The 144,179-nt window shown below is 37.2% G+C and overlaps 6 protein-coding genes across 7 annotated transcripts in view; 4 read left to right on the plus strand and 2 right to left on the minus strand.

The window, feature by feature from the left end:
- Positions 1-13,338: 13,338 nt before the first annotated feature.
- On the plus strand, positions 13,339-46,454 carry card11 (caspase recruitment domain family, member 11). Its single transcript, XM_065261698.1, has 24 exons — positions 13,339-13,479; positions 25,038-25,253; positions 26,161-26,298; positions 26,592-26,917; positions 27,251-27,430; positions 27,535-27,681; positions 28,946-29,071; positions 29,164-29,358; positions 30,283-30,429; positions 30,516-30,558; positions 30,740-30,846; positions 30,941-31,044; positions 31,452-31,504; positions 31,599-31,734; positions 32,145-32,343; positions 33,579-33,705; positions 34,170-34,410; positions 35,134-35,218; positions 37,629-37,712; positions 37,812-37,932; positions 38,068-38,250; positions 38,986-39,110; positions 42,501-42,616; positions 43,820-46,454. Exons 2-24 carry the CDS (start codon positions 25,052-25,054, stop codon positions 44,022-44,024), a joined length of 3,390 nt encoding a protein of 1,129 aa, XP_065117770.1. The 5' UTR covers positions 13,339-13,479; positions 25,038-25,051; the 3' UTR covers positions 44,025-46,454.
- Positions 46,455-52,667: 6,213 nt separating this feature from the next.
- gna12a (guanine nucleotide binding protein (G protein) alpha 12a) lies at positions 52,668-89,249 on the plus strand. The gene is made up of 4 exons (XM_065261814.2): positions 52,668-53,437; positions 66,719-66,934; positions 84,790-84,840; positions 86,484-89,249. Exons 1-4 carry the CDS (start codon positions 53,117-53,119, stop codon positions 87,051-87,053), a joined length of 1,158 nt encoding a protein of 385 aa, XP_065117886.1. The 5' UTR covers positions 52,668-53,116; the 3' UTR covers positions 87,054-89,249.
- A 6,636-nt stretch (positions 89,250-95,885) lies between these two features.
- eif3ba (eukaryotic translation initiation factor 3, subunit Ba) lies at positions 95,886-105,000 on the plus strand. Of its 2 annotated transcripts, XM_065255395.2 has the most exons (19): positions 95,887-96,111; positions 96,469-96,661; positions 96,990-97,109; positions 97,196-97,253; positions 97,336-97,464; positions 97,555-97,712; positions 97,799-97,930; positions 98,016-98,082; positions 98,189-98,235; positions 101,654-101,864; positions 101,960-102,032; positions 102,114-102,236; positions 102,329-102,407; positions 102,498-102,636; positions 102,737-102,862; positions 102,946-103,023; positions 103,129-103,237; positions 104,336-104,448; positions 104,531-105,000. In XM_065255395.2, the coding sequence occupies exons 1-18, from the start codon at positions 96,009-96,011 to the stop codon at positions 104,434-104,436; spliced, it is 2,046 nt and encodes a 681-aa protein (XP_065111467.2). In that variant the 5' UTR covers positions 95,887-96,008; the 3' UTR covers positions 104,437-104,448; positions 104,531-105,000. The 2 variants fall into 2 exon arrangements, with proteins under 2 accessions (XP_065111466.2, XP_065111467.2); XM_065255394.2 differs by having other exon boundaries at positions 95,886-96,111; positions 101,960-102,236.
- Positions 105,001-106,397: 1,397 nt separating this feature from the next.
- Positions 106,398-112,307, plus strand: chst12a (carbohydrate (chondroitin 4) sulfotransferase 12a). The gene is made up of 2 exons (XM_065261404.2): positions 106,398-106,560; positions 107,651-112,307. Exon 2 carries the CDS (start codon positions 107,697-107,699, stop codon positions 109,005-109,007), a length of 1,311 nt encoding a protein of 436 aa, XP_065117476.1. The 5' UTR covers positions 106,398-106,560; positions 107,651-107,696; the 3' UTR covers positions 109,008-112,307.
- A 15,669-nt stretch (positions 112,308-127,976) lies between these two features.
- Positions 127,977-130,649, minus strand: LOC135766915 (galanin receptor type 1). Its single transcript, XM_065276454.2, has 2 exons — positions 130,408-130,649; positions 127,977-129,818 (listed from the first exon to the last, which is right to left on the minus strand). Exon 2 carries the CDS (start codon positions 129,642-129,644, stop codon positions 128,361-128,363), a length of 1,284 nt encoding a protein of 427 aa, XP_065132526.1. The 5' UTR covers positions 129,645-129,818; positions 130,408-130,649; the 3' UTR covers positions 127,977-128,360.
- A 4,686-nt stretch (positions 130,650-135,335) lies between these two features.
- The window catches only part of grifin (galectin-related inter-fiber protein), an 18,145-nt gene continuing 9,301 nt past the window's right edge, over positions 135,336-144,179 (minus strand). The window contains exons 3-4 of the mRNA XM_065255352.2: positions 136,186-136,348; positions 135,336-136,074 (exon numbers count right to left, since the gene is read on the minus strand). Of these exons, the coding sequence (XP_065111424.2) occupies positions 135,910-136,074; positions 136,186-136,348 (328 nt within the window). The 3' untranslated portion in view covers positions 135,336-135,909. The remainder of the gene's footprint in view (positions 136,075-136,185; positions 136,349-144,179) is intronic.

Here is a 144,179-nt window from a genome sequence, read left to right on the forward strand (position 1 = left end):
TGCACTTTAATGGTTTTATTATTTTATTAAGGGAACAGTTGGTTATCAAAAATTGGATTCCCCTTTCAGCTTACTTTGATTGTAGGAGAGAACATCATCTTCCAGGAAGTAACAATTTATGTTTCGGTAAAACACCATAAAATTGAGCAAATTTTGACAGTGAATTGTATGAATATGTGTTGTCTCACTTTAAATTAATTCATCCTGTTAGATGAAATGACAGGAGTTGTATCATATAAAAAAAATAATAAGTTTTACTATCAATGTATTCAATCTCTTAACTGAGCAATGACTAACTAGTATATACACAGTATCTTATCTTTCTTTCCATCCTGTTACATGTCTTTCCATTGCGTAAATATAAAAGCAGTAATTAAATCTGACCAGCACATATTTATTAAAATCTGACGTCCCTATAAAAAAAATACATTCTTAAATAACAATACAGGCATATACTGAGTAACAGAAATGACCCTTATTACAATGACACCTGGTAAGAACTGTAAAATGAACAATGATCGTATTTAACCAGAACTTAATTCCCATCTTCATGCAAACGTAGGATCCCATCTTACTGATGTATTAATTTTAAATTGATGTATTAATATTAATTATCCTGATCAACCATGCACTTGATTCAAATAAAAGTGAGCCAAGGATACAAAGTATTTTTAACTCGAGTAAATGGTTTTAAAAGCTACAATGGCGATTCATCTTTCCTTTGCTCTTCACAGACTAACATCCAGCTTAGGTTTCACATCCCCTTGTGACTGCTTTAGATAAATCAATTGTATTTAAGTAATGCGATAATAGAGAATTGCTCGTCCTTCTGCTTGCCGTGTGAGTAGATTATTGCGATGAGAAGGACGAGGCCGGCTCTGTCTTTTATGAGACTCGGACCATATTAGGATTGAAGGACATGACCTTTTCATGGCTCACTCAATCCGGTCTAACGCATTAAATGCCAGTGGACTTATAAGAGAGGCCACTTTGACTAAGTGCCACTTGATTGGAAATGAGACTTAATTACAAATAGCTCTGCTAATGAACTCTCATTCGTGAACTTTGAATGGTGATTGCACCGTTAAATAACTGTTAAATGAATAGTTCACTTGATAAATTCATATTCTGTCATTGTAATTACTTTCATGTATGCATTTAAAAGAAACCGCATACATGTTCAGATTTACTATGATTAAACTTTGATAATTTGGTTTCCTGCATGAGCTCCACCCGAATGTGTCAGACAACTCAACATGTCAAAGCGTATGTATTAACTGCCAAGCCATGGCACAATCGCATTGTTCAATTCTCTTAGTTATATTTCTGCCAAGCTATGGTGCCATTTACTGATGTATGGCAAGTCTAAAAGGACACATTTGAAAATACTAACCTCTGCGGGTCAGATCTGTGTGCGCGTGCCTGCATGATCTACAGTCCTTTAAGACTCTAATGAGTACACGGCTCATGTCCACATCTTCCCCACACCCGCGTACTGCGTAAGAAGAAGACACTGTACTATTGCTGTCAATAACAAAATCATTTGTTACCGTTTTCAGGCTCATTGCTGTGTTTGCTCAGCGGTTGGGATGGATTCATAGTCAAACAACTGTATTAATAGATGTGAGGGAACACCACCAGCAGACGAAAATGGAAAAAGTAGCATACAGCATGAAGTTAAAACAACTTGATTTTGCAAGTCAATGCAACCTACTATTTTAAGTTTTGATCTGTGATAGGTGACATAACTTATAGAAACAAGTTGAAATTGTTAACGTAATTTGTATGCAGTGGCTTTCAATCTTGGTCCTAGGGGCCTACTGCTCTGCACATTTTGTATGTCTCTCTTATCTGACGGACTCAGTTCAATTTAATGAGATCTCTGCTAATGAGCTGATGATATGAATCAGCTGTGTTTAATAAGGGAGACATACAAAATGTGCAGACCAGTGGCGATCCAGGACCAGGACTGAGAACCACTGAGTTAAAGTAACAAATGCTGCAAAAAGAGACTGAATAACAAATAGTTTTTAGAAACTTAAAGGGGACAGAAAATGAAAAACCATTTTTACCTTGTCTTTGTTGAATAATGGTAGTCTACCCGCATTCACGAACATACAAAAAGTGCTAGACATGCTAAACATCTCAGTCTCATAGAAATTCCTCTTTTAGAAATGTCAGCCAGAAAACGACCCAATCTGAAAAACTGATGCTTATGACATCTCAGGCATCTCAATGCCCCTCCACTTTAAAATAATTGGCTACATTTTTTGAGTGGCAGCAAAGTCAGCCAATCAGTAATGAGATTGCAAGTTAAGCCAGTAGGGGGAGCCAAATAGGTGCAAAAACACTTGTTTAAAATCCCCCACCCTAATAGAGCTATCTGAGAGAGGTTTTTAGGAAGCTTCTAAGGCTTTACAGACCCAAACAAAAAATGTTTGTCTACATGTCACATCACAGAACAAGGATATATACCCCGTTCAATCATTCTATGTCACCTTTAATAAGAACTTTAATTCATGTATAGAATTAGAAAAATAACTTTAATGTGCAAAGGGTCAAAAGGCTTGCGATTGGGTTAATCAAAGAACCATTCAATTTTAAGTTTCTTTAAAGCTCACATAACACACTCTGTTTCTACTTATCTCATGTTAATCTTGAGTACCTAGAGTAGTATTACATCCTTCATATATCCAAAGAGTCTTATCAGATTTATAAAAGACAGATTAGCTGTACCGATTCTTTCTGAATAAACCCGTCCCCCTTGAGGCGTACCGCGGGCGGAGTGAGTCACGAGCAAGCAACAAACATAAACCATTATCCCACTATCTCTGGATAACTAATATACTACATGTTCATCCCGAATACATTATGCACTTATACACCGATTTCCAACAAAACACTGACATAACCGCCTGTGACTCATGACCCGGTTGGGACCATCCCATTTTAATGAAATCCAGTTAAACAAACACACACAACTCCGCTGCTACACCGGATTAACAAACTATATCCATTGTTTCCAGAAGGATTGGTTCTTTGGAAAGAAGAACAAGCTTTAATTTCCCTCACAAACAACAACACACTTCATTTGTGATGTTGATTTCGTATCAGCTCTTGGTTGGTGTGTGCGTATACAGACTACGGGCACATCCGGGAACTTGACTGTAAATTTCGTCGCCGCTCCTTTTTGGGGGAAGACAAAGTAGACTTCTCATAGACTTCCATACAAAATAGCGGAACAAAGCAACGTTTGTACACAGCCGGCAGCATAAATAACTTAAGAAATCACTCAGATTAAACATGTTGAGTAATTATCTGTCCACTGTGCCTGCCATAGAGAGCGAAAGATAATTTGGTCAATATAAAAACATGTCCCTTACATTCTCACACCGTCAAATTTGTGTAACAACGCTACCCACTAATTGACATTTCTCGACGGAAAAGTGCACTCAGTACTCTAAATATAAAGACATAATATATAAATACGAAGTAACTTTCAAATACAAAGTAAAATCATTCACTGTCTTTCCTGTTGACCCGATGAGGTACGAGTAAATGTCCAGGTAAGACACCTCTGGCCAATGGGGAGCGTTGCTACACAAATTTGACGCTGTGAGAATGAAAGGGATTTAGGCATGTTTTTATATTGACCAAATTAATGGTGTTAATGTATCTTTTGCGCTCTATGGCAGGCAGGGTGGACAGATAACTACTCAACATGTTTAATCTGAGTGATTTCTTAAGTTATTTACGTCTGCCGGGTGTGTTTGAACGTTGCTTTGTTCCGCTATTTTGTATGGAAGTCTATTGGAAGTCTAGTTTGTTTTCCCCCAAAAGTGGGCGTGAACCTGTTCAGAGACATTCTATGACGTTGCGCCAGTTGTGTGTATGCTATTCCGTTTTAAATGTCCATATAAGGACTTCCACTGTACTTCTAAAACCGATCCACCTTATTCTTGATGTAAATGCAGGCGCCGCCATCTTTGAGCTCATATGGGTAAATGGTGGACCTATTGAGCGGGATACAAGTCTGCCATTTTGACTGGCATTTTAATGCTTATTATGAAATCCAGGAAGACCAGCATAATTTGTGCAGTTAGGGTTTGCCATAATAGCAGAGTAAATCTCTACAAAACATTTGTTTTAAGCATAAAACATGCACAAGAACTGAATGTGTATGTGGCGCATGTGCATCTATTAACTGTATCCACACATCCATCCAGTAAAACCTTTCATAGAAACTGACAGTGAACAATAACTACAAAAATTATTCAAAAACAAATAATATTATGCTGATAAAAATATGCTGATTTAGCTGGTTTATTTATTCTGCTTCTATATAATATTACAAAAGTTAGATTACAATACAGAATATATACGACATAAACTGCTTATTAGTTAATGTTTATAGTTTGTGAAGTGTCTGCGTACTTTTGTTATGTTTTTTAAAAAAAATTAAATAAGCAAATCATTATATAAGCTCATGTCTTATCTACTGCATAATAATATTTCCATAAAACGAAAACAATACTGAAAACATGTAATAGTAGTTTAATATGTTTATTATGGTTTGTTTAAATAACTTAGTGTGTTGAATGAGAAGCATAAGTTACTACTGCTGTCGGATCGTGTGAAGCTTGATGTGTCGGCATAAAAACTCAAACATGTCGATTAAAAATTGCTGTTTAAAAAAATCTCACACCAGAGGGATAGTTGTGACATTTTAAAGCATCACCTGAAAAGGTTAAAAACAAGAAGTTGTATATTCCTGGTATGTCTATGTGCTTTTATATTTGCGCATTGAAGACCCGTCACCCCCGGAACAACATGAAACGATTGAATATATCTTCATATGATGTATCAGGAGGACACTTCTTAATTTCATCCTCACACTGGCTCATACATAAAATTATGACCATAATCATCATGGAAAATGCCGGTTCTTGTTCAGTGACAATACGCGCTGGAATTAGCGCCCATAATTCATGCAAAGCTTCATGGGGCATAGGAATAGTGTTGATAAAAGAAATAAAGCAAGATTGTTAAGTAAGATTGTTACTTTCTGAAACTTGTTTGAACCCTGTCGAAGTGCATTCAGCATAGAAATACAAACTTCCAAGTGTTTTTTGAAGCACCCTTTAAAGGTGCAATTTGTAAGATATTTGCAGTAAAATCTCCAAAAACCACTAGGCCAGTGTTATATATTTTGTCCAGCTGATTACTATCAATATCTGTTATGTTTTCAACTACTTGTAAATCATGAGAAAATTTCCATTTAAAACATTGTTACGGGTCAGTGCAGTCTCCTGTCAATGACGTTATGTGACCCTTTGTCACCGCCTTTACTGACGTAAACCACATGACAACAGTGGTCAAGCTCGAAAAAATAAAATGGGGGCCAAGGTAGCGGCTGGAGCACAAGTTTAGTGAAAATAATTTTCACTTTTTAAGCATTTTAATTGCATTTCTAGCGAGAAATTAGTATTGTAGTTTTCAAATATGTGTTAGTTATCACAAAGGCGCTCTCTGTTTATATTTCAAACACGCTGCCTTTGAAGTGCGTCGGAAAGCCTTTCTCTGAGCGGCATTCAGGCCTCCGAGGCTGAAGTCATTTCCTCAAGAGGCAGCGAGGCAACAAGTCCTCACTGCCTTGAGTTTTCGGACGCAGCGAGCCAGTGTTGTGGACAAATGCGGAACTATGCGATAGCGCCTGTCGGGCTACGCGCTTGCCGCGGACGATATGCACATCAAAAGGTATTGTACAGCAATATAAATGGTCATTTTAAGACACTTCACAATAAGATTTGTACTGTCAATACATTATGTCAAAAATCATTGTAGATTGTAAGTTGAAAACTTAATTCTGTGCTGTGTTTATCATCGAATTTGGACTAATACTGTAATATCAATATGACTAACAATTTCGTTTTGAACATCACATATAAACTTACATAATGAAAGAAACGATGTCATCAAACGCAACATAAGACTTGATTACCTTATCCATCAACGTGATTTCTCGTTCTCGTCTGATTGATGGCCATCAGCGGTTGAGTTAAAGGAATAGTCTACTCATTTTCAATATTAAAATATGTTATTACCTTAACTAAGAACTGTTGAATCATCCCTCTATCATCTGTGTGTGTGCACGTAAGCGCTGGAGCGCGCTGCGACGCTACGATAGCATTTAGCTTAGCCCCATTCATTCAATGGTACCATTTAGAGATAAAGTTAGAAGTGACCAAACACATCAACATTTTTCCTATTTAAGACGAGTAGTTATACGAGCAAGTTTGGTGGTACAAAATAAAACATAGCGCTTTTCTAAGCGGATTTAAAAGAGTAACTATATTTTATGGCGTAATAGCACTTTTGGGAGTACTTCGACTTGGCGCAGTAACACCCTCCCTCTCCCATTATGAGAGGGAGAAGGGGAGCGGACTTTTCAGGCGAGTCGAAGTACTGCCAAAAGTGCTATTACGCCATAAAATATAGTTACTCTTTTAAATCCGCTTAGAAAAGCGCTACGTTTTATTTTGTACCACCAAACTTGCTCGTATAACTACTCGTCTTAAATAGGAAAAACGTTGATGTGTTTGGTCACTTCTAACTTTATCTCTAAATGGCAGCATTGAATGAATGGGGCTAAGCTAAATGCTATCGTAGCGTCGCAGCGCGCTCCAGCGCTTACGTGCACACACACAGATGATAGAGGGATGATTCAACAGTTCTTAGTTAAGGTAATAACATATTTTAATATTGAAAATGAGTAGACTATTCCTTTAAAGACTACAAATCTAGCGGCCGGATAAATACAAATTGTATCTTTAACTTTAACCCTCCCCCCCTTTAAAGAACCATTTTTTCTTATCTTTTTCTAATCTAAAAAACCTTTTTCACTACAAAGAAGCTTTTATAAAACAGAAAGGTTCTTTGGATGTTAATGCTTCTTTATGGAATCATCCAGCAAAAAATGGTTCTTCTATATAGCATCGAGAAGCACATTTTTAAGAGTGTATGCAGGGTCTACAAACAATAATTTCACCTGTGTTCGTGGATTATTAATCATTTAGCTTTCTTTGCATTCAAGGAACAGTTCATCCAAAATGAATATAACTTACCAATGCAGTTTCAAGTTTTATTTCTGTAGAAAAGTAGAATTAGAGTTGTTAACCAGCTCTTGTGGCACAATTGAAAGTGAAAAATTGCCTTTAATATGTCACTCACACCAAACTATTGTACAGTATAGATCGTTTCATCGGATCCATGTGCGGTGACGCGATACGTGTCTGGTTCGAACTTTACTTCCGGTTTCAGTTTTTTAATGGTCTGACTATTTGCTAAACAGAACTCTTGAACAAACACCTCGTTGAAAATAACAAATGTTATGGTTTCCTATGTAATCTACGTGTTGTTTATTTTGCTTGTTATTTAAATAAACTACGTTTAAAGTACTTTGTTGTATTTATTCTTAGCGGAGTTTACCGGAAGTTATGTGTTGACGATGGATGCTGCTTGTTTATGTTGTTACTACTGAAACCGTCTATATACCTGTAATAGAGTGCTTATGTCATTTGGACAGTTTCTGGCTAATATGCAGTATTCCTCTTTAATATTTTCCTCAAACCATTATTATTTGAGAATTTAAAGATGGCTAACATGAGCAAGCTATCGCAAGCTGCTGTCCTTACATGTTTGCATCCTCATCATGCAGAGCTGATCGATTTTCCCACTTGAGGAAAATGATGACACATTTAGGGCCAGGGACCATTATTGCTCTCTGTAATGGAGAATTTCTTTTATTATGTAAGTTACATCATGTCTGTTATAGTGATGTTATGATCACAACAAATATGATTACTGCATATTCCCCTGAAATTTGATGGGGAAGTTGTAATGGTTTTGCCTGCTAAATGTGATATCAGTATTCATCACACTGATTCACCAAGGACAGCCCCATCTGTTTATGGGAAAAGCTGAATTTAAATTTTTTCTTCTGTAGTAGAAAATACATGAATTGGTACGGTTTCCTGTTAGGAAAATATACACATTAATCTTTAGAAACATTAAGTCATGTGACTAATGATTGGGGGTGTTATTTTTCATGATAAATATATTTGACTAATACATAATTTCACTGCGGGTGATCAAAAGGATGCTTCCTCATATGAATAAAAATGTGCTGGCTTTGAATAAACTATGCAAAGAGCTCACATACACTTTGAGATGGGGATTTTGTGGAATTATTTTTATGGGTGGACAAGTTGCATGTAGAACCTGAAAGCAGATTTGTAGTCTGCAGGCGGTCATGGACAGTAAAATTCACAATGTTTTTGATGTTTTGAGATAAAAGTGTACAGTGTACTAAAACAAATTGTAACCTTCAGAAATCAAAACTTGCTCTTCAGTCCAAACAACCATCTACTAAAACCGAACTTCAAAAAATTACATTGCACAAGACAGCACTTGAAAAAATGAGAAACAAGCAGCCCACATTTCACAAAGAGGTGGTTTTGTTGCAAATCATAGAAGACAATGTTGTGCACCTTTTTATCTTCTGGGTTTAAAATCTACTTTGTGTCAACCTCACAGGTTGTGACATGGCACTGTCGTAGTATATCAATGGCGTGTCAGTGACTTTATTCATAAAACTATGTGTTCTTATCCAATGAAAAGTTGTTATGCTTAATTATTCATGACAGCACATATAGTGGCCGTTTCTCAGGTCGCATTGGTAGGCTGCGTTCGTCATCATCACGGCCTAATTTCAGAATATTAAAGCAACACTATGTAGTTTTTTTTACCTTTAAATAATGTCTTTAAAAAAATTATTTCAGTGATAGAACAACTTTTAACTGGACAAATTGTTCTGTTGCTGCAACCTGAGCAGCCTCCTAGCTGCTACAAGCACACTCTGAAAGTGGCGGTGGAGGGTAGTAAACACAGCCCCACCCCTCCCCCTGCCTGCAGAAGAGTGTCTGATACCAGGCACTGTTGCACTTTTCAACCACATGGGGGAGCTGTAAGTCATTTTTACATGGAAACTACATAGTGTTGCTTTAACGGGGCAATGAATCTGTCGATTTTATTGTTTTATACTGATGTCTGAGGTCTACTTATGATTTTTTATGTTTTTTTTACATTCAAAAACATCAAAAGTAATAAGTAATAGGCTATTTTGTAACATGGATTAGTGGGTCTCGAAGAATTGGTTCGTTTGAAGGGGCGGACCGCATTGAAGACCTGGACCTAAATGCCCACTGCTATTATTGGATAGCTTCATTCCCCGTCATTACATGTGGGGAATTTTTTTTAAAACATTAATGTGTAAAAATAGCAGGCGAACACATATACACTCACCTAAAGGATTATTAGGAACACCATACTAATACTGTTTTTGACCCCCTTTTGCCTTTAGAAGTGTCTTAATTCTACGTGGCATTGATTTAACAAGGTGCTGAAAGCATTCTTTAGAAATGTTGGCCCATATTGATAGGATAGCATTTTGCAGTTGATGGAGATTTGTGGGATGCACATCCAGGGCACGAAGCTCCCATTCTACCACATCCCAAAGATGCTCTGTTGGGTTAAGATCTGGTGACTGTGGGGGCCACTTTAGTATAGTGAACTCATTGTCACGTTAAAAAAAAAACAATTTGAAATTATTTGAGCTTTGTGACATGGTGCATTATCCTACTGGAAGTAGCCATCAGAGGATGGGTACATGGTGGTCATAAAGGGATGGACATGGTCAGAAACAATACTCAGGTAGGCCGTGGCATTTAAACGATGCCCAATTGGCACTAAGGGGCCTAAAGTGTGCAAAGAAAACATCCCCCACACCATTACACCACAACCACCAGCCTGCACAGTGGTTACAAGGGTTACTCCATGGGTACTCATAATAGATCACCGTGTCAAAATAAAAGTCTCTCAGGAAAATTTTTCTTAAAGTCATTTTGGTTACATTTGGCAATCTTTAAAGACATGATTGGATCATCAAGACTAATGGTCATTCTAGTTGTCAATCATTTTGGTGATATGTTTACGTAAGGGTGTCGTATGTGCTCGTCCCTACTAGGTTCGCTTTTTGCACAGGTGTATGTGTGGTGAGCTATGGTTTCAACCAACATTGAAGCTCACATTCTCACCATGGCCTCTGAAGAAGAAACAAAACCAGAGTGTTTTTGAGAGAATATTTCACACGCTGACATGCTCTAAAAGCATGTACTCTCAAACTGGCGTAATAATCAAAGACTTTGCTGATGTAACATGGCTGCAGCAGGCGTAGTGATATAACGCACTGCCCAAAAGTAGTCCCCTGCTATTGAAAATACCAAGGGGACTATTTTCGAGCAGTGCGTAATATCACTATGCCTGCTGCAGCCATGTAACATCATTATTATTACACCAGAATGAGAGTATAGTTCCTAGCCATGTCTGCCTAGAAAATTGCAACTTTTAATTTTCCGTCGGTCTTAGTACACAGTGTAACTACAGAAGATAAATAGGAAAAATATCGAAACACGGTTATTTTCTTGCGGAATGGTAATGGTCAAATCAGATTCAATGAATTGTGCTAAGCTATGCTAAAAGTGCTAGTTCCAGACACGGAGATCAGCTGAATGTATTTCAAAACAGTAAGAATCAAATGTTTAACTCTAGGGGAGCTGGAAAATGAGCATATTTTCAAAAAAAGTGGAATGTCCCTTTAATAACGTATGCAGCCTTCAGATTGAGAAACACCCAGTGTGTTCCGTGCAGGCCAACGGAGGAGTTTGGCAGGGTTGCCAGATCCGCGCAACAAACCCACCTACTGGACATTTTAAATTAAAAGCATACAAATGACAATTCAGAGCCCAAAGACCAATGACTAATAAACTAAATCCTTCCATTTTCCAGAAAAAAACTGTTTTAAAGTATCCCACTTTTGAACTCCACCCATTGACTTGGCAACGCTGCAGTCTTGACAATCGCACTCGGCTCCGGTTCTGTACAGTGAAGTATAATGTGAGTGCACCCTGACACTTCATACTGTAAGATCACATAGTAATTAAAGGGGACATTTCACAAGACTTTTTTAAGATGTCAAATAAATATTTGGTGTCCCCAGAATACATATGTGAAGCTCAAAATACCATATAGATAATTTATTATAGCATGTTACAATTGCCACTTTTTAGGTGTGAGCAAATATGTGCCGTTTTGGGTGTGTCCTTTTAAATGCACATGAGTTGATCTCTGCACTAAATGGCAGTGCTGTGGTTGTATAGTGCAGATTAAGGGGAGGTATATCCCCTTCTGACATCACAAGGGGAGCCAAATTTCACTGACCTACTTTTCACATGCTTGCAGAGAAAGAATTATAAATCCTAAGTTACTGGGTTGATCTTATTTACATTTTCTAGGTTGGTACAGGTAGAAGCAACTTAATCATAGCACTTATAGCACTTAATCATGAAAAGAGTCAGATTTTCATGAAATGTCCCCTTTAAGAGAGGCGTTCATGGGTTGCCAATATTTGTTTCCGTGGTGTAAGATTCATGATTTTTTCTGTGATGCATGGCTGGATTCAGTTTGGCTGCGAGCAAGTAATTGGCCATCAAGGTCGACTTTGATCACAACTTCTATGAATTTTGATGTCTAAATTTGATTTTGTTATTTAGTAAATGCATTTACACTACAAAAATCATGCATTTTGAAGTCTAAATTTGTTTGTTATTTAGTAAATGCATTTAGACTTCAAAATCATAAATGTTGTGTTCATCTGTAAATATTAAGGAAGATGATTTTTACTCTAGTGTAGAGTTTAAGTTTCCCATAATGAATTATGTTACATTGTGGACTCTATTCAATTTAGCAGATTATTATTCTGGAACTAAAGTGGGTTTTTACCACTGGAGGGCACAATAGTTGACTGACTTCCTTACTATGGTAACCTAACACTTTCAAGCGTCATATCCTTGTGGTTTGAATCTGATTACAGACTTTGATATGAGGTGCCATCTTTGTTACTGTGTTTTTGTACCTAATATGACAAATGATTAGCACAATTTAAAGTAGACATTAAAATATGTAGCCATCCCCACATGAATTTAAGACTTTAAGTGCACAAGGTTGTTTTACAAATTGGCTTTTTAATTTTTCTCTATAATGTGAATCTATTCATTACTAAGAACCAAAATGTTTATACACAGGAGTTTAACCTAAAAACTTTGCATCTAATCTAATGTAAGCTTTAAATCAAGGTTTATTTGTAAAGCACTGTGCACAATGCACATTTTCACAGCTGTGAATTAATTTATAAGGTTTGCTCTCATTGCAGCTTTATTTAGAGTAAATGTAAATTATTATTGTAGTAATTTCAGTCTAAAGTAAGACAAGAATATCTCTGGAACCACAGTGTAACATTTAAATAACTGTTGCCATAAACAAATGTTTTAGGGAATGTATTTGCATGTTCTGTGCCAGTGACTTCAAGTTGAAACTATTTGTCAGAACCTGGAGTGAGAAATATTTCCCCAAGCAAGTCAAAATGTAACACCACAGTTTGTAAGGCATTCCTAATTCTGTGTAATAGCTATACCTTTATAAAATTTTCATGGAAATTCAACATAATTTTGCATATTGCTTTGTAATTTGCAATTATTTGTCATCTATCATACTGTACCAGATTTTATCAAATCTATTTTAGGACAAGTCAGTTATTTTTACACCTTTTATGTGAGTTAAGGTGAACCATAGCTAGCAGGCTAATTGCAGGTCAATCAAAACGATCACAAAGTTTTTGATATGTGAGGTTAATGACATTATTCAATGTAAAAAAACAAACTAACAGATGACTACACATAATGTATGGTCAAATCTTAATAATGGAATATGATTAGCCTATACAACAAAATTAAATGCGGTATTGGTTAAGGACATTTTTCCTAATATTTTTATGTTTCTGTATTCTGCCTGTACTTAAATTAGATATGCATAATTTATTATTTATTTGGGTACAGATAGACTGCACCAATTGCTTTTGCTTTCTTTTGTGAAGCATATAAGAAACCATTGTGAGGAAGAGAGTTTGATAAAATTATTTTAAATAGTATTGTGGTTTACGGAAGAAAACTGCTTTTTTATTTATTTATCACTTGATCTGAGTTTGTATATAATATGTTTCACTTTTATGTTAGTTATATACTTTATAGTTTACTTTAAACGTATGTTTTACTTCAATGACACGTTTCATTGTCTTATATAAAGTATTGCTATTTGTTCGCCGTCATGCGTTTAAATTGCAGTTGTTCAAAAACCCCGCCCACTTTTGCTCAATTTGATTGACAGCTGAAATGAAGCTGGTGCAGGTGAAATGATACAGCTAGTTCTGCGAGTTCTTGCGACAGAGTTCAGCTGTTTAAAACACTGACGACTTCAACAAACAAGAATGGATCCGTCATATTAACCGGTACACAAGATCTTCAACAGGTAAATCACTTTTTTTAAGAAACGGAAGAACATGATACTATTAAAGTAAGATGAACGTTTCTGTGTAACTGAAAAGACGACAGGGTTGATCGCAAAACGTCGACACACCTCGCGCGTCGGACATGAGCTGGGAATTGATTTGTATCTTGTTTATGTTTTTAAAAAAGATTTAATGGTGCTTTTATTACATTTAATGAAATATAGTAAAGTATACACACACAGTAGCCTATATATGTCAGGATTTAAGTACAAGTAAGAATACAGTAAAACTTGTTTTTATATTTTGAAGTATAGTTTAGTATGGCTGTACAGCACATTGTTCAACTGTTGCTGTTGGTTTTACTGCGCTTTATAAACAAAATTTGATCTGATGTTTTGTTTAATAAGACTCATGATGGAGTTTTCGATGCGCGCGCGCACGCAAGAGATAAGTGATCTGACGCGCATTTTTAACGTAGTTGACGCAAGAGTTTGGATTAAAGAGGGATGAAGATTAGTTTATGATTCTTGGCAGAAATAAAGTAGTAATGTTTTGCTATACTCATTCATCCTGCCTTACGTTTCAATAAGCAAATCATAAGATTGAATAAGTTTAACCTTATGGTTTATAAATTGACTATAAACTGAATGTCTGGTGCCTTATTAAAATGAATGATGGAAACACATGAAAAACTGTACACAGTACTACCACAGTAATATAACACCATTAAAACACCAGAAACAGGAAATTTTGATTGCATTAAACAGCACAGGTTAAGACAAGTTTAAAGATCAAGTTTAAGGATAACTTAAGTAGGAAGAATGTATATCAATGTGTGCCTCAGGGCTGTTTATTATAATATTACAGCACAACTGTCTATCCAGATGTCTCTTTTAGTCTTTCAATGCTGTCTTTGGTTGTCTGGTTCAGTTTTATTTAAATTGTGAATGTAGTTAGATCCATATTATTCTGTGTATCCCACATCCAGCCTACTTGGTAGATGTACACATAGGTTAGGTTCCCTAATGTGATGATGCCATGTGACCATTCAGAGATAAAAAAGAGAAAGATTCACTATGAATGTTCTCCAGGTGTCCTATTTTTATGTCCGTTTTTCCTAACAAATGAAACAGCGTGCCATGGCATGTATTCGCAAAGGCAAGGACTTGAGAGCTTTACTTGAAAAGCGTGCCCTTTTCAACCCAGCTTGCTCTACTGGAATAGTATTAGTTGGAGGATGCCTCCTGTAGGCTTGGCGTGTGCCCTACCTAGAGATGTGAGAAATATACAAGGGCAATAATGTTTTACAAAGACATTCAAAACCCTTAATTTCAACCCTTCTCCTCTCCTCCCAACTGATTAAATGTAGAATAAACACAGCGTGTGTGGATTAGCCAATGCAAATAATATAAAATCACTGCTTTGGTTTTGATTTGTTTTATGAGTGTGAGTTTAAAAACAGAAACTCTGATGTCATGATCAATTATTAATTTGATATTAATGCAGGGTATAAAAATTAAAACATGTTATGACATATATAACAGTGTATAAATATAACATGATGATTGGGTAAATGTGTTTTAAATATTACATTATGATCAGTTAATTATTAATGGTAGTTACTCTGCATTAAGAAATTGGTAAGGGACCAATATAGCAACTGTAGAAATACTTTTATTTTAATTAGTATTTGTTTTTTATGTTTATTGTGTTAAAGTTTTTGGTAACACAAAATACATACAAATGTCTCAAAATGTGGGTCCTTTTGATTATGTTGAAACGTATTATTGTCCAAGTTTGTTTTTATTGAGAAGATTAATTGGCATCAAATCATAAAATAATAACAATGTAATGAGACAATAATAAAAAATCACTCCAAATTCTTGATAGTCCAAGTACTGCAGTCATAAAATGTGAATGAGCTTATAACTTATATCTCTGGTTTCACAGACAAGGCTTAAGGCTAGTCCTAGACTAAGAAAAATGTTTGTCTCTACTAAAAAATAACTTGCACTGACAGATCATAAAATATGCCAGTGTCATTGATTTGTCCCAAGATACACACCAGTGACATCTTTTTCTAAGGCATGTTTATAAAAGAGGCTTAAACATTTACTAAGGTCTAGTCCTGACTTTAGCTAAGCATTGTCTGTGAAACTAAGCCTTAAATAACTAATAGAAGTAAAACATCAATTATTTCTTGTTTAAACTAAAATATTTTAAACTAAAATGTTTAAGGTATTGATTTATTAGACAAACAATCAATAAACAAAAATGTAGCTAGCTATACTTGTTTTAAATATACAAAGATGTGAAAAATTTATGTATTACAAAAGATAAATCTTTTATCTGTTATTCAAGATTCAAGTTTCAAGATTGAGCAACTGGCATGTGTTTAAATAATTTGATATTCAACATAAAATAAAGAGTTAACAACATGTTATCTGGACAAACTGAATATCTGAAATTCAGCCATTTATTATGATCTTCTTGGTTTTCATATCATAATTTTAAATAAGAAATGTGTATAGAGATTTACATTTCTATATACTCCACAAATACACATGATAAAGCAAACCATGTCAACCACATGCTACACCTGAGAGCAGAAATCCTTCTGTAATGTGAATCACATTGGCATCGTCCCTCACAAAGGTTGAATTGTTAGTGCTTGCTAGACTTGGTGTCTAATTCCAAGAGATTGCATCAAAGCTGGAACGTACAGATTCGCTGTTCAATTCAAAACAATGGATTTATTATTGATTTCAAACAAAGCCGCATATTCTTGTCATTGATCTGGGCAAGTAGCATTCTTTATATGTAACTGATATCTGTTAAGTCTGTCATCACATTTTAATTCGAAATGGGCTTCATGATTTAAGCCTGTTTTTTGTGTCTGTCACCGGCAGTCAATACCAAAGCATTAACAAGATTTTGCTGGGTAAATGTTGGACAGAACACATGTTTCTTAATAAATAAACAGATAGGGGTGATTTCTTGGACAGGGCTTATTCTAGCCCCAGACTAAAAGCATGCTTTAGCTGCTTTAATGTCAAAACCTTGCACTGACATAAGGGACAATCCACTTTTTTTTAAATATGCTCATTTCCAGCTCCCTTATAGTTAAACATTTGATTCTTACCGTTTTGGAATCCATTCAGCTGATCTTCAGGTCTGGCAGTACCACTTTTAGCCTAGCTTAGCATAATCAATTGAATCTGATTAGACCATTAGCATCGCGCAAAAAATAACCAAGGGGTTTTGTTATTTTTCCTATATAAAACTTGACTCTTCTGTAGTTATATCGTGCACTAAGACCGACGGAAAATGAAAAGTTGTGATTTTCTAGGCAGATATGACTAGGAACTATACTCTCATTCTGGCATAATAATCAAGGACTTTGCTGCTGTAACATGGCTGCAGCAGGCGTAGTGATATCACGCAGTGTCCGAAAATCCCCTGCTATTGAAAGTAACCAAGGGGACTATTTTCGGGCAGTGCGTAATATCACTACGCCTGCTGCCGCCATGTTATATCAGCAAAGTCCTTGATTATTACGCCACAATGAGAGTATAGTTCCTAGCCATATCTGCCTAGAAAATCGCTACTTTTAATTACTTTAAATCAGTCTTAGGACATGATGTAACTTCAGAAGAGTCAAGTTTTAGATAGGAAAAATATTGAAACTCTTTGGTTATTTTTTAGCACGATGCTAATGGTCTAATCAGATTCAATGGATTATGCTAAGCTATGCTAAAAGTGGTAACGCCAGACCCGGAGATAGGCTGAATTGATTCCAAAACGGTAAGAATCAAATGTTTAACTCTAGGGGAGCTGGAAAATGAGCTGTTTTCAAAAAAAGTGGAGTGTCCCTTTAACACTCCACTATTTTTTTCTACTAGAGTGTTTTGCTCTGATGTACATGTTTGTTGTTGGGATGTTTTGATATGTTGTTTCCTTTTCTATCGTCTATGTCCATGTTTTCTATTCCTCTTAGATTATGTACGATTGTATATCACATCTTTGTAAAGCGTCCTTGAGATTGTTGAAAGGCGCTATATAAAATAAACTTATTATTATTATAACATGTATGACTAACATTGTGTTGTCTCAAGATGCACACCAGTATAGTTTTTGTTTGTAAAAATGAATTAAATGTCCTAAAATAACTAAAGTCTAGTCCTGGATTAATCTAAACCCTGTCCGGGAAACCACCCCATATTGGGTTGTTTCAATGCAATGCTGGGTTGCTTTAACTCATGGTTGGGTTAACAACAACCCAAGGTTTATTTATAACCCAACATGTGTTCTGTCAAATGGGTTAAAAATGACCCAGCAGAATTTAGATTGTGTTTGTGTATACAATTAGATGTTTTCTGCAAAGATGAAAATCTTAGTAGGGTTTTATCTCCTTCCCTACACTGTAAAAATTGCTGGGGGGGTTTTCAACCCAGTGTTGGGTTAAATGAATCCAGAAAATGTTTATAATAAACTGAACAATTGGTTAAAACAACCCAGCATTTTGGGTTGAAACAATGCATACTGAGTGTAATTGTAGACCATGAATGTAAATATCTACATATCAAGAGAATGAACTGGTGACTAGATGTCAATCTTGTTGTTGATATCATACTTGCTGTGATGTCACTAGACATGGTATGCTTGAAATTAATTCGATTTTATCAGAGGCGAACATCCTGGATGATGACTTACATTTTCCTCACAAGTTATTACTTCAGAAGACTTATATGGTGCCTGATTCGTTTGAAGCAGCACTTTACCGGCAAGCATTTACAGTTGCTTTTAAAGCTCAACAGAACCTGTCTCTATTGTTATTGTAACTTCTTGGGAAAAAAACATTGTGTGCATTCTGCGATACATTCCTTTCGCATTCCATGACAAGTAAAAGTCATACGTCATAGGCTTGGAATGACCTCAGGTTGAGTAAATGATGACTGAGTTCACAGTATCTTTAAATAGTACCCTTTCAGGAAGTAGCGTTGTGTTGACATACCCCTACCAGAATACTAGTAGTATTTTTTTGTTGCTACAGTACACAGAAAAATGACTCATACATTAATTGAACTTACTAAAGATCTATTTATAGTTTACGCATGAGCGCCTTGCTAATTTACACTTTTACCCTTATCCTGGCGTTTAACGCTCACAGTATCAGTCAGTGGAAGGGGGCCGGTCAAGGCCCCACTTCACCCTGTTTCACTTTCACACAAAACAGCTCTGTGCAGTTCCCCTGAACTGCTCGCTTGAGGAGCAGGCCTGCAGCCCATTGGCTGATGAGTTTGCTTTTTGGTTTGTGGTTTCTTCTAAAATCGGATGGAGACGTAGGAGCACGTGGTGAGGGCTTCCGCTAGTTCGGTTTTACACAGCTTTTCAAAAGACTGCGAAGCATATGGGGTCCCACAGGGACAAATAAAGCTAAAAACGTTTTGGTGCTTTAGGGAGAATCATTAAAATTTTTGTGATACTTTGGCATGTGGAATTCATTCATTACGTATTCACAATCCAGTTAAGCCAGCTGCAAAATGCAGTGTGTTGTGCTATTTGCACACTAATTTAAATAATTGTTCCTCTTTTACAGTATGCACACACTATACTGTACTGATAGTGATTTAGTCACAAAGCTCAGCACTACTTGCCTGACGCAACTGGTGTCGCTTTGCCATTTAAGGAGTTTTTATCAAAAACTGTTTTTTATTAATCATGGCAGAAGTAAATGATAAAACGATGTGGAATTCCACAATGCAAATCGCATTCATCGATAAATTTTTGGCTGTATTTGTACCGTTACTTTATATTTGCATAACTCGTCCGTTAGCAAATTGGAAGCCACAACAAAGCAGAAACTAGATGCACAATAAGAACTATATCAGTGGGTTTCTTTTCGAAAATGCATGTGCCGTCATGTGCATTATTTGCTGTATGCACATGTCATGACGTCTGATTGTTTAAATCCTTAAGTTTTGCCACTTTCCATTCAGTATCAGTACGATGTGTTGTTTTGCCGTATTTAAATATGCGCTGCAAAATAAGTATCACTTCTGCTGTGCAACCTCAAATGTCCACTGCAGAAATTCAACTTCTCCCAAAAATGTCAAACACCTGCTCGTGAAATGAGGAAGTGCAGCGTGCTATCTTACTCACTTGCTCCGAAATAAGTCGAGAGGAAATCTGGTCAAGGTATAAGACAAGGTGGGGGCGGAGCTTACACATGTATGTGTGTGAATGTGAACCTATGCAATTGTGACGCAGCCGAGTCACGTCCTGACTCGAACATATAGCCGAAGGTGACTAATGACGGTATAATGCCGTATCTGATCTGTGGGCAGAAAGCTGTAGTATGTTTCCAGTACTCATACAAACAAAAAGGCAGTTCTCACAGCGGAGGATTGTTTTGATTGTAGGAGTCTGCAATCTTTCAAGCTTTACTCTGATGCTCACTCCCACACCTTTCTCTGATTTCCAAATATGAGTAAATGTTGTTTTTTTAAAGATCAGAACAGGATGTTGATGCTTAATGTTGTTAATGCTGGTCTATTAATGTAGCCCAGATGGAGGTAATGACCGTACATGCATCTCATGTTGGGGTCAAATAGACAACATACATAATCTCGCCCACTCTCAGCTCGAATTACTAAAGCCCAAACCAGCAGAGATGCACAAATAGAGAAGTGATTCTTGAGGGAAGAGTAAATGAAAATTCAGTCTTCATATCATGTTTCAAGTCTTGTGACTTTGTTCCGTCTGTGCAGCACAGAGAATAAAATTAAATATTGCACTATTTTCCTAGTCTTCTAAAGCCTTACAATAGCTTTAAATCTGCCAATATTTAACTTAAGTGTCTAGCTAGAGACATAGTTCAAGAGATAGTTCAACCAAAAAAATGTTTTGTTATCATTTAAGATATTTGTAATCAAGCAGGAGCACCATTGACTTCTGTAGTAGGAAAAATATTGCTTTGGTTACAATCATGGCTCAAAATATCTTACATTTTTCACAAATTTTGGGATTAAGTATACAAGTCAAAAGACATTTCTTAAATGTACTAATAAACATGAGAAAAAATTTAAAATCTCAAACTTCTGTAAAAAATGTCCTGACTAGATGTTTAACAAAAGTTTAAAAGCTTTATAGAGTTTAATTGCATAAAAGTACAAGTATTTTTTTATTACAACTTAAGCACAGTGTACATTTATTAAAACAATCCAGCTATGTTCCTTATGCACTGGTCGTTGTTCAGATGTGTCCTGTCTTGCAAATATCGGGAAATTGCCAGTCTGTTAAGCACGTGGGGGCAAAGACGTAAGTGCAGTCCTGAGAGGATCTTTGGTGCCGAGCCAGGCTTGATAGAGAGACTGGAATATGCAAAAGCTAATGTGGGCATATCAGTAGGATTGTTTGATTTAATTTGCAAAAGCCCATAGAGCGCTGAAAACAATGCTGGTATTATATAGCTTCGCAAAATATTCCCATCATAAAATACATGCAAGAAAGTTTGTCACGCGGAGCTTGCTTTAACACATTATCAAGCAGTAGCTTTTACATTTGCATCCTGTGAAAATCATGAAACATTTCTTTCATATAGAAATGTTAGAAATAACTTTGTGTTATTAAAGTGGATAAGGCATTAAAGTTTAATCTGTTTCAAACTCAACTTGACATTTCTTAGTAGTTGACTAACCATGTGATTAGAAGTGACTTATTTACACTTATACAAATTAACGTTCCAATTACAACCAAAAGGACTGATTCTGTTTGAAAACCATTTAGGGGAGAACAGAGGCAAAAGTAACGCGGGACGAAAGTAACAAAATGATTCTTTGAACCTTGATAACATTTGCATTCCAAACTATGACAGCATCTTTAGCATGCAAACCTTGACAGAGCTGACAAATATCGCGTTATTTTGTCACCGTTTTGCACGTGTAGGTCCAGAAAGTTGTTTTAAGTAAATACCTAAAGCAGTAGTTTTTTTCTTATAACGCATTGTTTCTCATTTTATGTGTTACACTACTGATCAATCTATAGGTTATTTCGTGCTCTAACACATCTTGAAGTTTGACGTTTAAATGTCAGGACTTCCTGTCGGAAAGAAAGTAACACTTCTTAGTTTTGTCCTGCTGCTAATACTGCTGCATTACGTTGAAAATGTATTTTATGCTAATTTGATTTAATTTAATTTTCAAAGTGTTAAACATGTTAAAGGTGCCCTTCCTCTGTCGTTTTTATTGTTTATTACTGTTGTAATAAACCCACATCTTGAATTCGCGTGATTTGCGTCCCTCTGAAGAGAAGTCCTGGCCGCCAATGATAGTGACACATAGTTCTAAAGTGTTTTACTCACACACACACACGCGTGTCTTTTATCATAAACCCTTTCGACGCATGTGCAGCATGAATTCGCGTCCCTCGGAAGAGAAGTCACCGGCCGCCACTGTGACACATAGGCAGGGGTTAAATTGGGATTTGTTATGTGGGGGGGCTCTGCGAGGAGGGGTACTTCGAGGGGTAACATGTTTAATACTAATGACAGCAAAGCCACTGGTGTGTTTCAATGACATTCTGGACCTCTGATAGGATTTGATAAGTTTCAGCTTTAAAGCTGTGCCAGAGGTTGACCCCAAATATTTTAAAAAGAGCGTCTGAATTTTTAAATGAGGCAAATCTATGAGTTTGACACCCTATATCCATTTGTTGCACATGTCATTATGCACAATTGAGCAAACTTTGAAGGAAGTTAAAAGAATTAACCTCCTTTAATAATTCTAGGCATAAGATACCCAAAAAGACTTAATTAAGAAGAAAAGGTACACACAGTACTCTATCAGCAACATGTCTTAAAAATTAGCCATAGAGATTCCCTCAGCAGCTAGTAGAAAATCACTATAGGTATGATTTGTGTTATCAAAATACATTATTTTATTAAACTATACAATGAGTAATATCCAGTGTTATCCAGTTAACATACTGTAATTAGGAAAGTGACATACATATTTTAATCCTTTACACGTTTCTAGTCTTCTATTAAGTCGACGTGGGCACTATTCTTACAGTACCCCTCTCTCTCTCTCTCTCCAATGTCAAATGATCCTGCGTGAGAGCGCGTTCTTGAAAAAACTGAGTTTTTTCGCTTGAGTTGCATAACTTGCACGAAGATGCGTTTAAAGGGAAAAGCGCGTGTTTTCACGGAAATTGCGCCGCCCAATTCGCGTCATTTGCATTGACTTTGTATATAATCTGCTCGCGCAAATCGTTGAACTTGCGTTGGTGAGTATGCCCCATAATGAATGGAAACACATTATTCCCTTCGCGTCAGTGCACACGCACAAGCGCAGCGGGTACACTGGCAAGAGCAGAGCGAGACCTTCAGTCTATGTGCCGGGGCTTAGCCCCGGACGGCCCCGGCCCAATTTAAACCCTGCACATAGGACTAAAGTGTTTTACTGACATAAGCTGCGCCATTCTGTCCGGATCCAATATTGATGGAGGAGCATTGCTTTTTAATCTCAGTCTCTCTTCAAATCCAGCGTTCTTCTGAACATCCAATCATGTAGCAACTGTTATGATTCCCTCGTGTAATAGGAATGATGTCTCTCGACGAAAAAAACAATGGCCCGAATACGGTACGGTTGACGTTTAGCCATCCTTGCTGTAACTTGTTATGAAAACTCACTGAACTAAACATATTATGTGGGCGCGGTCTCAAGTTGAAGAGCTCATGAATAGTAATGACCTCGATCAGTTCCACGTCACACTGATAAGCTTTTCTAACTGACCTGATTTCTCCACTTCTTTCTTTTCAGTGGCTAGAGCTGACAGAGGAGGTGGAAGTTAATTTTCACATTCGCGACACAACACAAACACATATGGACCTAACACATATCAAAAATACAAGTAAAAACGATTTTATGTGGAAGGGCCTCTTTAAATATTTTTTTTCAACAATTCAAGTTTGTACTGTCGGGTTGTACTTTTGAAACATGTGATAAAACTGAAATTTAAAATGAAGATGTAATTTAATAATTTTTTGCTAAGATATGTTACATATTAACAAGGTTATAGTCATGTATATTTTCTAAAAACAAGTGTAACACAAAAATCTATCTTGTTCTGTTTTGTTACTTTTGACCCAACTGTGTGTTACTTTCATCCCAGCTGACAGGGTCAAAAGTATCAATGCGCTACTTATGTTTAAAGTGAAATTATACTGAAGTCGTTTTACATTTGTTCAAAATTCCACCTGGTATTGATAGACCACACTTGTGAGTTATTGATCACAGCAAAAATATATCTCTGTCTCAAACATTAGCTTTTAAAATTTTCTGAAAAATGATAGTTTCGCCCCTGCTCCTTCGTACATTGTACAATTTGCTTCAGTGCTGCATGCAAGTTTTATTAAATTAGTTATGTAAGTCATTGAACCTACTAATTTAAGCTTTTGACTAGTATATAGTTGGCATAACTTACAAACAAGTTGATTTAATTTGTTAAGTTAATGTAAAACATAAAATGTTGATATGATTTTTTTAAAGTGTATGCACTGGTGCTGTGGAGCAAGGGTTCCCAAACATGTTTTTCCGCGACCCACTTAGGTGGGATAATTTATCTCCGGACCCACCAATTTTTTTCATTGTCATTCAATGTCAGTTTATTGCAATCCCAAAATATCTGATTTCAAAACCTTTAATTTGTCATTAACTGTAACAGCAAAGTTACTTTACGTGACCAAACATTGCACTGTGCGACCCACAGTTTAAAACTGCTGTAGAAAACCCAGAAACTGAAGTGAAATTGTATGAAATCAGCAGCATATAGACGATCACAAAGCTAAAAACCAAAAACACTTTCATTTTGATTTCATGATATACATAACTGACCTAACCTGACTAGATTACTTTTGGTTGAACCAAGCATGTCAGATGTAGCAGAAGTAACTTCTTAAGGCAGCAACATGTTGTTTAAGTTGTTAATTATGATGTTATGAGTTTGGTCCCATGTGCTCTAAATTGAGCCAGTATGTGAAAAACCCGAAAAAAAGCTTGTTTTACTGCATGTGTGATGTGGCACACATTTACCACAGCTGCAGGTCATCTATGCACGCAACTATATTTTATTGTGGACGTTCAATTGAAGGTTTTTAAAGCATTAGTGGGCATTAAAAGCTGCATTATTCACATGTAATTTCCTATTGTTAATCATAATAATAATAAAAAATAGGCCTATGCATTCAAAATTGTCATTGATAACATATTACATGCATATTGCCTAAATATGTATTAATAAATATACTGTAATGAACATTGCTGATGTGTAGTGTGTATATATATATATATATATATATATATATATATATATATATATATATATATATATATATTGTGTACAGTATAACCTACTGCAGACAGAGGCTAATTAAATGGTTAAAAGTGGTGTTTTCACAGTTGAATGAGTATACATAGCCTTTGCAAGTTTTTTTCATTTAATGTGTTGATGATGTTGTGGGTGTGATAAGTGTTGAAATAGCATCTGGAACTTTTGAATCTTTCTCTTCTCTTCTCAGAGGCCTCTGCAGGTATGGAAAACGGAGGCTCGATGACTGGACTGGACTTTGGGGAGGCAATGTGGGAATTCGCAGAGAAGAACCGGTGCATCTTGTGCCGTTTTATCAATCCCAACAAGCTGACCTCATACCTGCGCCAATGCAAGGTCATCGATGAGCAGGACGAAGATGAGGTACTCAACTCTCGCCTGCTGGAATCCAAAGTCAGCCGTGCAGGTATGTATGTGTGTTTTTACATACTGTGGTGTGTGGAGCTATCAGAATATAGTTTTTGTCTATCCAGGTCACTTGCTTGACTCATGCCATGAGTTTGTTGACATGACGTTCTGTTCGTCCAACCAAAAAATGTGAAAATCTATCTAAAGTAATCTTTTTGTGATTTACCACATATAGTCATTATGGATTGCGTGGGCATCAAAATTCATATGTGCGGGTGACAAAACTACTAAACATGGTGGAATATGAAAATGCAAATTCAATGCTGAAAACATTTACATGCAAATCACATCATCAATCAGTAACACGGCCGTCCCATCGTTCACTTTGTTTTTCCAGTAGCGTAATATGATGATGAATGGATGCTTTTAATCCTGTGAGCCACCACTGTAGTTTTTCTTTTCCAACGACTCCTTCCTGGACCTCCATGTCATTTTTCAACTTCTCAATGGCCACAGGCAGAATGGATGACAAGGATTTCGCCTAGGCAGCTTACTAAACTCTGCACTGTTTGTTTGTCACAAAGCAACACATCAGAAAGCTTGTTTACCACGGCTGGGATTTCCACAGCCCCCTAATGATTTTCTTTTATGCCTGGGACTGGCAGTCTGGTACATAATAAAGAGGATTTTTCAAGTACTTTTTGTGATATGACTGTTTCTAATGAGTTGAAACATAATGCACAGCTTTATCAACGACAAATCTATATAGTACAGCAATACTACACGCTATAAAAAATGTTTTCTTTTTCGGTTCACATCATGTGGTAATGCCTAAATTAACTGGGTGCAGAATGTGAAATGGTCATAGTCCTACAATGCCCCTTTAGACATGTTTTAGAGGTATTAAACAAATACATAAAATAAAGTAACACCGTCACCATCACCGTTTTTTTGCTTTGTTTCAGGTCGATTGTTGGACATCCTGCACACGAAAGGAGAACGAGGATATGTGGTGTTTTTAGAGAGTCTGGAACTGTACTACCCTGACCTCTATAAACTTGTCACGGGGAAGGAACCTACCCGCAGATGTTCAACTATAGTCGGTAAGCCACTTTTAAATTAAAATGCCACCCATATAAATGACCTACGACCACGGCTTTAAAATGTTTGTTGCTTTCTGCCAGCTGCTTCCCCTCTGGGATGGGCACTTGCCATAAATTTCCTTTTTCGATTTGTGCAACACCTTATAAAAACACTGTGGCTGTACTTTAATGGTACATTGATATATACCATAATACTAAAAAATGTTTATACTTACATGATAACTATGGTAGAGCATTTCTAGTAACTTTTTGTGCAGTATTGTGCACTGACTTCTTTAATTCTTCACCTGCAGTTGAAGAGGGCCAAGAGGGGCTCATCCAGTTTTTAATGAATGAAGTCATAAAGTTGCAGAATCAATCGAAGGCTAAAGACGTGCAGCGGATGGACGTCATGACCAAATGTCGCACGCTAGAGGACGAGCATAAGAAGCTAAGGCTGGCTAACCAAGAGCTGCTTACCTTCCAGGAGCGTTACAATAAGATGAAAGAAGAGCGCAATAATTACAACGATGAACTCATCAAGGTGAAAGACGACAACTATCAGCTGGCCATGCGATATGCCCAGCTCAGCGAGGAGAAGAACATGGCTGTTATGAGGAGCCGAGACTTGCAACTAGAGGTCAGAGGACCCTCCTATTTGTATCTTGATTTCAGTGTTCTTCAACCCTGGTCCACGAGGACCCCATTCCAGAAAGTTTTAGATGTATCCTTATTTGAAACACCTGAATCAGCGTCCTTCCAGAATGTCTCCCTAACAAGCTGATGAGTTAAATCAGGTGTGTTAATTAAGGAGACTTCTTAAACATTCTGGATGGGGGTCCTCGAGGACCCCGGTTGAAGAACATTGGTGTAGTTCATAAGTCTTGCATGATGATGTCATAGGTCTCGGTCTTCATTGATCAATCATATTTACACTGGAATGTGGAATACAAATGTTGCTTGTCGTCTCCAGATTGACCAGCTAAAACACAAACTCAACAAGGTTGAGGAAGAATTTAAAATGGAGAGAAGACAGTCTCTGAAATTGAAGAGCGACATCGAGAGCCGACCTCGGAAAGAGCAGATATTCGAGCTGGAGCGAGAGAACGAAGTTCTGAAGATCAAAGTCCAGGAGTTACAATCTATCATACAGGTGAAGACCTCATATCATCCCAACTGACAGCAAAAAGCAAATGGCTGTAGGGCATCTTTGAAAATCAAAGACATAAATGCTTGTGTTGTTTCTTTCACGCTTAGCCGGGGCCTCTACCTGATTCGGACAAGGCCATCTTGGATATCCTGGAGCATGACAGACAGGAGGCTCTGGAGGATCGGCAGGAGCTAGTTAACAGACTGTATAATCTGCATGAGGAGGTTCGACAGGCCGAGGAGCTGAGGGACAAGGTGAAGACCGGCATTATATCTTTTATTACGGCAGTAAATTTCAAACCTGTATGTCTACAAAGGCAGCTCGCTGGGTTCTTTAACAGAGCTTCGATCTGTAGGCCAGTCTCCCTTTTAAGGTCAGATTGCTCTTAAATTTTCAAATAAACTCATGCTAAATGCAATATGACATTCGACTTATAGGTCATTGTGCTTATTTTGACAGTTTTTGGTTGACAGCTAGAAATAATGAAGTGTAGGGAAAGGTTTTCTCTTGTCATGAACGAGGCGTGACAGAGGCTGATGAGGACTGGCTGCTCTGAATGATCCCTTTTGCAATGTGTTGCATCTCGAAATAGCAGTGCATGTGCAGCGCTGTGTGAATGTGTCAGAATTCAGGGGAAGACAGGAAGAGGAGGGGTCAGCAGTGTTGTCTTATCATAGCCCTCTTAAAGGTTTCACTTCTTGAATTAAACATGCAGCAGGCGTTAATATTTGTTATTTACTCACCCTCATGTTGTTTAAAACCTGTATGAGTTTCTTTATTCTGTTGAACACAAAAGAAGATCTTTTGATAAATGATGCTAACCACACAGTTGACTGTATTCACTGAGTAAAACAAACACAGTGGAAGTCAACTATGTGTTTACCATCTTTGATCAAAACATCTTTTGTGTTCAACGGAAGAAAGAAACTCATACAAGTTTATAACAACATGAAGGTTAGTAAATAATGACACAATTTTCATTTTTGGTTAAATTATCCCTTTAACTAGATAAGATTAGCTTTAAACATAATGGGGTGGTTTAGACTAGTCCTAGGCTAAAATAAATGTAAGATCCATCCAAACTGAAAACAACTTGCACTGACATATCTTAAAATACATCAGTTCCCTTTGTTTTGCCTTAAAATGCACACAAGTAATGTTTTAGAAAGGCATGTTTGTTATATTTCCTGATTAGACTAAAGCCTAGTCCTGGATTAAGATAATCCCTATGAGTTTATGGCTACATGTAAAATGCTAATTTATGCCATAGCAAAGCATTTTCGCGGTAATTGGAGATTGTATCGGTGAAAAACAGTCGCAAACTGCTGAGTATGAAATGATTGGCTGATAGGAGGCTATTAGTAATGTGCTAAGAGAAAACCTTTTCAACTGTTCAACAGGGTAAGACTCAGACCCTCAAGGTCTAGCGATACAGTATTGAATAGTGACACTTTTCTCAGTATTCCGATCTTGAAACAAGATGCGTTTATTTAAAGAAATGTTTAATCTAATGTACAGTACCTGGAAGAAAAGGAGGACCTCGAACTCAAGTGCTCCACTTTGGTGAAGGACTGTGAAATGTACAAGAACCGCATGAATACCATCATGGTGCAGCTTGAAGAGGTGGAACGTGAACGAGACCAGGTTGGTCGATGATGTTTTGGTCGTTAGATCCGTTTACTTCTTGTTAAATAAATAGGTTGCTGATGCAGTCCTCTGCTCTGTGTACCACCCAGGCTTTCAAGTCAAGAGATGATGCTCAGCACCTCGCGTCTCAGTGTCTGATCGATAAAGATAAATATCGCAAGCAAATACGGGAGTTGGAGGAAAAGAGCGACGAGCTTCAAATTGAGATTGTACGAAAAGAAGCCAAGATAGTCAACTTGGAGTGCAAACTAAGACGTATGTCCAAGGACAATGGCTTGGATCAGGTGAGAAACATGTATTGGGTTGAAACATCTGATTTAATCACTGATGTAACAATTCATTTTAAATGTACCAGGCAAAAAGCATTTTTGTGGGAAAGTCACTGTCTATAATAAGCATTTTTTATTTTCGTAATTTCAACATCCACCAGGTTAAAGGGACAATCCACTTTTTTAAAAAAAATGTGCATTTTCCAGCTACTCTAGAGTTAAATATTTGTTTTTTACCGTTATGAGACGATCTTTGGATCTGGCTGTACCACTTTAGCAAAGCTTAGCAAAATCCATTGAATCTGATTAGACCATTTAGCACTGTGATAAAAAAACCAAAGAGTTTCGTTATTTTTCGCAATGATATTACGTTGCAGCCGAAAATAGTCCCCTTAGTAACTTTCAATAGCAGGGGACAATTTTCGTGCAGTATGTAATATTATTGCGCCTCCTGCAGCCATGTTACAGCTGCAAAGCACTTGATTATTACGCCAGAATGAGAGTATAGTTCCTAGCCATATCTGCCTGGAAAATCGCAACTTTTAATTTTCTGTTTGTCTTAGTACACGGTTTAACTACAGAAGAGTCTAGTGTTAAAAAAGGGGAAAAATATTGAAACTCTTTGGTTATTTTTGAGTGTGATGTTAATGGTCTAATCAGATTCAATGGATTATGCTAAGCTATGCTAAAAGTTGTAGTGCCAGACCCGGAGATCGGCTAAATGGATTCCAAAACAGTAAAAATCAAATGTTTAACTCTATGGGAAATGAGCATATTCTCAAAAAAAGTGGAATGTCCCTTTGAAGGTTTTATGAATAGTAATTGGATAAGATGCCAATTTGTTCAAACCTAAAACGCTAAGTGCCAAAGTGGCCCAACAGTTTTGTAAACCGGACCCTCAGTTTTCCTAAAAATATGTTTCATGATATTCTCCTTCAGAGTTTGCCAAGAGACCTTACCCCACAAATCATAGCTGAGCGCTTTGGCCAACCTGACCCAAATACAGGAGGACCTTCAGAGGATTCTGGAGAAGATCCTGTAGAAGATCAAGAGCATAAGTTCACACGCAGATATAACATCAAAAGAGTGAGCTGAAATTTAAAACCTTTGTTCTTGGTGTATGTTTTTTATTTCTCCATTTCACGTGTGCCATAATTATTCTCATTCATTAGACAAAATCTCCAATTACCGCACCAAAAACGCTGCCGTTTCACGGTAAGAGCTTTTTAAGACCTTTTTACTGCAAATGTTATGCATATTACATGCAGGTTTTTTAAACATTTTCCAAATTTTGCCTTAATGGGTTTGCTTAGAAATAGCTTTTTGTTGGCATATAACATGCAACGATCTGCCTTCAACTGCTTCTGTTTCCTTGTGTTTTGTTTCTTATTAATAGCCACGCCTGTGACCAATGGAGATTCATCAGAACCTGTGATCGGTGGCAACCTTAGTCCGGTCAATAGCACGCTCAGTTATCCTATATCGGATATCTGCAATAAAAATGTGTGTGATTCTGATTCTTTTGATCTTTCTTGTTCACTTAAAGGGTAGCTTTCATTTAAAACTAAATGTTTTGTTTATGCTTTTGTCTCCTTAGTTGCGTTGCCGTAATGATAGCATATTGTCCACTGCACCTGAGCCTCCGGACCATCAATCTATTGTAAGAAGGATCAAGGAGAATCCAAACTCCCAATTCAAGTGGTAATGAAAAAACATGCTTTGCATAATGTACATGGAAAACAAGTTGTGATAAAGAAATATAATGATTGATCATTGCCACAGTTACAGTAGATAAATGTTACTGTTTTCTGTTGTGTTATGTTGTCTTGGTGTTATAGGTGTATGTAGTTGTGGGTGCAGTTATAAATCCTGTTTAGTGTGTATGTATGGCAGAGATAGAGTGAGGATGTGTCATTTGTTGTTCTATTCTGGTTATTTAAATGTATATTAAATCACATAGCTTTCAACACAATACCATATTTTAATATATGTAACATTTCTGACAAAAAAACACATAATACTACGGTTAGTGTTACTGTAAAAAAGAAGTAGTTAAATGACTGTAGGCTGCTGGGGCTAAAATGTAATGTCCTGTTTCCTTTTTTTAGTGTTCCTCTTTCAGACACAGCAGACACTGACAGTGGAGACAATGCAGATATGGGTATGAAAAAACACAAATTGCTTACATTACCAACTTCGACATCTGATTCATACGCATAATTGTCATGTCTTCATGAAACACATCTCTGCTGTAGATGACCATGACCTTGACATGTCCTCCTACGCGCCTTCATCCATCCACTCATCTTCATCATCCTACCAGTCTGATACAATGGACTGCTATGATCTGGAGCAAGTCCGTAAAATCTTCAGGAAGTTCTCTTTGGAAAGGTTTGTTATACAGTATGTTATTGAACGCAATCAGCATGAAAATGTGTTGATGTTTGCTGCTGTATTCTGCGAAACACAAAATAATGATTGTCTATACATAAAACACATCTGTTCAGCACCAAAAATTATTTAAAAAAAAAACAAAACAGGACCATCAAAGTAGTCTGAATGATTTGCAGAAGGCGGAAGTTTTTTTAAAAGTCAGATTATCTGATAGCTTTGTATGAATATCTGTTTTCCTTTAGTTCATCCAAATAGTGTTATTCATAATAGTTCAGTGATTCATTTTTCATATTGATAACTTTCTTTCATCTACCCAACAATTGTCATTTCATCCCCACTGTACAATATTGTAGATGAATTTTATCAGTCCTCTTTGATCTGTTACTGAGTCTATTTTCTTTCTCCAGACCGTTTCGTCCTTCATTGACTTCAGGTCCTATACTCAGCTCAATGCGGCCTGCGAAAAGCCTTTCTCTCTCAGGAGAAAACCTTCTGTCAGAAATTAGTCTGATTGGTGGAAACGAGAGTGGCATCTTTGTGGCCTCTGTCCAGCCTGGCTCTAATGCAGATCGGGCCGGGGTTAAGGTTGGCCACCATCTCTTAATGGTGAGACTGTATCCTGTATGTGTTTCACAATCTAAGCCTGTCCGCACGGAGCCGCATTTAACTGTATACGTAATTTTTTTTTATTGAATTTGCGTTTCGTCCAGATGGATCCAGCATTTTGGGAGCCTGAGTGGATAAAACTGCAAACCGACACCCTTGCGTCTTCATGTGTACAGCCTATCCGTATATTTTAACCCTTTTCTCACACTGATTACGGAAAATACATGAAAAAAGGTGGAAGTTTGCTTTCTCTCGGGAGAAACCAGGCACATGCATTTATTTTGTGATCTGAAAATGAATGTGTATAAGGGTTGTCCTTATTTTTCAACTTTTTTAAGTTTATGCTCTCACCCCACCAATATGTTTAAATAAATAAATAAATGGGCACCATTTTTTCGATAATGAATTAATATTTAGAGGTTGCTCAAGACCTTTGAAGTTTAATACATGCAAAATTTTGCATAGTGTGTTTTTATTGATATCCTAACAGATTTAGGGGGTGAGAGTTGAACATTTAAAAAAAAAAAATTACCCATTATAAGGACCACCATACTGCGCATGACGCGCGATGGCGATTGATCTGTTTCAGCACAAATAGTGAAGAGTTGCCTGACCTCTGCATTATTCCAGTTTGCACACATTTCTCGTTGTGAATGTTAATCTGTATTTGAAACCCCCATGATGTCAAAGACCTGAAAGTAGGGGTGGGCGATAAATCACCTGCGATTCTCATGTGTCAGGAAAGCTGGTTTCATGATTAGTAGTAAATCGCCATCACCTGCTTTCAAATGGAGCAGCATTTACTAAACAGAGCCATATTTCACAGAGAAGCCAGGCAAAATCGCTTTCATAATTGTGGACAAATCGCCTCCGATAATGTATGCGATTTTGCCAAACTTCTGAAATGCGACCCTCTTTAGTAAATGCCGCTCCATCTGAAAGCATGTAATGGTGATTTACTACTTATCATGAAACCGGCTTTACTGATGATGAGATATGCATGAGAATCGCATGCGATTTATCGCCCACCACTAGCTGAAAGATAACTTGTGATGACACATGCGTCCTCACTACGACACGCACGCCCCTTAAGGCATTGTTTCTGCCATTTGTTCACACCTACACATTTTTTGGGATGACTCGGAGGGATAAAAGATCAGATTAAAAAAATTGATCTGATGGGGAATAACCAGAAAAGGCTCAAGTATTTACACTTTGGTTTTATTTTCCTTAAGCTGGAAGGCAGTGTCCACGGAGAATCCCAGAATGTGGCTTTGGACACATGCACCAAAGAGGAAGCTCACTGGACCCTGCAGAGGTGTACCGGAGAGGTACATCTCCATTACAAGTGCAACTGTGATGGTGAGTCCAAAATTCTTTCAAGTGTTCAAGGTAAAGCTTTCAAAACTTACATATACAGACTGTAAACAACTGAGCTTTGGTCTCGAAGCCTTTGGCTGTGTTTGAAACAATGTGGTGCTCCTCTGTTTGGTGTGAAACAATGCTTTGAGTCTAATCTCCAGGCCTGAAGGTCTTTTCTGTCAAAGATATCACTCAGCTGAACTGCATGCAGTACTATACTACATAAACGCATATTTTACGCATATGCGAGGGTCCGTGTACATGCAATTGTGCATGTACTGTATGCGCACCGCCAGATTTTTTAAAACACAGCATGCAATGTAAGATTAGGTCGCAAATGTAGTATTGTAGAATGTAGTATTTAGCCCAGCAGATGCATTTTATGTGCGTTCGATGTAAAAAAAAAACTATACTTAAGTAAGCAGCAAATGGTCATTGTTTTGACCCCGTTTTCTCATTTCCAGGCTACAGACGGCTGCTGAAGGATATTGAAGATGGAGCGGTGGTGTCCGGAGACTCCTTTTACATACGACTCAATCTGAACATCTCCAGTCAGTCGGACAGCTGCTCTTTAAACGTACGGTGTGATGAGGTCCTCCATGTGTTGGATACCATGCACCAGGGCAAGTGTGAATGGCTATGTGCTCGTGTAGATGCTTTCACCAACAAGGACCTGGAGAGAGGCACTATACCAAGCTACTCCAGGTGAGGACACTGAAAACAGATCATTATAAGCCCTTTTCACACAGAAAATGCGTCTGGGATTTGTCTGGGATTGTTTGATTTTTGTTTAATTCCGGAATCTGTGCGTGCATTTACAAACGTACCATAAAAAATCCTGTAGAGACACATGACAATATTAAAGTCCTGGACTTGGTAGGTTGTTTCCACAGCGTCTGCTGGTTATCTGTGATTTCTCTCTCAAGAAACCACGCGCATGCATTTTAGTTTATGATAAGATCATAATGAGTAAGTGATGCGCTGTTCTGTCATGCTGGTGAATGAGCTCAGCTTCAGCGTGAATGTTGATCTACGTTTAAATCCCTGTGTCAAAGAGCTGAACCGTAACTTCTGGTTGTGATGTCAAGGGTGTCCTCACTACGGCATGACCCTTACGGCATTGTTTTTGAGTCTTGAATGCTTTCCGTGAATGTTACTAGGTCCTCTTTAAGGGAGCGATCCCAGAACATTTATGGGACGTGTTTGTGTTCACACATAAGCCACTCTTCCAATTTTTTGGAAATCTTCTGGGACCAAAGTGCTGTGTGAATGGGGTTAAAGAGTCATCGCTTTGGTTTAGGAAAAACAGACGCGTCTGTTACCCATTACAGATTTATTAGTGTGTAGGTGAGCGTATGGGTGTTTATGTCTGTCAGCTTTAATGAGTGATGTTACAGTAAGTAAACTTTGCTGTCTCATCCTCCGCAGAGCCCAGCAACTTCTCTTGGTGAAGATTCAAAAGGTGATGTGTCGTGGAGGTCGAGAGGAAATCGACACTCTGCGGGGGCTTCGGGTCAGTTTCTTAAATTAAGTAACTTCCCCATTTTTGGCTCTATTTGTAGCTGAGTCAAAACTAAAAGACACGTAGATTAGTAGTTGAATGGGCCATGTGTAGTATTTTTACATTATGCCCACTTACTGTATAATGTTAGTCAATTGGTCATGTGCCAAAACAGTCACAATGTAGCTTTGTATAACTACCTATATTTTCCATTATCTTTGACCTTTTAACAGGCTATTTTTATTACGACTAGTATATGTACAGTAAATAATAATAGTTGTTTCAGGGAAATCCAGGTTGGTGAATACAGAATATTCATTGATGGTTGGGCATACAGTGGGGTCCGAAAATCTTAAGTCATATAAACCTTAAAATAAATGTGTCAGGTATTACAATTTGAATTAATATATATAATTTATATATATATATATATATATATATATATATATATATATATATATATATATATATATATATATATATATATATATATATATATGAACAATGTTTCATTAAAGGAAAACACCACCGTATTTCAATATTTTACTATGTTCTTACCTCAACCTAGACAAATTAATACATGTCTGTCTTTTTACAATGTGTGCACTTAATCTTTGTACAGCGTGTCGTGAATGTGTTAGCATTTAGCCTAGCCCCACTCATTCCTTAGGATCCAAACAGGGATGAATTTAGAAGCCACCAAACACTTCCATGGTTTCCCTAATTAAAAACTCTTACATGAGTGGTTACACGAGTAAGTATGGTGTCATAAAATAAAATAACACAGTCTCACCCCATTTCGTCAATATTTGACGACACTTGACCATTCGTCAATATGTGACGCGGAGGGTATACCTTTCGCGTCATTTTTTGACGAACTGGGGACTTCAATACTATTACGTCCGTTGCATTCTCTTCTCCTATTTTCTTACCAATTTCGCGTCGGTTTAGGGTTAGATTACGCAAAATTAAACCGTGTACGCGAAATTAAACAGTGTACGCGAAATTAAACAGTTGTCACCTGGCGTTGGGGTTAGAAACAGTTGTCACCTGGCGTTGGGGTTATAGTTAGGTTTGGGTAGGGATGTCATTATGTAAATCTAACCCTAAACCGAAATGGGGTGAGACTGGGTTGAATAAAACGTGGCAATTTTTTTAAGCAGCTAAAAAATGAGAACTATATTGTATGATGAAAGAGCACTTAGTTACTTATGCAGTAACATCGTCACTCGTACTACTCCCCCTGTCGCTAAAAATAATCGGTTACACTTTATTTTACGGTGGCTTTGTTACACGTGTTACATGTAATTATTATAGTAATAACAGTTAATTATGCATAATTACATGCAACTAATCCTAAACCAAACCCTAATCCTAACCCCAACCCTACAGTAGGTACATGTTGTTGATGATTATTAAGAAGTACTTAAATATATAATTACAATGTAACAGTGACGCCTTAAAATAAAGTGTAACCTAATAATCTGTCAATATTACTGCTCCCGAGGTCGAAGTGCTGCAAACTTATTGCTCTTCCACCATAACATATAGTTCGCATTTTTTATCCCCTTTCAAAATCGGCACGTTTTATTTTGTGACACCATACTTACTCATGTAACTACTCATGTAATGGTGAGGCGGCAAAAATGCGCTATTCGCACGTAGTTGGACGCTTGAACATTTTAAGTTTACCTGCTTCATTCGCGGAAAGCCACACATGAAATTCTAGTCATTCAAGACATTCACATGGAATTTCACGTCATGGGAGGGGCTTCTGCGACTCTTCTGAGACTCCGCTCGCTTCCTGTAATCACGTCACTACTACAGCAAGGTCCTGATTGGTTAACGCGGCGCGGAATCCACCAAAGTTCAGATTTATCAACTGCCACGTTTCCCGCAGAAACGCTCAGCCGCAGGATGCCTATTTACGTCTTTGCATTGACTTAACATGTAAATCACTCAGGCTTGCCGCCTCTACCGCATCTGGTGTGAACCCTGCATAACAGTCTTTAAATCGGGAAAACATGGAAGTGTTTGGTGGCTTCTAGATTCATCCCTGTTTGGATCCTAAGGAATGAATGGGGCTAGGCTAAATGCTAACACATTCATGACGCGCTGTACAAAGATAAAGTGCACACATTCAAAAAAGATAGTTATGTATAAATTCGTCTAAGTTGAGGTAAGAACATAGTAAAATATTGAAAAACAGTGGTGTTTTCCTTTAAAGGCCTGTCATTAAAGCAAATGGGAGAAAATCAAAATACAAAGATGTGGTTTGACTTCCTCTCGAATTGTTTAGAGTATTCCTCATTTTAAATGTCAGACTACATCCTTGTATTGATCCACATTTGAGACACATTTTCATATGTTCCCTTGTAATAAATATTTGTTTTCCTTTCGGTTAAAACTGAACACTTTCCAGCCTGAGGAACCCACACCATCTTCAGACCCCAAGTTTAGTCCACGGATGTCCAGGGCCGGCATCTTCATCTGTCAGATATTACAGGTAACACCTGAGTTTTTCACTCAGCCCCAGTGCTGAGGTTTTGGAGCAGGTAGCACAGAAAAGAGCCCTGCTGAGATTAATAGAGATCCCTGGTGTCAGTTTGTCAGCAGGGCAGATAACAAGTATAAAAGGATGAACAGCAGTGAGCGTGTCCGCATTGTCAATGGAGGAAATCTATCATCGGTTTCCAGACCGGGTTTTGAAACGCTGAAGCCCGAGGGTAAGAATGTCCACCCTGCTCTTCACTCATCTATTTTTGTGTTGGATGTCATACTAGTGTTTCATATGACCATTGCCATTGCCGAAATACATTGGTGTTAAACGGCTGACCAATGAGATGGTTCTGTTCTTTCAGACTCTTCTGACCCCGAAAGTGAATTAAATAAGAGCTTGAACCTGATACCGTACAGTCTTGTGACCCCACACCAATGTCAACGCAAAAGGCCTGTCTTCTTCACGCCCAACGTCTTGGCCAAGACCATCGTCCAGAAGTTCCTTAATCTTGGAGGTGCTATGGAATTCAACATCTGCAAACCAGGTAAAACTCAATGGGGGGTGGACATTGTTAAGTATGGGCGGCATATATAATACAACTTCATGGTAACATTATTTTAATCTCTGTTCCATGAGGTCAGTCATTATGTCACGGGTGGCAACCCACTCGTTCTCTTTTTCTTTCTTTCATGACATTTCAGCATCTAAGGCTATATTTATGGCAAGAACTGGTTAATCCATACACAGGTTGGGGGGCATTTGGTATCTTCAATTCACCTAACGTGCATGTTTTTGGCCTGTGGGAGGAAAGTACATGGAGTAAACCCACAGTGACACAGGGAGAACATGCAAACGGTCTCTGTTTAATCACAGGCTATATACTGTATGTAATATACATTAATAAAGATTTTTTGGTCCCATCCGGTTGTTACAGATTAAACTTGATTTATTTAGGATGGGATGTGTGCAGGGCTGGGTTCAGGAACTGTGTTTGTATACAATATGATTATCATAATGTTTGGTTCCTACTGTGTTCTGAATTTGTTTAAGCTGAATTTTGCAGTCTGAAATTATTACACCACATTATCACACATCATTTTTGATACTTTGTCCTTTTGGTTACAAAATTTAGTTATTTTAAAAACGAGTGGAGTTCGTCCTCACAAGTACTAAAAATGCTTAAGAAATCTCAAGTCCTTATGGTTCTCATCTGTAGATGTAAGCATTGTTTTCCTTGAAAGTCCTGGTTTCAAGCACTATTAATTTGTCTTCTTTCCAGACATTCTGACAAAAGATGAATTCCTCATAAAACAGAAGATAGAGCCCATCATTTATTCCAAAGAAAAACAAGCAGCCACGTATGAATGCATCACCCCAGAAAACATTGAAGCGGTGGCTTTCAAGGTACAGTAATAAATGTGCTTTTCAAAAAAAATTTAATAATGGCTAAATTTTGTTTTTGCTTTTAAGTGCTGTCATTTCTTCTGCTTACTCAAGAAGGTTGTCAGTTTTTTATGTATTTGCTGCTATGCCAAGAAGTGTCAGACCTCATGCAGAAGTGCTTTTTCTTGGTAGGAGCTTAACCCTTTCTTTGCAAGGCCGCCCTCTCACTATTGTTAATCCTGGTTTAAGCAATATTAAGCAATATTTTACACTTTTGATATAAAACAATTATGTGCAAACATTAGTAATCCAGAATTACAGGGCACAATTTATGCAAAATCCACTTTAACAAAGTGTTCGGGCATAAATGTTTGTTGGCAGTGTGTGAACACAACCACCCTACATTGAAAAATATCTAGCCACTCCTTTTTTACTCCCTATTATACCAGAGCAGTCTCATTAAACATGCTGTTTTGATTCGCATGTTAATGTGATGTCACACTAGGGTTGTGCCTATAGACCAGTGTTTCTCAAAATTTTTCAGCCCAAGGACCACTTTATCTTCCAATTTTTTTCTAAGGACCACCTAACAGAGTCCCACTCTAACACACCACCAAAAAACAACAAATAGGAAGGATAAGCTAAATTTAAATTAAAAGAAATTATTATATGAATTTTATTTCATTTGAACAAGTAAATGTAAAATGAGTTACAGCTTAATATGAACAACAAACTGCACATATGAAAAAAAACTGCAATTAAACATAGTATAACAGCCTAGGTCCCACTTAATGTCATTCCAAAGAGCCATTAGTTTAAAACTGAGGTGGTGGGTATACTGTATGAAGTCTATGCTTGTAACTATGGTAACAATAAAATGCTGAGAAAAAATGTTCCCCTTCATGTCCAAAATCACTGAAATTACAGGGATTTTACACATGAAACAAAAACTAGTACATTACAAAACTGATAGATCTTTGGATTTTAGCTGCTTTCAGTTGACGCTTGATCTTTTCTTTTGACTCCTCTTTGGTTTAGCCACTGATCCATTTTTACGTTATTAAAACAGAATGGCAAGAACTGATATCACAGTTTTGCAAGTGCATTAAAAATCTACTTAAATAAGTGACGATTGTATAAACACTTGCCTAGTTTAGGTCATCTTTTGGCGGACCATTGGGGGGGTTTGGCGGACCACTAGTGGTCCGCAGACCACACTTTGAGAATTACTGCTATAGACGATTGTCACACATATCGCCAATAGCAGGCTTTCATAACGTTAGTTGGGAATAGTTATTATCATCATCATAGTTTCACATTAACATGCGCATTGCATGCTTTTCCTCGCATGAGAGGGTTTGTGGGTTTCACTTTGCTCGAGAGAGCTTGAGATTTTTTTCACACGCACCTGGACTTATAGCACGTGTCTTGGACTTTTGTTCAGACCTGAATGCACGTGGCATGGTTTCCTTCTGTAATGCGCATTATTCAGACTTTTTCTCGCACATGAGCTTGCAATATGCCACATATGAATGCGCCACATCTAACATTTTTCTTGTACTAGAGAGGTTGTTAGCGCAGAGGGTTAAAACCAGCGAGTGTGTTGTTCCCACTCCCTGGCAAGTAGTACATTTTTGAGCACATGGGCTTTTCCGCGCTCGGATTAATGGCATCAGTTTAAGGAAGGTTGCATTCATGACAGTGTTGCCCTTGCTTCTTTTTTTGTCCATCAATCAAGTTACTTGTCATAAATGAGTAAAAAATGAATGGATCAATAAATAAGTAAACTAGTGCCCCACCCTCCGATTCTGTCGTGCATCGGCGATCTCACAGGCTGACGATAGGATGATCTCAAAATGGGGCATATCACCCTATCACACTAACAAAACCCCGCCCACTAATTCATTTTACCCAAAAGCTTTTCTAAATGTGTTTGTTAGCATGTTGTTGCACTAATAGGGACATTTTTGACAAGCTACAATAAATGATATGTGGGTTATTTTCAGCTAAAACTCCACAGACACAGTTTAGGCACACCTGAGATTTATATTACCTCTTGTAAAATTGGGCATAATAGGTGGCCTTTAAGTTAACCCAGACCATGAGTTAAAAAAGATTGGTGACCCAGTATAGTCTTGGCTCTCCTGATGTAAGCCAAATTTTGAGTTTCCATGCTGCCTCAGACCAGTTTTTATCTGGTAGGGTGACAAGCCACGCCATTCACCAACACACATATATATATATATATAGAAATCTCAAGTCCTTATGGTTCTCATCTGTAGATATATATATATACACTCACCTAAAGGATTATTAGGAACACCATACTAATACTGTGTTTGACCCCCTTTCACATTCAGAACTGTCTTAATTCTACGTGGCATTGATTCAACAAGGTGCTGAAAGGATTCTTTAGAAATGTTGGCCCATATTGATAGGATAGCATCTTGCAGTTGATGGAGATTTGTGGGATGCACATCCACGGCATGAAGCTCCCATTCCACCACATCCCAAAGATGCTCTATTGGGTTGAGATCTGGTGACTGTGGGGGCCATTTTAGTACAGTGAACTCATTGTCATGTTCAAGAAACTAATTTGAAATTATTCAAGCTTTGTAAAATGGTGCATTATTCTGCTGGAAGTAGCCATCAGAGGATGGGTACATGGTGGTCATAAAGGGATGGACATGGTCAGAAACAATGCTCAGTAGGCCGTGGCATTTAAACAATGCCCAATTGGCACTAAGGGGGCCAATTGGGTGTGCCAAGAAAACATCCCCCACACCATTGCATTAATGAGAAATAGAACAGGTGTTCCTAATAATCCTTTAGGTGAGTGTATATATAAAGATATAATGTCAGTGACTAGCATTGTCGTCATGGTGAGCAGGAGTATTATCAGTTGTACTCAATACAAACTCTAATTCACAAAGACCAACTCCCATCCTCTCCACTAAGAATGGATCCTCCTCTTTATGCATACAGTAGACAGGAAGCGAATTCGAATGTAAGAATTGTCCTTGTCTGACAGGGTGAAAAAGAGCTCAGTAAAGTCTGTTGCATAACTGAAACGGGAACTTGCAGCAGCGGGTAGGAGACAGACAGACAGCTGGTGTTGCCTAATGGTGGATGTGGATAGAGTCTGACTGTTGGGGTTTTATCAAGTGGTTGGTTGAACTAGATGGTGGTTTTTCTTTTAATTATGAGTCTAATTTTCCATCGCAAATCTTACACATTTGAGAGGTGTCCTGTGAGATGCCTCACTGGATTAACATCAACAAGCAGGTTGAAATTGTAATAAAAATTACTCTCATGCACTTTAAACATGTTACTTAATAATAATAAACCATTTCCATGTTTGTTTCTTTTAGGAGAAATCTCAATTATGTTAATGTTGTGTTTAAATTTTAGAATAAGCACTGTCTATTGGAAGCTGATCTGAGCTGCGTGAAAGACCTGCTGAGAAGAGAAATCTACCCCATTGTGATCTTCATTAAAATCTGTGAAAAGAACATCAAAAAATTAAGGCAAGCAGTCATTCATCCTGCAAAAAAATCTTAAATGCGTGTTTTATCTTGAAAATATATAATTTTTTAAAATCTTTGTTCGAGATTAAATAGGGCACCCTTGGTTTAATATGTTTATACGTTGTGACCCTGCCTGTGAAATCCAGACTAAAGTCTCATTATCTAATAATGAAAGTAGTCAAGTTTGATTTCAATCTTTGACATGACCTTACTTAGTCAATATTAAACATATCAAGATGACTAAAAATAACTCTGGGTAAAAGTTCATCAGCGACCCACACTCTCAGAAAAGTGATCAAAAAATGCTCCCAAGCTGTCACTGGGGCAGTACCCTTTAAAAAGTCTAATATTTACCATTTATGTACAGATATGTAAACATCAGGCATCAACATGTACCTCTGAGGTACTAAAATGTAACCTGTGCTACCAATATGTACCTCTGAGATATTAATATATACTTTTTAGGTGCAAAATTGTACTTTTTGAAAGGGTACCACCCCTAGATATCAAGGTTTTATTTTTTCACAGAATGTTCTTGTCATTATTTAGAATGATTTTAGTTAGAAAACAATAAATCACAAAAATTTCTTTATTTTAATATAATATTTTAACTCTTTCCTCACCATTGATGAGTTATCTTGTGAATTAAGTGGTGACGCTTCCCTGACGAGTTTTTACGGAAATCCATATTTCCGCTATTATCCACTAGGTGGTGCTCTTAACCAACTTATAAAACACTAAAGCTTCCATAGCCTGGACTGGTCTGGGAACCATATGCTAATTTTCTCGTATTTGAGGCGTGGTTTGCAAACGCCCAGAGCCGTTTATTGGCCCTCCCTAATCTGTGATTGGTACCCTATTTAAGGAGCAAAAAAGGTCCATAGTTTCCATGCTAAACTTGCAGCGTGCATAAATTTGCGCCAACGCGGCATGGGGGAACCCAGGCTAAAGCATCCACTGATCCTGTAATATTATCAGCTTTTTGTTCAAAATTTGGTACCTTACCCATATTTGAGAGGTGATAAAAAGTTTTTTTTAAAGCAGGGGGTCTCTTTAATTTAATATATTGTATGTTTATATATTTAAAGACATTTTTGTAGGCATTAAACTTTTGTGAAAATCATAAAAAATGCTGGCGCTGACTGGCAACTTTTTTTTAATCGCTGATATGGCAAGAGTTAATATTTGCTTTTCTTCAAACAGAAGGCTCCCACTGCGAGTAGACTATGAGGAGGAGTTTTTGAAGATGTGCCGCTCCAAAGAGAAAGAGCTGGAGACTCTGCCTTGTTTGTATGCCACCGTGGAGCCGGACTCCTGGAGTAGTGTGGAGGATCTTCTTAAGATCATTAAGGACAAGATTTTTGAGGAGCAAAAGAAGATTGTCTGGGTCGAACAGGATCTGCTCTAGGTGGGCTATTGTAAACAAATTGGAAGCACAGGATAGGGATCCACCCGTGATAACGGTGCAACGGGGTTAATGTTGTGTCTGCACACTGAAACACGGTCTGGTACCAGCTCTGGGTAAATGTATCCAACACAGGAACAGGAAGTGACTCTGTCAAAAGACGCAGATGGGCTGGGTGTGTACAAAACAAATTATATAACACATGAAGAAGGAATTGTATCATGTGATGCCCCTGAGGAATATATAGTAAGCAGTTCTTACTTCTCTTTAAACAAAGCCGTTGTGACTAAAACACACCTTGCACCGCCAACTGCATTTTGCTTCTAAACACAAACTTATGTGAATGACTGTAAATGCTTTTAGGGTTGCAATATACAGTATCCACAGTAAATATTTGAATGATATATTTAATTACTTTATTATTTCAGACAATTCTTACGTACATATTTATTTTAATATAAACCCACCGTTTATATTATAGGAATGTGTTTGTTGAATGTGATTGTTAGCCTTCAAGTGTGTCCGTTTCCGCTGCCAAACAACCTGCTTGTCAAGGTTTTAAATGCTGCATGCTGTAGTTCAAGGGCATTAAATTTGTTTAGTTTTTATGTTGACATATGTTGTAATCCTTTAGGTTTTATTTGTAGCTTTATCTTTTCTAGATGTTATCATAAAAATGAGGAGTTCAGATGCAAGGGCCTCTAAGGGCGTCTTGACACGTTTTCTTGTAAGTTAGCATTTTTATCAGGCTTTTTTGTTTAGGTTCAGTAATTTCACTTTAATGTCGAAGAAAAAGATATCAGTAACTGACATGCCTTATTTTTTACAAATGTCAATTCATTGGTATTTAACAAATTTGACCGTCTTTCGCTGCAAAACCCTCTAAGTGCATGCAAGCTCCACAAACGATTGTAAAAATTAAGAAACTAATCCACACATAAGGGTGCGCTGTTATGCATGTGGCTGCCACATTCGGGTTGTGTTCAGTATTGTGAATATATTGTGTCCAAATACTCACAAGGGACCCAAGTTTGACTCTAAACGGGGTCGCACACCGTGAATCTAAAAACAGAACTTTTCTTTGAATGTACGCACACTGGCGGTGGCTGTCCGCTGTGACTCAAGATGCTGCTCAAATCCCTGTCGCGCCACTCACATAGTTTAACATTAAATAACATCATATTTGTCCCAAATCATTAGCGATTAACATTGGCTGCTAACGTATATTTTGCACTTTGAAGTAGATGCTATCTGACAAAGCTATCGCTATTTAATGTGCACTTCCGGTGTACGATACTTCCCAGTTGTCCTAGATGCGACGTGGGCGCTTCTCATCCGGTGTGCGACCCCCTTAAGGGGTGGTTTCCAGGACAGGGCTTAGATTAATCCAGGACTAGGCCTTAGCTATTTTAGGACATTGAAGTATTTTTATTTGACCTTTATTTAATCAGGAAAATCTCTCTGAGATTCAAAATCTCTTTCACAGACGAGTCCTGACCTAGCGAGGACAGCAGTTTTTACAAACAAACCTTACAAAAAACAATAGTGGTTTGCATCTTAAAACACAACAATGGCACTGATATACTGTAAGTTAAGACATGTATGTACAATGTGTTTTTAAAGAAATGCAGGTCAAACATTCATTTTACTAGGATAAAATCTCCATAAATCATCCAATTCATTTTACGTGCACATAGAGGAATTTGCTGAAAAATCCAATTTCGCGTTTAGCGAATTCTGCGTATTAGTATTTCTGTATGGTCCGAGGTCAGGATCAAACAGATTTAAAGCGAAAGTGTTCGATTAAAATATATTACGTGTCGAGAGCATTCTGTGAATATCATTATCTCGATTTTGACGCAGGCGGCGGTTAGCCGCTTTTGCATCTGTGCTCCTCAAATGATGTCTTTGTATAAGAGTTGTTTTTTGTCATTTCTGATGTATAGCCAAAATCCAAACACCCTCTGTACAGATGACTGCCTGCCATCCAAACATTTCATAGTTTATGGGTATTTAAAAATAGTTTTAGATAAAGTATAGCACGCCATACTGCAGTACACAGCTGTCAGTGATTGACGTGTCATGGCAACTTCCCTACTACCCTTCTGGTGGTCTCTGTGATTTAAACATACAGTAGACAAATGTATATAATATATTTATTGTTTAGGTTGATGCTTTTTGTACCAGACTCTGGATTGAACTACAGATCTTTATATCTGCAATTTTTATTGATCCCTAAAATATGCATATTTGTAAATGTGTAATTATTCATGTCAGTGCCTTACATGTACATCAAATCCCCCAAAAGAAGAATTTTTTTTACTTTGTTTTGTTTACATGTAAATTATATACTATAAAAGACAGGAAGGTATTTTATGTAGCCGACACAACAGTGCATGATGTGTTTTATATAATAAATGACTCTGAGCTGCAGCGTTTATGTTCTCTGTGATGGTGCTGTGGTTAAAACTATAAGCGCATTTTTTGCTGTAATTTTTGGAGAAAATAAAAAATGCACAGCGTGCCATAGAGAAAAGGTGACACATTTTTGCTGTTGAAATGAAAACTGAAAAACAGTAAAAAGACTTGAAATGTGGAGAAATCCTGGACAGAGTGTGTCATGAGCAGCAGCGGAAATTTCAGTTGCTCTCTGACAAGCAGACGTCTTTATGTGGTGGTGATAGCGGTTCTTCTCAGAGCAGCGTCACTTGCAGACAACAACTCTTGACAGTAAACCAACTTTCCACTGTGATTGTAAATACCATTCAAGGCGCTCACGTATCGTTCTCAGTTTACTAAAACAAGTAAACATTTAATGTCATGCATTTCAGACAAGACCGTAGGTTGAATTAGAATGCAGCAAGACCGTTTTTGTCAATGAATTTAAAAATAGTCTCTCACTTTATACACCAGTTCACCCTATAGTTAAAGAAAAGCCATTATTTTTGTTTTGCAGAACTAAATCCCCCATTTTAGTTTGTTTAAGTCATATCATTATTTACCGCTTTTAAGATCACTGCCTGCAAGGGTATAAGGGGAAGTAAGATATGAGAATATAATTTGCACATCAATGCAAATGCATTATGCTTAAAATGTCTTGAGCAAACACTTTTGGTTTCTGCATAGACGTGCCTAGTGTCAATGCATAATACTGTTGTGACCTATGTGCTTTAGAGATAGCGTTATGTTAATACATATACAAATTATTTGGATTTGTTATCATCATGTAGCTTTTTAAAACCACAATGTGAACATCCAGCCCACCAGACAAGCATTTCAAAGACGCTCTGCTACCCTCCACAGTATTGTTTTTTTTTTTTAATGCATTGCTTATACGGCTTACAGTTTCTTATATCGCTACAGGAAGCTGCTCACATCTCTTCACTGTACAGATGGTTACCGATCTGTTAAATGGGGCGTTTTTGCATCCATCAATCAAATCTGTAAATGGCGCTGAAGCCGAAATGTGACCCTAGACCACAAAACCAGTCATATAGTTAATACATTATCTGGAAGTTGAATAAATAAGCTTTCAATTGATATGGTTTGTTAGGATATAGGACGATATTTGACCGAGATACCATTTGAAAATGTGTGCAAAAAATAGCAACAAAAGTTCTTAGCAACTGCATCTACTCAAAAAAATAAAAGTTTTATATATTTACCGTGGAAAATGAAAACATATCTTCATGCAAGATAATCTTTACATAATATCGCAAGTTGTTTTGTGCTACTTAAGACTGGTTTTGTGGTCACACATGTAATCTGATTGACTGAATGCGTCTGCCACGAAGATCTGAACTTTGGACCGTCTTTATCTCGCCGAATGGTATTGTTTCCTAATTCACCCACGACTCGTCCTTTGTTCTGAGAAGCTTAAGGATTTAAGCTTCACTTCTGGCTGTTTACCAGAGCGCAGATGAATTTGTTTTCCGCACGGTTAAATACGTCTCCAAATGTGTAGAAAACTTGGTTTTCTTTGTTACAGTTGTTCACAAAAACACATTTTCAAGATCATTGCTTTGATTAGAAAACCTTTGCTCATCAACTGCACCCTTGGAAGGTGTTTAATGTGTTTTGGGGAGACAGTAACAGAAATTTCAGATTAAATGAGCTCATCACAACGAATGGACCATCAACAGCGTGCAGCTTTGTTGTGTTAACATTACCTCTTTTGAAGGAATACTTTTATAGGTAAAATACACTTGTACAGCTTGTATTAGCTTGTTTTTAATCTCTGACCATTGTTGGGTCTAGTATGAACAATTTCTGCGTTAATTTAACACCATGGCTAGGTTCATTCCTTTTTGACCCAACATCCAGCTTGTGGATTGTAACAAAAAAAATTATTGTGACCATCAAGTATGGATTATGAACACAAACAGACTTTCATTATTAATGACACTTTCACTTGTTCGCGTATCAAAAAGTGGCATGAATTTAATGATGCTGTTTTATTTATATAATTATATACATTAATAAGAATCTTTGTTTCCAGCCACAGAGACACAACATGCCTGCTGGGTTTAGTTTATTCTTATCTCATCTAATTAGGCCAGATGAAGCTTTGAAACGCATACTGATGATTTCACATCGATCCACTATCTGCTAAGGGAATTGATGTGGATTTTGTCAAATATTTGCCAAATATTTCAATTAAATTGTTTGGATGTTGGCTTTAATAACAGAACAAGTCTGATCCGTATGCAAAATACATAAACAGTCACTCTAAAAAATGCTGGGTTGTTTTCAACCCAGTGTTCGGTCAAAAAGAGACAAATTAACCTAGAAAATGTTTATATGTCACACAATAAGGGGTTAAAACAACCAAGCATTGGTTAAATTAGAATTCAACGGTTTGGGTAAGTTCCTCATTGACCCAACGCTGTGCTGAAAATAACCCAACATTTTTTTAAGCGAGCATACAGTTTCCATTCAACGTAATATGCAAAATAAAAAATGTAGAAATTATGATCCAAAACTGCTTACAAATAGTGGTTGAGTGATTATCATTGCTTTTTTTAATGGACATCAACATACAATTTAAAAAATGCGGAGTTAGTTTCAACCTAGAATTGGGTCAAAAAGAGATAAACACAACATGTTGAGTTGTAATCGATCATGCTGCTGGGTTGTTTTCACCTATTGTTGGGTCAAATACAAACATGGGTCAATTTAAGCCAAAAGCTGGTCCCTTTTTGACCCAATGGTTTATTGTTTATAGTGTATACATTTAATTACTGTAAACAAATTTAAAATGAATGACCCACCCATACTGTATGATCGAAGCCCTTTCTTTCCTACTCTGTCCTCAATTTCTCCCTCCGCTCTTGAGCGTAGTCAAAGTATGGATGGCATTGGTAGTCATTTAATATTTAACCTGCAACAGCAATGAAGTGCAATTTAGCCAATGATAAGAATGAATATTTGTATATTGTGTGTTGCTTTCTGATTTGGTGATGAAAACTTGTAATCACGGTTGTGTTGCTCTCTGAAAGCCTCTTCAGCTGCGTTTCGTCCGGATGTTGATTTCATCTTTTCTCCAAAACCCCAGTCCAATTAACCTCCTGCTTGAAAATCAACTTGAAAGCTTTTCCATTAAATATTTTCCATGTGCACATTAACTCCGCAAACAGGTTTAAGAAGCACACATTGGGCAACAATAATCAGAGTTTTTTTTCTATACTGTGAATGGCATTGAATAATCTACTTGAGCGAGGAAAGAAAAAAAATTGTTGCTATTTATATGCTAATTTCTCTTTTATTTCACGTGTTAGTGGTCAGTGGCAACAAAATTAGGCCGTTCTATATTTACTTGCTGTGGTTTTAATAGGAAAATGTCTCTTTGTGGTGCTTTGCAATTGTGATGGGCATTTAAATACGAAAAGACTGTAGACAATTATTGACTATATATGCACTATATATATATATATATATATATATATATACAGCAGAAAGCCACACTAATGATTACACATTTCTTCTTTGACACAGAGTTTTAATAAATGTGCTCATTATATGCTTACCTGTGCGTGGGGCTATACACTTTGCTTTTATTTCACTTGTTTACATTCATAAATCTAACAGACAGAGTTCATTTTCATATAAACAAGTGATGCATATGCATGAAGAAAACATGTTTCAATAGAAATGCATAGGCTAACACTGCCCTCTGCTGAATGAACAGCTATTTTATAATTTTTTAAGCTAAGGCTATAAGAGCCCCTCAGACAGAGATATGATGTATGTCATTTTTGGGAACAACAGCGCTGATGGATTTCTAATTTTGAATTTTCCAAAGCATTATCAATCACTTCAAAATGTAAAAAGCGAGATACAGTGTGTTATTTACAGTTATTTACCATTCACTCTCTCAGAAAACGGTACAAAAGTTGTCACTGATGGTACATTTTTAGAAAGTCCTCATATGTACCATTTAGGTACTGATATGTACCTTAGAGGTACCAATATGCACCTTTTGGGTACAAAAGTTCTTATAGGCCTACCTTTATACTAAAAGTGTTTCTATCCACCTTACGTATTATCAAACCAGTGGAGAGATATCTATTTCAAATAATCTTCAAAATCATCTATTTAAAAAAAACAACCCATGACACTGGATGGTAACGTGTGTTCCTATCATAAAACGTATTTGAATTCAATCTCTCGTATTTTCATGAGTACTTTACAGAAAAAATCTGGTCTCTCAATATTGACTGATATCCACTCTTAAAAAAGGCTCCTGAAAGGTTTTTTTATGGTGTATGTTTTTTGTAGTTGACAAACAAATTCTTCTGACATTTTTTAATCAGTATGTGTGTGTTCCCCAGGTTCAAACTCATGACCTTTTGCACTGCTATATTGCGAGCTATACTTTAAAGGGTAAAAAAAGACTTCTATAATAAAGTGTCTGTCTTATATGATATTGCTGTGAAGAACCCTTTTAACACCTTTATGTTTAAGACTGTTGGACGAAATCAAAAACACTGCATATAAAGAGGAAGGTACCTATCTATTCTTATAGCCTTATAGTAGGATAGTTCCTGAAATAAAGCCGGTTTTAATTAAACCTTCTCACTTTCCATTGCCAGCCTTTATCTTAACTAAACAATCTGCTGGAGGTTCAATAAAAGTGATGTGGAATCTCCAAAGTCCGGCTCATCCAACAGGATGTTGTACTTCCCCAGATGTGAACAAGTGCCCTTATCATTCTAAAGGAAAGTGCTTGGCTAACATACAGTAAACTGTTTAAAGATTTTGATAACATTTCTGTGGGGTTTGTGGAATTTAAAGCTCATTCTGGGAAGCCGATTCAGTTTAAGAACATTTACCTCGTCTCAAATGACTAATTTAGCGACGACTCCCTCTTGAAATGAATGAAAATCATTATGTGTGTGTTAGATGGTTGTAGTTCTTCAGTTCAATTAAAGATGCACTAATGTACTTATGACCTTACCTGCTGTGTATACCGAGGAATTGTTGACTAATGATCCTAGGGACAACCATTAATATTAATAAACAACAGTTGCTCTACAGAATATGTCACTGTATTTAGTTATTTGTTTAGATATAATGTGTACAAAATTTTCAAAATGCATTAATTTCCAGTGACTTTTTTTTTACAAATAAACATATTGGTTTCTTGTTAAATTTGTTCCATGCATTAACCAAGACATCTGAAATAAAACTGAAATATTTGCATTTTTCCATCTGGAAGATTCTATCACCCAAAAACTGTAAATCAAACCAATGACTATGGCATTGTAGTGCCATGTGCAAACAAGACTAAAAGAAAACCAATGAAAAGGGACATTTTACAAAACTTTTTTAAGTTGTCAAATAAATCTTTGGTGTCCCCAGAGTATGTACGTGAAGTTTTAGCTCAAAATACCATATAGATCATTTATTATAGCATGTTAAAATTGCCAATGTAGGTGTGAACAAAAATGTGTCGTTTTTGGGTGTGTCCTTTAAAATGCAAATGAGCTGATCTCTGCACTAAATGACAGTGCTGTGGATAGTGCAGATTAAGGGGCGGTATTATCCCCTTCTGACATCACAAGGGGAGCCAAAGTTACTGGGTTGATCTTTTTCACATTTTCTAGGTTGATAGAAGCACTGGGGACCCAATTGTAGCACTTAAACATGGAAAAAGTCAGATTTTCATGATATGTCCCCTTTAAAAAATGTGCGGGTGTTAGTAAGTCCAGCAGGTGGCGCTCATTCTGTACTCTATCTGCGTCCTTAGTATATTGGTGTAGAAATACAACGGTCATTATAACAAGATATTAAACTACGATCTTTTTTCTTTGTAGGCCTAGTCATTCAACTTCCCAGGGTGCTTCTGACAAAAAATATGGGTGTAACTCAGGCGTCATGTTTAAATGTATAGCCCCCTATATCACAACCTCCTTATAGTCACCATATAATGTGCCTCCTCTACAAAACAAACTGTACAGACAATAAAATATCTTTTTTGGCAATCTCTTTTGATGTGTTATATGAGAAGTTTGAACAGTCATGAGACACACATAAGGGGCCACAGTAGTACATTTGACACTGCTGACACCGGAATCCCCCTCCCGTTATAAACGCCCATTGATCCTCTGGCGCCCCCTCTCGGCACTGAGCTTCACAGCAGGAGGGGCTTCAGGGAGTCCAATGAAAGAAACTTCCCAAGACTGAGGAGAGGAACATCACAAAGTAAAGCGCGCTGTTTCAGCATTAACTTTTGGGACTTACGTCGCTTAAAAAGGAATATACTTCTTTAAGCTACATAACATTTATCAGCAAATCATTGATTTCTGTTTTTCCACGAACAGCGGATCGGTTTGGTAGGCAGCCGGACACTTTTGATGGACAAAAGTGGTCACTTTGTCGGGGAAGGACCTTTGGTTAACTGGTTTATTTTAGCTTTATAATGGAGCAAATATCAGTTAATTCTGTTATTTATTCATTTGGCGACCATGAGTAAGTGTTTTTGGCGGTGAATGGTTGATTTTATGTAGTTTTTTTGTGAATACGCATAAACTGAAGTTCTCTGGGACTTTCATGAATACATCATTTGGTCAGTAAGTGTGCTGAATTTGTAAAGGATGGCCGGCGTGGTGCGCACCCTCAGCCGGTGTCTGCTGCCCGCTGAAGCCGCGCACGATGACAGGAGTAACGGGAAAGAAAGAGCCCGCGAGCGCGACCTCAACCAGGAGCGCGAGGCGAAGCGGCGCAGTCGAGAGATCGATGCGATGCTCGCGCGAGAGAGGCGCGCGGTGCGGCGTCTTGTGAAGATTCTACTGCTGGGCGCGGGAGAGAGCGGGAAATCCACTTTTCTCAAACAGATGAGAATCATCCACGGCAAAGAGTTTGACCAGAAAGCGCTGCTCGACTTCAGGGATACGATCTTTGAGAATATCATCAAGGTAACGAGCACAGCGCGCTCACCGTTTACTTGTTTCAGTCAGATGGCATTGTTGTCTGTGACGTCACGAATGGTCGTTATGTTTGGTGGCATTTTTTGCTCTGTTTATGTTTTGTGTAAATATAAAGTATAATATATAATAAAGTAAATCTTATGGATAAGTAATTTATAATTTACAATCGTAATTCACCAAATGAAAAACTATTTTAGTATACTGCAATATTTAATATAGTAAACTGTAGTAATAAAAGTATACTACTACAGTATAGCATACAGTTGACCAGTTTACTATAGTTAACACTACAGAATACTATACTAAAATAATTGAAAAGGGGTAGTAATTATATAATACAGCTAGTAAGTACTAGAATACCATAGTATTTACTACAGTTTATCAGTACACTATAGTTATTATTACTGCTACAGAATACTACACTTAACATTAAAAAGTTAGTAAAAATTACAGAAATATACTACACTTTACTACAATTTACTACAGTTTAATATAGTAGTTACCAAATAATACTACAGTCACAACAGTTTATCAATTAACTATAGTTAATACTACTGAATACAAGTATTAACAAAGCATAGCAATTACTATAATACAGCACACTACAATTTACGACAGTTTAATAGTAAATACTACAGAATACTTGAGTATTGCACAAAAATACACACTATAGTACACATTATCAAAGTGTATACTACATTGTACTATAATATACTATACTAATATATAAATACTAAAGTATATATTATTATTATGTAATGTTCATTTATAAGTATTATTTTGATGTGAATCAAATACATTTTTTAGTGTATAAACTTTAATTTGAAAGACAGACATAAATGAAAAACAAACAAACGCACCTTTAGTGATTTTGCCAGCAGATAGTGTCAGGTCTGAGGATGATATTTTGCTTACTTAAAGTGTGGAAGAAGATTCTTCACATTTCATCTGCCTATGCCTACACGTCCAGATCAGCTTATGTTTAGTTAAATAGGGGGTCTGGACAATGGCCAAATCTATTGGTAGGTGAGTCCAATTGTTTTTGCCTTAAAGTGCTGTGTTAGTCATGATAATGATTGTTTCAGGCATCTGCACAAAATAAAATCCTGAGGGATTATTCTTGAGCCATTTCCCTGTTAGCATGTCTATTTAAGATGCCTGTGTTTAATAACAGTGGCTTGACTCACAGCTTGTAGTTAACGGGAAAAGGAGTGAAAATGTGTCCCAGAATGTGTGTGCGGGATGAATGCCTGAGGCATGTTGGACTTCGAGGGGAACACAAGAACAATTGGGATTTCTCGTAAAACAAAAATTTTGGACAAATCAGTAATCAGCAAACTTTTGTTCGACATGCAGACTAGTAACTTAAATGTCATAATTAACAAAGGATTGAGCTTAACTATCTTTGCCATAAGCAGTACATTAAGTCACTATGTTTTGTTGTGTCTACTAACTTCATCTCTTTCTCTGTTATGAACAATCCCATTGTATCAAAGAGTCTCTACAGCTGTCTCTGACTTATCGCTGGGATCAGCTCATGTGCTTTCTGAGCTCACGTGTCTTTGGATGTCTCAATATATCTATTTACTTCTGTTATTTTTCTTGTTGTGTACTCTCTGCTCTTTTGCTTGTTCCTCCTTATCTCTAAACAGTTTTTACATTTGCCTGTGGGAAGTTTACTGATGGCATCTGATGTGATCAGAGCGAAGCCATTGAGATAAGATGCTGATGCCGTAGGAAAAGCTCTTCTGCTACCCCCCATGTTACAATGGATCTAATGCTCTTTTAAAATGTCTACATAGCCCTATTCACACAGAGATTATGAAAAATACACAGAAAATGCATCCGGGAATCTGAGCGTACATTCACACACATACCGTAAAGTTCCAGTAAAGACACATGCAGGGCTTGACATTAACTTGACATTAAATTTTTGTTTCACTTGTCCATGCACAAAAGTCACTTGTCCGGGTAAAGATTTATAATATTATGTATTTTTTGTGTTTTGCTAATCAGCCAGGGATTTTTCATAGGGGTGGCCAGGCAGGGGCCAGCAGTTACTCTGGGGTGGCACATAAAATCTCTATCATACGACCTTTAAATACTATTAAGTATTATAGGTGCATTAATTACAATGATGTATAACCAGCCAACATACAATTGCTACAATAATTTAATTTTAATTAAAATGAATTGAGATTAACATACAATTTATAGTCATAATTCAACCTAATGTTTTTATTTTATCAAATAAAACTTTTGAAATTTACTTTGAAACCAGAATTTATATCTCCAATTGCTGAAAAACAAATAGAGACCAGAAAATCACGTGAATTTTGTAGGCCACTGAAATGTATTTTAATACGATTCATTTGGCTGCTTCTTGCTGCTCCTTCTAAAGAAGGATGCTATATCTGCTGCCTTTCTCTTCATTTTTCCCACATTTCAATGATTGTCTGACATTAAAACACTAAAGCAAAACATTAAAACATTACCATGTTTTTAAAAACGTATTAGGGTAAATGTATCCAGATTATCTGTTATATATAAAATCAATCTTAATCCTAGCATTGACGCTGTAATGTTCGTGTGGGATTTTTTTAATGTACAGTGACGAACTCTGTCAGATTCAAATCGGCTGTCGCGCGGCGCACACAGGCAAGATTTTAAGCCCGTTATGTGTTTTTTCCGAACTTTAGAAGAGACTTAAATCGTTTTTTTTTTACACACAGTGATGAAAACGCGGTTGAAGTGCTTGTCATTTATATTCACGTCGGAGCCTGAAGAAACATCACTCTCCACTCCATCCCGCCCCTCCGTGTTTGGCGATCAGGTTTCATGCGCGTGGCCGAGCGCAGCTTGTTTAGTAACAACATAAGGTGTAAACGTGTTTGTGCGTCGTCGCGCTGCGCTCTCTGTTCAATATTCCACTTGGTATTTGCGCTGCGCATTCTGCTCTGTCGTTAACGGCACATAACGTTGAGGAACATTGTTTGAAATTTAACTTGTCCGGTCGGACAACTAATTTTCTCTTATACTTGTCCTTCAAAAAATCCACTTGTCCCGGACAAGCGGACAAGCCTTAATGTCAAGCCCTGTACATGACATACATGTCCGAAGTTTGCTAATTTTCTGTGATTTCTCTCTCTAGAGAAACCAAGCATACGCAATTAGGTTTATGACAAGATCATAATGAGCGCGATGCGCTGTTGTGTCATGCTGGTGAATAATCTCAGCTTCAGCGCGGATAGTGACGAGCTCCCTGATCTCTGCTTCAGTCCAGTTTGCCGACGTTTCTCATAGTGAATGTTGATCTGCGTTTAAATCCCTGTGTCAAAGAGCTGAAACAAAACTTCTGGTTGCGCGCGCATAACACACGCATCCTCACTATGGCACGCCCCTTACAGCATTGTTTCTGCGTCTCGTTCACACAGAATGTTTCCGTGAATTTTACAGCAATGTTACTAGGTTTTCTTTACAGGAGCGATCCCAGATCATTTACGGGACGTGTTTGTATTCACACAGAAGCCTTTCTGCCAATTGTACGAAAATGTTCTGACACCAAATTGCTGTGTGAATGGGGTTCATATTTAACAAGCACTATAGAATAGTTGAGACTTTATTTGTTGCATTTATTTTTACAAAGGTGTGAGTTTCTTTTCTGAACAACTAAAATAGATTGTGCATACTTTTTATTTTTGTTACTTTATTGCAGATTAAGGGTCATTATGTTCGACTAGTGTATTAGTCATCCAGCAACTTACTTAACATCACGTTGACTAGTTTATCTAGATTTTGAAATAGTACTGTTAAAAATGCATCACTAAGGTTCCTGTATTCGCTTCCCTTCTGTTATGCTCGATCTAGCTAGTCACGTTTTATAAACATGCCCAACAAATGCATCTGATTGGGATCTGTTACCCTTAAAATCACCCTCATTACACAGGGATTCCATAGATCTATTAAACTAGTAGCTTAGTTAGTAGCCAAGTAGCCATAGAATAGTAGCTTTCCAAAATATGCACTCTTTTATAAAAAAATACCCATTTAAACATGTGCATATCTCTCTTTTGGCCATCTATAATGCTTGTTCATTTACTTGGAAACTGAAATGATAAATGTTCCTGTGCTTGGTGTTGTTATCTTACCCACATTTTGGTCAAAAAAGCAGTGCTGGCAGATCAGAGGTTTGGCTCTGGGGAAAGATTTTGCGTTATATGGAAAGAATCATAGAGAAAATGGTTATTTTAACAGTATGTCCATACAGGCTATCAAATTTTTTATCTACAAGAGTCTGTCCAACACTATCACAGTGCTTATTAGCCAAACGTCAAATATCAGCGTATTTTTCCCATAGCCGGAGAAATGTTCTTGTGTAAAATTGTAGGCATCATATGATCATGATTGACACATTTTGTTTAGCTAAGGGGTGATTGTCATCAGATATTCCTGTACCCCATAAAGAACGTGGGGTGAAAACCAGCAGTACTGAGCTTACTTTGCGGAGATAATCTCAATTTATATCCAAAAAGACCCCTTCACCACAGAGTGACGGGTGAGCTGAGGACAAAATTATAACACAGTCCTTTTTATTAATGTCAAAGGCAATGCTCAGGTCAGTGTTTTGGAGTGTATACACACAGTCTTCTCGTAGCTTTATCTGATTAAACGTTGTGCTAGCAACAAGGTTGTGGGTACGAACCCAGCAAACACATCTAAATGTATAGATCAAATGTAAAAGACATTGACTGCTATGTAAGTTGTTTTGGAAAGGATAAAAGTATGTATGCAAATATATAAAAAAAGTTATTAGCGACACAAATCAAGTGTTTGCACTAATAACACAGTCAAATCGCTGCCTCTCCAGTCAAGAGAAAAGAGCAATTGAGCGCAAAGAATGTGCCCAAAGTTTTGTGTTTCTGAATGGTTTACCATGGCTTCTTTCAACAACTCAGCACTAAACTACAGCTGTATAGTGAAAGAGAATGACACTGCAAGACATAACGCACAGGTCTGATATTCAGAAACATGTCCAATTTTGTTTACTTTTATCGTAGACATATCTTACCAGACACAGTGGGTTTTCTTGGATATTGGTGATTGACGTGTACTTCAACATTTTAATACATACAGTAGTGTGCAAAAGTCACCAGCTTTGTTGTTTTAGCAAAGTTTTAATGTCCATCCATAATAATTTTTACTCTTTTTATTAAGATACAAACAGAAAATACAGGAAATATGTACACAAAATTAAAAACAAAAAATTTTCAGAACAAAATGTCTTCTTTAGGCATCAGTCAGTATTTAGTGTGACCTCACTTGGCACGAAACACATCTTCAGCTTTTTTGAGGAGACTGAAGTCCTGAAGTCATTCGATTAAAATTAGATAGGATAGAATTTAATTTCATTTAGGTTTAAGAGATCCTGCAGATGCCTGCTATTGCTCAAGTGGAATGGGACGTTTACCCTAAATACTTGACACTTCAGCTTATACTTTTATACTGTTTTTAATACTACATACAAATGTTCTTGTATTTTCTGGTTGTATTCAAATAAAGAGACTGAGAAATAATTATATATGATCACTATACCATTAAAAAAACAACAAATCTAATGGTAGCACGGTGGCTTAAGACTTGCACAGTACTGTATATGTTACCCACCAATGGTGGTATGTGTATTCACTTCATGGTTTATAAATCCCAATGCATTCAGTAACTTTACCGGAGCTTGTTTGTTGTGTAACAATGACGAAATTACAAATTACAAGTGTTAAGATTACCTGTATAAGATATGTGAACACATTTGAAAGTGGTCCAAAATTACATGGCAAAAAAACTGATCTCATTCTGATCTTTTCTTTGTACTAGCATGTAAGTTAAAAAATTAATTTGGTTGAAAGTAGGGATGTAATGATTAATCGTGTGTCCCATTAAAAATGTCTGAAACCGAATCTGAATCGCAAGGCTGCGATTATGTGTTTCATGCACAGCTTGTGCGTGTACTATGGCATTTGGTCAGTAGGAAGTCCTTATCAATCTAAAATCATTATGAGTTGGAGTCGTTTATAACATGCATTTAAAAAAACAAAACTCGTTAAATAAAATTCATTCAAAATATTCTTTATTATCATGAAACAATTTGAAGAACAGCGATATAAATATTCCTGTAGACATTTCCTGGAATAGGGTTGCGTTATTCTTCTATGGCACAAAGGAATTTTCTGCACGAGACCGCCCCCTGGTTTTGTGATCTGCGGCGATTTCACCGTAATTCATTAAAGAGTAACTAAACCCTAAACCAACTTTTTTTAGTTAATGATCTGTAAGAATGATGCTTTATTAGTGCTGTTCATTGATTTTAGTACGTTTTTTGACATTTGGGTATAAAGTGTTTCAATACTACAATATATGGTGTAAAAACGTCTGATTGCTGCCCTCTTCAGGTTGAACGGTGGCTACTGCAGTTGAATTTTCCTATTGGATGTTGGGTCCAAAAAATTACTCGTGACGTAAGCAGATTCAAGCTCACCACGCCTTTGTTACATTCTCACCACACACTAGTTCGTCCCCTCTATCTCCTTTGGGATCTGCCCAATTTTCTTGCATTTTTCAAATATTACCAGTGGGTGGAGTCACGCTCTGACCAGGGGTTTAGTTACGCTTTAAAATTCATTCATTGAGAAACGTGCATTTGCACGGTTAATCTTTACACCCCTAGTTGAAAGTATAAATGTGTGAAATTATAAACATTTGATTGAATATCTATAAACTTTTTACATTTATTAATACTGTACTGCAATAACCTAACAACATTCAATTTAGGAAGTTGTTTTTAAAATGGAAAAAATAGCTGAGGTGTGAAAATAGCTTTCAATAGTTTTATAGATTTCCACTTGTCACTTAGTCACATCAGATGTGGTGTGAACATTTCTATTCATTGTTGAGGCAAATATATTGTGTTATTAAAAGGAAAACATGTGACATACTTTTATTCCACAGTCTAAAATGAAAACTGGGTCGGTGACCTTGTTTGTCAGCAGTGATGTCAAGGTCAGATTGGAATAGCTGCACAATAGTAGTCTCCATGGGCTCTTGATATTGCACAGTCCAAAAAAAACAGAGGAAATGCCTCTCCTCAGTACACAGACAGCGAAAACCCCAAACAATCAGCATTCAGTTGTCCCATCATGTCCCCTCTGACTTTTTGTCATCGCCTAGCAGCTCAGCCCATCCCTCTGAAGGCTTTAGGACGATGACAGGAGCAGTGATGTTTGTTTCACTGATACCAACCACAGTCCAGAATTTTCCCCAACTGAAGAAAAAACTAGAAGACAAACAATTCCAGAGGTCAACAGTCGCGTGAGCAGATCCTAACCTACGTGCTGATCAAATTATTGGTTATTTTTAAGATAGTGTTATCCTCACATTTCAGCCACTTTACAGTAGCAAAGGTCTAGGTGATAGTCTCCTTAACATCTTGCAGGTCCTTCCACTATTGATTCTTAGGTATTACAACATTTTTGGAGATGAACTTGAAGGGGGGCTAATAAAGGCCCACTGAAGTGACTTGAAATAAGCAGCTTTGTTTGAAGCATTGATGTAATTTCCTCTGGAACAGGAAATTGGGGTGGACATATTGAGTAGCTCATCCCTCTTTCAAAATAGCCAATATTGTTTAGTATAGCTCACCGCTTAGAGTCTGATGAGAAGTTGAAGTGCAATATGATGTCATAAAATGATTCATATTTACGGAAGTAAGAGATTGTATATTGTGAATGTTTATATATTTTAAATGTTCACGGTTTTTAAACCACTCTAGGTTTTTTAAAGATATCCTTAAGACTAACATTCTTACACTAAAAGTTTTCATTTTATGGGGACTTTAACCCATCCATTGAGTTGTGAACACACACTCCAAGTCATGAACACCCACACGGTGCAGTGGGCAGCCACTCACTCCATCACCCAGGGAGCAACTAGGTGAAAAGTGCCCACCTCAAGGGCACTTCAGTTACTTCCTGCCGGGCGTGAGAATTTAAAGCCGACCTTTAGGTTACAAACCCAATTCTCTAACCATTAGGCCATGACTGCAATACAAACGTTATAATGTAAAACTCCTGGTTGATCTATTGAACACCATTTATGATGAAAGCATGATCAAAGTCCGACTTGAATAGGTCAAAGATAAGATCTCACCTCTGTTTGGCCCCTCGGACCCCTCACTCATTACTCAGACCCTCAAAGAGTCTCATCTATTGAAGATATCTTGATCACCAACCTCTCTTGTGACACTGTTGGCAGTGGATCATTTCCTCTGTTTACTACATCCTTGAGAAAATAGTTCTGGTATTTAGTAACTGCTCGAAGTGTTTGTCCATCCCGAAAGTGTTTGTGGGAAAACAGTAAGCAGGTTATCAACAAGTTGTACCACACCAAGTAATGCCGCATACAGAAGAGATTAAGTTCATGCGTCCTTTGCACACAAGATGCTTGCGGGGGAGGATACAGGAAGTGGTTGAAGGGTGACACTGGGAGCAAACATATATCAAGCCCATTTTCCTGTGTGATAAATCTGAGAGTTCCTCTGTGACCGGAGTCTTGGGAGGTTCCTTCACAGGCGGCTTGTTTATGGCTAAGGAGTTGTTGCTGATTTAGCTGTGGTTGCTCAGCGGTGGGGAAGACGCGAGCGGGTGCCTGGATCGCTCCCCACATGTGCTTACGCTGCAAAATTAAGCTCTGGCTTTACCACCACTGAACCAAATTACAGAGCCTAATCAGAATAGTGCCAAGCTTGTATCTCTACATTTTGTGTCATATTTGCATTTTGGTGACCAGACATTTGGGAACTCTTCCCCCCTTTTAAAGAATAGCAAAAAGAATATCACTTATTGTCTGTTGAGTAAAAGATCTCCATCCAATTGAAAGTCTTCTGCGGTCTTCAAAAACAACAGCCCAAAAGTCAAGTTTGGAAGATGCCATTGAAAACAAACACCCAAGTCTTGTTTTTCAAGAGGATTTTCAGAAACACTAGGAGCCTCGCTTGCGGCGAGGTGGGGTTCTGGTGGTTTTTGAAGCTATTTTTGGGATTTTGCCACGACTCAGGAAAAGATTGGAAGCCCTGTAACTGACCTCTTCACTGTGATAAAGCAACCTCACCGCTTTCTTTCTCCTCTCGCCATGCCTGTGTCAATTGATCCAGCCAGGGAGGACAGGAGGATACGTCTACTCTTCCCAGATAGTGGCGGCCGAAGTGGGTGAAAGGTCATGAGTGTGTGGGTGGCTTTGGGATTGGGGCTGCCTCTTGGAAACAAATAAAGGCTGAAGGAAAAATGAATAAGATGGGATAATAAAGTGAAACAAAGAAGTGTGAATGAGGTTGGCCCTTAGAAAAGTATCCTGAGGGTGGTTGAGAGTACTGGGCCAAAAAACACAGTTCAGAGACCAATCATAAATACCTGTTTACATTAGTCAACTCTTTGATGGGTAGGGGTTGGGTGATATTAGGATTCGGAGGAGACAGCCAGACTAACAAGACTGTACCATATTCATTTCCTGTGACTGCCTTACTGTTTTATTGGTTTTACCATGCATCCGTTTTGTTTTAATATACAGACCTCTTGTGTCTTTGGATTCATAATGCCTAGTCCGCTCACCTAGTTATTATGGAAAAGCATTAAACGGACTCGTCTCAGCAAAGAACTCTATTCCAGGAGCTCGGTTGGCACGGCGTTGCAGTAGTGCAAAGGTCATGGGCTTGATCCCCAAGGAACACATATACTGATCTACCTTGTAATGCACTGCAAATTACTTTCAATAAAAGTTTCTGCCAAATTCATAAATGTAAATGTAAAATATCTCCCGGGGTAGATTCAATGAAGCACCTGTGCCCAGAGGAACCCTTAATCTTGTTATGAGACTAAAGCTGGCATAGTATCCAAATTACTGTAGCATACATTTGCCTAGAGCACATTTGAGCGCCAGTGTTGATGATTCATATGTGGATCTATAAAATAGAGGAAGAGACCAGGCTCCCTTTTGGGACTCTGAACATCAGGATGTTTTGCAGTAAAACTAATGAAAGAGGGTAAATTGACTGCAGGGACATTTGGTACTTTGGTTGATAGTACTGCACTCATTATTATGAAGTCAATGGCCTTATGTTACATTTACAGATGGTCTTTTCCTGCTCTTTAACAGAGCCCATCTATTCTGGTTCCTGCCAGAGGTTTTGTAAACTTGCTGTTATGCTTGGAAGTTAGGATGCTCATTGCGGAAGTTTAGTTTCAGTGGGTTTGGTGTCCTCAACAAAGCTTTCTAGAGCTTGACTTTTAGGTCTTGGCAGATTATTTCAGTTCTGGCTCTTTGTGACTGAAGATGCAGAAGCATAGATTCACACAAGTAAATCGCAGAAGTAAAATCAAAATGTTTACTTTAAATCTACCTTAAAAACAACATGTTATGTAAAACTTTTATGTAAACTGTTTTCGGTTCAAGGAACCTTGACTAACATTACATAAACAACTTAACTGTAACATTGACACATGCTACAAATGTGTTGAATACAATATGTCCCTTCAAAGACACATTACTTTAAATTAGTTACAACAAACTCTGTTCACTCTAGTCAATTGTTGAGGACTACTCCCTTTTTGAAACATTGCTTACACCCATAGTTTGAAAGATCTGCTGAAATGTCCTAAATAATATCAGTGCAAAAGGAATGTTAGTTTAGAAGTGAATCAATTTGCTTCAGTTTAATAACTTGTTACAAACACATGCATTTTTCAGTTGGCATTACTGTATGTATTTCCATCTCAAGTGTATGTTTGATATGTAAATGACCTCTGTTATGATTGGCTAAACTATGTAAGACAGGCCAAGTTTAAATATTAACAATCAAATATGTTGATGTCAAAAATGTTAAAGTCCTCCTGTGGTGAAAAGTTTTATTGTTATCTATATGTCTATGTGGTGTTTTTAAGTAAGGGATAATGTAGAGGCAGCTGGTAGTTATCGGGAAATAAGCCCAGACAGTGTTCGCGGAGGGTCTTGTATCACACTGAAGGGGCTTATTTACCCGATAACTACCGACTGCCTCTACATTATCCCGCTTATTACACGGCTACTTGCCACATAAGAAAAAAAACTGGACATGAATATGAATTTGAAACATTTTATTGGCATATTTGTTTTAAATTAACATTTTTATCCTTCCGCGAAACTTTGCGCAGATGCATAAAATGATCGTAATACCTTATTAAGATCCTCGGCTTCTCTTTTAGCCAGTCTTTGAGAAGTTTTAATGCCCATTCTGTATTTTTTTGTGTGTTGGCTTCGTAGCTGTCATGCTCTATTTTGTCAAGTTCAGTCTCAGTAAGCTATCTGTGTCTTGTCGTTTTTCGTTCTTCTATCCACTGTTTAAATGTTTTGATTTTACCGTACATGTTTATGTCGACATTTTCCATTGTTAATTGTTGTTGTCCAGTGTTTGACACAAGATGGCGCCAAACAGTAGCCTAATCTTTGTTGGTGCGGAGGGATTTAAACATACAAGTAGTACCGGCAATGCGTTATTACTTTGGAGCGGTTATTATTTGAAAAGAACAAACCTGCAAATGTCTCAACTGACCAATCAGAATCAAGCATTCCAGAGAGCCGTGTAATAAAGCTCTATATCATCACGGCTGTGATTAGGCCAGAGGCACGAGGCCGTAGTGCCTCAATCGCTCCAGCTTGGACCATAGATACAAATGTACATAGATGTTCATTCCGCAATTTCAGACACGTGCGAATGATAGTTGCACAATGCCTATGTGAGCTTTGCGTTTGCAGCACATATTTTTAGTGTTTCCCAATCCTGATCCTCAAGTACCCCTTTCCAGAAAGTTTTAGATGTCTCCTTATTTAAAACACCTGATTCAACTCATCAGCCTCCTTCCAGAATGGTTAACATGTCTCCCTAACAAGCTGATAAGTTAAATCAGGTGTGCTAAATAAGAAGACATCTAAAACTTTCTGGAAGGGGGTACTTGAGGACCAGGATTGGGAAACACTGGGCTAGAGTATTCTCACCACATGTGTGAACAGCTAACACAGTCTCACCCCATGTCGTCAATATTTGACGTCACTTGACCATTCGTCATATGTTGATGCGAAGGGTATACCTTTCGCGTCATTTTTTGACGAACTGGGGACTTCAATACTATTATGTCCGTTGCATTCTCTTTCCTATTTTCTTACCATTTTCGCGTCGGTTTAGGGTTAGATTACGCAAAATTAAACAGTGTACGCGAAATTAAACAGTTGTCACCTGGCGTTGGGGTTAGAGTTAGGTACGCGAAATAAAACAGTTGTCACCTGGCGTTGGGGTTAGAGTTAGGTTTGGGTAGGGATGTCATTATGTAAATCTAACCCTAAATGGTAAGAAAATAGGAAAGAGAATGCAACGGACGTAATAGTATTGAAGTCCCCAGTTCGTCAAAAAATGACGCGAAAGGTATACCCTTCGCGTCAACATATGACGAATGGTCAAGTGTCGTCAAATATTGACGACATGGGGTGAGACTGGGTTGGAACAGCGGGTACTCGCGTCCCAGAACTTCAACTGAAGCAGCAATGCTGCAATTTTTTAAGCACTGAGTCTAGGCATCCTTACATACATATCTATGGCTCAGACTGCCTAATCCTCTCGTTCAAATGTGTTGACATGACTGGTTGCAGTTTTGTGATGCAGGAATCCCAAGCGATTTTAGACCACATTTTTGAGTATGTCTTTGGCAGCTGGATGGTAAATTCTAAACATCCAAAACTAAATAATATAATGTAAATCACAAATAATTATGGGAGTTATGTTGTAAGTAAAAAATCCAAAACGAATGGCTAAAGGACACGTCAACTTATTCATTTTAAAATCTCTGATTCACCACTTGGTTTGGTGCCCAAACATACTGCCGAAACGCACAGAAATTAGCACAAAAGGACAGCTGTTATTATTTATGTAATTATTTCACCCGTAATTGTAATCTCGATTAGTTTTTTGATTAATTGTGCAGCCCTAGCAGGGGACTAATCCATGTGTTTATAAATCTGTGTATACTAAATGAGGTGTAAAATTACATTCAAGCTATGTTAAGGCATAAAGACTGCAGGTGTAAATACAAATGTTATTTAGTCTACAGACAAATCATATTATAATACCTCAGTTCCATAGTGCAGACATGTAATTCATCTATATCTTCATCTCTATCTTTTTTGTTTTTCTCATAGGGGATGCGGGTACTCGTGGATGCCCGAGACAAGCTTGGTGTCCGCTGGCACAACTCAGAGAACGAGAAGCATGGCATGTTTGTCATGTCCTTTGAGAACAAAGCAGGCATGCCCGTCGAACCCTGCACCTTTCAGCTGTACGTACCAGCCCTGCAGGCACTGTGGAGCGATAGTGGGATCCAGGAAGCCTATGGGCGACGGAGTGAGTTTCAGCTGGTGAGTCATAGCACATTTCCTGAGTACCTGAGCTTTCTGTATAACACCCTTTACAGGATATGCCACACAGCTCTGTGAATAAATGGCCATGAGTGTCCTCATAAAACATGATACATAAATAATCTCTTATTTAGCTTGGGCATGTGCATTGCTCAATGGCACAATGAATAGCCACCGGAAACATTAAGTGCAATGCAGATCACTTTAAATGACCAACTGAGGATTTATTGTACATGCCATCTATATAAAGTTTTTCATACAATGCAATCAATAATAGTTTTTCATCCATATGGGCGTTGTACTAATTTTTTTATCCAGATTGAAGTGCAAGAGGATATGGGAAATAATACTATAATATTTTTATGTCAGGAAAATGGAAATTGTTGAGCTATGTTTCTAAGCCTATGCAGGGATGACTTAATGAAACCAGAAAAAAAGAGGAAGTGTGACTCATTTATGTATCTCAGCTCTGCATGTGTTGTCACAAGACTTAAATAGGGTTTAAAAGCTGTGCACAGCATGATGCAATTCACATGTAGGTCTCTGCCACTACACCTTTAGATCATTATGCAATTTTTTTAGCTTTGTGTCGAGCTTTGAAGAACTAGGTCAGTAGAGTAGAATGGAGTATGGGATGGACAAAGGAAACATTTGAGGATATGGCACAAATTTCTCTTCGTGCATGGGATGCTTTAAAGATTTTTTCTTAAATGCTTTTTTCAATCAATGATTAAGCTTTCTCTCTCTTTAGCCTATTCATAAAATCCACCCACTTCCGTTTAAGCAGCATATACAGCTATAGAAAGAAATAAACTGTAGCTAAATAAATATTTTTTTACTCTCAATTTCTACTTCATTATATGTCGATTATTTGATATAAGCTTTATTCAGTTTTTGGAGCTTGCACGCAACCTAGACTTGTTCCCGCATACCAAAAAGACAAGCTCCGCAATGTTCCTGACCTTTTGTTGCTGTCATACTCATTTCAAAGGCTCAGAGCAGACAGCTGAAATCTGCTAAATAATCAGATTTGTGTCTGATGTGAGTAATTTATCTGTGGACAGAGCTCTGTCCTCAAAACCCCCTGCTTTTGTGTTTACATTATCAGTTGGCTCTTTGATATTGAGATCGACACAGACTTTATTGTTTTAGGACATCTTCATCAGATAAGACCATTCACATGCAATCTGCTTTGGATTTAACTTAATTTCAAACTGAATGAATTGAAAAGACGTCCACCGTCATGCATTTAAATGAAGCAGTAACACTTGATAAAAGGTTGCATTTGTTACCATTAGATAAAGCTTTAGCTAGTAGGAACTAACACTGAACAACACATTTTACAAATACATTCATAAAATCAAAAGCTGTTACTGTTAACATTTGTTAATGCACGTTTAGCTAACATAAACAATTGTGTTGGCATTAACTACTGTAACATAACAAATAATTAACTAATTTTAATAATTGCTGAAAAACTATATTGTTTATTGTTAGTTTGTAATAGTTAATGCCTTTACTTATATTATGCCATTAGTACACTCAAATTTTTTGGAAAATAGGCTCAATTTACAGCTCCCCTAGAGTTAAACATTTGATTTTCATTGTTTTGGAATCCATTCAGCTGATCTCTGGGTCTGGCGGTACCATTTTTAGCATATCTTAGCATAATCCATTGAATCTGATTAGACCATTACGCCGCATTCACACGGGGCGTAAGCGTTGACGCTTCCCATTCACTTTTAATGGGTGACGTCAAGCGTTGGCGAACTGAATTGTGGATCCGTCGGCGCCGCGTCAGTGCCATTGCTCGCGGCAGAAGTTGAACATTTCTCAACTTTTCAAGCGGCAACGCGTGCGTCAGCCAATCATATCGCCTTATGCAAATAACCTAGGCAGAGCCAGCCAATTACGTTAATGGAAGACCGGAGCTTGTGTTGCGGCCACAGTGATTGGCTGTTGGCCACGATTCAGACAAGCCTTCTGTTAAGCGTTAACGCTGATGGACCGTGTGAATGCGGCGTTAGCATTGCGTAAAAAAATAATCAAAGCGTTTCGATATTTTTCCTTTTTAAACCTTAACTATTCTGTAGTTACATTGTGTACTAAGACTGACGGAAAATTAAAAGTTGTGTGTAGTTACTTTCAATAGCTGGGGACTATTTTCGGGCGCTGGGTAATATCATTGCGCCTCCTCAGCCATGGTACGGCAGCAAAGTTGTTGTTCATTACGCCAGAATGAGAGTATATGCCACATCTGCCTAGAAAATCGCAACTTTAAATTTTCCATCAGCCTTAGAAGTGCATAATGTAACTACAGAAGTTTAAAAAAGGAAAAATATCTAAACTCTTTTAGCACGATGCTAATGGTCTAATCAGATTCAATAGATTATGCTAAGCTATGCTAAAAGTGGTAGCGCCAGACCCGGAGATCAGCTGAATGGATTCCAAAATTGTAAAAATCAAATGTTTAACTCTAGGGGAGCTGGAAAATGAGCATATTTTCAACAAAAGTGGAATGTTCCTTTAACGAATACAACCTTATTGTAAAGTGTTTCCAGTAATTTTTAATATAGTCAATTTAAATATATCCAAGATAGCATTACTCAGTTTAGATTCTTAGGGTAAAAGCTTATCCTACTGTTTCTTCTAGGGTTCAGTGCATTCCCGCACATTAATGGTATTAAGATTGTTATGCATTAATGATACATGTGTGACGTCTTTGGAGTTTGACCCAGCTGTTTTTCTTTTTTTCGATCCGTGACTTGAGTCCATTGAGCCTCTGAGGCTCATTATGTTAAACTGGACGTCTGGGCCAAAAGGTTTGTGCCCCTTCCTCGCTCGATCACTTTTGTTCAGTCTTTGCTGTGAAGGCTTGCTTGTTTGTGAGTCCATTCAGAATATTGGGAGTGGGAGGACATAACAGTGCGCGGCCTGTCACGAAGAGATACTCATGTTCGCTACATTGACCAGAGTCCGATGCATTAGCCCTGTCTTTCACATCCTCAAACAAAAGTGTGTCTGTGTATATGCAGGTCCTTTATCCTGATAGTCTTACCACAAAACATATGCATTGTGCTTCATTTGAAACTTGCAAGTCGTTAATGAGATCAGAAACCATCTCTGAAATAGTAATATCAGTTTGAAGATATATTTAGGCAGACAGTTTTACTCCAGGCAGCTCTTTGTGAGGAACTTGGCCTCACTGTTCAATTTCTACTCCGTTCTTTTTGCTCTTGGGAGGATAGCGCGGGGGCGAAGGAGGTCTCTTATAGCGATTGGTTGAAGTCTATCATAAGATCTCATCGGGGAAAAGCACTGGCATTGACCATGAGAAACAAGCGATGTTTGTTAGTATACAGAATCCTAAATCAGTGTCACAAATCTGCATAAGCTTTAAATGTGATAGATGTTAGGGATCGTTTTGAGTTTCTAAGAAGAACCTCATCTGAATGAATCATGATCGATTGTCGAATGACAAGATTTGTACACAAGGAAATGAAATCTCCTTCCACTGGTATTTATGAGGCACATTTAAAGGAAACAGGCTTTAATGGGAGTTAGACTATTGCATATTAAAGTACAAAAAATGGACTCGATCCATTGTCAGTTTGGCTGCCAAAATCATAAGACTCGCTGTTAGCGGGAATGGGACTCTGGTCATATTGTGATTGGACGCAAACGTTGCTTTGCTTAAAGGCTGTAGAGAGTTCGCGGACAGGAAGTCTGTAATGCTCCTTTGTTAAAAGTTGACACTGCTGCCCCCTAAGAAACCACACTGGATCCCAGCCAACGGCCCGGACCAGCGAGCAGATTCGTCTGTGAAATGCAGCTTCACCACAGTTGAATCAGAGCCATCATACATTCCTTTCTGACAAACACGCCATAATATTTAAATACACATTTTTGGGGGCTTTTTTAAAGGTTTACTGGTAGGTCACTTGTATCTCACGTAAACTGATATGATTAATGATGATTACGATTAATATGCGGGAATTTGATCATGATTGTTAGAAAATTATTTGGCTTAAAGGGATAGTTCACCGAAAAAATGAAAGTTCTGTCATTTACTCACCCAAATTGTGCCAAACCTATTTAAATTGCTTTGTTCTGCTGAACAGAAAGGAAGATTTTTCCTTTGCACCGAAGCAAACTTGGGAACCATTGACTTCCATAGAAGGAAAAAATAATAACATGGAAGTGAATGGGGCCCAAAACAAGGAAGGGTTTCATTTACACATGTTTGATTCACACAGCGACTCTGTGGGCTTCGGCACCTATGTACTGATCCGAACAGAACATTTATAAATATGCTTAAACATACCATGAGTAAGGATCTTATATTATGTACATAGAGAGTCACAATCAAAGATTTTATGGGTTTTTAAAGGCACACCACGGAACTTTTTGACCACTAGGGTCACGTCTAGCGCCCCTAGAGGCCACAAGCGCCGCAGCACTGTCGCAAAGGAAAAGAAGACAACTCTTTAGGTCACAAAGTGTGCCTTCCAGCATTTCATATGAATATAATTTCATGCGTTTTATTTCTTTCAATCTCAAAAGATCGCGTAGCTCATGTTTACAAGCCAGTTGTAATGGTGGTCGCTTGGTTAAAGTTTATATAAAAAATTGCCTTAAAGGGGAATCGAACTCGGATCGCTTGTGCCATTGGTCCATGACGCTACCACGGTGCCACAAAGTCACATCATATAAGTCACTCTCTACACCCTCAAGTACCCTCCAGTAAAATTCACGTAAAAAAATAGTGTTCGGCGACAGACAGGGCTTATATATGCATGAAATATATAACATTACTAGCTAGTACAAAAGCCCTCCTCCTCCTTAAGTTCACGCCAGCGAGTGAACGATGGCCCATTATTGATCCTCGTCCATCCTATTATTCTGTCACTCTCCCGTTTTCTCTTTCTGGTCACCTCCGAAAAAGCCTTGGCTTTCTTTTTCTTAGTTGCTGCTTCGGCCATGACAAAAACATCAGGAAAATAAATAGTTGCGGTTTCACGTCAGAATTTGAGGAAGTGACGTATGGCGTAAAGCAGATTTTTGTAGTTCTTTTTGTGCTCGGGTTACTACCGGAAACCCCAAGTTTAAAAGTACGAGTAAAAGCGATACAGACCCCGTCAGGCTATGGTAGACATGTCATTTTAACCATTTTAAAGTCGATGTCCAATCACAAGGGTCTTGAAAATATATTATGAAGGTTGAAAGACTACAAAGTGTCACTTTAAAGAAACTGCCCAAAAGCTGGGCGGCATTCAACATTCCATAGGGAGATTGATGTCTTGGGATGTGTCTTTTCCCCACTGCTTCCACACTTCTACCGTAACTGTCCAAGATGTTAAACACATTTTAGAGCAATCTCACAGCTGACCGAGCAACCACACTGTGGGGTTGTTACTCAGAAACAACCATTTTAAGAGTGATCTGTCATGGTTTACGATGACACCCAGAGTTCACACCGGGCCCTGTTTTCCAGTCTTGACTCTGGAAATGTGAGACCCATCTGAATTTTTTGATGGTCCCATGCAATCCAAAACATGTAAAGCATACAAAATATATGAAAATGTATACAGAGGAAGGGTGTATTTGTTTGTTGAATTGGTCTGGAGCGATGGCTTATAGCAAAACCTAAGTCGTCCTCAGAAGAGCTTGAGATAAGCACTACAAATCACATTCCAGAGAAGTTGCAGTGTAGATCTCAAGGGACCAATCCACCTCCCCAATACCACAGATGGCTTAGACACACCAAAACACAACCATAAGCTAATGTATATCCACCTCTGTCACAAATGTTTAATAGTTTTTATCTATACAGTTTTAAAAGTTTACATATAGATGTCATAGTTGGGGCTTAATATACAACAGCAGTAGCTTAACACTTGTCAGTCCAATACTTATTAAACCAGTCTGGCTTTCCTTTCAGAGGATGTGGGCGCTATTACTGCTGAACGTTTCTGGCCGATTGAGTGAAGTATGCAAAGTCAATAGCAGGCTGGTTTTTATACACTCTGTAATTAAAGTCAATCTAAGTCTAAGAGCGTGTGTAAAATGTGGGCATAGAGGAGCGCTGAGCTTTGGGAAAACTGAATCCCCACTGCTCCTTTGGCTGTGGCAAATAATGTCCTATTGTTGCTCAGTTGCCTCTCGGTCAACGGGGAACACGCTCCTCCCCGGATTACAGCTAGACCTATTCGCGCAGCTGGGATGTAGACTGCATTGATAGCAGAGCCTGGGCTGAAATGTATGAGAAGCAAATAAATGGAGGAAATCCAGACACAATGTCATTCAGGGTTCAGAGAGAGTTCCGGTTAATTGCGGCAGTTAATCGGTAGTGGCAAGATTGATGAAGGCGTACCGACCAGCTGTTTTGTGGATCTTGGCTGAAATGTTTGCTGAGATCGCTTCCCAAAAAACATTTTAGTAATTCCATTTTTTCCTTATATACAGAGGGCAATGAAAAGCGTGTAATGAGGCGGATGTAGACTTTAGATAAATAGTTTCGCTACTCAATGGCTTCGTGATATTATTGCTGCTTCACCCCAATTGTTTTCATTCATCGGCGGTATTCATGTAAACTATAAAAGCAATTCTGATATTTCCTCTGTTTAGGGCATCTGGATGTGAGATGAAAATACACATGTACGTTTGACTATATTTGGGTAGCTGTTATGTAACGCTATCCAAATAAACACATACTGTGTTTTTGATGGCAATCTTTGCTGTGATGTTCACTCTTTGCAGTTCTTTTGAGGCAAACTGTTTTCAGCTGAACGCTGTTTCAGGATCATTAAAATTTTTATATTCTGACATTATTTTCATGACGGCTAAGTACATTCCCATAGCCAAACTCTCATTACTGTAATGCAAAACAGATCTAGTTCTCATGACTGTAATGAAATAATATGTTATAATGAAAATCATCCTGTCAGGATACGCCTTTTAGAATTAAATTTAAACAGTTTGACAGCACAAGTGTGTAGATAAATTAAAAACAACAGAGTGCGGAACAACTTCCTTCCTCCAAGCATTTGAAGCCCAGGATGACAGGTAACCCTTCAGCCGTGTGCTTTGAATATCGTAACTGACTTCTCAGGTGTAAGTTCTTATTGCACATGATGGTGAGCAACTTCGGGTCAACTTCCACAAAGAATCAATAACAATAGTGTCCTTTAAAGGAATAGTTTGGCCAAAAATGAAAATTACTCCATGATTTACTCACCCTGAAGCGACCCAAGTTACATTTGTCCATCCTTATTCATACAAACACATTTTCCCATATTTTTGAAAATGTCCTTGCTCTTCAAGTCTTTATAACAAATGAATATGTGGTCCGCTTCCTAAAAACCAAGGATATGCATCCATCTTTCGCAAAAGTAATCCACACGGTTCCTGGGGATGACTAAAGGTCTTTTAAGGGTAACCGAAGAGTTTTGTAAGAGAAATATACATATTTAAAACTTTACAAACGAAAATAACTAGCTTCCGTTAACGCCGCCATTTTAGATTCATCTGCATTCAGGAGAGAGTATTAGCGTAGGGTACGCACTTTTCGTAGTGACGTATGACTAATGTGGAGCGTTGTTTTGATCCCTGCACTGTGCCTTCGCATATGAAAGTGCGTACACTACGCTGAATATGTTTTTGTATGAACAAGGATGGACATATGTAACTGGGGTGACTTCACTGTACATTCACATGGGGGGAAAGCCTTAACGCTTCTCATTTACTTTTAATGGGTGACGTCATGCTTTGCTAAATTGAATTGTGGATCCGTCAACGTCACGTCACTGCTGTTGCTCGCGGCAGAAGTTGAACATTTCTCAACTTACAAACGTTATCAACGTGGCTATACTTCTGGATGCTTGAACATGTTTCATGAAAATTATTCATAAGTATGCAGTGTCATAGGTACATCTCTAATGTTTATAACAAACCAAACCGTTTGAAAATCGGTAGAAAATGTTGCAAGTTTGGTCATTTAAAACACAATGATATGAGTGATCAAGCTATCTGAGGTAAGATGGCCGCCACCTCGACCTCCATTGACAAGCAGCACGAGCAAGACATCTAGCCTTTATTGTACATATTTATAATTTTTACTCTCTTATAATCTACAGTATTCTTAGATTTCATCTCTGTATGAGAATATACTGCTGGTCAATGCTATTATTTATTAAAGGGAAATTCCGCCTTGAAATGATCCTAGGGTTAATAACAAACGTGTACCGAGTTCGACCGTTCACTGGAGTTTGTTTTCATGTTAGTCTAACGTGACCAGTGTTATTGCTAAACGCAAATTAGCATGTTATGGTAGCCTTCGGGGCATCAGTGCATTAAAAACGAAATCGCTATGTCTATACTACTAATAATGCTCAAAATAACCCCAAACTTACACTGTAGCACAATGAGGGTCTCTATATGTAAACCGAAGCATTGAGAACTTTGCAAGTGTACAGGCAGTTTATTAAAAATAAACACTTACCGTTCACGTCTGGATCACATATCCATGCGGGCGCCATCTTGGGAAAACTAAACTCTCGCGTGAAACGTTGTTGCCCGTTGTTGTGGAACAGGTGTTGTGCTTTCACGCGAGAGTTCAGTTTTCCCAAGATGGCGCCCGCATGGATATGTGATCCAGACGTGAACGGTAAGTGTTTGTTTTTAATAAACTGCCTGTACACTTGCAAAGTTCTCAATGCTTCGGTTTACATATAGAGACCCTCATTGTGCTACAGTGTAAGTGTGGGGTTATTTTGAGCATTATTAGTAGTATAGACATAGCGATTTCGTTTTTAATGCACTGATGCCCCGAAGGCTACCATAACATGCTAATTTGCGTTTAGCAATAACACTGGTCACGTTAGACTAACATGAAAACAAACTCCAGTGAACGGTCGAACTCGGTACACGTTTGTTATTAACCCTAGGATCATTTCAAGGCGGAATTTCCCTTTAAGCACATACTCTTTGACTTCCTCAAGGTTTAATTCGTATAATAAAGATGGCACACTATGATTTGGCTCTTACTATTTTGCACTTTCATTTATTCTTGCAGCAGACGGTTTTATCTAAAGTGACTTTCAATTAAAGAACACCACAACAAAAGCAATTAATTTTTGTCTTCAAAATGAATCTTGATCTGTCATGCAACACTTCAAACGATAATAAACCAGATTTCTAGCTTGATCATCAGCCATCACAGCCTGTTTTCCACTTTGTCTCTCCATCACTCCAACCCCTTATTTCTCAGGAGGTATAATGGAAGTGACAGTGCAGAATGGCTTTTGACTCTGAGAGGTGTCGCTTGTGCATTCAGCTATATTTCTCTGACTGGCCTGTCATCTGTCATCTGCTATCTTCAGACGGACTGTCAGGAGAGATAAATGCACCCTCATTTTGGCCTGCTCCTCTAGTGTCCTATCTGTCTGTCTCGTCTATCTAGGCCATTATAGTACAACTTAGTCTAAGTACTCCGCAGGCTGATGTTTGATATGCCCATGACAAACACTTCCAGCACCTTGACATTCCAAGGCTAGAGATTACATGCTAGTATAGTCTATCAAGGCTGTTAGGCTTTTAATTATGGAAGACACATTTCTCCATAGGAAATAAGGACTGTAAATGTGAAACAATCTCTGAGACATTTTTCTCTGAAAGTCTGAAATATCATGCCGTGATGATTCAGCTTTATTTTAATTCTGAGGCTCGATTGATCATTTTTCAGAGAGTCTGATCTACAGTCCCACATTGGGATTGTGTCTATTTTTATTTGATGTATGTTTGCATTTTATGTGCATTGCATTCGGGTTTCACAATCATTCAATATTGCAGAAACTGGTGAGGCTTTAAAGGGAAATTCCACTTTTTTTGAAAATATGCTCATTTTCCAGCTCCCCTAGAGTTAAACATTTGTTTTACCATTTTGTAATCCATTCAGCTGATCTTCGGGTTTGGCGCTAGCACTTTAAACAAAGCTTAGCATAATCCATTGAATCTGATTAGACCATTAGCATCGCGCAAAAAACCCCCAAAGAATTTCGATATTTTCAATATTTAAAACTTGACTCTTCTGTAGTTACATTGTGTACTAAGACTGACAGAAAATTAAAAGTTGTGATTTTCTAGGCAGATATAGGAGCTACACTCTCATTCTGGCGTAATAATATTAAAGGACTTTGCTGCCGTAACATGGCATAAAAAAATAAGTAACAAAGGGGACTATTTTCGGGCATGCTAATGGTCTTGTCAGATTCAATGGATTATGCTAAGCTATGCCAAAAGTAGTACTGCCAGACCCGGACATCAGCTGAATGAATCCCAAAACAGTTAAAATCAAATGTTTAACTCTAGGGGAGCTGGAAAATGAGCATGGAAAAAAGTGGAGTGTCCCTTTAAACTTCAGACTCCCGACTGCACGTTCAGCAGAGCGCCGGGCACAACTCAATACAGCTTTCATGTCACCGACAAAACTGCTGAGATCAAGTGTTAGGATTAGCAATAGATATTAAGTTTTTGAGGTCTCGTGAAACAGATGGCGTTGGTTTCTTATTGAAAACAGACCCAAGGGGAGCACAGCCCATGAAGAGGAAAAACTGACTTGCAGGCGGCCGTGTCCTTGAATGTTTAGCTGTTGTTGCAAATGTCATACACCCACACTGTTTTTCTTGACTTTTTTTAATCTCCCACTCTGTTATTATTCCAGTCGTCAGTGGGCTGTTTCCAGTCCCATCTAGGGTCAGTCGAGGGGCCGCCATTAGGCGAGAGGATAAGATAGAAGAGCGTCCAAATCGAGACACAGGAGAGGAAAAAAGAAATACCCATAATGCCGAAGGAGGAACACAGCACTTACTCTCACACGTCTTACACATTCTCACATTACAGAGGACTCGACGACCGTGTCTGATTCTGAGGTCATTGCATGAATGTCGGTTATCTTCCGAGTCAGGGGCACATATGTCTCCAGTCAACGTATATTTTAACCACCCATACCAGAAAAAGTATCACCCAGACTGTCCATGCTTTTAACATTTTTTGAAGTTATGTGTCATTGTGCTATAGATTTAGACTGGCATGGATGGCTGCTTCTTTAGATGCATTTGAATAATCAAAACTAGCTCATCTATATATTTACTTTTTTGTTTCTAGAAACACACCTCATATTTTTATTAAAGTATTCCAATTGTTTGCAAAGCTTCCCCAAACTCATCCATTTTTCCTTCTACTGGTATCCGTCGATTTAAAAATCATAATATGAGGCTGTCCGCAAAGATAAAAGGCTAGGTTTACAGTTACAGCTAGATCAACAGTGTGGGAGCAGCCCGAGGTTCTGTGAAGTTCTGGAAGTGAAGGAGCTCCATGTGGGGGATTAATATGAGTTCTCTTCTCACGTCCAAACCAAACAATTAATCTCACTCCAAGGACCGGGAAATCAAGCTTTGTTTGGTTTGTGTGAGGATTATTTACATAGGCTGTTATTTACGGAGGAGAGAACGGACACTGTCACTGCAGAAGTTAGCTGCTTTACTCTCTGAGATTTCAGTGATGGATGGATGATTATAGATCATCAAGATTTCGAAAATGCAAATTCTTCTACTATTTATTTCCACTTGTGTTATTTCAACACCAGATTTTTTTCATTTTATGGAGGAGAAAGTATAAGTTGTTTTGCAGAATGTCTGAACTTCTTTTCTGTTCAGCAAAGTCACTGCAAATTAAACTTAAATGGGACATTTCACAAGACTTTTTTAAGATGTCAAATAAATCTTTGGTGTCCCCAGAGTACGTAAATGAAGTTCAAATCCCATATAGATAATTTATTATAGCATGAGCAAAAATGTGCCGTTTTGGGTGTGTCCTTTAAAATGCAAATGAGTCGATCTCTGCACTAAATGGCAGTGTCGTGTATTATCCCCTTCTGACATCATAGAGGGAGCCAAATTTCAATGGCCTATTTTTTCACATGCATGCTTGCAGAGAATGGTTTACCAAAATTAAGTTACTGGGTTGATCTTTTTTACATTTTCTAGATTGATACAAGCACTGGGGACCCAATTATAGCAGTTAAAGGGACACAAGGCAGCATTTTTATGTTAATAAATCATCTTCGTAAGTCGGTATATGGTTAAATGACTCATTACATGACGAATGAAGACTCTCTCGCCCGCCCCTACCGTCTGTAGGAAGAATACCCCACTTGCATGTTCGCTGTATCCGACCCGGTGTCCTTCAGTCTCGTATAGTCTTAGATATAGAACGCATTTACTCCCAGACACTAGGGGGAGCTAGTAGAGAAATAATACTCAGACTTGCCTTGTGTGCCTTTAAACATGGAAAAAGTCAGATTATCATGATATGTCCCCTTTAAACAGGGTTAACTGATATTTTTAAGTTGAAGGAACTCAAAATGTTAAGGCAGCACGAACACTTACTTTTGTTTGAAGGGACTGACAAAGTGCCAAAATCTCCCCCTCCACCCCTGTACAGCTCTCGATGTCTGATTTTATTTTTGAAATTTGATAGCCCTTGGATAACTCCCACTCATTCTCAACGATCAGTAAACAAAGCAATGTTAAATGTGAATAAGAAATAAATGATGAATAGTGTTTTAAACCACATTTTCTTTAAAAACAAAAAGTGTACAGGTGCCTTTCACAATTGTAACTGCACAATGTGTTTCCTATGGAGAGAAAAATGAAAACATTTGGTGATGTGTCTGTGCTCAGTCACTGTGGAGCTGTTATCCACCAAACAAAGCACAGCTGCTGGATCTGGCAGTTAAACTTCACTTAAATGTGATCCCTTTACTGCCGAGGAAGGTTTTACTGTCAGATATAACAAAGAGTGAGGTGAAAAGAATCCCTGATGGCCTTGCCCGATGAAGCTCTAGTAAAACACTTATCCCTTTCATTCAGCTTTGTTCATAAGGAGTGTTTCCCAAGCTGACACAAATCCCTTTCCATCGAACAGAGAATAAGGAGATTCATCATGCCTGTTTCAATGTCATGTGCCTCTCTGGATCTTTTGAATGCTAAAGATGTTTTGCTTCCGGATATTTTCCCTTAGTTCCCCGGGTGTTTTTTAGCGATCATGGTCTATATTTGTGCCTCTAATTAGATCTCATTTGTGCAGATCTGTGTGTTTATTTGGAGGAGACTGCAGCAAAGTTTTAAGGCATCTTAACATGTTGGTGCTCAGTCTCAGTCATGCTTCTTACTGCACAAATACCCAAGGGCACACTTTCCTACTTTGTGCTAAAGTTGCTGGTGAGCTTAGATCTTTCCCACACTCTCAGCAGGCGGTCATGCGCACATGTTCAGAGAAACCCGAGAGAGGGAGGGAGGAGGAAAAATCTTGCTTTCCCGGCCAATGACCTGCAATATAGACATTTAAGTAGAACAGAGACCAATCAGAGTGCTTAGATAAGGGTCGGTTGACAGTCCTGATTGTGTCTATACTGGACTGTAATGCAATATACGTGGCTCTGATATATAGTTACAAATCTTCTATTGAGAAAGAATAATCATCTGCAAGAGGATGTTATGCAAAATGTCTGAACTGAATGTCAGGCTGTTCCCACAACTGTTGATCAGAAATTTGCATTTGCATGTGGTGGCTTATTATAAGTAAAAAAATATATCTGCCATATCTGCCTAGAAAATCACAACTTTTAATTTTCCATTGGTCTTAGTACACGACGTAACTACAGAAGAGTAAAGTTTTAAATAAGAACAATTTTGAAACTCAGTTATCGGTTATTTTTTTGCGCGATGCTAATGGTCTAATCAGATTCAATGGATTATGCTAAGCTATTGCTAAACGTTTTTTCAAAAAGTTTTTAATTTTCAAAAAAAGTGGAGTGTCCCCTTAAGCTTAAAGTGCGCTAAAGATGCTTATTTAAAGGTCATTTCAGCTACTGCTCATGTGAACAGGTCGGCAATAATCTCACATGACTCTGTATAGAGCCCTTCTCCCAGAGATTCGTCAGTCGTAGGCCCTGTCCCAAATGGCGCATCAAAGTGTGCTCATCAGCGCCCCCTTTGACCCCTTGATGCTGTCTTGATGCACTGCAGCAGGCTTCACAGACTTCACCAACCCTTAAGTCCTTGCGAAAGAGCAATCAGACCAATCAGACGATGGAAGGGAGGAGTTCACACTGAAGGACAACTTCTCTTCCTATTTCCGGCATGACGCTCGAGTCTGTCCCAAAATACGACTCTGGTGCACCCACTGTGGACTCGCATCAAGGATCCCTAAAGTCTGCACTACATGATGTCATCAAAGTGTGAACTCTGAGGAGGACCACAAGTCCGGAGTGTGCCATTTGGGATGGCGATAATCAATTAATGATTGGTTTTAACCATAGACATTATATACGTAGACGCTCATGATGTGCTGGAATGTAATCCAGTGTCACTGCCATATTGGTTGGGTCACTCTACGCTAGCACCAGAGTCAATCAGAGTCAATGGAGGGTGAGCAACTATGCCTGTATTTTGTGCAGCTTACATTGCAATAACCGATGCAGTATTGATACCGGATTGCATGGGATTACCTTTCACAAGTAAGAGTGAACAATCATTTTGGTTATTTTATCATTTATAATATTATGTAATAATAACTAATGTTATTTACGTGTTACCAAACCGTGTAAAGATCTGGTAAAAATTCAAGCAGTTATGATTATTGTAGTTGGGGATACACCATCCTCACAAGAAATAAATGCAGGGGGCGAATTGGGGACCCATCCAAGATGGCGGGCGCGCTGATATTTCAGCTCCAATAGGCAGCGTCTGTCTATGAGGCATCTGGAAGGCAGGACTTATGTTGCCAAAGCACCCATATTAAAGGTGTATTGTGTAGCTTCTAAAAGGATCTCTTGACAGAAATGCAATATAATATACATAACTATATTCTCAGTGGTGTATAAAGACCTTACATAATAAACTGTATTGTTTTTATTGCATCTGAATGAGCCGTTTTTATCTACATACACCACAGGCGCCCTTACATGGAAGTCACAGCCATGTTTCTACAATAGCCTTAAACGGACAAATTGCTCTACAGAGCAAGTTTCGTCACTACGTTGTCTCAGATGACTACATGTTTTTCTTGTAGCATCTACCGCAGCTTCTCAATGTGTTTTGAAATTGAGATTGGTTGAAATTTGCAATCTCACCCCTAGATGCCGCTTAAACCCATACTGTACCTTTAGGGCGCACTCACATTATCCAAACCAAACCATGCCCCAACCAGGTTTTGGGGGTCAAACGCGCCCGAGCGGTTTGGTTTGGATAGTGTGAGTACACCCTTAAGCGTTGCATTGTCCCTTGTTATATCCAGTATCTTTGGTTTAAAGCTACAATCTATTAAATGTTACAAAAATTATTGAGGAAGTATATAAAGAATCAGTATTCAAATGAGTCTCCACACCTTACCTAGATTCACAACTTAAAAATTCTTAATAAGTTGAGTTGTCAGGTTAGATTTTTTTTAAAAAAACTGCAATTTGATGTTTCTAACAGAGATGTCAATAGAGAGGCAAAAGTTACTGACTGCAGCTTTATATAAGCGTGAGTGTTTTACATAGCTGTGATAGAAACAATGCTTGAAAAAATGTAATAATTTAAATCGCTCACCACGCACACTGCTGTATTTTTTAACTGTTAAAGAGGAAGGAATGTTTTTATTGTGTGTAAATGTTTGAAGGAGGGACTGATAAATGCCACGGGCCCTGATATCAGATATCTGTGTGATACTTCCTGCCTGTGTTACATTAAGCCCTGATGATGTGTTGTGTATGTGTATGCGAGGAGGTTTGGGGTGTTGGGCTTCAGTCTGTTGTATAGGGGCTGCGCTGTGCTGTTAATCCCCTGTTTTCACACACAGCTGTTTCCTGTTGGGAACATGGGGCCTTTGTGAAACTCACACACAAACTAGATGACACAATTTGCTTTTCCAGACAATGTTCACTGAAACGCCAAGGCCGCAGTGTCTGCCATCCAAAAGCCTGCGTGAAAACAACTTTGTCAGGAAATAATGCTCAACACAGCAATTTAGTTAATCTCTCTATTGCTTCATTCTAGGAGTCCATTCAGAAGAGCACAATTTCTTTGGAAAAGCATATGGATATTGGGCAACCGATGTAGCTATCAGTATATTGTGGCTTATGAGGGCAGTAGATATCATCGATTCTTGGAATAGACCAGTATGAACATGCTGTACTGTTTTTAACCAACCTCACCAGTCTGTTTTATTTATGGATTGATTGGGCTACACACTGACCTCTGGCCTGATTCTTAGGTAGTTAGATGTGGCGAGCTATAGTCAGAAGATGATTCAACCCTCCCTCAGCAGTTATTCCAGTGCATGTTCATTTGTAACATTTGTAGATTATAGAGTCCATTTATTAAAGCCAATGTTCTGTAAAGTAAACAGAACTTACAATGTTATGTGTCTGTATAATGTGTTATGCACTTAACCAAATGCTGGAGCAATGCTTGAAAGTGATTTTTCATCTCACTCCCTACTGCACTTTATGAAGTAACAGAAGATTATGAGTTACGTGTAAACCTACATTTTCGAGTTGGCTGTTTTTCATTAAAGTTTTTTTGCTGATGTGTGGTATGAGTGACCCGCATAGTTCTCAGACAAAGATAGGAACATCCTGTTACTTTAACTTTCCATTCCTGAATTAGAACTGCTTTTGAGAGACAGATTTCCCTACTTTTAAAAATAATTATGCACAATGTTTTTTTATAATTTAAATGTTTTTATTAAAGGGATAGTTCACCCAAAAATGAAAATTCTGTCATTATTTACTCACATTCATGTTGTATAAATGGCTTTGTTCTGCTGAACACAGAGAAAGATATTTGTAATGAAGTAGGAAACTGAAGCACCATTCACTTCCATAGTAGGAAAAATACTACTATGGAAGTCAATGGTGCTTAAAAAAGATTTGGTTACAAATATTGCTCAAAAAAGATTTGGTTACAAATATTGCTCAAAATATCTTCAGAACAAAAAATTATATACAGGTTTGTATGTGGGTGAGTAAATGAAACTTTTTATTTTTGATCTTTTGATCCTTTAAGCTTAAATACAAAAAAATTTTTTTTTCGCATGAATCATTTAATCTATTATATTGACTTTAAGTAAGTTGATGTTGTGCTAAAATAATAATGCAGGGATGTAATGTACGTATGTGATATGATTGAAGGTCCCATTATTCTTGTATTTTGAAGCTTTGATTTTGTTTACAGTGCGCAATATAACATGTGTTAATATTTCAGGTGTAAAAAAACGCAGTATTTTTCACACTATTTAGTCATACCGCTGTTTTCACTGTCTTAAAAACGGCTGATGTCTTCCTTGTTCTATGAAGTCCCTCCTTCAGAAATACGTATTGAGTTCTGATTGTGTAGTTTGTTTAGTGTGTTGTGATTCGACAGCTGCTTAGCAAGAGCCGTTTGAGCTTAGCTGGCGACTGACGTATTACTGTGGGCGGAGTTTAATCAAAAACTCTTTTATGGACGTCATTCAATCGGGAAGTAGAGGACTGTAGACCAAACCGGCAATTCACTGTAGGCTTTAAAAGGTGAATTCTGTTAAAGAAAATATATCGCCTGGCAGTGAACTTTGAGCTTTATCATTTTACAGGTATCATTTATGCTATTATAGCAACGTTACACACTAACTAAAGTTTGAAAAATGGGATCAGGAAAAACATGATCTTTAATATAATAAAATATATTTAAATGATTGTTAGTAATCTGTAATGCAGTTCTTTTTGTACATTGGGTAACTTTTTGTCCTGTGTGTGTGTGTGTTTATTACAGAGTGAATCAGTTAAGTATTTCCTGGATAACTTGGATCGAATCGGACAACTGGTGAGTCATTATAACTTAACTACTTATATTTCTTCATGGTTTATGAGCAATGTGGGTAAACATTTTTGGCCATATATTCAGTTGGATAGATAAGTAGTCAAATAAATATTAGTTTTATATGATGTTTCTGAGCAGAGGTGGTGGCTTTGGGGAGTAGAGGCGGTAAGAGTTAAGTCTTTGTGCGAGTGATAAAAAGACTAAAATGTGTTTTGTGTGAGCATGGAAACCAAGGCCAATGACAAAAGAAACTAATGTTATAGTTTGGGTGGATCGTGGTTTTTTGGAAGCTGTATCCAAGGTCATTTCCCACCCTTTCTGTTAATAAGGCAAAAAGGAATTTTTGTTTGTAATCCAATAAACCACTCAGATTTTACACTTAGATTCAACAAATACCAGAATGAACAAGTTTGTTCATGTTTTTAGTTGTGTAGGTGGATGTACAAAAAGTCCATTAGTGAAATTTGCAGACCATGCAAAAAAAAAAAAAAAAAAAACATAGGCCTGGTTTAACAGACTTAAAGGAATATTCCACTTTCATAAAAAAATCTGATAATTTACTCACCCCATGTCATCCAAGATGTTTAAGACTTTCTTTGTTCAGAAATTAAGTTTTTGGAGGAAAACATTCCAGGATTTTCTCCATTTAATGGACTTTATTGGACCTGAACAGTTCACAGTTTAAATGCAGTTTAAAATTGGCAGCTTTAAAGGGCTCTAAACAATCCCAAACAAGCCATAATGGTCTTGTCTAGTAAAATGATCATCATTTTTACAAAAAAAGTACTTTTAAACCACAACTTCTTGTCTTGCACTAGCCGTGTGACACGCCAGTGTGACTTTAAGTATTATGTAATCACGTCGAAATGTCATCCATGACGTATGCAAAACTACCACTCCAGTGTTTACAAGTGTGGAGAAAGATGAGGAATGATACTAATTAATGTCTTTGTGTCATTTTATTATTTTAAATTGTCTGCAAGTGTGCGTTTCACATATGTAACATGTGACCTTTCGTCATGATTACTTAATACGTTAGGTTGCGATGGCATGTCACACTTTTGTGGTTTAAAAGTACTTTTTTTTGGGAGAAAATGGTGATTGTTTTGCTAGATAAGACCCTTATGCCTTGATTGGGAAACTGTGAACTGTTGAGGTCCAATAAAGTCCATTATATTGAGAAAAATCCTGGAATGTTTTCCTTAAAAACTTCATTTCTTCTTGACTGAACAAAGGCAGGCATAAATATCTTGGATGCCATGGGGGTGAGTAAATTGTCAGGAATTTTTATGAAAGTGGAGTAATCCTTTAAACTATGACTATGCCTTAGTTAATTTAGGATATTTAAGTCACTTTTATAAAAAAACATTACTGGTGTGCATCTTGAGACAAAACAATAACACTAAGATATGTCAAGGCAAGTTATTTTCAGTTAAGACAGCTCAACCATTCATTTTAGTCTGGGACAAAGCTTGAGCTTTTTCTGTGAAACGAGGAAATAATGTAAACAGTTCAGATCCATTTCTAAGTACAGTGTGTAAATAGTTAACACCTATTGAATGGTATCCGCTTGCTTGTCATTATAATGCCGTTTTCTCCCAGTTTATATATTTGCACAACCACTTACACAATTTTCATCTTTGCAGAGCTATGTACCAAGCCGACAGGACATCCTACTGGCCAGGAAAGCCACTAAGGGAATTGTGGAGCATGATTTTGTCATTAAGAAGATCCCCTTTAAGATGGTAGATGTGGGTGGACAGCGCTCTCAGAGACAGAAATGGTTTCAGTGCTTTGACGGCATCACCTCCATCCTCTTTATGGTGTCCTCCAGCGAGTTCGACCAGGTCCTAATGGAAGACCGCCGCACCAACCGCCTGGTGGAGTCCATGAACATCTTTGAGACCATAGTCAACAACAAGCTCTTTTACAACGTCTCCATTATCCTCTTCCTCAACAAGATGGACCTTCTGGTAGAGAAGGTACGCAAGGTCAGCATTTGCAAGCACTTTTCCGACTTCCGGGGAGACCCTCACCGGGTGGAGGATGTTCAGGCTTATCTGGTGCAGTGCTTCAACCGCAAACGGCGCAACCGCAGCAAGCCCCTTTTTCACCACTTTACCACTGCCATTGACACTGAGAACATTCGCTTTGTGTTTCACGCTGTGAAGGACACAATTCTTCAGGAAAACCTAAAAGACATTATGCTGCAGTGAGGGTCTGTTTCACATTTTTACTGTTGTTTATACCATTTTTCAACCTATTTGCAACCTATTTCCTGCAGTTTGAGAGGAAACACCTACTGGACTTCATTTTAAATCATCTTTGCTTGACGAATATACTCCGTTGTGTGAAAAGGAGAAATAGTTTTATGAAGGACATGGCATTTAGTTGTAATAAAATTACAAATTGTGAAGTCATACCGAAGGTTGTAAGAGACCTCAGGACGGGATGTGAGTGAATTACAGTTGAAAGTTTGATAATGATCTGTTTTTGATCAGGATTCTCAACTCTTCGTCTCATGGATAAACTCAACCAATGCACAGTAACTTTACACTGGCTTGTCACCCAAATAACATCCTAAAAATAAATAGCAAACTTACACTTGAGCGTCCTGTCTGTAGTTTAGATTCACATTACTTCCTTGTGTCGACAGGTTATTTTTAAAACAGTCTAACACTTCAATGTTGCGGCATGCACAGTTTATAGATGACATGCAGAATTCTCATTACCAAAAAGCAGGGTTTTTTGTACATATTGATAAGTGCCTTCTGTACATTGTAACTGTCTCACCTCTAGTTTTGAACTGTACTTGTGTCTCTTCAAGTTAAGCTAGAAGCTTTAAAATATATAAAGTAGGGTCAAATCACTGGTTATGCCTAACACCACTAACTTTAGATGTATAAAGCAGTAATGGTGTTCATTAAATGTCATTATTGCATATCTCTACTTAGTTTTTTTGAGTATTCAGATGATGTAAAGATTTTGATAATCCATAACAAGGCTTTTGTAATGTATACAAACTGTGTACCGTCTAACCTTTAAACAGAGATTATGGAGAAGACGGCTTAGAACTGATCTGTTATATTATCAGTGGATATGAAGATCTTAGTTTCTACTTAATTTCAGCTGGTCACCGGATCTTTATGAATGACAGCTGTGGGATTTTGGTCTTAGCTGATGTTTCTGCACAAGGTCACAGGTTGAAATCCTGGACGAGCCCCCACTTTGTTGCGCCACTACTCCGTGAATGAGGCATGAAATGACTTCCCAGTAACGTCTGACAATGCTGATGAATGTTTCTTGTGGGTGATGGCACAAAAACCATCACAGATGGTATAAATTTAAGTTCGTGTGTAAAACGTGTAGGACGGCTTGAGATACGTCCTCATATTTGGGCCAGGAGGTGATTGCGCTACGTTTTCACAAGTACATGCTCCTTTATGTTTACTGTAATGAACACTGTTAGCTCTTTATTTTTATTGCAAATCAGCAATGACAATGTTTTTCTATGCCCTAAAGGTATTTCTGTTTTTCCTCATAATCATAATCATGCTCCATGTTGGCAGGAAAGATATCTGACACACCCTAAACTATTGTCCCTAACAGATCTTCCCCCTTTTCTCGCATTTACTGGAAGATCTCTGGCGCTCGTGCAGATAAAGCACCAGATGATTTCTTTATTTTAAGCTTGCTTGTTTTCTCCTCCTTTTGGATCATAAAATCATTGGGAGAATGTGGAAGTTAAATAAAGGATAATAAAAACAGGCCCTGTGCTCAAATATAGAGGCTATTAAGCAATCAAGATATACACGTTGTCAGTGTAATTATTTTGATGAATAGTAAGTAAAAAAAATACAGAATAATAATGTGAAAAACAATTTCCAGTCTCATAATTTACCTAAAAGTATAAATGTCACAATTGCTGTTCTGGCATTTAATTTTGTTCTAGACAGAGGCGAGACGATAAGCAACAAGTGATGAGAGTCACTTTCTTCCATCTTAATCTGTGTTTGTCCTCTAACCAGCCGCAATAGCGACAAGCAACAGGATGTTTTGTTGATAACTTTTTTTTTTTGCTGTGTCGCACTGTGTAGCCCCGCCTATTGTGTTATCTAATTGGTACAAAAACACACATCTTAACTTATAACTATCATGTCATGTAAAATATTCTTTAAATTTTTATCAGAACATAAACATTTCACCCTTTGTGCTCAGTGATAAACCTGGTTAGGACACATTATTAGAATCTCATGACTGTCATTGTTATACTGTAAGTTTTTTTTTTGTGGTTTGCTTCCCTGTTGTTTTACATATCCATTGATTGTAAAAAGTGTGAATTTAACTCCATTATGTGTGTTTTGTATATAAGAACTGTATAAATACAATAAAAATGTTAATGTTGAGCTATAGTTGGTGGGCTGGGCTGTTCTTCATATTTGCCCTCTTCAACATGCAGTTGGGAATTAAGGCTTATTGTTTTAGATTTTATTTATTGTTATGTTTCTACATCTTACATTATATAAAATGCTGGGTTATATGCAACCCATTTTGAGGGATGAACCTAACCCATTGCGTTTAAATTTTTCCTTTTTTTAAAGATGCCATGGAATGTAAAACTGCATTTTCCATGGCATAAATGAATAATAAGAGTTCTGTACATGGTAATGAAATATTCTAAGCCTAAAAACACTACTGTTTCCTCCTCCTTATGTAAACCTTGTGCATACTTGCTTTAAAACAGGCCAATCTCAACATAACACCAACTGTGATGTTACAGTCGTGATGTATGCGGCCCCAATATTCAATTACACATTAAATTAATTTAAATGTTGCTACAATGCTTAAACAACGTTGTGACTGCTGAGTTAGCATTATACGCTAGTTAATTCTATATGCTAACGTTTTTAGGCTGAAGTGCTACTGTTGATGTCGCAGTTAAGTTTTGCAGGTCCGTACTGAAAAAACACAAACTTGACGTCTGTTTCCAATCTCTAAATAATTGATTATTCCTTAAAATCTTCGTCTGATACAAGCTCAAACATAAAAGTGTGTTTGCACACACATACACAGAGCTACTGAAATGAGTCGCTCTGAGAAACAGCTCAACATTATTATTTATGACTCTTTTAAATAATGTAATTATATACAATTTAATTCCAAAGGCAAGTCCTTGGGTTGTAAATGGACGTAAAACCATATCTGGATAATTTTTGCACTTAATTAAGTTAAATACCTTCTATGTTGGTATCACAGAACAATGTAACAAATTGTATTGATGCATTCTTTGGCACCTTTAACCAAATGTTAAATAGACATATTTGTTTCCGAGTTAATTTAACCCAACAACTTGTCTCTTTTTAACCCAATGCCAACATTTTTAAGAGTATAATTATTTGTAGCTTCTATGTATTTGTTACTAATTTAAAAATCATAGATTATTTAAATGTCTTTTTCCTCAAATCAGGAACTTATGTTGTCCCCACACTATGCATTTTCCTTGTTTGGGAGTGAGTTCACTTTTGGGAGTAGTTCAAAAATAAATAGAGCTTATGCAACACTTAAGTCGCAGAGGCAGCGTTCAGCCCTATATTCAGTAAGTACAGTTATAACTTGAGTTTAAATGCATCTTCAAACTCCACCCCTCTTTGTAGTCAGCTATTTTAGGGTTCATTGTCATACAACGGTTGCTCTGTTGAGGACTTTTCCCTTTCCTGTGAGGGGTTTATTGTTTGACGATGAACAAAGAAGCTCTATTATGGTAAGACATCTAAACAAATATTACTTACAAAACCTTTGACAAATCCCCTGCACATGGAGGGAGATGTCTAAGTACACAAAGCATCTTTCTCTGGGCTAACCATGGCTTATTTGTGTGAGCTTCATGACTTGTGATAAATCATTTCCTCTGATATTCTTTAATAATAAAGCGCAGTAATCTGCAAGACTATTTAATTATAATACAACTATTAATTCTGTCATTAAGGCTTCTGTAAACTGCTTGCTGGCCTTTGCAGTCATTTCAGACAGTTAAAGAATACACATCAAATGGTGATTATCCAGTAGCCTATTAAAGAGTTTACATCAGTCTAAAATTATTATTCTAGGGGAACTGTATTATCTAATCTGGACAGGAAAACACGGTTAGCAGGATACCAACTATCATTGAGATGAGTTTGTCTATCATGTGACTGTAATGTGACTTGGAAACCAGTCAACTAAAGACAATAAATAAATAAATCCTAAAGCAAGAGCGGCCCCTATTGGTGAAATATAAAACAATATTTGTTTACTTAAGCGACCACACCTTCATACCCCAAAATTCAAAAGTACCCTTAAAAAAATAAAATTACATAAAAATAGATAAAAATAAAATAAATTTGACCTTCATTAAGTGTTTGTGAGGTTAGTAACACATTCATGATAAGGTCTTTTCCAGAATACTGTCATAAAAGTATTTCACTTTCTCTGATGTCTGGATATTTCCTTAAAATGGTATTGAGGGAATTTAAGCAAATCCACAATTTTTTGTATACAGTAGAAAAACTGACAACTTTTCCTAAGAAACACTGTAGTTGAAATTGCACATACCTAAGGGCATTATAGAAAAATTATAAGCAATTGCCTTAGTTGGTTCAAATCCTTACTAAAATGAGATAAGCTATTGATATTATGAATCATCAAACACTATTAAGAAAAAAAATATGCGAATAGTTGACATTTTATGGAGGTTATGGGTCTTTCAAAAATATCACTGTGTGCTTAGACTAGTCTTAGATATTGCTTGTTAGCTTATCAAGATACTGTAGTATACTTCCGACAATCAGGGGATAAAAATAATTTCCACCTTTTGTTTTAGTTCTTGTTAGTATTAAAGTTACAGGAAACAAGCATCATCCTTTGAGATAGTAGTTAAGTGTCATTTGCAATTTTCTTCAATTTATTTATTCTTTTCACCCACTGTTAACTTTTGTTTCTCTCATTGACAGATTTCGCATGAGCATAAATGTATGTGGGTTGTTACAAATAGGAATGCATATGGTATGAGTATGCAAGTACACAAGGCCAGGTAGGTGTATAAGTATTAATGTGTTTGTATGGGTATATGGGGTGTATAAATGTATGTAATGCACATATATGTATAATTATGTAGGTATATACAGTTTTTTAAATATAGGAGTATATACAGGTATATATCATTTGAATACATTATCAAAGTAATTAATACATGCTTTTTTTTCTCTTATGTTTATATATCCATGTATTTATGCAGTCAGTCACATACTCATTTAGTTTATTTATTTATTTTTTTTTTTTTGGTGTACAATCTGTATGACTTGTACTTATAACATCTACGAATGAGGGTAGGCAGGGGCGTCATGCACCAATTTTTTTTAAGGGGGCACAGTGTCAACAGCTCACAGAAATTTGTGCATACACAGACATCAAACGAAATATTATAGAGCTTTCAGTCTTTTCCATGGCACTTACATTTCTAACAATCTGAAAACCCCTGCTTTCATGCAAAAACCTCCAAAATAAAAGTGATGACTACTTTCATATCATATACTATTCAATCGGAATAATGACACATTTGCATCATATTCACATCTGAAACGGCATGTTTTCTATTTAAGTCTTAATGGCTTGTTTAATTGTGTCATTAATGCATTTTGCACAACAACTACATTATCATATAAAATTAATGTAATTTTAAATCCATAAAGTATATAAACAACGAAAATGACATAAGCTATAGCCACGTGATTGATTTTAATGTTCAATAATGATTTTAAAAAATATGTTTAGATAAAATTATTAGAGGAACGGATTTTTGCATTAAATTTTACCTCATGTGAGCATGTGAGATTCCGCGCCCGCGTGAACTTTGGCGAACTTTGGCGTTGTGCCAAGAAGATGAATCTCTGCTAATATAACGTTGAGACGGTCACATTTAAAACCATACATTTTCTACACAGAGAAGGTTAACTGCACATTAGCGTACTGGGGTTTGGAAATGTTGTGAGCGTTTCTAACACGTTTTAATTCCTCAGATAGCCAAATGCAGCAGCAAGCCAGCAACTTCAGAGAGCTCGTGAGCGCGCCCAGACACTGATGACGTCTGCGACTGCGCTCTGACTGCAGCGCCAGCTGCCGCCAGAATAAAAGTAATGTAACATGATCAAAACACTATCAAAACGGCGAAAATCTCCGAAAAGTGACAAGGGTGCAGCACAGAATGTATAATATTGTGCATATTAACAGATTAAAAGTCAAATAACAGATTAATGGACGCTTATTTGATTTTGAGGTTGGATGAAAAATCCATTGGCTCAAAAAAACCAAGGGGGCAGGTGCCCCCTCAGTTTGAATGGGCATGACGCCTCTGAGGGTAGGGATGAGGTTTTGTTTCTGACACTTATAATTGAACATATTGTGATTATTTATGTTTCCCTGTTTATGAAAAGCTAAATAAAAATATCACTGTATTGGAAACCTCTACATAAATAACTTTATTCCATTAAAACCGCCATGAAACACCAGGTTTTATATTTACATTGAATGGTTCAGGTTCCCAGTTAATTTATTGGCATTTATGGAGTAAAATCATTTCCCTAATACACCACTTTTTTGTCTCCTGTTGTATAGTTTCCTTGTGTTTTTGTTGGATTGCCACAACTTATTGTCAGTCAGCTGGAAAACTACCAAACAAAATAGTTTCTTCAGGCTCTTGTAATGATCCAAATCCTTTACTAGACATAAATTGCGTATGGCAGTCATGCCCTTAGGAAGTATTTGAAAAAGTACTCTGTTGCAATATTCCCAGTCACCCAGAGGATTAAAGGGTTTCATTTCAACATCATTCACTACGTATACCCTTCCAGTAAATTTCTTAGATACTTTTGCATTTTGTAGCTACAAAGAATTTATACCATACATCTATACATTGTACTCATTTACTTATTAAGAGCTGTTAAATGCTTTATTCTGATTGGTTGAGAAATGTAATGGGTAATACCACATTGGGTGTGCATTATTTTCGAATAATTAAATGGGCCGTCATCAATTAATCCTTTCATATTAAATAGACTTTGTTATTAAGCTGAGAAGTGTGTTGTATTAAAGCACAAGTTCGAGAGGCATCTTTAATTGTAGCATTTTTCTTTGTTACACAATCTCAACACAATCTCTTTGTTGTATTTCAAATTGTTGAGATCTAAACTGTAGCTGTTATGGTTTTATGTATTATTGTTATAATTGTTTTGTAATTCTATGTTTTTCTGTATAAATTTTTCTATCAAATTACTTTGTAAAGTGATAATACTAAGTGTAATATTATCTGTTCACCATACTGTGAATATTTTTGGGTAATTATTGTTAGTATACAGTTGAAGGAGAGTTGGCCATTTTGCTTTAAATCCAGGGGCGTCAGTTTGTGTTGAAAAGTGGTGGGGACAAAAGATAAGATGAAAAAACATTACAGCAGGACGGGAAAAATATTGAGTAACGGCGCATCAAAAATGGCAGTGTAGGCTGGTCAACAACACAAAAATATTCAGCATAAAACCCTCAACAATGTCGACTGCACATGTAACAGTCCCTGCAACACCAGCTCAACCGAACAGTGCCAAAGCACCATACTGTAAAAAAACAGCAGCACGTTAAGTCAATGATTACAATGAAATTCTGTACTTTTCTTAAGATTTTTTTGTCTTGTTTTCAGTAAAAATATCTTAACACTCTTAAATTAAGATGCTTTTTCTTGATGTGCAAAATGACCTAAGAAAATATGTCTAGTTTTTAGACCAAAAATACCAAACGTAAGTGATTTTGTGCATAAAAACAAGCAAAAAATCTGCCAATGGGATAAGCAAAAAAATCTTTTTTCTTAAACACTAATTTCAAGAAAAATTCAAGAAAAAAATGGCTTGCCCCATTGGTAGATTTGTTTGCTTGTTTTATGCACAAAATCACTTAAATTTAACATTAACTTAAATATTTTTTGTCTAAAAACTAGTCTTATTTTTTTGGGCATCTTGCTCATCAAGAAAAAGCATCTTAATCTAAGAATTTTTAGATATTTTTACCGAAAACAAGACAAAAATACTAAGATTTTTTTTCTTGAAAATCTGACTTTCTTAGTATTTTTGGCTTGTTTTCAGTAGAAATATCTAAACATTCTTAAATTAAGATGCTTTTTCTTGATGAGCAAAATATAGTTAGAAAATAAGTCTAGTTTTTAGACAAAAACTGTACAATGTAAGTGAATTTGTGCTTAAAACAAGTAAAAACATCTGCCACTGGGGGTGAGAAAATTTTGCTTAAATTAAGTGTTTAAGAAAAAGAAATCTTATTTTTAGATGTTTTTCCCACCCCAATGGCACAGAATTTTGCTTGTTTTATTGTATTTTCTTAGGTCATTTTGCTCATCAAGAAAAAGCATCTTAATTTAATAATCTTAAGATATTTGTACTGAAAACATGACAAAAATACTAAGAAAGTCATTTTTGCAGTGTAAGTCGCACAGGTATTGTTAGATTTTTCTAAATATTTTAACCAAATGCTTTCAAAAAGTGGTGGGGACAAAATCAGCCATTTCAAAAAGTGGTGGGGACATGTCCCCAGCGTCCCCAGTGTAAATGACACCTATGTTTAAATCTATATGGTTTCTATGATGGTAAGTTTATGGACAGTAGATATTCAAAAATGTGTACCAATCTACCTAAATTCATCCAAACTTTTTTGTGTCGCATATATGTATAACTGCACTGAATTAATAAATTAACTAAAAAGGAACTCAGCGTGTCACGTGAGCAGGAAGTTGAGAGCGATAAGCAGTAGGGAATAACCAAGTTCGTTTGAAAGGGGTCACAATTTACATTTGGTTGAAATATTACGCATTTTAGCACCGGATACCTTATGTGACAATATTAAAATGATATACCGTATTGTTATAAATCAAAATGTAACCGTTTATTTAAATGTGGATTATAGACGAATATGAAATGTTATGAAAGAGCAGTCACCCGCCCTGCGTGCACATGGTACGGCCCTTCTCTCACTCGCTGTGGTTGGCGCCGGTTGCCGTGCACATGGCCGAGTGAGTAAAATCTCTGAATTTCAGGAGTGACATTTACCACCTGCCCAAACCGACACAAAACCATCACTAAATGCGCAACACGGATAACATGGATGACGATTTGGAGTATGAGGACGAAGAAGAGCCTTCGTTCAGTGATCCGGAGGATTTCGTGGATGACATCAGTGATCAGGGTAAGAGAGGCCTGCGCTAGCTTTAGCTCCACAGCTAACGGTAGATAAGACCGTAAACCTATACATGATACCACTAAACTAACAATTACAACCTTTACATCCGTTAAGAAATTACCTGCTAGTTGACTCTGCTAACCCAGACTAAACTCTATTTATTATAAACACGTCAGCTTAAGTTCAGTGATGTTCAGCAATGTGCGTTATCTTCTAGACAAAAGCATTGTAACAGATGCAGTATAGCATCAGCTATTTGGCGCTCATGGAAACATAACTGTATCTTCCCAAAGCTTAAATGTTGCCCTTAAATTTATGATTTCTGTTGGTATGATATTTACAGTACGATTTCTCCTCATACAGAGCTGCTTGAGGACGTCCTGAGGGACAAACCGCAGGAGGCTGATGGCATTGACTCGGTCGTTGTGGTTGATAATGTACCTCAAGTCGGACCCGATCGTCTGGAGAAACTCAGGAATGTCATTCACAAGATCTTCTCCAAGTTTGGCAAAATCACCAATGAATTTTATCCAGATGCTGATGGAAAGACCAAGGGGTAACTTTTGCTTTGCGATGTGTAGATACAATTATATTGACATTTTGGCTGATGCTGGTAATTTGTAATTATGTTATGACTGATATTACATGATAGATGCTACATGCATGTGGAGATTGTGGTCAGGCATCAAAACTTTTGGGTGGTGGTTTGTATGGATAATGGCGCTTGCAACTACTGTGGTTTTAACCATAGCTTTATGTATGAGCTGAAAAAAACCCAAATTTTATTTCCCAAATAATCCTTGACTTATTGTATGTATGATACAAAGTGTGGTGGTACTGTACCTTGTTGATCTTGTCCTAACAATAATAAATGCGTTTTACAGGTATATATTTCTAGAGTATTCTGCACCAAGCCATGCTCTTGAAGCTGTGAAGAACGCTGATGGCTACAAGCTGGACAAGCAGCATACTTTCCGTGTCAATCTCTTTACAGACTTTGACAAGTATGTTACCATTAATTGTGTTCATATTCATAAGTGCATTTAAAAACATGAATAATTACATTCAAAATTACTACAATTCATTTTAGATACATGTCAATCTGCGATGAGTGGGAAACTCCTGAGAAACAGCCCTTTAAAGATTTTGTGAGTATCTTTGAATAAGAAAATTCATTCGTTTACGGTATTCAACACTGTATTGACTTTGTCCATCATATTTTTGTTTCAGGGAAACCTGCGTCACTGGATGGAGGATCCTGACTGTCGTGATCAGTACAGTGTCATCTATGACTCTGGTGAAAGAACGGGCATATTTTCGAATGATGTGAAGGAACCTATCGAGGTGGAGGAAAGAGCGGTAAGTCCAAATAATAAAATGTTCAAACCATGTGGCTAATAGGTCGATGCAAAGTGTATTCACTGTCTTTTTATTATACTTTTGCTGCAGCGCTGGACCGAGACATATGTGCGCTGGTCTCCAAAAGGCACTTATCTGGCCACATTTCACCAGAGAGGCATTGCTCTGTGGGGAGGTGAGAAGTTCAAGCAGATCCAGAGGTTCAGTCATCAAGGAGTGCAACTTATCGATTTCTCTCCCTGTGAAAGGTTTGTCATGTCATTACATTTGTTTGAATGCAGTTTAGTGTTCTGTATTCAACATGCATTTGTAATGTTGTTGTTTTTTTTTGCAGATATGTTGTTACATTCAGCCCTCTCATGGACACTAAAGATGATCCACAGGCTATCATTATCTGGGACGTTCTTACAGGACAGAAGAAAAGAGGCTTTCATTGTGAAAGCTCTGCACACTGGCCGATTTTCAAGTAAGTGTGGTCCGTGTTGATTTGAATAGGACTTGTTACTCATTTGTTAAATGTCATTTAATATAAAAATGTGATTTTGTTTTAGGTGGAGTCCAGATGGAAAGTTCTTTGCTCGAATGACACTGGACACCCTGAGTATCTACGAAACACCAGTTAGTGTCCTAAAGAATTAAAGCTTGTTTCAATGCTAATTTATGAATATAATGAAGATAATTTCAGATATGTAATTAACAAAAAAAAAAAATTCTCTTTTTATAGTCAATGGGTCTTTTAGACAAGAAGAGTTTGAAGATAAATGGAATTAAGTGAGTATGCTTTTGTTGTTGTTATCTAAATAACGTCACATACCATACTAATCAATAATGATGACATTTGCTAATTGCTATTTTCATTATCGGTTCATCAATCTCAGTTTTGATGATGCAAACAAATTACTGAATTGTAGTTTTAAATCAATTTCTGAGTAATGGGACAGATTCATGACAATGAATGGAAATACTTAAGTGCATAATTTTTTTTGGTCACACTTTATATTACGGTATCACTATTACAGTGTAATTATACTTTTAAGTACTAAGTAATAATCATTAATGACATGTACTTACTATAGGGTTGGGGTTAGGATTAGGGTTTGGTTTAGGGTTAGTTGCATGTAATTATGCATAATTAACTGTTATTACTATAATAATTACATGTAACATGTAGGGGTGGGCGGAATGGCCAAAAATCTATTTCACGGAATGAGTCATTTTATTTCACGGAACGGAATATTTAACGGTATACATGTTTTTCAGTTTATATTGTTTTTTGATAATAAAAATGTACAGAAATACACCACTCACTATAGCTTTTGACTAAATGCTCACCACAGTTTTAAAATATGAGCAATTTAAAGTTAATAATGTTAAAGTGAGAATGTCCAGAAGATAACAACAGAGTTCTTGATTAGACAGAATCTTGTTTTTAATTGAGTTATTAATTTTATAGACTATTGAAGCTATAGTATGGCTTCATTGTATTTTGTATTTATGCATACATTACATTAAACACATGCAATATGTAAAATGAACAGGTATAAATATATGCAAAAACCTACAGACAGGATAAATACCTGTATATGAGAGAAGAACCTCTAGATATTATAAATGTGACAGGTGCTATGATGTGATGATCATAAAGTTTGTTTTAAGGTCTTGATGCCCTTTACTTTCTATTAGACCTTAACATTTGCATCTCTTTCTCGTCTTTCCGATCAAATATGTTTGTATAAGCAAATGGCGCCACAGCAGCGCACGTGTCACTGATATAAACGCGAGTTTTGTCTTAGCTTGCTTAAAGTTCAGAAAACTTTACAACTATTAGCATTATGTGCGAGAAGAACTCTTTATTTGGCGTCGCAGGCGCAGCTCCTTGCGCTTGCCTAGAGAGACCGGCCGGCTGCTGCATGAGGAGAGCGAGAGAGCGCGCGCGCATGCGAGAGAGAGAGAGCGCGTGAGAGCCAGCAAGACAAGAGTCTCGCTGCGTGACCCGCGGTGGATTCACTGGCACTTGTTATTAAAAAATACACAAATAACTCGTTCATTTTTTATAAGTGAACTATTTTACATGTTTCTCGTCACAGTCAGTCTAACATGCTGGAGGGCAGAGTTAGCCACGCCCACTTATTTGCATTCCGCGGAATAGACGGAATAGAAAAATCTGTTACGTCTGACATTTTATTCAGCGGTAACGGAATATACCATCATACCGCCCAGCCCTTGTAACATGTGTAACAAAGACACCGTAAAATAAAGTGTTACCTTTTTTTTTTACCGTTCATGGTCTTACAGTTCTTGTACTTGGAAGTGGCATGAATCGGGGTTCCCACAGGTCATGGAATTTCTGGAATTTTAAATGTCTATTTCAGACATTGAAAGTCAGGGATTTTTATTTATATTTTAAGTCATGAAAATCAATCATTTTTGTTTGTTGCTTTAAATTTTAGTTTCCATTTTTTTTTTAAATCTGCTTGTTAACTTGTGACGTAAGGAATACAATTTCCAGGTCCAAGCCTCCTCTGACTACAACTTCAACAGCTGGTTATTGGCACCGTTTATTTATTTCACACATTTAAGCTACATTTTTATTAACTAAAGGTGTTCACGAGATTATACATGCTCATGGCATCCCGGACATAGGTCAGGGAAATTCAGCTTTTTAGTCTGTGAAGTCATGGAATTTGACTTAAAGGGACACTTCACTTTTTTGAAAATATGCTATTTTTTCGGCTCCCAAAGAGTAAAACATTAGATTTTTACCATGAAACTGTTCAACCTGGCGCTCAGGTAGAATATTTGTATGAGGTGCTCTTGGGGTAGGGAAAAATCCAAAGACAAAAAACACAAAACCCAGGCACTCAATCAAAAATAACAAAAGGAGAAGGAATAAATAAAAAGCCTTTATTATGTGTGGCTTACATTATATAAAATCCAAACGCCAACATGTTTCGACCAGCAAGTGGTCTTCTTCAGGGCAAAGATGTAAAAAAATAGATTTTTACCATTTTGAAATCCATTCAGCCCATCTCCGGGTCTGGCGGTACCACTTTTAGCAAAGCATAATCCATTGAATCTGATTAGACCAGTATTTCTCAACCCTGGTCCTCAAGGACCCCCTTCCAGAATGTTTTCAATGTCTCCTTAATTAACACACTTGATTTAAATTATTAGCTTGATAGGGAGACATTCTGGAAGGAGGCTGATAAGTTGGTTCAGGTGATTTAAATAAGGAGACATCTAAAACTTTCTGGAAGGAGGTCCTTGGGGACCAGGGTTGAGAAACACTGGATTAGACCATTAGCATGAAAGTTTTACACAATTAAGGTGAAAAATATTTAGCATACTCAACTGATCAAACGTACCCATTATATGTTCTCCGCATGATTAATAATTATTAATGTTTCCTGTAACTTGTAAATCATTTTAAATTATTGATTTTTAAATTTAAAATTATACTAGATATAGCAGAAAGCACTATACACATTTAATTACAGTAGTGTCAAACAGGTATCGGCTGATATTCGAAATTCTGGTATCGGATTGGAAATGAAAAAGTGGTATCGGGATATCCCTACTAGGAACTGTCCTCTCATTCTGGCGTAATAATCAAGGACTTTGCTTCTGTACCATGGCTGCAGGATGTGCAATGATATTACGCAGTGCCCGAAAATAGTACCCTGCTGCTGAAAGTTACTAAGTGGACTACTTTCAGGCACTTAGAGTCAAGTTTAAATAGGAAAAATATTGAAACTTTGCTTATTTTTGGGGGCGATGCTAATGGTCTAATCAGATTCAATGAATTATGCTAAGCTATGCTAAAAGTGGTAGAGCCAGACCCGGAGATTGGCTGAATAGATTCCAAAACTGTAAAACTCAAATGTTAAACTCTAGGGGAGCTGGAAAATTAGCATATTTTCAAAATAAACCGGAGTGTCCCTTTAAAGTGGGAACCCTGATGCAAAAAATTTTGAAACTAATCTTACAACACCGTATTCAGAGTGTCCATTAAAATCATTGTGATATTTTTACAGTGGTGCTTAAGTTTACCACAAGTAAAATCTTGGCAATTATATATATATATATGTGGTGAATTTTCAATTTATTGCCTAACCTTAGCAAGTGCTATTATCCCTTATATTTCATTATAACTTGGATCTTTTCATCAAAAATGATCGTTTGTCCACAGGGATTTCTCCTGGTCACCAGGTGATAATATCATTGCATTCTGGGTTCCTGAGGATAAAGATATCCCAGCAAGAGTCACCCTCATGCAACTCCCATCAAGAAATGAGATCAGAGTCCGTAACCTGTTTAATGTTGTGGACTGTAAGCTTCACTGGCAGAAAAATGGAGACTATCTCTGTGTAAAGGTGGACAGAACACCTAAAGGAACACAGGTATAAAAGCTGCCTCTTTATTGGGCTCTATTGTCAAAACTTTTGTTTTCATGGACTGAGAGGAAATTACTCATAATTGTCTCTCTGTACCTCAGGGTGTTGTCACCAACTTTGAGATCTTCCGAATGAGAGAGAAGCAGGTACCTGTGGATGTGGTGGAGATGAAAGGTAAGGAAAGAAGCATATATGTTCTGTTTAAGACTTTTTATATACCTGCTCTCAGTTCTGATATCTCTGCCTGTCCTACAGAAAGCATCATTGCCTTTGCTTGGGAACCAAATGGCAGCAAGTTTGCTGTCCTACATGGTGAATCTCCCAGAATCAATGTATCGTTCTACCATGTAAAGAACAATGGCAAAATCGACCTTATCAGTATGTGTTCCCTGTTTTTAAAAAATATACTTTGGCTTTTTTGTGTAGATGTTACCTCTAAAGATCAACCAATTTTTCTTTTTCTTTTTCAGAAATGTTTGACAAGCAGCAAGCAAATAGCATTTTCTGGAGTCCACAGGGACAGTTTTTGGTTTTGGCTGGGCTCAGGAGGTCTGTACTCATTTAAAATGTTTTTGTGTGTGTGTGTGAATCATGCATATAATTCAATCATATTAATTTGGTATTTTTCTATTCCTCTAGTATGAATGGAGCTCTTGCTTTTGTGGACACTTCGGACTGCACCATGATGAACTTTGCTGAACATTACATGGCATCAGATGTTGAATGGGATCCCACTGGACGATATGTGGTGACATCTGTCTCCTGGTGGAGTCACAAGGTGATTCATTATTTGCCACAATTGTATTTTTAAACATTTAAAAGGTTTTATATTAGAAGTGGATACACGCTAACCAAACTTGCACTTTTAATCCATCCAGGTGGACAACGCCTTCTGGCTGTGGACATTCCAGGGTCGTTTGCTGCAGAAGAACAACAAAGATCGTTTCTGCCAGCTGCTGTGGAGGCCCCGCCCACCCTCTCTCCTGACCCAAGAGCAAATCAAGGTGAGCTAACATCAAACAGTTATTACCCTTTCAGCCACTTTCACACCGAACTCTAATTCCACCGCATCTGTTTAAACCCACAGCTCATCAAGAAGGACCTCAAGAAGTACTCCAAGATCTTTGAGCAGAAAGATCGTCTCAGTCAGTCCAAGGCTTCGAAGGTAAGTGTTTTTTAAAAGTAGAATGCAAGTGATTTTAAATTCCATGTTGTAAATGTGATTTTAGGTTTATTGCTCAGATTTAGATAAGTGGCGTTTGCTTTACAGGAATTGGTGGACAAGAGGCGTGCCATGATGGAGGAGTATCGCAAGTACCGCGAGAAAGCCATGCAGATGTACCAAGATCAGAGACCCCTTCGTCTTGAACTCAGAGGAGGTAACAAATGCAGAGATAACGCCTCTTATGTTTTAAATATCATTGATTTGACTTGCTTTGGGTGCCAAAATCCTGGTTTTCTTTGTACTTTTCCTAAAATGTGCATTTTTGTAGGGCTGCAATATAATTACAGTAACATTGCAAATGTACATAATGTAATAACTGAATGATTTATCACTTTAAAAGGTACGTATAGTCAAAGTTTTAGATGGGAGAGAGACCATCAAGACAGAGATTAATGCCCATAAAGCGTTATCATAAAGCGTTTATCATATAATATATAAATCAAATCACATTTTTAGCAAGTTGCATTTTTTAATACCATGCAGCCCCAAGTTTTTTGATCTAATTGCAATTTAAAATAAGCACTAGTTATTCACTACATTCTAGAAATCCATTAAATGTTTGCTATCAGTTGAATATCTGGTGCACTCATTTGATGCAAGATTTTAATCATTGCATGATGGGACCAATGTCAACTGCGTGTTAAACTAGTTTAAAAACAAATATTTCTACATCCTGTCTGCTGCAGACAGTTAAAACATGTTTTAAATAGACTGGTAATGGTTTGCAGTTTGATAAACATGGTTATTGCTGCACCTGTATGAGAATGTTTTCGCTATTGAATCGAAAGGAAAACGAGGGCCAGTTAATTTGTTATGTGATGGTTGGTTGGATTTGCAGGGAAAGTGTGGCGAAGAACTTTAAATATGCAAACGTGTGTGACATTTCATAATCCTTAACCTTACCAGATTTGGCAGACAAGTTGACCACACTTGCACCTTCTTTCCATCAACAGAGTGTCTGAGAAATGACTCCACCAAATGTTGCAGAAAACAGCCAAAAATCACAGCTGTTAAGTGTAGTTGAGAAACGTTTAAAATGTTGTATAAGTTACTATTCTACCCTGTACAACATTAGTTCATTGAGCTTACATTCAATAATGACATAAAATAAACCTTGTATGTCATTATTCAAGAGATTTAATATAATTAGTTGTCAACAAATTTGAATGATGGTGACAGGTCCACTGTAGAGGTTGATTAGTGGTTATGGATGAGATCTGACTGTGGTCACTGGATTTTCCAATCTTTTTAGGTGTGGACACTGATGATTTGGACAGCAATGTCGATGACTGGGAGGAAGAGACCATTGAGTTTTTCATCAATGAAGAAATTATTCCCATCGGAGATCTGTAGTTCCAACAGCAGGTAGTACGTGCCTAGTGACTCTAATATGCCCATTTAAAGATCTTGGCATAGTCATAATGATGTTTTGTTTTCTTCTTTTCAGCATTCGTTTTTTTAGTGGAGGAGTGTGGACTTGCGTTGAAGACAAATTTGAGGGTGTTCCCATAAGAGTTTTCCTTGTTTATCATCGATCAAGTGCCTTTTAATACTGGTTGCTGTGGAAGGAGAATTTTGTGCCACTGTTGACTGCTGCATTAATAAAACAAACAATCCAGCTCTGGGAGAACCGGTCCTGTCAGCATCATAAAGTCTGATCTTGGCAGATCTGATGAAGCATGTTCTTGTTTTTGCCTTTGGTAGATCTACCTCATCAAAAGGGTGTTACCATGGCACAGTATGCCAAAAACTGCTTTTACATCACGCTGAATGAAAACACTTTTTTCAAGATTTTCAGAAAGGTGAACTTGTACTTTAGTGTGCGAAAATGGCACTACAGTGGGCTGTTTCCTCCTCCTTTCAGATTACCTGATATTAAATGCACAACAAGGGAATAAAGTTTAATTGAAATTGAAACATGTTGGTTTTTTTTCTCTCTTTTTATACTCATTAATAGTTTTAAAGTAATTATTTAGCCTTAATGTATCTTAAATATCGATAAATAACTTTTTGAAATTTTCATGTGGGATTCCTGGCATGTTTTTGGGTGGTGTGTTTAACTTACACATTTTTGGAGTTTGGTGCCTCTTTCTTTAGTTCGTAGCCTTGTATGTTGTGTAATACACTTACCCCCAGTTTCACAGACGAGGCTTAAGGCTTGTCGTAGACAAAACATGTTTCAGCTGTCTCAACTGAAAATAACCAGCATGGTGACATCTTAAAATATGCCAGTGCTATTTATTCATCGTGAGAGACACACCAGTAACACTTGTCTAAATTATGTTTGTATTTTTTATTATTCATTATTCACTTTACTGAATTGGGCCCTTAAGGTTTAGAAGTGTTTATTGAATTATTTGCAAGGTTAACAGATGATCACTTTTGAGTAGGTATTAAAATTATGCCACAGTTCAAATTTTTTAAACAGCATTATAAAAATAGTTTTTAACCTGAAGAGGAAAATAGCCCTGTTAAGTTACATTTTTGTTTCAAAATGCATATTAAGTTGTGAATTTCATGTGCAACTAATAATTTTCATATATTTCAAAGATGTTTATTAATCTATTTACAACAATGTATTATTTCTAACCCCAAAACAGTGGTTATAACTTAGGTGATTATACGTAAATAAATGTGTTTTGTATTTTAATAATAGGTTCTGTACCCAACTTTGTGGTGTCCTTCACTATGACACTTAACAGTCACAGTGATATGACTGATGTATTGGGTTAATTTCAGATTTTTCCTCTTATTTAAGATGTATATTAAATAAATATACAAATTTTCATGCCACAAATTTTTTCTTTAACCTGAGGACAAATTTGTTAAAAGTTTGTGTGACTTCAATACTCAGGAAAAGGTAGGAACTTAGTAGGAAACATGTTTTAATGTTATTATTAATTATTTTAAACACATCTAGGAGGTCATTTAAAATTACCCCCCACCCCTCCAAACAAGAGTCCCCACAGTGAATTTCTGCGATTTCCAGCACTGGTTGTAATTAAAACGTTTCATAACAAATACTTAACATAATTATATAATAATGTCAAGTTGCTAACATTTTACTCACAACGTCTTTGCTAAAAACGTGTCCTTTTATAAAATAAACGTATAAGGGATGTTTTTTTTTAAAAATTAAATTAACAGCTAAATCCTGAGAGAAAGGATGTGTTCGACTTCACGCGGTGCCACGCTTTATATACATATCTATGGTGCCACGCACACCGGTATGACATCAAAGCACCGCGAGAGTAAATCAACAGGTAAACTTTACAATCGATCTCGCGGTATTTTGATGTCATATTTCGATCATGAAGTCAAACAGGGTTTTAAATCCGTGTGTGCGCTCGGAATCTCGCGAGAAATGTGTGGACCACAAAAACGTTGCTGTGTCAACACCCCGGTCGCGCGCCGCGCACATCACTCCTCAGCTGACGCCGCCTGCTTTCATGGAGAAATTCATACTCCTGCGATAAGGTAAAAACAGCATTACAGACGTGTTTTAAACGATCATTTGCACTTTCTTAAATCGTAGTTTTTGGTATTTGCGCAAATTCAGATTAAACAGAGCTAAGAGAGCTGCTACATGATATCTAACGGTGTGTCTTCCTGTGGAAAAGTGGTTTGTGCTCGTCTTGGTACTTGCTCTAGATTTGAATCTTCATCTATATTTTGCCAATGTAAACGTGTTCGTTATAATAGTATCCAGCCTGAATGAAACCAGCAGCACAGTTATGTGTTCATGAATGGTTCATGGTGAGGTTTCGCAAATAAGCTCGACTGTTGGCAGCTTCCTTCCAGTCAGAGATGGTGTCAAAGAGCTACATTGTGTCCAGATGAATGTGAGGACTCGCCTGTGCATGTGATGAATTGGTATGATATGTGGATTGCTTTTAAGTGCAGTGCTGAATTTTGCCGGTTCACAATCGATTTGAATAATAATAAAAAAGGGACCGTATAGTCAGTACATAAACATGTGTCAGTTTTTAGTATTTTTTTTTTTACTAAAGCGCCTGCCAGATATAAATAAACATAAATGTACAACGCACCCGCATGCAGATGTTGTCTTTCTAGCGCATATCAGTGTGTTGTTCTGTGACACAATAACAGTATACATTAAAGTCCTAATTACATAAAAATTAAGCTTTTTGTTTGAAGTATTATTATCTTTTTCTTTAGGATATCTATAATAATATTTAGGATATAGTGTGCTTCAAAACACAAGGTATGCATTTAAAACTAACACTCTCACTTCCACCAATACCTATTTACGATTCCCTTTTAGTCACCCTCCATATCATTACAGTGGTACTGGATATACAGTTTTGGCTTACCAAATCTCATTTGCTCTTTCAACAGCCTGTGACTTTAGATGTTTATTGATTTAAAATGCTTTTTACAAAGTTCTTAAAAGTTCAAGTAGTGTGAGCGTTGTGTAATTAAAGCCATCACAGTGTATTAACTCTCTGTTGCACAACGCTACTCGCATCATTGCATAATGTAAAACCAAATGTTTTGCTCATAATGTTAATTCCTCTTTTCTGATTTGTTTTTCCTTGTACTTTAGGTTATGATGCATCCTTTCTGGGTTGTCTGCTGTGACTTAAGGTGAAATGGCACTTTCCCAGACAAAATCAACCAAAATGGGAATGTCGAGACTGTTACGCATTTTTGTGTTTGTTGGTGCAGTCTTCATGATCCTTCTTATAATCATATACTGGGATGAGGTGGGGGCCACCAATTTTTACCTCCACGCAACAATCTCTGGGCCTCACCCGTCCCGCCTTACTCCACATAGACGCTCTGATCCAGAAAAGAAAACGGATGAGGACAAAGAGAACTCATTTTTGACAGACATAGATGCTTTTGTCAACCAGTTTTTGGAGGGGACCATTGACCCGACGGAGCAGGTGCGAGGAGAACCAACCCCTGGAGAGGCTCACAATCAGTCCTCGGAAAAATCTGAGGAAAAGTTTGTTCCTAGACGAGAGTGGAAGATCCATCTTACCCCAATAGACCCAGAGATGAAACAGAGGCAGGAGAATCGAAAGCAGCTGCTCCAGGATTTTTGCAGTAACAGAAGTCTCTTCGACTTCCCGGGAAAGTACAGGAATTTTGATGACATACCCAATAAAGAATTAGATCACCTGATCGTAGACGACAGACACGGGATCATTTACTGTTACGTTCCGAAGGTGGCCTGCTCAAACTGGAAGCGCATAATGATCGTGCTGAGTGAGAGTCTGTTATTAGATGGCGTGCCCTACCAAAACCCACTAGACGTTCCTCAAGACCTCGTCCATAACAGTAGCTTACACTTCACGTTCAACAAGTTCTGGAAGCGATATGGAAAGTTCTCACGTCACCTCATGAAAATCAAGCTTAAGAAATACACCAAGTTTTTGTTTGTGAGGGATCCGTTTGTGAGACTGATCTCTGCGTATCGCAACAAATTTGAACAACCTAATGAGGACTTCTACAGGAGATTCGCAGTTGTCATGCTGAAAAGGTACAGCAAATACACCAATCCACCGGCGTCAGTGGTAAACGCTTTTGCAGCTGGTATTCGACCGTCTTTCACAAATTTCATTCAATATTTATTAGATCCAAAAACTGAGAAAGACACACCTTTCAATGAGCACTGGAAACAAATTTACCGTCTGTGCCATCCCTGCCAGATAAATTATGATTTTGTAGGAAAGCTGGAGACTTTGGATGAGGATGCTGAGCATTTGTTACGGATTCTTCGCGTAGATAACGTCGTTGAGTTCCCTCCAAGTCATCGCAATCGAACAGTTAGTAGTTGGGAACAGGACTGGTTTGCCAAAATACCATTGGAATCTAGAAATGAGCTGTACAGACTCTATGAGGCTGACTTTAAACTATTTGGATATTCCAAACCAGACAAGCTGTTACATGAATAATGTTTTTGTCGTGATCTACATCTGGAATGCTGAAAAAGTTTAACAGGACAAGAACACCAAGAGGATCATAAGGGTTTCTCCTGCTTGAATTTTAACTTGATGATCACCATAAAGACCTGTTAGCTTCAGGTCAAGTCTCAGACTTGAAAATCACACTTAAAAATATATTGGACTCCAGTGTTAATTGTTAAGGGCGATTTATAGTCGTGCGTAGGTCCTACGGCATAGCAGCGACGGCGTAGGTTCCGCGTCGGTTTTCATTTATACTTGTGCGTCGCCGTCCGCGTTGACGTGCAAACACACGCGAAACCGCTGGTTGGCAGTAATCACGCGTGTAACCACAGTAGCAGCAGAAGTCGTCACAGAAGAAGAAGCTAAGCAAGTTAACCCACAAACGAAGAAGAAATAGCAACTTGTTTTGTATAATTTGAGAAGACCAGCAATGATGGAAGTAAATAAACAGCGACTTATGTTTCAGTTTGAGTTAAATCACTCCTCATCTTGGCTCGTCTTTGTTTTCATCGTCTCAAACGGAAATACCTATGACGCAGTTTTTTTTACCTGACGGGAGGGGTTCTGGTGGACCAATCACAGCGCTTACAGTCCGAAATTTTGTGAGGTGTGCGTCAGGCTACGCAGAGCTACGCACAGGCTACGGATAGCCTACGCCATAGCTACGGCGTAGGACCTACGCACGACTATAAATCGCCCTTTATGCAACAAGGTTTACAAAAGCAACCTGTAGCATATTGAAAACCTTCACAGACTTCAACTCAACAACATAAGACTTGACTTAGACCTGGCCTTTTAAGACACAAGACCTGAAAAGATACATGTCTGCCTTTTAATGGAAGAGTCACGTGCCACATCCATGTGAAAGCATTGCAGATGGTATCACAGATCAGTTTTACCATTGATGTGACCGAATTGAATGGCATTTCAAAACGACCAGAATCAAACGGGGCCAAACTTGATATTAGGTTATGCTAATGTTCAACCTGCGCTATAGAAAACACTGTAGATTAATAGGAGTACATTGAGAATGCTGACATGGCCTATTTGAAAAGGCTTTGGGATGATTGTGCAGCCTTTGGGCATTTAAAGTGACAGTAGTGAACATACATTTCTTTACACACTTTATGCTTTAAGCCCACAGTGTGTTTTTTATGCACGTTCAAACTCACAGCCTTGCAAATTATAGTTTATTTGACTCGTACGCGTACGCAGATGTTTGATGCATGCACACCGCAGCAAAAGTCTGGCGGTGCGCGTACGCATAAAAAATGGACCATACTTCTGACTTTATACTTTCCCATCTCCTTTCACCAATACGCGTTAACATAATTTCTGTTGGCCTACATTTCGAAATAAGACATTTTGATATTTACTCACTCAAAACACGCACAATTTTCGGATTTTTTTTTTTGTTTAAGATACTGAGCAGTGTTTGACAAACAAACACATGAGATTTCATCTATAACCTCATCAGTATTGTTTTACATTGAGGTGAAAATGAATTATAATTCCAGCAAGTGAGTTTTATCCATCAGTTTTTGGTATATTTGTAAGCTTCTAATGCATCACCCAAAATATCAGAGAAATCTAAAAGTGTATAGTACATTTAGGAAGTGCACACAGAGTATTTTAGAGTATTTTTGTAACGGTTTACAATTAAATGTGAAAAGTGAAGGAATTTTGTCCTTAAAAAAGTCAAATTTTACAGTCTTTATTTTTTATTCTTATACAGGAGTTTCTTTCATTTTTTAGGCATGTGCTTTATGTTGTATTTTTAGTTTTGAGTGGTTCTGGATGTTATTAACTTTAGTTCAGAGTTGTTTACTGCCAGTGCTCAACAGTGAAGCACATTTTGAAAAACTGGCACAAAATGAAATTATAATGCTAATGAGTTGTAAAATAATTGTTTTTCTCTATAACAGAGAGTATATTACAGACAAAAGAGTCAGTATTCAGAATGTGGCCTGTTCTCATTAGGATCCTTTCATCAGTTTTATTCTTATATTAGTATGTAGCGGGTTGAGCCCTCTGTTCTGCAGCATGCTATAGCATGTGTGCCTTGCAGTCCTTTTCATAAATATGCATCACTTACAAGTAGCAAAAAAAAAAAAAAAATGCTGGTTGTCTTTCGGTGTAACATAATGGCCTTGTTTGCATATTGTTTGAAATATAATTGCGGGCACATTGGGTTTATTTCTAATTTAGCTAGAGAGTTAATTTAATTGCTTTAGTAAGAGAGAGCACAAATGTTAATGTAGTTTCTAGTTCTGTTATCAGCATTTATTTGCATTTGAGATAAAGGATTTTATTTGCAGAGAAGATATTTCTTTCCTTTTACAATATGCTCTTTGGTGCACTTTACACATTCGATCAGATGTATAAAACAGATCTTTAGGTCAAAGAGAGCTGTGAGGATGAAGTTTCTGTGGATTTGATTGTAGATTGTAATAGGAAATACTGTGGAGCACAAGTGTAGCTTGATTGTAGTGATGGACCAGAGGGAACATCATGCCCCAGTTTAGCCAGCCCTCAAGGGAAGCCACCATTCTTCAGTCACTGCACTGATGAGCCCATTTGGTAGCAGTGCCTTTTGAAAAAAAGTTTACAAAAAAGTTATTTTTCTATGTGGGTCAATCACAATAAAAAAAGAAAAACAATGTATTAGTACATTCATTGTTTTGCATTGTAACCAGTTTAATGGCTGTATAAAAGGATAGTTCACCAAAAAAGTCAAAATTTTTTCATGTTGTTACAAACCTGTACACATTTCTGATGAAAATGAAGGAAGATATTTTGAGGATATTTCTCAAAATATCTTCCTTCGTGTTCATCGGAACAATGAAATGTATACAGGTTTGTAACAACATGAGAGTGAGAAAATGACACAATTTTCATTTTTGCATGAACTATCCTTTAAAATTTGTTTAACATTTGTGCAGTATTTTGCCTATGCCGTTTGTTTCAGAATAATTGCCATTTTTGTGTAGTGATGGTGCCACAATTTACAAAGACATGTGTTATATTGTCATGATGCCAATGTTATTTTTTCACTTTGTTTACTTTGAAATCATAGGAATTTCTTATTTGCATGAAATGTTTTTTTAAGAGAATTTGCTGGAAACAAAAAGGGAAAAAATGTTTATGTTCAGATCAGGGCTTAGCTTGTGTTCTTGACATTTAGTTTACTTTATTTTGCAATGTAGATAGCATTTGTATTTATTATGGTTTTATTTAATGCTTTAGTTTCAAAATGATAACTCAATAAAGTTCAATGCATGGTGTAAACACTGTACACTGCTATCGGCCCTTCCTTTGTTTGCCAGAAATGTAAATAGTCTTGTTTTCATAACTCAAACTTTCCTAGGCTAAAAACCCTTTTCTGTTAAAACGCTTTTTGTCTCAGTATGATGTCATAGTGTGACAAGAAATGTCTCTGCAAAAGATCAACACCTACTTCGTCATTGCTTCTTTAGCCCCTCACACTGATTTGTGCAAACACAGAATTGCTCGAGCAACAAAACAGAGATGTCTCAGAGGATTGCAAAATGTTGTGCAGTGTTTTTGTTTTGCTTTCCTTGTGACCAAAAGCTTTTGTTTAGTGTGGATGAAGTTCAGATTGCTTAATTTTACATTGTTTAAACAAAACAGCTGGAGTCTGTACCATGAAGATGATTAAACAAACTTAAGGTTACATAATTCGTTTTGAGTTGACAAAACCAAATCAATGCGATCAAGCTTTGTCAGTACTAAGAAGCAGCTTTTCAACTTTCTCTGCCAAATCAGGCTTTGATCTTAATCATGATTAACCCGTGAGCATGTGCAAAGTATAAATGTAACGCATGCAAATAATGTTTCTCTGCTTCTGTCAAAGTAAGAGAAAACTGTTGAAGAAAGTTTGTTGATAGATGATGATTGTGTTAATGTGCAATTTAAAAAAAGTATACAATAGTGATGTTATATTTATATTCCTTAGTTCGCCTGTGCATTCAGGTCTTAATGATGAATGGTAAACGAACTTGGCTTGCTGTCCTCGAAGGGAGCTCTGTACCTGAGCTTTGAACCTTCAGAGAGAGCGAACCTGAGGCTGCATGGGGCTCGAGCCCCAAGTTCGACCCCCTGCAACAGAACTGCAAAGAGGAAGAAAGAAAGAGAGAGAGAGAAGGAGGAGGAGGGATGCCAGAAAAATTGCATCCTAAATGATTCCTACCCTAAACCCCACATATCGTGAGATTTGGCCGTAGCTTTATCCCATATACCCTCTAGCCAGAAACATAGATATACATACATTTTATGTTTTTTATTATTATTGAAAACAAAAGTATATAAACAACAAAGGCAAATATACATTTACAGTGTAGATAAGTTTTACAGGCTCAACACAGTATACACAGTATAACTAATAAATTATTTAGAAAAAATAAAGAAAATAAATAGATAGAAATCTGAAATTATAATTTACATGAACTTAAATAATGAGTAAAAAGAAAGAGAAAATAAATTAAATTAAATAAATATTAGGGGCAGTGTCACAATAAATCAAATGATATCAAAAGATAAAGCAGCTTCATAGCAGCACATATGTCTTACGGCAGAGTCTCTAACGTCATCACCGGCGGCCATCTTGTCACAGGCAAGCTTCCGGCAGGCTCTGTGGTACCTGATATAAGGTGAGTGATCTGCACGAACACAAATACTTTTATCTTGCTGATATCTTGACGGGTTTACAAATGGTTTGGTTTCTTACGAACGTTATTAACTTTGCAATAATTAGAAAATTGAGCAAGTTATGGAGATTTAAAAAGTCAATTTACCATTAAAACAATTTTATGAGTGAGTGGGCTGACTGTGACAAGATGGCGGCCAGGTGCGGACGTCGACCTCCATTGTCCAGCAGCGCGGACGATACATCTATCCTTTATTATGTATATTTATGGCCAGAACGTACAACTTCAATTCTTCCTCTCTTCATTCCTAAACACACTTTCTCACTATAGCCCCTAGTGGTGCAGTTCCACAAGAATGTATTATGGTAAGCAATTACTATGAATTGAATAACACCACACTAATCTTGTACATTACAATTGTAAACACAAATGTAAGTACCCTGGTTAAAAGGAAAAAAGACCCAGGTCAAATGTTTGTGTTCGCTTGTGCTACCTGTGTAACTGTGCCAGAAAACTGTATATATACTTACAGTCTGTGTTATAATCGTATGCATCTGCTCAACAGGCCCTTGGTGGAGCTGTTGGCCCCCTTTCAGTTCGCAACCAATGGCAAAAACAGTAATGTATTGACATATTCATAACCACTAGATGGCACAAAAGGACACAGGCTTACTCCATGTTCACTATATTCTCATATTAACAAAGTAGTGACCGCAGATATTTAGAAGCTAGATAAGCTTTAAAAAGATTTCTCGTAAGTCGTAAAATATTTGAGCATACATGATGTTCTAGTTTCATTATGACTTGGTCAGATACTGACTGGCTATGCAGTTGCATAACTCTGGAAACAGCTTGCATAAATGTGTTGACTTACTTGCAGAGTGTTGTATGGTCATAGATGCATAAGAACATGAATAAGAAGGTGTTCACATTGTGCTGTTTGACAGCCATGTGGTGCTTCTAGTGACCTTTGTCTGTTTTGGTGTGTTGTAGATATTACTAATGTACTGAAGCAGACAGGAGTTTCTCAGTGTCTGGAATACTGTGATCATAAGGTTGTATATAGAGATCACAGCGACAGCAGTTTCTTCCAGACATTCACCGCAGATGCAATAAACTCTTTAATTTCCTTTACTTCACACTCTACAGCTGCATAGACCACACAGATTTTGTCTGTGTCCCTATGCAAATGTATTCATTGTTCACACAGATTCAGCATTTCTTTAAAAGCGATATGCTGATGCTGATGTTTGATATTCTAGCTGTACTTTCTTTGGAAATGAAAAATACCTCTTCAGCATTGTGATGGGATGTAAGCCCACCACATATGCAATGTCTTGCAAAAGTAATAAATAGGCCTGCAAGATAAATAGATATTTTGGAATCAGTGTAATATCACAACTGTGCATACCGCAATAAACAAATAGCTTGTAATACTGTATGATTTTAATACTTTAAAAAGTTATGCATAGTTTTAAGTTGAGGCAGATAGCAGAGAGACTGACAATGTAAAATGTTTATAAAATGATGAATTTTTTTATTAAATAGATTTTTCAAACGTAAAGCATTATTGTACTGGATATCGTACACCGCATCAATGTCTTCTATATTGTACAGCCTTAGTAATCAACATTTATTGATAAATAAAATGTTTTAAAGCTGTTAATAATCACAATTAAGTGGGAAGTTTAAATTAAAAATATGCATTTATTGGTTGGATTTGTTTCAACAATAAAAATAAAAATAAATGGCTAATTAATGGTTTTTATACAAGGCCTGTACTGATCATTACTGCTGTTAAAAACGATTTTTTAATTGTGTAAAAATCAATATTCACTCTATTAATTTTGACCCCAGAGTCTTTACTCTTTCAGAATTTGTGAAACACTGCTGTGATCTTTGGGAATCTTACCAATTACTCATTGAAAAGTCATTTAAATTAAGAGGGAGATAATTAAATGATTAGGGAATTTTTAATCGCAAAAACACACACACACACAGTACACACGTAATCCTGAGACTAATCCAGTTATAGCGGTTTTATTGCATGTCAATATCAAATAAAAGTGTGAAAAATAGCCCATTACGCACCGTTTATTTCGTTTTTTATTTATTTTTCAGATAATCGTATTAGCCAAAATTAAGCCTGTAGTGAGGCAAATATGTTGTTGTTTTCAAGTTCGGGGTTTTCACCTGATCAAATCTGTTACCCTAACTTCTCTCTGCTTATGACATTTACTTATGACAAGTGTTAATAAGGCTGAGAACCTGTTTAGAGACTGATAAACAATTGGAAGATATGTCTCATGCAGATTTAATTAATTGATCCTTTTGTTGTTTGTAATATGTTACATTAAGTTATCCAAGGTTATTTAACTTAAAGTAATTGGATATATATCCAATATACTTCGCAAAGGTCTTAGACTGCCATGGCACGATTAGTTTGTTTTATTATTTCAGCAATGGTATAATGATCACAGGAATAATGACCCTGAGGTGAGAGGACGCTGGCGTGTCTGTCGCCGCTTCTCTTGCTCACTTATGTCCAAACAAAAAAAAAATAGCAAAACCTCAACTACTCTGTGATTCTACTTATGCCGCTTTACCAACTTGGTCCTGCTTTTCCCCTCCCCTTGTTTAGTTAAGCGTCCTTGGGTTTTTGAAAGGCGCTATATAAATTAAACGCAGTGAAAAAGTTTGAGAACCACTGCTGTATAGGGTAATTTTAAAGGATACTGCACCAGCCTCAAAACATTTTGTGACCATTTTTTGTATGGTATATAATTATTTCTCAGAAAATACTGAAAATGTGTATACATTATTAAAAACCAAACAAATTAACAAACAGCTTGTAAGCTACAGGGTCAAGTATTTATTGTCACCTTCCCTTACACTGCAGGGTCTCTTAAACCTAAATGTAATGAAACCTTAATTTCTAATGATTTAATGACTTCAGAATACATATTTTCTGTGTTCTCTCTTTGTATCTTAATACACCTGAAAAATAAATATGGATGATCATTAAAACTTTGTTAAAACAACTACGCTGGTGATGGCCTAAGACTTTTGCACATTGCTTTATATACACATGCAGTAATAAATATTTTGTTATATTTTGTCAGTAGTTTGGGCATCCCTGACAATTTCCATGATTTTTATATTTGGTATATTTGGATCAGCAATTTCAACTTTGATCTATCAAATAACTGAAGGAGACAGTAATAATAACAAATAATATTTCAGTAGTAAAATGAGGTTTATTGGAATAACAGAACATTTGCAATATGCATCAAAACAAAATTAGACAGGTGCATAAATATGGTCACCCTTGTCATTTTATTGATTTGAATACCTGTAACTACTTATACTGCACTGATAAATTGGTTTGGTGAGCTCATTAAGATTTAAACTTCATAGACAGGTGCCTCTAATCATGAGAAAAAGTATTTAAGGTGGCCAATTGCAAGTTGTTCTTCTCTTCGACTCTCCTCTGAAGACTGGCAACATGGAGGCCTCAAAACAACTCTCAAATGACTTGAAAACAAAGATTGTTCAACATTATGGTTTAGGGGAAGGCTACAAAAAGTTATCGCAGAGATATAAGCTGTCAGTGTCCACTGTGATCAACATAGAGAGGAAATGGAATACCACAGGCACAGTTCTGGTTAAGGCCATAAGTGGCAGGTCACGTAAAATATTGGAGAGGCAAAGGCGAAGGATGGTGAGAACGGTCAGAAACAGCCCACAGACCACCTACAACAAAATCAACTTGCTGCAGACAGTGTCACTGTGCATCGTTCAACAATTCAGTGCACTTTGATGCGAAAGAAACCTTTTCTCCACAAACGGAGTTGCTTGAGGTATGCAAACGCACATTTGGACAAGCAAGCTTCATTTTGGAATAAGGTGCTGTGAACTGATGAGACAAAGATTGAGTTATTTGGCCATAACAAGGGGCATTATGCATGGCAATCTGCATGAAATCAGTCATAAAGTTGAAGTAACGCCGGGGCAACAAGACAACAACCCAAAACACAGCTCAAAATCTACCTGGGGATTCATGCAGAGAAAGAAGTACATTCTGATATGTTCTGGAATGGCCATCCCAGAACTGAATATCATTGAACATCTGTGCGGTGATTTGAAGCAGGCTGTCTATGCTCGGCAACCATCAAACCTAACTGAACTGGAGATGTTTTGTAAGGAGGAATGGTCCAAAATACATTCGTCCAGAATCCAGACACTCATTACAGGCTATAGGAAGTGTCAGGGTTCTTCAAATCTTAACCTGGAGAGCCAAAGCACTGCAAAGTTTAGCTCCAACCCTGCTCAAACACACCTGAGCAAGCTAATCTTTATGATCACTAGAAAATCACAGGTGGGTGGTTTGATTAGGGTTTGATTAGTGGTCCGGCCCTCCAGGGTAAGATTTAAGGAACCCTGGTCTAGAGGCTGTTATTTCTGCTTATTACACGGCTCTCTGGAATGCTTGATTCTGATTGGTCAGTTGAGACATTTGCAGGTTCGTTCTTTTCAAATAATAACCGCTCCAAAGTAATAACGCATAGCCGGTACTACTTGTATGTTTAAAATCCCTCCGCACCAATAAAGATTACCGTTTGGCGCCATCTTGTGACAAACACTGGACAACCACAATTAACAATGGTGGTACTATATAGTTTCGCGGAAAGATAAGAGTGTTTATTTAAAACAAATATGCCAGTAAAATGTTTCAAATTCATGTCCAGTTTTTATCCTTATGTGGCAAGTAGCCGTGCAATAAGCGGGATAATGTAAAGGCAGCCGGTGGTTATCGCAAAATAAGCCCCTTCAGTGTGATACAAGACCCTCCGCTTCGCGTCGGGGCCTGATCACACTGTCGGGGCTTATTTTGCGATAACTACCGGCTGCCTCTACATTATCCCTTACTTATGGAGGCCCTACTAAATATCGATGTGATTTTTTTTCTGTTGGAGTGCCCAAATTTATGCACCCGTCTAATTTTGTTTTGTTGCATATTGCACACTTTTTTATATTTTCATTTAAAAATGAAAATCATGGAAATTGTTAGGGGTGCCCAAACTTTTGCATACAACATTATATATATTTATACCATAGGTCTGTTGAATGCTGTATTCTGAGAAATGTTTCACGGGTATGCATTATTTTTCGATAAATGCACACCTAACTTGTCAAATGACTTTTAAATAGGCACCAGAGCATTGTTTGTGGTAAGCGTGGTATAAGCTGAATAATTGACTCCTTTGAATTATTTGAAAATAATGCTGCATTACCACCTTGGGTGTGCATTATTTTGTTATAATTCAATGGCCTGTGGTCAATTATTGCTTCCATATGTATCAATGCATCAATGAGCCTTGGTTGCCTATGATCCTGTCACCGGTTCAACGCTTTTCCTTCAATGGACCACTTTTAGGTACTGACCACTGCAGAAAAGCGTTGAACTGGCAACAGGGTACATTTTGTTTCCTTTGCCAAGGGCTGTGTATCATTAATTGTATATATCAAAAAAAAAATATTCAGGTATTTTGTGTTTTGTTAAATGAAACTGAACAGACCTGTCCCTCACAATTTTTCATTTGCACTACAAGGATTTTAGTAAGAATTCTTTAATGAATGTAGACACACTCCTGGATTTTGTGTTTTTCTTTTTCGTCCAGTGATGCATGTCACGGTGATCATTTTGAACAGAACTCTAATGAGAAATGCTAATGAAAATGGTCTGCCGATAGGTCGCATGGACCGAGGGCATAAATTTAGGTCAGTCGAGGTTCTTTTCTTTCTTGATAAAACCAGCAGTTTCAACCAATGTGATGTCCTATTATTGAATTAGACTCGGCTCTAATGGGCTTAGCAAATGTCAATGTCACAAGAGGTTTTGTTTTAGGCAGTGTTCGTGCGAGAGACAACTTCCCATTATTTTTGCATCCGTAAAGTTTGTAGTACTCAGTTTGGTAGAAGGGGGGAATTATTCAATGTGACACGAAATATGAAACCCATTTTACTTTGGTGACCTGACAAACAGTATAATAAATGAGAAAAAATCCAGGGACACATCTGTTGGGAATTAAATGAATCTTAAATGTGGACCAGAATGGGTGCGTAAATGAATCTTAAATGTGGACCAGAATGGGTGCGTGCAACACTTCATATTTATATTCACACATTTGTCCAAAGTAACATTCACATTCAAGCTCTAAATTTTTGCATGTGCATGTTCTGGGATTTGAACCCACAACTGTTGTGCTGCTAACGCAATGCTCTACCAACCAAGCTACAAGCATTCCCACTGAAGTTTAAATGTTTTGATTTCTCACAATTTATTTTAGAAATTGCAGTCCATAAATATCTTTTACCAAAAATTTGATGTGTCTAACTGGGTATGCAAATGCAGATATGTATATCCAGTGCATATATTATTCTATACCTGAGAAAGACAAGCAGAATAATAAAATAATTTACAGCAATATTTGTAAATGTTCCCAACATCAAGCTGCCCTAGTTAATGCAATTAGCTGACCTTGGTTCACACGCTTAAGGGTTTTTTATTTGGAAAGGCCAGCTGGAATCTTACAGGGAAAAAACCTGAGGTGATGTTTGCAGATGCATGCAGCAGCGACCCTCACTCTCTGTTCTTAATGCAATGCTATCATCTGAGGCAAAATGCATTAGACAGAGGTTTTTTTTATGTGAAATAAAGCATCATACATCTGTCACTAAAATCATTTCTTTTAGCTTTGTTCTGACAGGATGGCAGCATGATAGGTAGGCTGTTCCTGTTACACCGCTGTCTCCACAGGACAAAGAAGGTAAACATGTTTTTGAAAAGATGTCAGGCTGGTGACACATTTTTTTCAAAACTGTTAAGATCCTGTTTATAGCGAAAAAAAAAAACAGCCTTCCAATCTAGAAATGGATTTTATATCACTTCTATCTTTGGCACATAACATCCTTTTTGAAAAACCACTACAGACTAAAGTTGATTTTGTCATTTATCTGAATCTAAAGCTTTTGAAGTGAAAGCACTTAAAATGTTTTAATGATTGACTCATAATTCGTGATTAATTACTCTTAATTACTCGGATTGGAGATCTAGATGAACTCTGCTTCCCCGGTAATGATGAAGTCATTTGGTCAAACAGCCTCCTGAACTTAAAAGCTATCCGGAAGCATCCATCCTTGATGTATTTATGCTTTCTCTTGGCCTCTTAAGAGAATTTGTGGTGGCGAGTTTATTTGCCAAGGCTAATAGATCAAAGGTAGTCTAGCGATCACCTCTCTAAGCATTAGCCGCATGTAATTTATATCCTGTGATGTCACGGATAGATATGAAAGCATATAGCTGAATATTATACAGTATCTCCGTTCTTGGAACACAGCATCTATTTTAATAAGTAAGAAGGCAGTGGCAAGATATTGTTTGTCTTTCTTTAATGCCCTTGGGATGTTTTGGGGTATAAACAAGTAGTTAGACCATCCAAAGGGCAATTGCCTGCATTCATGCATTGCTGATGAGGTCGTAGGAGGTGCTCTTATATCTTGCTCTGAATATCAGGGATTTATTCTGGGAAGTGAAGGGTATTAAGGAAATGTAGCAAGATGAAATTGATTAGATATAAAAGCATAGTCCTAGATGATGTGTGACAGTGATTTTGAGTCACTTTGTACTTAATGATGAACTCTCTTTGCTGGGGTTAATGGAAATGGTACCAGGGCTAAAAGTGAATCTTTGAAGAATGGTGATGAATCTGGAAAGCCTGATTTTTGCAGGTTGGATCAATAGAATCGACATTATAATGATGACTGTGATGATTAAAAGGGACAGGAACAGATGTAATAGTCAAATCCACTACCATCTATTTTCTTTTAATTATAAAGATGTAAGGATTACAATAATATTAGGAAGCAAGTTTTCTATCAGCATATATCAACTTAAAGATTGATATATAGTATTTATAATTAAAGCTTTTTAATGTTTAGCTTTAGTTCGTTTTCCTTGTTAGCATATTGTAGATCTGCAATGTTACACAGCTCACAGTTCACTCCAAAGGGAGAAATGCTCTTTAAATGCTTTTAATAACTAACAAATGGCTTATTGAATTTACACCATGCTTCTTCCTTTTATTGTGACATCACAGTTTTGCTCATGTAAATAATTCCCGCCCATATTGGCGCCAATACCCCTGTGGTTAGTGCGCTGACATATAGCACCACCACCAGTTATGGTGACCAAGTTCAATTCCTATCTCTGAGGTCATTAGCTAATCCTGCTCCCCTATCTCCACCCAACACTTTCCTGTCTGTTCTGCACTATCCTGTTTATAAAGGCACAAGCCCCTGAAAAACATAACTTAATTAAAAAAAATTCCTGCCCATGGCATACACAAAAAAGCAGCATGGTTGAGCTGCTTTAGTAAAACGTGTTGTTGCCATGTTGAAGAGATGCTGTTTATTCCACCGCGACTGTTTGGCCTTCCTAAGACGGACAAATGTTGATGTATTTTTAGCTGCAGCTCACTTTTTCTCTGATGATAAGAATTCAGCTGATCCCACTCTGTGATGCGATAACAGTGCGTTTCATTCTGTAGTGACCACCTCATGCCCTAATTCAAGGACTTTACCGTGCCCTATGAAAGCTATTTTGTTTTATACACCAATATTGTGTACGTGTGCCAAACGTTCTTTGCGTGAGGAACATTGCAACTGAAATGTATAAGACAATTTTAAAATGAAAACAGACTTCTGTAAAATGTTTGTTAAGTTTGTGATTGTGGTCCTAACCCTTTCCAAACAGGATTTAAACCAAAGATCCAGCATGAAAGTCGGGCACACTAACAAAGACTGACACAGACAGACTGAGATGAGAGGTTGCTTCAATTATGTAAAAATATTGTTTTTGAGCAATCAAGTGTGAAAACCTATTTTAGTACACCCTAAAAAAATAATGACTTACACAGATACATTGGTTATAATAAATCCTGCAATGTTACAATAAAAATAAGAATTGTCAGATTTCATAGGAACCTTAAGACTCATTCTACAGTACACCAATGCCTTAAAGTAACCATGGTGTCTTTAATGTGACCGAAAATAGATAAAAATCTAAAAGAATATGTGTGTGTGTGAGAGAGAGAGAGAGAGAGAGAGAGAGAGAGAGAGAGAGAGAGAGAGAGAGAGAGAGAGAGAGAGAGAGAGAAAGAGAGAAAGAGAGAGAGAGAGAGAGAGAAAGAGAGAAAGAGAGAAAGAGAGAGATTTACATTTTATTTTAGTCCCCAGCTGTGGTGGCCAGTGACTTCTTTTTTATCATGTCAAAATATGTGTTTGGTGCGTCATGTGGACCTATCTGCATCATGTGTCATGTCAAAACACGTGCATGCTGCAGACGCTTCAAATGGGTTTATCATTAAAGAGATGCTCATGTTTGCCAGATACTCGCTTAATCTCATGTGTAATTAGAGTTTAGTGTTAAGTTAGTGTCTTGCGAGTATTTTGTGAATGTGAGCGTCACTTTTATTATTATTCTTTCTGACGCGTGTGCAGTTGGCACGTAGGTACACATTGAACATATTGAACGCATATTTTGACATGACGAGTCACACACATGTCACACCGAAAACATATTTTGACATGACGAGCAACACACATGACACATCAAACGCATATTTTGACATGACGGGTCACACACGACACAACGAAAACATATTTTGACATGACGAGTCACACACATTACGCACGGAAAACATTTTCACATGACGAGTCACACGCATGACACGGCGAAAACTTATTTTGACATGACGAGCCACACACATGACACATCGAACGCATATTTAGACATGACGAGTCACACACATGACACACCGAAAACATATTTTGACATGATGAGCCACACACATGAAACATCGAACGCATATTTAGACATGACGAGTCACACCAATGACACACGAAAACATATTTTGACATGAAGAGTCACACACGACAACACACCAAAAACATATTTTGACATGACGAGCCACACACATGACACACCGAAAACATATTTTGACATGAAGAGTCACACACGACAACACACCAAAAACATATTTTGACATGACGAGCCACACACATGACACATCGAACGCATATTTAGACATGACGAGTCACACACATGACATACCGAAAACATATTTTGACATGACGAGTCACACACATGACACACCGAAAACATATTTTGACATGACGAGTCACACACATGACATACCGAAAACATATTTTGACATGACGAGTCACACACAAGACACACCGAAAACATATTTTGACATGACGAGTCACACACATGACACACAGAAAACATATTTTGACATGACGAGTCACACACAAGACACACCGAAAACATTTTTTGACATGACGAGTCACACACATGACACACCAAAAACATATTTTGACATGACGAGTCACACACATGACATATCGAAAACATATTTTGACATGACTAGTCACACACATGACATACCGAAAACATATTTTGACATGACGAGTCACACACATGACATACCAAAAACATATTTTGACATGACGAGTCACACACATGACATACCGAAAACATATTTTGACATGACGAGTCACACACAAGACACACCGAAAACATATTTTGACATGACGAGTCACACACATGACACACAGAAAACATATTTTGACATGACGAGTCACACAGATGACACACCGAAAACATATTTTGACATGACGAGCCACACACATGAACACCGAAAACATATTTTGACATGACGAGTCACACACATGAACACCGAAAACATATTTTGACATGACTAGTCACATACATGACAAACCGAAAACATATTTTGACATGACGAGTCACACACATGAACACCGAAAACATATTTTGACATGACGAGCCACACACATGAACACCGAAAACATATTTTGACATGACGAGTCACACACATGAACACCGAAAACATATTTTGACATGACTAGTCACATACATGACACACCGAAAACATATTTTGACATGACGAGTCACACACATGAACACCGAAAACATATTTTGACATGACGAGTCACACAGATGACACACTGAAAACATATTTTGACATGACGAGTCACACACATGAACACCGAAAACATATTTTGACATGACGAGTCACACACATGAACACCGAAAACATATTTTGACATGACGAGTCACACACACGACACACCGAAAACATATTTTGACATGACGAGTCACACAGATGACACACCGAAAACATATTTTGACATGACGAACCACACACATGAACACCGAAAACATATTTTGACATGACGAGTCACACACATGAACACCGAAAACATATTTTGACATGACTAGTCGCACACATGACAAACCGAAAACATATTTTGACATGACGAGTCACACACATGAACACCGAAAACATATTTTGACATGACGAGCCACACACATGAACACCGAAAACATATTTTGACATGACTAGTCACATACATGACAAACCGAAAACATATTTTGACATGACGAGTCACACACATGAACACCGAAAACATATTTTGACAAGACAAGTCACACACACGACACACCGAAAACATATTTTGACATGACGAGTCACACACATGAACGCCGAAAACATATTTTGACATGACGAGTCACACAGATGACACACCGAAAACATATTTTGACATGACGAGTCACACACACGACACACCGAAAACATATTTTGACATGACGAGTCACACACATGACACACAGAAAACAAATTTTGACATGACGAGTCACACACAAGACACACCGAAAACAAATTTTGACATGACGAGTCACACACACGACACACCGAAAACATATTTTGACATGACGAGTCACACAGATGACACACCGAAAACATATTTTGACATGACGAGCCACACACATGAACACCTAAAACATATTTTGACATGACGAGTCACACACATAAACACCGAAAACCTATTTTGACATGACTAGTCACATACATGACAAACCGAAAACATATTTTGACATGACGAGTCACACACATGAACACCGAAAACATATTTTGACATGACGAGCCACACACATGAACACCGAAAACATATTTTGACATGACGAGTCACACACATGAACACCGAAAACATATTTTGACATGACTAGTCACATACATGACACACCGAAAACATATTTTGACATGACGAGTCACACACATGAACACCGAAAACATATTTTGACATGACGAGTCACACAGATGACACACTGAAAACATATTTTGACATGACGAGTCACACACATGAACACCGAAAACATATTTTGACATGACGAGTCACACAGATGACACACTGAAAACATATTTTGACATGACGAGTCACACACACGACACACCGAAAACATATTTAGACATGACGACTTACACACATGACACATCGAGCACACATTTTAAATTCCTGCCCCTCGGAAGAGAAGTCACCGGCCACCACAGTTCCCCAGTATGTATATATTAATTTGTTTTAGTTTTAAATGATCAGGAATGAAGCAAAAACAAAACTGACCAAGCAGGCAATCAGTGTTTATTTACTGTATTAATTTTCTTCACTTTATAATTGTTTAATTAATTATTATCAGTTTATATTTGACGCCACACATATATTTATGTTTTATTAGTTGAAATTAAAGAAATCAGTTTTAAAGAAATTCAGTTAAACTTGGCTCAGTGATGGGACTGTAATGTGGTCAACAGACCTAGAACTACTTTCTTGGAGTGCATTTACTGAAAAATAATGCACACCTTTAGAACGTTTGTCAGCCAATCAGAATGAAGCATTCAACAGTGTGGTATAAAAACAAACATACTGACAGTGCAAAATATGTTATGTTGGTAAAGGAAGCCTCCTTGGACTTACCCGTTCAATGTAAGTAAAGAGAAAAATTCTAATCTTACAAAGAAAAGTCAGATCATTGTCAGAGGTCATTTGACACCAATGAAAACATATTTATGAATAAAGACATTGATTTTGATTATTAAAACACTTAAAACCCTACTTACTGTCCCTTTAAGAAACCTGTTCTTAAAATGTCTAAATTGTATAATTGATATACATAATATATTTTATGTAACTAAGTTAAATAATGTTTAATCTGAATGTAAAATATTCAAATTAATATGTTAAACTTAATGGTTAATATGTGTTAGGATTCTTTCTTGTTAAAAAGGCTTTAATAATATGCCAATATACAAAATTAATTCAGTCCTTGTAAGCTGTTGAATATTATTTATTTATTTGAAGCAGATATATTTGTAATTGAAGCAGATATGACCCTCATCATAAGAGAATGAATTTAAAGTACCTTATTGAGTTTCATTAGGGCTACACTAAACTGGTTAAATTGAATTAGTCAACTGGATAATTGAAAACAGATAAGCTAATGTGACGCAGGCAGCATTTGCAGTGTAAACATCCACTAAGCTCTCACTTGAATTCAAATGTAAAATATCAACATAAAGAATGTGTTGGATTGAGATATATACATTTGATGCCAGGATGATACCATCTGCTCTTTCTTTATTTTTTATTTAAAGAAATGCTCTTCGTACCTTCTGTACCGCCCTGTTCCTGTGACAGACGTGCCATTATACTCAGGCTGCTGCGGCCCGCAACTCAAAATTACCATTCATCATGTTTGAAAAATCCTCTCTCTTTCTTACTAAGAGAAGTAGCATTATTGTGTATTATAAGCTAATCAAGCCCCATTCTACACACTGACAGTTGCTAATCAGAATTAGCATGAATATGAAGAGTAATGTTAGTGATGCAAAGGAAAGAAGGAGCTCTTCCTGAATTCATAAACGTAAATTCCCAATCTTTCCACTACGTTATCCGGATGTCATCAGGACAAACAAAACATGCTGGATTCTCATCACATAATCTCTTAAGCCTTCACAAATGTTGGTTCTTGTGCCTCTCTTGATTTTAAAATCCCATCTTCCCATAATAAATAAAAGTCTCATGACGAAAATTTTGAAGTGGGATGAAATCGTGTACACATTTTTGTATGGATGGGTGGATTCTCATCAAAAGATTTTAGTCCCTGGCTGCTGTGAACCATCTCAAGGTGTATTCACTTTATTGAAAAAGCCAAGTGCAAATGAATATTTACAATCAAGTACTGTGTATTTAAATGACATAGAATTGCTACGGTGTAGTCTTTACAAGGCTTTTAAGACCTCTTCATTCTGACCATCATGCATTCATAATTTATCTATTTAATCGAAAAGCAATCTTTTTGAATGTGGATTTACATGCCTTTATTTCTCACTACACAGTACAGTTTTTTCTCATCATCAATCAAAATGCTTTTATTCTGCTTTTACATAAACCAAGCATTTATGTACAAATATGTACAATCAGTTATATCTACACAAAGGAGTCTTCTTTATTTACAATCTCAAATTTTAAATCAAGCCAATTACACCCATTATTCTTGTAAAATGCTTTATCATGATGCCCTGTAACTGCAAACAGTGAATACAGATACAATCTATATGCTAATGTTGTATCAAAGCACTTTGCTATTATTCTAGTGTGGTGTGGCATATGGCCAGCCCTGAAGTGCACGCTATTTCACAACACTGAATAAACAACACTTAAGTGCATCCTGCGTCCTTAATAAGCACCCCGACTACAATTGAGACAATTCAGTATTGCTTTTAAATACAGTTCGCTCTGAGAGACTTTGGAGGGAAACCATTTGGCTGCTATTGGGACACCAGTCAGACAGGGTCTCCACTGACTCCTGGCTCACGGCACCGTGTCGCCGGACGGATCGCTGGCTTTTGAGTGAGAACAAATTGGACAGTTTAACAGAGCTGGAGGACCTAAAGACAGAGAGCATCCTCTGATGATACTTTGACCGGACTGCTCTGGCCGAACGGTACAGATCTCCTAAAAAGCAATAGCAGATGGGATTGAGGCTGGAGTTAGTGAGCCCCAACCACTGGGCAAAAGGGCGAGCTTGCAAAACCCAGTGAGGCGGATGAACCTCTCGGTCAATAACAATATCTGCCACGTACAGCGGTAGCCAGGAGACAGCGAACAGGATGACCAAAGTGACCACCACCTTGGCGATCTTCTTGCGCATCTTCAAGCGTGAAGCGTGCGTGGCCTGACTGTGCGGGTCAAAGTCGGCGAAATGTTGAGAAGCCTTCCAGAGCTTCCTGCCGGTCAAAAAGCTGATGATCAAGTTGAAGGTCACAGGTATGCAGTAGAGAGCCACAAAAAGAAGCACGTTGTAGGCCTGTTTGAGTCTCGCCTGTGGCCAAAGCTCCCTGCAAATGGGCACGCTGATGTCGATCAGGTGGATCTCATCTAACTTAATCATGAAGAGTAGCGGCGCACAGATAGCAGAGGACAGGACCCACACGCACACGATAGTGATGTAGATCTTTTTCTGTGTAAAATAGGAAAGGGAACTGAGTGGACTGTGAACGCTGTAGTACCTATTAACGCTGATGACGGTCAGACTGAGAACGCTGGCCGAAACAGACACGGCCTGGATGAACGGGACGGCTCTGCACAGGAGGTCTCCGTAAACCCACGCGGTGTAAATGGTGTGGCCGAGGGTGATGGGCATGCAGATGCAAACCACCATCAGGTCACACACCGACAAGTTGATGAGTAAAGTCCGGGTGGCACTGATGCTCTGCATCCTATTCGTTTTCTGGCAGGTGAGCATTCGAATGGCCATGAGATTTCCAATGAAGCCCACCACAAATGATAGCGAATACATGACTGTGAGGGAGATGGTAGTGGGCTCCTTGATGGTCAGCAGCAAAAGCCTCTCCAGCTCTCCACTCCGGTGGAGGAAAACATCGCTCATGAAGTCGTCCTCGTGAGAGCCATTCAAAGGCAACAAGGTGTTTGTGAGCTGCAGCTCTTTTTTCTGATAGCTTGTGGTGAAATTCATATTCCTTGCGTTGCTCGTAAAGGCTTGGGAAATTTCTGGGATGTTTTCATAGGCAGAAGTCGGAATCCAGAGGTTAGTTCAAACATCCCAGAGCTGAGTACTTAGATTTAAGCAATCTTCTGCTTTAACAAGAAAGGATAAAGTACCGGAAACCAGGATTTAAGCAAGTAGACGCTGTCAAAACATAGCACAGGTTAGGAGGGAAATTAAAAATGATAAGAAGTTCATTTAAAACAATGACTAAAGTAATTATATTTTAACAGATTCATTTCATGCTTCATTAAAAATTATAAGCAATAAAATCACGGAAAAAGTACTGCAGATCATCTATCTATCTATCTATCTATCTATCTATCTATCTATCTATCTATCTATCTATCTATCTATCTATCTATCTATCTATCTATCTATCTATCTATCTATCTATGCGGTTGCAAATCCGAAGAGGTACATTTTTTAAAATGAGAAAGGAGAGAAATAAGAAAGTAGCCTGCAGCTTAACAGAATAAATAAATAATATACGAACCGTGTTACTGTTACATTACGACTTAGATCGTGATTCCCGTTGTTTTAAATTGCTATCAAGAAATCATTTTTATCTTTCGCTTTGTATCTATAACTTTCTCACCTGGCGATTATTCATTTACGTCCTCACTTGACTGAATTTATTTTTCCGACATTTTTTATAGGCTATATAAATTGCATTCCCAATGCCACTTCGCAGACATTCAAAAAGTCCTTTTGAAAAAATAGAAATACATACCGTGAGTTTGTCAGATATTTCAGAGGTTGCAGGTGCTCACAGAGAAAGGCAATGTGTTCATCTCAGGCTAATGTGAGGAAATGCGCGCCTGCGATGCGGCTCGGTTGCGCGTATCCGCTGGCAGAAGTGATGCGCGTTCCCTGATATGATGGGAACAGTTTTCTGGCTCCGCACACTGTGCCGTTGATCACTGTATTATTATACAAGCGGATATGTCGGGAAGGGCGTGAAATGAGCCGGGAAATAAAGGAAATAATTCGATTGAAAGTGTGTGCATGTCCTGGTTGATAAAGTTTGTCGATTACAGTTTTTTTTATTCGCTTTGGTACTATTTTCACAAGTATGTGGTAAAACTTCACAACTGTTAGTACAAAACTCTAGGCAGATCATCAAATAGTCAGTTTTTTCAAACATTTAATCATATGTTCAATTGACTTAGTACAACACACAAAATTATACATTCACTTTTTCACAACACTTAATCAATGTGTCATCAAAGAAATATCTTTCATTTGAAGTAATTGTCTTTCACAATGCAATGCTCACAATACTTTTGAAATGCTTCTCATCTCATTTGTGTAAATACATTTGACCATCACTAAATCCAAATGATCTTAATGGTTAATCACTGAACCATTTGGTAAACCTATATATTTTCATTTCAGCAATATACAGTATATGGATTTTGAGAACTACAAAAATAAAACCTGTGTTTGTACGAACATATAAATTATGTGTAACCACACATAATAAAATACTCTTTATTGCTAATTGATTTTACATAGTGGTAACCAAAGTTGGTCATTACAGTAGATTTACTGTACTGTAAAGTGGGGGTGTAAACACTGGCAATTTATTTCAACATGAAGCACAATAGATAGCAAGGAATAAAAAGATCTTGTGGACAAGGGATCCGTCAGAGAGGTGGGCATGGGGACCCACAGAGAGGTCAAAGAGATGGACAAAAATCTACGGCCAAATGCTCAAGACAGGCTCGATCCAAATTACTGTAATGTAATGTAATGTGTGCACTAAATTTTATGTTTTCATTCAGTTACATTATAGAAAGTATACATATGTTACAATTATATCTGAAAAAAACTACTGTAATTTGCTCAAATGATTGTAGAGGATGTCTTCATTGATCCTTCACTTGATTACACATGTGATGGATATTTTGGAAATGATAGATTATGTAAGTAATGTAAGTGTAGTGCCTAATGTGAAACTGTGTACAGCAATATGTATTTTTTTAGTACTGTAGCATATTAATTTCAGCACTATTAAGACTGATTTGAAACATGTATCTTGCATTGTTTGCTGTTGGATGAACTGATTGTTAAAAGTACTAAACTGAAAGAAGATCATACCGTTGTGTTTCGGTGATTAAACCAAATGTTCTCATTACATATTACAATAATCTTGTATTTGAAACAATGACTATGTGGACTGAAAACATGTGCAACTCACTGAAAGCATTACATCAGGTTTTGAAAGAATGACTAGCTGCGTTACAAGTGTGATCAGTTTGGATTTTTGCACTAAGAGTTTTGAAAATGTACACCTTACTTGTGAAAATAGTACCAAAGCGAATAAAAAAAACTGTAACTAGCTAATAACTACACTGGCTAGCCTGCATGATATTATATGGTGTGTATGGGTGAGTAAATTAATAAAAATGAATAAAATGCGCAAAGCCATAAAATGCCATAAAATTGGCAATTATTGTGATAATTGGCCTAAATAATAATGAACAATATAATGTGCGTGCGTGTGAACATGTTTCTTAATGTTACAACTTACACAGAGTCTTGCAGCAATAGCTTACCAGCTAACATACAAGATATTAACAACGTATGAACTAACAAGTTGTATAAAAAATATAGTTAGTATAGAGTATAATGAGATTTGCTGTTAAAAAAACTCTCACAACACACAAGTTCAACACACTTGATTAAAGTAAAAATAGACTTTTTTTACACCTCTGGTGATTTGTCTTATTTTATTTGTCTTATTATCTATTGGATTAATAATTGTGACGTACCTAATATTATTTAATGTACTGTACAGTACTGAGAACAGCTTTATTCCCTTTAAATAAAAAATAAATAAAAATAGTCCCTTGAGATGATATTGAAATAAAAACACAACTATGGGCACTGAAAAAAATATTCATTCAAATACTCAAATTTTTAAAGGTAAGTGGTTGCAATCCATTTATTTACGCTACATCTAAACAAAAGTTTTTTATTTTTTTAAATGTAGCTTAAATAAATTGATTGCAACCATACTTACCTTAAATAATTGAGTAAATTGAATGAATCGTTTTATTTCAGTGTGTTTTGAAGAGAGTCACGACTTCCCTAATATGGTGACACAGTGGACAGCAACACGCCAAAGCATTTAATGCAATGTCTAAGTATTGAATATGTTTTGAGTAATCTTCATAGGAGCCTTTTCTGTTGTTCATGTGTTGCAAGAGTCTCATGATCATCACATCTTCACCACAAATTAATTTATTTGTTAAAGGGGTCATATTGTGATTTTTTATAATTTAATTTTTTAATAAATATATAGCGCTTTTACTGCAGCACTCAAAGCGCTTTAGGGAGATTCTTCTCAACCACCACCAAAGTCAAACTTATTATTTTAAGTTATTTTATTTAATGCATTCTAAGCTCAAATTGGATCCGAAAATTACACACACGCAGATGGTTCGCCACCAAAGCAGCTCCTTCCAGTTAGCTGTAAAATAAGTCTTTGTTGTCCCCAGAGTGCGTATATTAAGTTTTATCTCAAATTAATGAATTATAATTGCCACTTTGTAGGCCTGAGCAAAAATGTGCCGTTTTTGGGTGTGTCCTTTAAAATGCAAATGAGCTGATGAAATGCAAACACTGATCGCAATAGAGACAGAGTGCATTTATTATAATTTGAAAATCACATCCACCGGGGGAAAACAATCCAACCGTCTCCATTCATTTTGTAATGCGTGAGGCTGCCTCCTTGGCATTTCTGGCTTATAAGAATAAACAGAATAATGCCTAAAAGCTGCTGTGTGACAGGGTGTACAGTTTAGCTAAAAACCCCAGAAATACGTTTTTATAAGCTACTGAGCCGTAAAACCCACCCTTTAAGGAGACAAAAGTGGATCTCCAATTACGTTTTCCTCCAGTGGAAATGGCAAGTTGCCTGTATCCCCTTTTGTGTCTTAAACGCTCATTTTTGGGATCGACAGCTTATTAAACTTATTTCTGGGCTTTTTGGCTTGTTAGCCGAACACCCTGTCACCCAGTAGTGTTTAGGCATTATTTAGTTTTTTGTTATAAGTTAGAAATGACAAGGATGCGGCCTTACACAATACAAAGTCATTGAAGACGGATTGATTGTTTTCCCCCTAATGGTTGTGGTTTTCAGATTGTGACGCATTGCGCTCTGTCTCTATGATGGTGGTTTGTTGAAATTGAAACTCAGGGCTGCGTTCAGCTAACACAGTCTCACCCCATTTCGTCAATATTTGACGACACTTGACCATTCGTCATATGTTGACGTGAAGGGTATACCTTTCGCGTCATTTTTTGACGAACTGGGGACTTCAATACTATTACGTCCGTTGCATTCTCTTTCCTATTTTATTACCATTTGCGCGTCGGTTTAGGGTTAGATTACGCGAAATTAAACAGTGTACGCGAAATTAAACAGTGTATGCGAAATTAAACAGTTGTCACCTGGCGTTGGGGTTAGAAACAGTTGTCACCTGGCGTTGGGGTTAGAGTTAGGTTTGGGTAGGGATGTCATTATGTAAATCTAACCCTAAACCGACGCGCAAATGGTAATAAAATAGGAAAGAGAATGCAACGGACGTAATAGTATTGAAGTCCCCAGTTCGTCAAAAAATGACGCGAAAGGTATACCCTTCACGTCAACATATGACGAATGGTCAAGTGTCGTCAAATACGACAAAACGTTGCAAAACGTTTTTTTAAACAGAAACGGTGATGTGTTAAACACATTGTTTTGATGATGCAACCATTACATTTCAAGGTAAGAATAAAACTACAATGATTGTATGTCTTAAAATAAATAAATCTTAATTTTTGAATATATTTCAACAGAAATGTGAGGACCTCGGTGACGTATGCGGTCGAGCAACGCGACTTCCGTAAAACAAACCTGAAATCCTGTTCGGGACGTGTCCAATGGAACTGGCACGAATGGCCACCCTATAGCCTAGCTATGTGTCCTCTTATATTTAATGCTTATTTAGTTTAACTCTTTTTATTGAAACTTTTTAACAAATTGACCAAATAGAAGTCAGTATTTGTTTTGACAATGCGAGAAATAGCAGCACAACCTCAGACAAAAATATTTCACATTCTCAGAGCTGAGGGAAGGAAGCAACAAAGGCCAAATACTCAGTAAAAGTGCATTCCAGAGAAAAGATTAGTGCTTTTCTTTAAAGTACTGTAGAATGGGTTGCCAAATACTATCAAATGTTCAGTGTTACTAAGCATTATAAGTGTAAAGTGCAAATGGTCATGCATCCAATGACGAAAGTTGGGTGGGGTAGAATTTTTTCCAGTTTATGCTTTTTACCAATTATCAAACAGATTGTTTGGGCATTTGAGTGTATTTTTAATGTTGAATCCAAATAAAGCTACAGTGTAACAATCAACATCTATTTTTATGTAACTTTATCGTAACAAGTTAAGTTGTCAACTTATCACAAGTCAAAACTTAAATGGTCGAATTGACTTACATAACCAAGTTGTTTTAACTTCATGCTGCTGCATTTATTTTACAGTGGGGGGCATGGTTCAATGTCCAAAAGAAACATATCAGAAATAGATTTAAGATTGACGTCAAAAAAAGAGTTCAGTGCTGGGAAAAGCCAGAAAGTTTGGGAAAGAGTTCCTGAAGCTTGTCACATATAATATCAAGATCTGGGTTGAACTTGGACAATTTAGTCTTTGTCCAATAAATTCTGCATGTGCACTAACTTATACTGCATTAGTGCATAGTGAGCACAGATAAATAAGGTATGAATGACTTTTGCCCAGTCCTCATCTGTGAAAAAGTGGTTAAGATCTGATTACCAATTCTGTTTTATATTTGAAAGGGGTGAAAAACTCAATAGCACAGCATTTATTTGGTAAATGCTAGAGGCTGTACATTTAATGGAGACTTTTGTCTCCAAAACTCGATTATAGTATTTAGGAGGTGCCTCAGGGAACCAAGAAAAAGTATTAATTATAACTTCACAAACCTATCGAAAAAATAGTATTAGAATTGCTAAATTTATCTGATCAGATCATCGTTTATTCAAACATTGAATTTATTCTTAGGTTTTTATGAATATGGAGGCACATCAATACAGATAACCACACCTTTACCAGCAATAAACTGGTAAACAGAAATGTGAAACATACAATAAACCACTGCTTGTATAGCTGTCATAGCGCTGTGCTCAGCCAAAACATGTCACACACTTAATACACAGCCTCAGTAATAATGTTTTTTGGTGATCTCTAAAGATGAGATATTGACGTCATTAACCACTTGTACTTTAGTGATGGTCTTAAGGTCTTCCACACGGTGCTTATACTGCATAACCTTGGTGTCGTCAATGTAAACATAAAAGTATCCGTTGTCAGAGTAGATTTCAATCTGTTGAGAGACAAGGCATCAATGCTGGTTAAGCCACCATCCATTATGATCCAAAAACATTTCATTGCATGTGATACTTTGTCAATAAAGACGTCTATGACACTTTATCACCTGGAAAGGCTCTTTTACCCCAAAGGGAAAATTGCTGCATCTCTCTTCTTTTCCCCAGTGGTTTGCCATGAAGGAGTTGCAGATGATATCTGACTCAGTGAAGCGAGTGTTGAACTGGAAGGCTATTCTGTCATCCTTGTCACACAGGAAATTAATCTCAAACCTAGGGGACAGAAACACACATATACTATAATGAACACAATTATTTTGGCCAAACCTGAGTCTTAGACAGCCAGTTGAAGGACTGTGATAAAAATATCATGAGACTTTCTCCCATCACATCATTGGGGGTGAGGAATGGGGGCAACTGTTCAGAATATAATGCCATTGTTGTTACATTATTATGTTGGCTCGACAACAACTTATTGTTATAGCTTTTAAACTTATTTTTATTTTTCTTCTTACTGAAACTGTTGACTATAACTCCTATAGAGCTTTCAAGCTATGCATCCACCAAACTTTTTCTGATCTGAGTTTGGTTGCTATATCTTTTCTAAGGGATCACAATTACAAAATTCGTAAACAGACAATCAAACTGTCAAATTTCCCACGGACTTTGCCGGGTCTGAAGATTTCATAGACATATGTGGGTTACCATATTTGAAAGGCTGGAAGGCTCTGTAAGAAAATAGCTTAAAATGAGGTGCAACTTGTACCTCAAGGGTGGAAATGCTGCCTGAAACAATGTGTGTATCCTACTATGGTAAATTGTATTGTATAATTCATACTGGCAAGCGGCCTATGGAGTATGATCATTGGCAAGGGATCACACTTATGGAATTCATAAAATGGACAATCAAACTGTCAAATTTCCGGGTCTGATGAATCAGATTACAGTCTGCAATTGCACATGCACGTTTATACGGGGCCTTTGTCAAGCTAACATCAAAGTTTGTTCACAAATTTTAACCTCTAGTTGTGTACTGTTAACTTACCCTGTTAGTCTGAGGAAGTGAGCACATAAAGGCTGTACTTTTATGACAACCTAATAAAATATTTTTTTTGTGCCAAGTTCTTAAACTCAAAATGAATTTCCAATTTGCAACTAATTTTAATTCCTTTATGTGCCATATACAAAGCATATTGGTCCGGGACAAATGTTGGATGGTACTGGATTATTGACAGATCATATATCCATATATCCATATTTCCAATAGTCTGTGTGGAACAGGAAAGCCATTTCAGAGGAAAAACAAGTTATTACATTTTGATTTTAAGTTTATTTTTGCAATTATGTACCTCAGTAATTAATTTAAATGGCGTGTACACCAAAGCGTTTATGCCTGAGGCTGGTGTGTGTTCAATTATTTCCAATAGAAGCGATGCGCTTTTAAAAAAAGGTAGCAACTGGGGGGTTTTCTCTGCATTGACAGCTGGCACCCTGCGTTTTTGCTAAATGTTCAACTTTGGGTGAAACTCTCAGCTCGTCAATGTCACAGTTGTCACAATGTCACAGAGGGGCGGGACAAACATCACAACTAAACTCAAAAAAATAAAAAGTTGGATTTACTTAAAAAAACTTTGTCAAGTGGGTTCCACATAGCTTTGTTAAGTAATGTCAACAAATAAAATGTAAGTTGTATTTACTAATAAAGTTTGTGTAAAATTGACAATTTAAATGTTGCATGGACTAAAGAAATCCTAGTAAAGTCACTATTATGAAACATTTAATTGATGACAACAAAATTAAAAAATAATGATTTAATAACTCCATAACTACAAATCAATCAATCAGAGTGCAGCTGCTCAATACAACCTTTATTTAATTACAGTTTAGTGATGTTAGGTTCTTGAACGAATCGTTCTTTTGAGCCGGTTCTCAGGAAGTAACCGGTCGAGCCGGTTCACAAATCAAACTTTAGTTTTGAGCATAGGTTCTGGGTTGATGACGCAGGACGCACAGCCGAAATAGCTTGTCGAACTAAAAAAGAACCAAACGAAGTTTGTTGATGATTGCCGAGGTGAGGATTGCCGATGATTCTGACGGATGAGTTGCTGACACTGCGTGTGAATCACAGAGGATTTAAACGAGCCTGATATGCGAAGTTTCTTGTTTTATTAGTTTCAATTGATATGCTTGTTTTATTAAAAAGCTTTAGTTTTAGTAGGAGTTATTGTGCATGCAAATCATATTGTAGTTGTTTAAGGAAGACCAATGAGTTTAAAAGACAAGTTTATTTATTCTTAATACTTACACATCAGCAATTGTGCATCAGTGTCTTTTAGGAATCTTATTCAAGTTGTAGGCTAGTCAAAACTGGTATCAATCCGCGATTGAAACTGTGACCACAAACATTACTAACTTGTGAATGAAAGGCAATAAATCAGCTATGCCTTCATAAAAACAACTTTTTATTTGAATGTTTTAATGTGTTGACACAAACGACTTTATTTTAATGTTTTATTGATTTAAGTAATTAGAAAATAAATGCGTAGCAATGTCATTTCTTGATGACGTCAGGAACCGTTGAATTGGCTTTTTGAACCGGTTCAATGAGCCGAACTGTCCGAAAAGAGCCAGTTCGCGGAAATGAATCAGACTTTGCATCACTATTACAGTTTATCAAACATATCACAAACATATTTGAAATGCAATGTTACATTTCAAACCGTTTGTTGGTTTGTTTTGTTCTAAAATATATCAGAACAAGTTCATTGATACTTGGCCACTTATTACTCATGTACCTATCTAAGAGGCTGTTTACACTTGGCATTAACATGCGTTTTCGTCAATCGGATCACAAGTGGACGACGTTAATGCCAGGTGTAAACGATGTTCAAAACGTTTTGAACGCGTCCACTTTCGACCACTTTCAACCACGTAGTCGAAACCCCTTTCGATCGGATCACTTTGGAGTTGCGGAACGTAAATGTGGTTGAATGTGTTCGAACAGCCACACGCGACCGCCTTCTCTCCGACCATTTATCTAATCTGAGGTATTAAACTCAAGTTTTACGTCTTTTTTACTTCTGGCGTGAACATACGGTGAACAACTCTATTTTTAGCCTTTCATTGATAAAACTACTGCGGGTGTTCTCCGTAGTTTCGTTTTGAAAGCGTGAAAGTTGCGCAATCCTATTTCATCAATTGGACTGAAAATTCAGAGAAAGCTCCAACATATAAACGTACAAAACACTGTGCAGCATGTTTACTTGCTAAACTAGCAGCGGACTCCGATATAATATTAGTTTGCGTCCATATAAACTCATAATTACTCCCGCTCGCGCTTGAATGACAGCAGAGAGTCTCGCCCACCGTCTCACAGACCACCCCCTCATAGTATTCAGGACAGAAGCAGTCGAAAGTGGACGAAAGAGATGGATTTAAATACCAGGTGTAAACGTAATGGCCCTCATTTATCAAAAGTGCGTACACCAAAATTCCAGCGTACACCTGGCGTACACCCAAAACCACGGTGACTTTGAGATTTATCAATATGGACGTTGGCCTACGGCACGCTCAAATCCTACGCCTGCTCAGGAGGTGGTGTACGCACATTTTGAGTTAGTGCAGAAATGCGCAAACACTTCCTAACACCACAAAACGCACTGACAAACTAAAATATATGATATATTATGACCCACTGTAAAAAAAACATAATAATTACAAACTTCAGTGTTTATTTTTATGCAACATGGACTTCAATGTTTAATTTGAGAGACTTTACCAAAGCATTTGATTTGTATGCATATGTATTCCTTCAGTTGAGAGCCTGGGCGCTTTACCTGACGTTTCAGGGCAAAGCATGTGAGCGGAGCGGAGCGGAGCATTGAGCGGTGCGGTAATATTACAATCAAAGCGCCTCTCTAAAAATTCTGCTCGCTCAGCACCGCTCGTTGAACCCAGAACGCCCTTTGATAATTTGCTAGTTCGAGAATCTGTAAAAACGTTTAGCAATAAGTTATGGAATTCAAGCCTTATACATAAATGTAAAGTAAAAATCAAAGTTAAGATTTGACAGGAAGAAAACATTAAAAGGAAGTGCGGAGAGACTGTAAAAGTTAGCAAATATTCATCCTGGAATCTGAAGCGGCACATTGCAAGAAAGCACAAGGATGTGCTACGAAAACATGGTAATAATGCATCAAAAGGTAAGCTAGTTACATACCATTCGATGATAAATAAATAGCTACACATGAATAGGTAAGGTAAAATGTTTGTGTTGAATGGAGCCATAAATCCGATCATGATGACATGCGGACAAAACCATGGCCACAAACTATCTTTTATGCTACATTATGGACACTTCTTTTTCTTATTTAGTCTAAAGTATGGCCATAAATATACAATTCGTTCCCAATATTCAACAGTTTGTTCCTTGGGATTAATTATTATAATATTTCGTCATTACTATTACAATTATTATTACTTCAAATTATGAATTAGCCTAGTAAAACATGTGGATGTCGTGGCAACAAATTGTTAATTTGAATTATATCCGGAGCTCCGTATGAAACTGGATCTTAGCTAACAAACAACTGTATGTAAATACAGAAAAACACACTACAAAAGTTACTACATCATTTTAAAATATTATTTAAAAAAAACTTAACCGAACCATTAAGCAGACATATAATTTAGATGTAGGCAACAGTAAATAATAATAATAATAATAATAATAATAAATAATTATTCTTCTAAATATCAATTAAGCTTCATTAATAATAAAAAAAATAATACAAATATTACAAAATGTCATGCAATTATTAATGTGTCTTTAATCCCGCTCTTTAAACTCCCAAATAAAACAATTTTGTTTCTTTCCACTTCCCCGGTTTGTCTTCTTTGCCGTCTTCCATGTGTCAATGTCGTAAAATGAGGGCGTGGGGGAGGTGGAGACTTGAATTTATATGGGCGTGTTATTCTAATGACGATCGTTTTCAGCCGCGGCATTTAAGAAGGGCAGATATTGCGTACACCTGAATATCAACGGTACGCACAGTTTCATAAATCAGGCGGTGAGAGGAGTGTAAGCATAATCTTACGCCAACATATACGCCCGTTTCTACGCAAGAATGATAAATGAGGGCCAATGTGTCTCTCTCGTCCACTTGTGATTCGATCGATGAAAACACATCTTAATACCAAGTGTAAACAGCCCCTAATGGTGCTACACTTCTGCAAGAGGGTGCCAGAACAACAATTTACCCACAATACACTGCAGCATCATCAGCCAATGAGATGCAAGTCTGTATTGGTTTTATTAATCTGTTACTTTTACGCAACAATGTTATATTGGCTGAACAAATAATTTTGATGTAAAGCTGACAAGACACAGTCGTAATTATATGCAGTTACTTGTGTTTGTTAAGTGAAGTGAACAAGAAATTATTTAGTAAAACTGACTCCAACCAAGTTCATTTTTTTGAGTGTACCAACCGACACATCGCTCAATGACAACAAAACAGAAATATCATTGAAACCAAAGCACTTAGCTGAAGAAACGCTGGTAAGCGTCCACATGACATTTCAGCTGTGTTTAAACACTTTGGTGTACATGCCCCCTTACAGTAAGAACATGCAAGTTAACTCTTTCCTTGTCAGCGTTTAAAAAAAACTTGTCAGCCAGCAGCAGCATTTTTAATGATTTTCACAAAAGTTTAATGCCTTCCAGAAAATGTTGTTCTTTAAATATATAAACAATTTATCAAATAAAAAACAGACCCTCTGCTTTAAAAAAAAAAAGACTTTAATTAATCATATCATTAGTTGTTCTCTTTTTATCACCTCTCAAATATGGGTACGCTGTAAAAAAAGCTGTAATTATGCAGCTAGTTGCCAGTAACTTACTGAGAAGATAAAGAAAAAAAAAATTCAAACGGTTGCCAGTAAATAACATAAATGTAAAATCTACGTAACTGGCAATCAGCTGCCAGTAATACTGTAATTTCTACAGAATTTTTTTACAGTGTAGGTTTCTTCAAAAAATATCACATTTTGAGCAAAAAGCTGAGATAATTTGCATTTTTGTGAGAGACTTTTGATAGGGATCAGATCCAGTTTTTACTGTTTGGCCTAAGGGGTTGCTTCCATGTTTTATAAGTTAAGAGTAAGAAAAAGGGTAAGAGTGGTGGATAATATGGATTGCGTAAATACTCGTCATTGGCTGGGAAGTGTTTTCTCCTAATTGACGAGTTAAAACAGTCAATTTGATGACATGTTGCCTTTAAGATTATCCAAAGACAATATATATATATATATATATATATATATATATATATATATATATATATATATGTATATATATATATATATATATATATATATATATATATATATATATAATATAATATAATATAATATAATATATAATAATATAATATATAATAATATTATATTTATTATATATAATATAATATATAATTATATTATATTATATTATATTATATATATATATATATATATATATATATATATATATATATATATATATATATATATATATATATATGGGCCATTCTACCGAATTCGTGCAAATTGCTGTCCCGGAACCAAAAAACTAATTTAAAAAGCATTAACGTAGGAAAATTTTTGATAATAAAAAAATATAAGCAAATAGCAATCAAAACCCAAAGTAATATTTGAGGTAGCTGCAGGCTTTATATATAAAATATCATCATTTATATGTTGGTTTCAATTGAGAGGTGGTTGTCCCAAACCCCAAGGTCTGAATTTCACCATAGAAAAAAAAATATGAAATAATTTTTTAATAATTTTTTATAATTTTTTAAAGAAGTATCATTTTGAATACTTTTGTTAATTAAAACCAAAAATATATTTATTAGATATTTTCAGTAAAAATGAATAATCATGTAAAAAAACACTGTCCCGCATTTTCACGTCACTACCGAAACATTGCATAGTTTGGTCAATAATATAATACTGCTTTAAGCCACTCCCCTCAATTTTGAACCAGAAACTTTGTCTGTGCCTCACTCCCTTGTGGTGACATGGTGATTAGATCAGTCCCATGGTTTTAAAGTAAATGGGATCAAAAGTTTGGAAATCAGTGTGTGACATTTATCAATGTCACTACCGATCACACATTTTTAATGATTAATTAATTTTTTTAAATTTTTTCTACTGGTCATTTAGGTTTTACTCATGTTTCAATGGCGAGAACTGTGCTGGCTTACTACGTACTAATTAGCATCTTAGCACTAGGATCAAAGTTAGCTTAAATTGTCACTACCGAAACAGTCACAACCGAAACATTTGTTGACTTTTCGGTTGTGACGTGATTGTTTCGGTAGTGACAAAATTACACTTGTTTCTTTATTTTAATAAATAAATAGAAACTTTCAAGTGCACATATATTCTTTTTCAGTACAAATAATTTGTCAGTCATATTTCTGTAATGTTGTATGTGATATGACTAGGACTACAAACTAAGATAAAATGAACTTAGCCAGATTAATTTAATTAATTCATAGTAGCTTGACTCATTATTGAGATAAATGAAGGCTATATGATTCTACCTCTGGTCTCATGGAAAACTTTCTGCGCTAATTTAGCGGGACTTTGACTGATTGCTTTATATAATTGATATAACAGATAGCACATAGTATCATAGTAAATTGACATGTCATTGTTGAGTGTAGACAGGGCAGGCTCACACTAATAATGTAAATGTAAATATCTTTGGTTAATTTGTAGAGATAGCTACAGAGAGAGAGGAATTGCCAATATGCATAGACGGAAAGATGAAAGTAGAGGGGACAGACTGAGAAAATACAGACAAAGATTGAGGGAGGACCCAGAAAGGTACCAAGAATACTTAAAAAAGGAAAGAGAACGAAATCAGAAACGCAGGGAAGAAGGGATGCTGAAAAGTATCAAAGAATTATTTAAAAGGGAGCAAAGAAATGTCAGAAAAGAATGGAGGAAAAGACAGGACAAACACAGGAAGATGGTTAAAAGACAGATCTGTGTGTATAGTTCTTTTTAGAGATCGACCCATATGGATTTTTTTTTGTGCCAATGCCGATACCGA

The sequence above is a fragment of the Paramisgurnus dabryanus genome, chromosome 3 (genome assembly GCF_030506205.2).
Source record: "Paramisgurnus dabryanus chromosome 3, PD_genome_1.1, whole genome shotgun sequence".
Classification (NCBI taxonomy): domain Eukaryota; kingdom Metazoa; phylum Chordata; class Actinopteri; order Cypriniformes; family Cobitidae; genus Paramisgurnus; species Paramisgurnus dabryanus.

What these genes read in the sequence shown, in the direction of transcription:
- eif3ba (XM_065255394.2), top strand. Translation starts at nt 96,009, where the DNA reads ATGCGCAACACGGATAACATGGATGACGATTTGGAGTATGAGGACGAA. An exon ending in TTGAAGATAAATGGAATTAA is followed by an intron (nt 98,236 to 101,653) that starts GTGAGTATGCTT and finishes GTTTGTCCACAG; the next exon opens with GGATTTCTCCTGGTCACCAG. An exon ending in TCGTCTTGAACTCAGAGGAG is followed by an intron (nt 103,238 to 104,335) that starts GTAACAAATGCA and finishes CAATCTTTTTAG; the next exon opens with GTGTGGACACTGATGATTTG.
- LOC135766915 (XM_065276454.2), bottom strand. Translation starts at nt 129,644, where the DNA reads ATGAATTTCACCACAAGCTATCAGAAAAAAGAGCTGCAGCTCACAAAC.
- gna12a (XM_065261814.2), top strand. Translation starts at nt 53,117, where the DNA reads ATGGCCGGCGTGGTGCGCACCCTCAGCCGGTGTCTGCTGCCCGCTGAA. An exon ending in TCTTTGAGAATATCATCAAG is followed by an intron (nt 53,438 to 66,718) that starts GTAACGAGCACA and finishes TTTTTCTCATAG; the next exon opens with GGGATGCGGGTACTCGTGGA. An exon ending in GACGGAGTGAGTTTCAGCTG is followed by an intron (nt 66,935 to 84,789) that starts GTGAGTCATAGC and finishes TGTTTATTACAG; the next exon opens with AGTGAATCAGTTAAGTATTT.
- card11 (XM_065261698.1), top strand. Translation starts at nt 25,052, where the DNA reads ATGGAAAACGGAGGCTCGATGACTGGACTGGACTTTGGGGAGGCAATG. An exon ending in ATCCAAAGTCAGCCGTGCAG is followed by an intron (nt 25,254 to 26,160) that starts GTATGTATGTGT and finishes GCTTTGTTTCAG; the next exon opens with GTCGATTGTTGGACATCCTG. An exon ending in AGGACAATGGCTTGGATCAG is followed by an intron (nt 29,359 to 30,282) that starts GTGAGAAACATG and finishes ATTCTCCTTCAG; the next exon opens with AGTTTGCCAAGAGACCTTAC.
- chst12a (XM_065261404.2), top strand. Translation starts at nt 107,697, where the DNA reads ATGGCACTTTCCCAGACAAAATCAACCAAAATGGGAATGTCGAGACTG.